The 118,092-nt window shown below is 50.6% G+C and overlaps 4 protein-coding genes across 9 annotated transcripts; 2 read left to right on the forward strand and 2 right to left on the reverse strand.

Annotated features, from left to right (window-relative positions):
• Positions 1-26,287: 26,287 nt before the first annotated feature.
• PTMA (prothymosin alpha) lies at positions 26,288-35,531 on the forward strand. Of its 4 annotated transcripts, none has more exons than XM_086754957.1 (5): positions 26,288-26,445; positions 30,666-30,737; positions 31,447-31,543; positions 34,114-34,187; positions 34,649-35,531. In XM_086754957.1, exons 1-5 carry the CDS (start codon positions 26,401-26,403, stop codon positions 34,694-34,696), a joined length of 336 nt encoding a protein of 111 aa, XP_086611083.1. In that variant the 5' UTR covers positions 26,288-26,400; the 3' UTR covers positions 34,697-35,531. The 4 variants fall into 4 exon arrangements, with proteins under 4 accessions (XP_086611083.1, XP_086611085.1, XP_086611084.1 ...); XM_086754959.1 differs by having other exon boundaries at positions 31,447-31,537; XM_086754958.1 differs by having other exon boundaries at positions 26,289-26,445; positions 31,450-31,543.
• A 10,486-nt stretch (positions 35,532-46,017) lies between these two features.
• Positions 46,018-85,103, reverse strand: PDE6D (phosphodiesterase 6D). Its single transcript, XM_086754610.1, has 5 exons — positions 84,968-85,103; positions 54,886-54,974; positions 50,007-50,132; positions 49,048-49,153; positions 46,018-46,651 (listed from the first exon to the last, which is right to left on the reverse strand). Exons 1-5 carry the CDS (start codon positions 85,015-85,017, stop codon positions 46,570-46,572), a joined length of 453 nt encoding a protein of 150 aa, XP_086610736.1. The 5' UTR covers positions 85,018-85,103; the 3' UTR covers positions 46,018-46,569.
• A 5,036-nt stretch (positions 85,104-90,139) lies between these two features.
• On the forward strand, positions 90,140-117,589 carry COPS7B (COP9 signalosome subunit 7B). 3 transcript variants are annotated; one of them, XR_015259429.1, is made up of 8 exons: positions 90,140-90,249; positions 92,186-92,361; positions 93,576-93,651; positions 95,216-95,304; positions 95,869-96,071; positions 97,369-97,474; positions 98,969-104,841; positions 105,469-109,140. XR_015259429.1 is itself a non-coding variant. In XM_086755124.1 (7 exons), the coding sequence occupies exons 2-7, from the start codon at positions 92,200-92,202 to the stop codon at positions 117,517-117,519; spliced, it is 690 nt and encodes a 229-aa protein (XP_086611250.1). In that variant the 5' UTR covers positions 90,140-90,249; positions 92,186-92,199; the 3' UTR covers positions 117,520-117,589. The 3 variants fall into 3 exon arrangements, 2 of the variants coding, with proteins under 2 accessions (XP_086611250.1, XP_086611249.1); XM_086755124.1 differs by lacking the exons at positions 98,969-104,841; positions 105,469-109,140 and adding an exon at positions 117,466-117,589; XM_086755123.1 differs by having other exon boundaries at positions 98,969-109,140.
• NPPC (natriuretic peptide C) lies at positions 109,138-112,567 on the reverse strand. Its single transcript, XM_086755125.1, has 3 exons — positions 112,394-112,567; positions 110,852-111,155; positions 109,138-109,586 (listed from the first exon to the last, which is right to left on the reverse strand). The coding sequence occupies exons 1-2, from the start codon at positions 112,484-112,486 to the stop codon at positions 110,865-110,867; spliced, it is 384 nt and encodes a 127-aa protein (XP_086611251.1). The 5' UTR covers positions 112,487-112,567; the 3' UTR covers positions 109,138-109,586; positions 110,852-110,864.
• Positions 117,590-118,092: the final 503 nt, after the last annotated feature.

Below are 118,092 nucleotides of genomic sequence, written 5' to 3' on the forward strand. Positions count from 1 at the left end.
GTCTCTGTGTCTCGCCAAGAAATTCCTGCCAAGACGTTATTTGGCCAAAGTCCTGAAGGCAGGATAAATCCATCTGGATTTGCAAACCCAAGACAAGTGGCTGTGCATGTGCTCAGACACGCACCCCTAGGAGAGGCCATTCCTTATCCGTGTCTGCTTCTGCTGATCCCCCTTTGCTCAAGGTTGTCTCAGCCCTCGCTCCTGCTCCTGGCTCAGCTCCCTTAGTTTCAAATCCCATTAGGCATCCAGCAGCATCCTCTCAGAGGGCTTTTCAGAAGAGTTGTCCTCCATTCCCCCTCACCCAGGGAGCTCTGCCTGGTGACACAGCGTCCAAGAGGGGCATGCAATAAAAATCACCCATTTGTTGCCATAGCAAATGGCCTGGTGGTGGCAAGAGGCTGCTCTCCTGTCCATGCGGCTCCTCAGGGGCTGATCCTGCCTTCTCTGTCTCCTGATAGGGCTGGTCCTGCATCCCCAGGTCCATGTTCTCCTCTGGCTGAGGCCACTGGATATGAATCTCCTATCTCTGCTGCTGTGAAGGGAAGAGTTACGTATTGCTGCTGCCGAGCTTTGCCTCGCAGGGAAACCCCTGGCGGGGTGGAAGATCCTGGATCTGCCAAATTTCCTACTGGCAACAGGGTATGAAATAACCCATGGAGCTGTTCCTCTGCTTGGCTGTGGCTGCTGACATCTCTGACTCCGCTGATCCACCAGGTGTGAATCCCAACTGTCCTTGCATGATGCCACCTGTGAACAAGTGACCAGCAGCGGCGGGTCCAGCCATGCAGAATGAGAAAGGCGCTGGGGGAAGGCTGACGGAGAGGAGGCAGGTCTGGGTGAGACGCATCGATCTGAGGCATCCGATACATTATTCATGACCAAACTGGGCTGCAGCTCAGGAGAAAGTGGTGAGCATGCACTTCTTGAGAAACAGGTCTGCGAGAGCTGAAGAGCTTCTGTCTGAGGCTGGCGGTGTTTGGAGGGAGAAGCCAAGATGTTGAATGTCTTACTCTTCTACAACACCTCCTCAGGCCAGCTGCCCATGGTGAGCCAGGGATGAAGCATGGGGGCCAGATCTGTCCATGGCAAGGAAGGGGAGACGGCGGTGCAAAACATTGCAGCCAGACAGGCTCCGGCTCATCCAACACCCTGGTAGGCAGTTATGACATACCTGCTTTTGGCTTTCCATGCCCAAATCCACAGATGCTCGTGGCACCTAAGCCTGGCCAATAAGTCCCAGCACCCAATGGTGTGTTGCACTAGGGAGAGTTTCTGTCCAGCGTTGCTCTCTCTAAGGGCAGAGCGGCTTCTTACAGTCCTTGTACCAAGCAGATGCAGCTCATTTGAAAGTGGTATTCCACCTTGACCGGCAAGTTAAGGATTCCCTGCTTCCCAGCCTGGACACGGGCACAACGCTCAGCAGCAAGTGATATGGGCGGCATCGAGCTTTCCTGAGCGGAGGGAAGGGTGACAGAGAGGGACGCAGGAGCGCACAGCCCAAGAGTCACAGCACAGGAGTCACAGCCTGAGATGGATGCGTTCCCCAGGGCTGATCACATCTGGAAGACATCGGGGAGGGTACTAAGAAAGAGACCTTCCTCCCAAAATGTCCAAGCGACCAAAGCACCAGGAGAGCCCATCCCAGATTTCTCCGAAAGCCAGGTTCCCTTCCAGAGGGGTGCAACGTTCACACTGACTTCAGCCCAGCTCTCCAGGGGAGCGGTGGTCGGGGCAGCGAGGGGCAGCAGTGTGACAGCAGCCTCACCCGTAGGATCTGCTCCCCACCGCTGCAGATGTCCCTGGGGACAGGAGACAGCCGGTGACCCATGGGACATCTGCTCGCTCTGGCATGGCACTGTGGAGGGTCTGGGGCTGGGAAGAGATGCTTGGCTGGAAGTGCCCTGGCGTTGGAGCTGAGGGGGGATCCTAATGGAGGTAAAACTGGGCTGAGAGAGGCATCAAGGACAGCCATGATCTACATTTTGAGGTGGGACCCTTAGAGATGTCTGGCTCTGGGTTTTACACCCCTCTGTCCGTGGCAGCCAAGGTTGGTTCCATGCGGCCGCGGGCTCCCCTCCACTCGCAGCCCACCCAGCCCGGCTGCCTCGCAGTTCCTCCGCGGTGCAATATGGTACCTGGCTGCCCAGCGCCAGCGCTGGGGGATTAACTCTTTTCTGTTGTTGTTGTTGTTGTTGTTGTTGCTTTATTAGCTAAACCTAACAAGGCAGTGCTTGTGACAGCCCTTGAGGGCAGGTGGCCGGGATTTATGACTGCAGCACTGCCGGGTGACCTGGAGCAGAGAGACAGGCGTTTAATACAGGAAAAAAAGAGACCAGCACCCGCATCCCTGGGGATGCTGGGAGGACCGGGCAGCGGCGATGCTCAGCGACCTTTGCTGAAGCCATGTTTGCACCAAGCAAGAGCGGGCTCACGCGGTTCCGGGGCCGGCGGGGGGGGGGAGTATCCACTGGCATGGCTCACGCCGGAGCTGGCAAGGACGCTGTGCCATGCTGAGAGAGCGCCCGCATTGCGAGAGTCACAGCTGGCACGGGTGCGGCGCTGCTCTGAAGGGGCATTTCACTGCTCCGACGGCCACTGCGCATGAAAAGGGCATTGTAGGGGAGCGTGTGTGGCTGGGGAGCAGCTGGCGCTGGCAAAGCATTGCCGTGTCTTAAAGGCACACAGAGACCACTGCCTCCTTCCCCAAAGGGCAGTTTTTGAGCTGGGGTGGTGGCGGGGAAGAGGGCAGGACATTGCTGGGGGGGCAGCGAACATCACTTTGAGGATTTGAGTGTGAAAGGGACAGTCACACAGGTCCTGGCTGCAATTTGGGGCCGCAAGCACCAGGGTAGGTGCTGCCCCGTGCCACTTCCCACCAGGTGCCATAGGATGCTGCACCCCGAGAGCAGTGACACCCAGATCTGCCTGGATGAAGGGGACTTAGTAAAAGCCCCTTCGCTCCTTTTCTTCTAAGCCAGCCATGGGGAGCCCCTGCCCACAGTCTCTTGCAGAATCAGGGCATCTGCCCCTGCAGCTGCCTGCATCCCTGCTATGAACACCCCTCCCATGCCCTGCCCTGGGGGGTGCAGCATGCCCCCAGACCTGTCTGCGTAGGCCTGGTTCACACCAAGGGATCACAGAAGTTTCCTCCCGAAACTGGTTTTTGAACGGGCTTGGCTCACCCAGCGTGAAGAGCAGGACGGGCAACGCTTTATTTCAGGCGGTGGCATAAATCAGCCCGTGGCTGGCGTCGGGCTCTGCCAGACATTCCCCTGGGGAAGCAGAGGCAGCCGCAGGGGATGTTTCTCCGAGCCCGAGTTTGCAGCTCGGGGCCTGAGTACAAATCCATGGCCATGTTGAGGTTCAAAGAAGGGGACCGGGGACACGCGAGGGACACGCAGGGCCCTCCGGCAGTGGAAGAGAGGAGCTGGGTGCTGTGATGTCTCAGCTCACCTCTGCCAGCTTGGCTGGAGCTGGTTTGCCAAACCGGGGTGTGCGAAGTGGCTCGGGGATGCTCGGAGGATGCATGGCTCCCTCCGAGGAAGGACCCGAGTGAGGTGGGGAGCAGGGATGGTTGAGAGGCAGTGGGATGTGAGGGAAGGAGCTGCAGGAGGCAAAATACGCTTGGAAAAGCCCTCAGCAGCCAAACTCACTAGCCCGGACACGCCGCAAAGCATCTCACGCTGGGAGCCGTGGTTTGAAAAAAAGCCTTTGAGGAAAAGCCGGGGAGCACAAACGCATTTCTCCTCCTTCCCCTGGGTGGGGGGAAGGTCCCGCTCCATGGCAGGGTGCTGCACCCCACGCAGAGGAGGACACTCTTGAGAAGGGAGGTTTGTCACAGCATCCGTGGCTAGGAATGGGGAAGCAGGAGTGAGGGCGAGGATGGGGCTGAGTGGGATCCAGCCTCTCCAAATGTTTTTTTTTTTGCGGGGAAGGGGGGATCTGCCTCCCAGCCCACCCTTCCATCGTAATGGGGCTGCCGGGAGCGGGGCGAGCGGTTTTGGGGCGGCGGGGCGGGGGAATCCCCCGCCCCGCCGCCCCAAAACCGCTCGCCCCGCTCCCGGCAGCCCCGCTCTCCCACGGTAGAGGGCGCCCTGCTCCACGCTTGGGAGTCGCGGCGTGGCGTGGGGTGGGGGGCGAGGAGGGGGTTTGGCCGGTTCCCAAAGCCTCCAGCAAACCCCGCTGCCTCCGGAAACGGGAGACCCCGGTACAGCTTCAGCCCCTGCTCCGCGGAGGATGATCTGGTTTGCAACCTGCGTCCCTGCATCCCTGCGTCACTGTGACCCTGTGTCCCTGCATCCCTGGCCCACAGAGGGCAAGGTGGTTTGGAGCCTGCATCCCTACTATCCCTGCCCATGGAAGGGGAGGTGGTTGGCATCCATGCATCCCTGCTCATGGCAGATCCTGCCCCTGCCACTCCAGTCCTCCCATTTCCTAAGGATTCCCTAGGGCTGGATGAGGCTCTCCAAGGATGTTCCACGCAGGGAATGGCTATGATGCCCACATGGATGAAGAGACGCCAAGAGGAGATGACAGAAGGTTAAAATATCCCAAGCGGCAAGGAAAAAGTGAGGAGAGGTGGCTGTTCCTGCCACCTCCAACAGAAGAGTGACTGGGGCAGCAAACAGAGACTGAAGGTGGAGACGCAGAACGGGCGGCGTAGGTCATGCCAGGACTCCCCGCTGTAGGAGGCTGTGCTCAGAGGTTTGCACATGGCCGATAAAAAAAGTCAACAAAACCAAGGAAGAAAAATCCATGGAAGTCTATTAGATACAAAAGCTGTGATGTCCCTGCTGCCAGTGGCCAGAGGCTAGAGGATCACCTGGTCAGTCCCACCTTGCGGTTCCCACTCCTGCACTATGCATCTGGGAGACATACAGGCCGGCTACCATGGGACAGCAGTGGAGATGGACCTCTGGACTGCCCCACTCTGCCTCTCTTCCTTTCTCATGCAGTCTGGATTTCATGCTGCACTATGTCCTACCAAACCTCCCTCCGTATTAAAAGCTAATGTGATTTTCTGGACTTTTTTATTTTTCCCCCTAAAAGAGGCAGTTGCCCCTATCCAGGAATACCTGTCCCATCTGGCTTCTGGGTTGCTTGTTTTCATTGTATGAGCAAAGGACCAAGAAATACACCATAAAAATAACTGCCTGCAGCTGAACCTCTCTGGGAAGCCGGGATAGACAAAGGAGGTGGCTTTAGGGGAAGCCAGTGTCATAGGACCTAGACTATAAACCCCCTCCTTCCGCTACAGGGACAGAGGCCCGCGTTTGTGCAGAGGGAGGATCGGTGCTGTAATTCAGACACTCTTGCCATTGCAGAGTGTGTCAGCGCTGGGAAATCCCCGAAGCTCATCGCCAGATTAAGAATTAGCTCCAGATTGTAGCGAGGTGGATTGGCGTCCCCGCATGGCACCCTCCAGCAGCCCGTCGTAGCTGCTGCTGGTGCTACGTGATGTGGCCGGTCCCCGCTGCCTAAGGGAAGGAAAAGTTGGGGAAGCAACCCAAACAAGCGGCTGAGAAACTGGCACCGTGCCCTCAGTGTCTGGCCCAATCCCGATGGGCCAAGGCCTGAGCTGATTACCGGCAGCTTGATCTTTCCTTTAACACCACAGCCTGGTGCCCGCGCAGGGCTGCCCTGTGCCCAGCTGCCTGCTTTTATGGATGCAGTTGTTTCCAGCCTGGCTTTGCTGGCTGTGCGTTGCCAGATGAACAGGGACCCCTGACCTCTGGAAGCGGAGTGTGAAGCGGAGGGGTTGTTAACAACCGCCGGAGCTTGCGCTTCTCACCATCCCCGGTGAGAAGTGCTCAGGGCAGGGAGAGAGAAAGCTTCGTGCTAAGCCACCCTCCTTTGCCAGCCCATGCAGCCCAGCGCCCCGGCAAGCCTTCATCCGTCAGCCAGGAGACCAGGAGTTACCAGCACAGCTCAGGAGTGAGAAAGGTCCCCTGGGGACAGGACCGGGGTGACAGAGGACACCACGGGAAAAGCCACTTTGCAGAAGGCAGCGCTTGGGAGGACAACGGCTGGCGTCACGGCGAGGCAGCAGGCAGACTCAAACACGGGCCAAGTGTCCCGTCTGAGCAAGAGCCCTCTCTGCTCTGAGATCCCCTACGGCCTCCTGTCCCCCTCCTGGGGCTGGAACACGAAAAAAATCTGTTGCTCTTTCCCCTGCAGGACTTTTGGCAGAATATTTCACTGGGCAGGAAACTTTGCAGCAGCCCATGGGGACACACCAGAGGGGCAGGGAGGGGTGAGGGACGTCCCTTCTGGGAGCTGTTTGGCCCCAAAGAGGAAGGAGCCCACAGAAGGCCAAGTAGACCACCCTGTGTGTGGGCTATGGTGGCCTGGACTGCCGTCTCCTGTTTGTAGAAGACAGCCCACCATGCCAGGGCCACCGGCTTCTCCCGGCAAGCCAAGGCACACCGAGCACAGCCAGGCTGTGATCTGAATCACAGCCGGGCTGCCTGCGCACACGAGGAGAGGAGAGGACTCTGTTCTGTGCTCCTTTGCGCTCCTCTGATCTCCCTGAGCTGCCAGGAGATGCTCCAGGCTTCTCCTCTCCCTCATCTCTTCCACCTCAGCTGATTGCTTGCAGCTCCAGGCGAGAGCCCATCATCTTGGCCTCTTGTACTGCAGGGTTGAGAGGTTCCCATGTACCCTTTACCTACCTGAGGCTGAGGGATTTGTTCTGGAAATGACTCCCTGCCCTTTTTCTTGCCCCATTTCTCTCCCCACACTTTGACCAGGTGGCAGTTAAAGACCACACACATCCCAGATGCTCGCTATGCCACAAGGTGCCCATGGTGTCTGGTCCAGCGCTGAGACACCCCAGGGAGCTCATGAATTTGAGGATCCCCCAAACAGCCCAGGGAAAGCACGAGAAGCTCCAGACCAGGAGCTACCCATGCCCCAGTGCTGCCCCAGCCCAGCAGATACAGCTTTGGGGAGAGGCTGGAGCCACCACGGAGGCTCTCTTGGTACCCAGACAAGTGGTGCCACAGGCATTTGGAGAAGGATTATACACTAGAGAAGGAGAATTAAAGTCTGGGGCTGAGAGCTGAAAAGCAAACGGAGATGTTTAAATAGCCCAGGAGCTATAGGACACGCTGTGCTTTCTCCTGGAAGAAAGGATGGGAGATGCAGCAGTGAGGCTGGATGGGAATTTGAAGTCATCTGGCAAATCTTTGTTGGTGTTAACACACACCGGTCTTCCTATGGAAGAAAGTCCAAGGGGGGGTCTGTAGAGACTCTTCCAGCCCCAAAACCAAGGGAAGAAGGTGTCAGACGTGACCGGCTGCGTTGGTTTTGTCAGATGGAGCCCTGGGCTGCGCACGAAGCAGTTACACGTAGACTGGGGCTTTGCTGGTGACTGCGGTGGCTTTGAGACGAGCTGGTGGCGGCCTGGAGAAAGATTAGGCTGACAGTGCAAGGCAAAACGCTGAGGAGATAAAAGCAGTTGAAACACAATATGTTACCAACAGAATGAGCCCATGTGGCAGAGGACATGGCTGGAAGAGATCTTGGTCACATACATGCCGGGGTTAGATGCGTGCTTACCAAGCCAAAGGAATGGGAAGCCCCCCCTGATGAGGAAAAACTTGATGCCATTGGTAGGGATAAAAGTTGCTGGTATGGCTCACACGAGGGAAACTGTTTAAGGACAGTCTGCGTGAGAGTTGCGTGGGAGGGAGAGCTTTATGAACGAGCTGTTTCCTCGATTTAGAATTATGGATAACTGCGAAGTGCGAGGTCTGGACCGCACATGGAGCGACGTGCTAACGCCAACACCCGAGAGTGGTCCTGCCTGCCAGGCTGCGCACCAGGCAGCTGAACTGGAGAGAGGAGCCCTTCACTAATCCTTGGCCTGCCATCGGGGGAACTGGGATAAAACACTGGGTTGTTCAGAGAAATGTCACCTGGGTGAAGACCATCCTGAAGGTCTGACATCCACTAGTCAAAAAACAAAGAATGAAGGTGGACGAAAGTGTAGGTTATAATCTCACATGAGAGGAACTGCACAGGACACAAAATAATGTGACTCTGGACCTCATTATGACAGATACAGATTAATTCATCGCTGTGCTGGAAGGCAGTGGTTGCCTGGGGACTGGTAATCATGACCTGATTCTGCTTGTTCTGGGCGAAAAAGGGCAGTTCTGGCTCACTTACGTGCAATGCTCCATAGGGTTCATTTTTCCAAAGCTGAGAGACAGCAGGAGATAAACTGGTTGGGAGGAATAATTTAGAAAAAATGTGAGAAAACATTTGTAAGCTCTTCATAAAGAGTTTTTGATAGCTGGCAGGTCATAGTGCAAATGGAGAGGAAAGGGGTTTGGCTACAAGCCCGTTCTGATTCAGCGGCAAATTGGAAACCAAAGAGCTACCCATCAAAACTGGAGGGGAGGGAGGACACTAAAAATCAGTTAATAAAATGGAAACTTAAGATATTGATTAGGTAAGCAAAAAAAAAAAAAACAAACCAAGGAAAAAATCCATGTTGGGCAGGGGTGAGGATGACAGGAGAGACTTGCAGGTAGATGGAGAACAAAAGAAGTGACAGCATTGACGGTCTCCACCTCATACCATGGAGATGATAAAACTAGCAGTGATGTGTAAAAGCTGTTGTGTTCGGTGAATAATTCCATTTGGAGAGCAGGAGGGGGATATACTCATATCAGACGAGATATTGTATAGACCACTGGAATCTTGGAAAGATATTAGAGCACATACAAGAGTAAACTCACAAGCCCAGAAGAGTCCTTAGAGAGCTGGCAGAGGTGTCCTGCCTTGCTAATCTTTATTTGCAAGAAGATCAGAGAAATGCTAATGTTTTGCCAGAATTTCCAAAAAAGGCAAATGAGATCACTGGATAAATCAGACTTGTTAACCTGGCATCATGCAAAAGAGTGGAAAAGAATCTGAGCTTTAACCAACACAGGACTAACAGGCAAGAGTATAAATAACGAATCGCCTTGTTTTTGTGGCGACACGGCTCGGTATACAAAAACGATCCAGGGTTTGGTAAGTGAAGGACACTGCATGATCCCAACATCATTCTCGTGAACATTTTGACTGCGGACTCTGCGATACAACATGATAAAGTATTTCCTACAGGAGCCAGCTACAGGTGGGCCTCAGAAATAGTTGATCACTGTTGACACACAAGAGTCTTCCCCACAGGCTTCCCCTGGAAGGTGGATGCTCCTGAATCCTTCTTGTCACTAATAGTGCTGAAATACGGCAGAAAGATGGGCAAGGAGATAAAGGCATCACAGTCCTGCTCAGTGGTTTGCTCCCTTGGTGAGCTCAACCCATTCAAACCAAACATCTTACCAAGTCAAATGCAAGGACCAAGGAGCAGATCGAGGACTTCATGTACTGAGTGGCAGGATGGAAAGGTTCAGAGCAACCAACCCAACCAGAGCTCTTACTGCGATATGGGAATAAAAGGAGCAGCACAATTTTTGGATGTTTAAATAGAGAGCAATAACATGACCGATGCAGAAGACCTGCTTTTACTTTTCATTTTAGTTTTGTTTTGGTTTTTTTTGTCCTTTTGTTTTTAATGGGGATGAAACATGGGAGAAGATGTAGAGAAGAATCACTGCAAGGAAGCTTGAGTATGGGAGAGAACAAGAGCACACATGTCTAGTCTGGTTATCTAAATGAAGGAGAGATTAAGAGGTGTGTGTTTTCCTAAGGCCACGGGAAAGCTAATTTCAGTTGTTGTAGGTAACACTGAACATTTACAGAGGAGAAACCAACAAGACACGAACTCTGTAGCCTGTTACTGACATGAAGGACGCGTTCTAACAAAGTAAAACCTCAGCCATTTCTCATCATATTCCCAATCTCTCTGGCTTGGCAGAAGGAAGATGCACCACAGGTGTCGGAGACCTCACCCTGGGAAACAAAACTCTCAGACACGCCCTTTGATCCCCTACAGCGATCCAAACGTACATATTCATCTCAACATACCCCAGGCTGGTATCCCACTGCACATACCTGGGATACCTACCTCGCTGGCTAACATCACGTTGGTATCAGTTCCGCATTGGTCGCAGCATTAGGGCCACTTAATCTATCGTTATCGGTGCTTGATCTCACAAGTGTCTTACAGAAGGTGGTGTTCATACAGCCTGACTCTGTTAATGTCTTATGAGGATAACTGATGCTAAAATATCCTTATTGCTCCATCTACACCCATTTTAATCTAGTACCTTTACACATTGAGAGATTTATTGTTTTATTGCTCCATTAACAAAACCATAAGCCTTAGTCTTCATCCAAGGTCCTGTGACTCTTTGCTTTTTACTAACTGAGAAAATCCTTAACTAGGAGTTGAATTTTTTAAAGTTAAAACTCTCTCAGGAGCCTAATTGCCTCAATTTCAATGCTTTAATACAAGCAACAAACCGATGGCTAAATTCCAAAGCCACATTAGAAATGATCAGGCTTCCTCAACAAGAAGCATGATTAGTCATCAGAGCCAAACAGCTAACGAGAGACCCAGACTATATGGGTTTATCTCCAGATCAAGCCTTGGTTCCCTTCTGGAAGAGGTGTTGCTGTCAAAACCCAGATTTGGCATCCATTGTAGGAGTCAGTGGGCAAAATACAATGGCCTGTGGTTCAAAAGAAGCATCTCCACCTGCTTCACCAAGACCTGGAGGTGAGCAAAATGGGCTCCCTGAAGTCAAGGTTGGGGAGGCAGCTCATCCAGCTTGCCCTCCTCTCCACCTTCAAGGGATCTCCTTCACATGCAGTGTAAAACAGTCAAGCATGGAGAGTCAAAGCGTGGCTAACCCAGCCCAGAGTCTGCAAAGGCCCGGATATGTAAAGCCTCTCTGATATGTTTCAGCCTCTCTGATATGTAAATCTTTGGCACACGTCTGGAACTGGCACCAACCTGAAAGACCAAACAGGGCCTTCCTTGGAGGTCTCAACCTGGGGAACTTGTTCCTTCTCAAAATACTAGCCCCTAGTCTGAGGCCGAACCCCTAGACCACGGTGCTCCAGGGAAGTCCAATTAGATCCAAGCTGCTCACGTGCCTCACGGCAGCTATGCCAGGACTGTCTTCTCACAAGCAACCCAACACGTTGTGTTGTGATGGCTTATTAACTGAGAGGTACCCCTGGAGACAGAGCACCCTGTCTCGCCTGTTACAGAGGAGGAAGGACTCTGCTGAAGTCAGAGCAACCACAGGAAAAGAGATATAGGGGAAAAGAGAGGCAGGCTGGTTGGCCTTGCATCATGTTTGCAGTTGGTAGTGAAAGGCTGCTTCCTAGAGAGAGTGGCGGGGCCGTGAAGTGAGGACACATCCCTCAGCCTTGGGAGAAGTGAAGTATTTTCCTTGCATTCTTGGTGGAAGGCCACAAACACAATGGGATGGATGAAAGGTGGGAGGAAGAGGAGGATCAGCTGTGTGCTGAAGGTGCTTCTTTGTCCTGTTTGATGACAGCAGGCATCTCAGTCTTAGATTGTTACATTAGGGGTGGTAAAATCTCACCTTCAGCTATCACCTTGAAGTATCTCTCAGAAAGCTTTGCTCCATCTGGCAGACTTCATCTTGTCCCTCTGGATGTGGGCACATCTCTGCCACCTACTCCCTTTCTCACCACCATTTCTGGCTGCTCCACAGCAGCACAGTACTCTGGACATGAGGACTTTTGCCCTGAGGAGACAGCAGTGAGCATGCAGTGTTGCCACATTTATCTCCAGCAACTCACACAAAGTACGTCAAACGTATCCTGTGCTTTCCATGCCAGGCATCTCAGGGTTGGAGGCCACATGGGCTGATGAGGGTGAATGCTTTGCTCTCGATGCTGTTACAGAAATGATGGTTGCATCTTTGAAATGGAAGCAAGCCCCTGGTTTCCAAAAGAATGAGCTTTCAACATCTTAGAGCACTCCTTGTCTCCAGGTGCCCTATGGTGTGAAGCTGTGGTAGAGCCTGAAAGCCAAGGTCAGGGCCATTATCTGCTCCTCTGACAGAAGATATTTGAGGGCAACCACAATGCTCAGCTGGAGTTGGGGCTAGGACCTCCTCAGGTGCCCAAAATGGTGGAACTGACTTCTCCAAGAGGGACAGGCTGCTCCCAATCATCCTGCAGCCCCCTCTGTTTCCTGGGCCATTCGTTTCTTGCCGCATGAGCTCAGAGCAAGGGGCGTTACTGTGAAACATGTGCAAGTGCTGACTATCAAAGCACGACTCTCTTCCATAGACTTGCCGCTCCTGCATGCGGCAACCAAAGCCGGAACACTTTGGGGAGGGTCTCCTAGACCCTGCTTGGCTGCCGGGAAGGGAAACCTGGATGGGACCGGGTGTGTGGGCTGGGTATGGGTGCATCTACAGGTGCTTGGGAGCAGAGCTGCCCCACGCACTTGGAGCTGCAGCCGCACACCAAATGTGCACATGCATAAAGTGAACAGAGAAAAAGCCTTCGTCAGGCAGCGGCGACCGCTGCTGCAGAAACAGTCACAGAACCCTTTCCCCCTTAAAGTTTACTGCTTTTGCTGCCAGCCTGGCCTGGAAGCCTTTATTGCTACCAGCAAAGCCGGGACTTTGCTCTAAAGCCAACCAACGAGAAGCACCAGAAAACCTGCACCGATACATATAAGCGCGTGTGTGTCTGTGCATTCCTCCCCGTGTGGGTGCCCCTGAGTGTGAGCACGCCGAGGGGTGTGAGCGCGGGTTTGGGTGGAGCTGGAGTGCACCTCGCCCTCCCCGGGCGAGGGGAGCCAGGCCGGGGGCTGCTGGCGGCGGCTGCTGCCGGGAGGCTCAAGGGGGAAGTTCGGCACTTCTGCAAACAGAGGCCTCTCTCAGAAACGCCGGCAGCCACTTCAGGGGCAGGTTTGCAATGGAGCACGGTGCCCCACTGCAGGGCTGGCAGGAAGCAGGCGGCTTCTGCAGGGAGCCCGTCGCCTGGAGGGCCCCTCCGAGCTCTTTGGAGGATCTGCCCTCCCAGCATCCCCCCACCGTGCCACGCACCTGTACAACTCAGAAACACAGCTGGGAGCTCTTCGGAGAGCCTGAGTGAGGCTGTTTGGCATTGACATCTGCATACAGATGTGGATCCGGTTGGTGCGGGGTGTGGAGTGGCTCAGTGGGGCAGCGCTGGTGCTTGTGCTGCCCCTGGCAAACCCCTGGCAGAAACCCTGCTCTGGGTCTCCAGTAAGCTCCAGCCAGGATTGGGGTGTCCCAACAACAGGGAGGTGTGAAAGGTGCTGAGGTTGTCTGGAAGGGACGGTATCTTTGCTGATGCAGGTGGCAAAGCTCTCTCAGGTCCACAGGAGCCACCAGCAGCCCACAGCAGCCAGAGCATCATCACCATCCTCCTCCCTGCTCCGGCTGTCAGCTCTCCGCTGGCGGCAGGGCAGGTGCCTGATGGTTTTTGTCCAAAGGGTTGCTCCAGCAGCTCGAGATCTCAGCTCTGCCAGGCATCCTGTGCGCTTGAGGGGAGACCCAAAGCTGGAGCATCCTGTGGATCTGCACTGTCTGACGGGCTCCTCTGCATCGCCTGACTCCTGTCCTCAGGGTGCTTTTCCCAGGACCAACACCAACTCGCTCGTGCCTGCGGCAGGCAGAGGCACTCGCCCGCATTTCATCTACTGTCCAGCATGGCAAGAGAAGGCTGAAACCTGGCCTCTGCTGCTGCTCATGGCCCTCCCATGGCCTGCAGTGTCTGGGAGCCACGGCAGGCACGCCTGCCGCACCACGTGGCGTTTCTGCAGGCGAGGAGGCCTTTGAGAGGCCAGGATAATGGCTAATGGTGCTGTTTTCCTCTGCTCTGCTTTCCTTCAAGTGAATTATCAGGATCTTGCTGGGAATTATCCTGCCATTACCCAGCGCTCTGGGGAGCTGCCAGCAACAACAGCAAACAACACAAAGAGCCGGACACGGCGGGAGCTATGCAACCAAACAAGCTGGGGAACGTGCAAGTGGAAGAAAAATGCAGCAGCCAGGGTGCAGGGCTGCCAGCCAGAGATGGGCACAAGGATGCTGCCAAGGATCACCCTCTGTTTGCATGTGGAGTAACGGAGCTGCTCTCCCCCGAGGGTGAATTTGGTCCATGGCATAGCTGAGTGCGATGGAAATGTCAGAGGGTGGTGGCCCCACGGCTGAGCCCACGGCCCATGGCTGCAGCGCAGGAGGAAAATCCAGTCCTCCCTGCTCCTGGAGAGCCATGGGATTTGGGGATGGTCATGAGGCTGTGAGTGGGACGGCAGCGGAGGTGGGGCTGAGCCCTGCTCTCACACTGAGACTCATCTGCTGCCTGCACAGGGGGTCCAGGAGGGACGAAGAGTCCTGGTCCCCCCTCAATGCCCTTTTAGCTCCTTGCCTCTTTGCACCTTACAGATTTTGTCCTTGTCACCCTTTATTGTCTCATGAGTGAGCACAGCCCTCAGACACGCATGGCCTGCCTTGTCCCAGCCACACCACTGCCCGTGACAGCCCCTGCTCTGGAGGACTACCACCGTGTGAGTCTGCTCGTGGCTGCACCCTTCTCCCTCCAGGAACTGCCCTCCGCACGCGACACGGCACCCCTGGGCCCCCCAGCACCCACACAGCCCCCCTTGTCCTCCCGCCCCGTGCCCGCTCCCGCACCGCTCTGCGCACACCTACTCTCCTCTTGACGCTTCACAGGCGCTGGGGGAAGGAGGGGCTCCATCAAGTGCTAGAAAGTTGTTCCTACTCTGCGCTGGGAGCAACCACATTACTCACGAGTCCCTTTTTAGTGTGGGTATGTGTTTCCCCCCTTCCATCTCCAGTCCATTAGCTGCTATGGAAACAACATGTCATTGCCCGGAGGTGGAGTTCAGCCACAGCCAAAAGAGCCAGGGATAAATTCCAGCATCCAAATTCACATCCTGGGGCAAAGCTGGGGAACGGGAGCGGAGTCTTGGCCGTGCAAAAGGATCAGATCTCAGTCTGGGCTTGCCAGCTGTGGGATGCGTGGGGTGCGGGAAGTGCTGGAGGGGACCCCACTGTCCCAGCCGGAGTGGAAACGGTGTGGCTGGGGAAGGCCGAGGTGATTTACTCTTCCGGAGCCCAACTGAGGGCGTGCGAGCGGCGTGGAGATAAACAGCAGATCCACAGGGCCTCGGCTGCTTCATTTCCGCTCTGTCCTGCAGCGCCCGCTGCCCAGCCCGTGGCTGCTCTGCCAGGGGCGGCGTGGAGAGGAGAAGGCAGCTCAGCGGTGCAGCTGGAGGGGTCGCACAGGGACCCTTGGCATGGGCAGAGCCTGCACGACCCAGGAGCATCTGGCACTAGGATGCAGTGGAAGGGTTTAGCACTCCTTGAATTCATCCATACGGGCTGACCTCCAAGCACTCAGAAGCATCCTGCTCCCTTGCCTCCCCCATCCCCTCCTTCTGATGGGTTTTTGGAGCATCGCATGCACCGAAGCCTCCCCAGCTTGTGCGTGTGGGGTGCGGAGTCCCTGCTGCTGTGGCGTTGGGAAGGTTTGTCTCCTGGCGGGATCAGCACATGTAAGAGGTCAGAGGTGGCAGGGCGAGCGCTGCACTGGGCTCACCATGTGCCGAGTGGTCTCATCCCCAGCAACACCATTTGGTTCCGCTTGTTTCTGCCTCCCCCTGTGTCCTTTTGAAGCAGATGCACATCGCAGCTCTCAGCTGTGGATTTTGGCTGTCGCAAGGTGTCCAGCCTTTGCGTGTCTCACCCAGGCACCCATTGCAGGGGGACATGGAGGGGCTGCTCCACGTTGCACCAGGGCGGCTGAGGTGCCTGCCTGAGCTCAGCTGCTGGGTCCCGCTGCAGAGAGGAGTGCTGTGGGGTGACCAAACCATGTCCCCAAGTCACCCCTATGTGGGGAGGGACCATCAGTGTCCCAATGCCCACCTGGCTCTCTGCTTGGGGAGCCATCCCCATGGCAGGACAGGAGCTGTACGGATCCAAGGGAGTCACAGTTTGAGCACGGCTGCTCCTTGCCGTATCTCCTAGGGACCCCAGGGAGAAGGAGGGCAAGTGGGGATGGTGGAACGTCCTGCCTAGAGGCTTTCATAGCAAGGGTGAGTCCTGGCCCCGGTCTCCCCTGGCAGATGGAAAATGCTGGAGATAGGAAGCAAAGCCCTTGGAAGATGGAACTTTCCTTGGTGGCAGCCAGTCTGTGCTGGGGCTGTCCCACCCAGCGCTGGGGCTGCCCAGCTGCCGGCCGCTGCCCACAGGTACGCTCCCAGCCCTGACTGCCCAGGAGGTGCCATGTCCCACCCCAGTGGCTTTGCCACCCTGCAGTGCCAGTGTCTGGGGACAGCAGTGTCACAAAGGGTAGCGAAGAGCTATCCCAGCCCCTCTGATAGCCCACCCGAGACGGGCACCGGAGCCAGCTCTATCCCTAGCTGGGACCTCCCTCCCTTCCCCAGCTTCTCCAGGAGATGGAGCAGGAAAACCTGTTAGTCTCTAGGGCAGCCTGGGAGGGATCCACCAGCTTCCGAGTTGGAGCAGTGACCTGCGTAAGTGCCTGCCTGGATCCGGGCCAGCAGGAGCAAACTCTGGCCATGAGGCTCCCTCGGAGGAGGGAGGGAGAGACCGGAGGTGAGCGGGGATGCCTTTCCAAAGCAGGCGGAGAAATTGCCCGTCAGCAAGGCTTCTCTGCAAAGAGGCAAGCACCATCTGAGAAATAATGGAACAAACACTGGGAGGAGGAAAAAAAAATGCAAGTTTCTAGAGCAGGGATTTTCAACCTGTTCTGCTTTGCTGATCTCCAAAAATATCCCAAAAGAGATGCAAGTTCCGCTGTAGCAAACTGACATCACCTGGCAAGATGCTTGCTGGCCTCAGTTACCCTTCCTTAAAAGCAGTCCATGGAGCCATGGGGATCCCCCAGCCACAAAAGCTGCAGCTCTGAAAAGTGCTGGAAACACGTAACAAAACAGGCTGGCTTACCCATGGGGGAACCCCATGGAGCGGGCTGCAGCTCCAAAACCCCAGGCCAGGGCACAGCCTTTGCAAGAGTGATGTGAAGGAGCGGGAGGGCACCCGGGGAAGTGGTGAAGCTGGGAGAAGCTGAGATGCAACCCCAGGGATGAGCAACGCTGGGGAAATTGCAGCTTCAAAACCATGCTTCAGCCGTGGTCCTTGGTGTGGGTTCTTGTGTGACTACAGAAAGGCCTGAGCTTGCAGTGCCCAGTCTCTGGGGGCTGCTAGTGAGCGTCCTCCCTCTGCTCAGCCGCTTGTTTCCACTACACTTGGAAGAAGAGCTAGGATCTGCCTCTCATCTCCCCATCAAATTTCTTTAAAATTAGTCCCATGCATTTTCAACAATTAGAAGGAAAAGGGCAGCAAGAACAGGAAGAAGTCTCCCTTGTTTTGGAAATCAATGTGGAAAGTAGCTAGAAAAAATGCTGGGGGATGTGGGGGGGTGGAAAGGAGAGAAGAAGTAGGGAGAAAGTGGTCCTACTCCTAGAAGAGGAGGTTGAAATATCCCTCCTCTCCGAAATCCTGTGTATCACAGGTGTCTCCATTGAAGCAGGATGCCTGAGCATCCTGGTCTAGGGAGGACAGTCCTGAGATACACATTGGTCCTGATGTCCCCAATCACATCCTTGTCCTGGAGCTGAGAAATGGCACCCAAGAAAATCCCTTCCAGGCAGGGATCTTCCCCATGTTCCCATCCTGGGGTCAGAGCTATGAACACAGCCCCTGTCAGCTCTGCAGCTGAGCTGTGTCACACAAGGGACGCGCACCCATCTGCGACCCCACGGGCATGGCGTTTCCCCCCACATCCCCTTTGCCTCCCCCTTTGGTCGCTCTGGTGTAAGGAGCATTCTTACAACACACCTCTCAGATCGGACAATCCTCCTCTCCTCTCGAGTCCGTGCAGCTGTGAGATGAGTTGGCCAAATAATCTGGTTGAAAATCAACCCCTCCCCTAAAAAAATCCCAAACTGGCAGGATTTGTTTTCAGCCTGATCCATTCCCTAATCTGACTCTGGTTGTGCAGGGAGGGAGCGAAGCCACTCACCGGGCAGGGCTGGACGGCTCCTTTTGGCAGCGGCACAGATTTCGATCTGCTTGAAGCAATCGTGAAATTGCAGCCTGAACTTCCAGTGACTCACCCAGAGAAAGGAAACTTCCTGGCTTGTGTGTTCAAGCATTTCTGGAAAAACTGCTATATTTGGCGTGGAAAATAGGAAGGATTCCTCCGGCCGCTTGAAATGGGAGCAGCAGAAATGACTCAATGGGCAGTTTAAGAGAGACGAACAAGGATGGTCTCTGAATTTTTCATTGCAATTCTCCACGTTGTATCTGTTGCCTACAACGGGCTCAACAGTGCCTGCACACAGGATGGTCCAGGCTCCGCCAGGAAGATGCGCAATTTATTGCTCCGACAGCAACCCTGCCGATGCACATTGGCTGTATATTATTGACTACGGACATTATAGGCTGCTTCCCATCTGCTTACCAACAAATACCGCTCCTAAAGGTATGGCATCATGCTTATCGCTACACGTTGACCCAGCGTGAAAAATCTGCCAATTTATATTTTCATGACATCAGTAGCTAGAAATGCGTTTCTTGCCAGCTTCAAACACTTTCAACTGTTTCATCTAGTATGCTGGGAAAAAAAAAAAAAAGAAGAAACTGCTCTTCTGCAAATTACTGAAGTTGGAGGGGGGGCTATTTCAGAAGATTTGAAATGGATTCTTCTTCTCTCTTCTTTTTTTTTAAATACTTGTCCAAATGGTTATTCAAAGAGCTTATTCATTAAACTCCTGAGCTGGTAAATGAAAATCATCATTTTCAGATCATAACAGCATCACCTAAAAGAAAAAGAGATGTGACTAAATCCCAAGAAAAAAAAAAATCAACAACGTTTCATGAAAATTCAGTTAAAAAAAGAGAGCGAGCTGCAAATGTTTTCCATTGGGTGAAATGCCAACCAGCTCCTGGTTAGTGTATATTAAATTAAATATTCAATTTGGTCATGCACCGTTTTTATTGGAGAATTAAATATCGACAAATACATCTAGCGCATGGAGATGCCTCATGCTGCAGCCTGACAAATCCCGTGGCAGCTCTGGATCAGCATTTCGAGTGGGAAAAGCTCTTCCTCCCACCGCCGAGACCACGCAAGGCTGATGCCTGGGATCCATGTGGCCATGGCAATCGCACGGGGGCTACCCCTCTCGCCTTGTGACCCCCTGATGCTCGTCGTGGCTCTGCCAGCAGTGAGTGACTGGCTCCTCTGTCCCGATGCTCAGGGCAGGGAGCAGGAACGGGGCTGTGGGGCAGTGACCCTTTCCCAGCTGCCGAGGCCTTGGAGCAGAGGAACCTCCAGAGTGGGGAGTGGGATTATCGGATTGAATTCCTTCCAATTTCTATGCTGAATTTATCCAGTTGCTTTTCTCCTGTAAAATTTTAAGCCATTTTCCATGCTCCCACAGCAAGGAGGCCACGGCTTGGCTATGGCAGAAGAGCTGTTTCTTTCGTTGGCGTGGAGCTTGCTGCTTTCTGGTGGCCTCACACCACAGGGAACAAGGGAAGAGTACAAGGGAAGAGCTGGACACTCGCCTTGATTTTGCAGGCTTTTTCCTCCTCCCTGCTCAGCCTGCTCCTTCCAAAGATGCTGCTTAGTGGGAACCATCCCGTTCAGGAGGGTTTCAGCCTGGAAGCGGTGGCCTCCTTCCCCCCGGCTCCTATCTGCCTGGCTGGAAGGCGGCCAGTCCTTCCAGTCCTCCGGCAGCACATGGGGTGAGCTGGGAGGCGAGGCGTGTGAAGGAGCGCTCCCATCCTCAGCACCTGATGTGTTCAGCCCACCAGAACCCCCAGAAAGGAGTGAGACGCGCTGGCATGGTATCAGAGAGAAGGGGCTTGTCCAGGGCTCTGCTTTGCCTCTCGAATGCTGCCCCTGGAGATTCAGTAGCTGCTCGAGACTTCTGGCCCATCAATTATTTAATTCCCTCCAGCCATGTGGTCTTCAGCCCAGAGTGTTAATCTGCTCTGAACACACAGACGCGTGTGTGGGGGAAGTGGGCTTGGGCAGCGGGATGTGATGCCAGGGCTGGTCAGAGGACCCCTGCTGGGAAGCAACATGGAGGCACAGGGAACAGGTCCCACCAGCCGAAGCATTGAGCCGAGTGCTTCTTCTCACCCAGCCGCACATCGGCTAGAGGGGTGGGTTCTTCTTCCCATCTCCCGGGATGACCCAGGGCAAATCACCTCCCAGCTCCATGCTTCCCCACCTCTAAAATAGGGCCAAAGATTTCACAACCGGTGTGAGCTTTGGTGGTGTCCACTGCCCTCCATGGCAGCACACAAACGTGTGTGCGAGATGGTTCTTTGCAATAAAACAAGAGCATGGCTCTCACCCCTGCTCACAGGGGCTACACCACCATGGATGTCTCTTTAGTGGATCGCTTAAGGTCTCTCATCGCTCCACTGCTTGCGCTGTCTCCAGCTAAAGCAGCACGGCATGGCACAGCACGGCACGGCACGGCACGGCACGGCACGGCATGGCGGGCGCTGCTGGGTAGGCAGGACAAGCTGCGACACGCAGGCAGGCAGGCGGCTGGAGCTGGGTAGGTGTGTCGCTGTTACCCAATAAATAACTCAAGCCCTAAAGCAGCCCATTGTAATTACAGGGGCCCCGCGCAGATTGAAAACGAAGAAGGAGGAAAAAAAGGAAATCAAGGTTCAGTCTTTCCCAGGAGGTAGCGCTCCACGGGAGAAGCGATAGAGGGGAGCGGTGATTTATATCTCTCCAGAGGAATTCTCCTTTCCAGGGCCGCCCCAGGCGCCAAACTGCCGCCAGGTTCAGCTGAGTTTCTCATCTGAATATGCATGAGCCAGTAATTAATTCTCTCTGATACCAATCCAGATTTGGGGTTGGTTTTTGTGAGTGCATGCGTGCGCGTTGTGTGTCTGTCTTCTCCCAGGTGTGCCGAGGCAGCAAGGAGGGACGAGACGAAGGAGCCGTGGCTTTCCATGTGGTTGTCCTCAGAGAATGATGGCCATCGGCAGCCCGTAGCCGGCCTGGGGAAGGAGGGTGGCCCCAATCAGGTGGGGAACCCATGGGGTGGCTCTGGGGGAAAGGGGGATGGAGAGCAGGATATGACTGGGGTCATGTTCCCAGGGCTGGCCACACTGTGCGGCAACCCCTGCCCCAACATGCATCCAGCCTTGGGCACGTGCAGGGGGGTGTTTTCCCTCCTCCTCAGGACACTGCAAAGACCTTGTGTTTGCAAAGTGTTGGGAGAGGCAGGGAGGGAAGAGAATCTGGCCTCGCCTCCTCCCTCCTGCCTTCCTCTCTTGCTCTCCTTTTAAATCTTTTCCGCACATCGCTTTGAGCAGTGGGATGGGAGTCCCGAGGAGCAAAACCATGTCTTTGGCCCAAGGCTCAGGCCCAGAGCAGGGGTGGGTGTGTAACATCCGTGTGATAGGCCCTTGCCCTGAGTTTGATCCATGGCGTTGTCCTCTTGGGTTTGTAGTCACAACCAGCCTTCAAACCGGGAGAAAAAAAACCAGAAAACTCATTAAAAGAGAGGAACAACTGCTTTCCAACTTCACCATGCCCACAGTCTGGGGCACAGGTCTCTTCCCCCTGCCTTTGAGGAAGGTTGCCCCAATGTCTTCCTCACCCTTCACTTAAGAGAAAGGCAATAATCAGCTTTGCTGCCTTTAAACCTGGCCATGGGGCCCCGGCAGCCTGCCAGGGGCGAGCCACATTCATCCCGGCACGCAGGCAGGGAAGGACAGGGATCTGAGCGCTGGCTCCCGGGCCATGGGTGCCATCCCTCGGCAGCCAGGGAGGTGATGCTGGGTCCCCTCCCGCTGTTGTGGGTTCCCTGGAAGAGCCAGTGTCCCAAAATAGAGGCTTCCATTGTCCCCCAGTCACATCCCCACCCTGCCCGTAGGCAGGAGCAGGACTTGCAGTAGTGCTGGGGTGTAATGCTGCCCTCAACCTGGCTGTGGCTCCTGCCAGCACCCAGCCAAGGAGGCAGAAAAGGGTGCTCCCTGGCCACCACCTCTCAGCTGGCCAGGACGGTGGCTTCCCAGAGCTGTGGAGAAGCCAGCAAGGATCTTGGACACTTGGTGTGTCATTGCCTGCTGGGGTCAGGGGACCTGGAGAGGTCATGCTCCCATATCCTCCAGTCATGGGGGATAACCTCCCTAGAAAGCTATCCTCACCACGGGGCTCTGTGTGAAGGCCTGAGGAGGACATCGGTGGGACAGTGCCACGTTCTGCTTGCCACGTCCCTCTCTGGGTGCCGGCAGCAGGGTGCAGAGCAGCCAGACTCCCTACATCCCTCTGAGGGATCCCTGAAGATGTCTCCGGGCTCGGTGAGCGGCGGGCTGGGAAAGGCAGGTGAGTCAGAGCCCTGTTTTGTAACGCAGGGGGCAGAGCGCGTGTCGGAGCAGGGATGGCCGTGAGCTGAAGTGTGGGGCCCGCCTGGGCCTTTTGCAATCCTCTGGGGAAAGGCGAAGTCTCTGTCTCCATCGCTTAATTAAAGCATGCCACAGGGATCTGCTCCCTCCTGTTCACGTGGTTCATGGGGCTGGACGGAGCAGCAGCAGCCCTGGCCGTGGGGTGGAGGGCAGCCTCGTTGGCCCTTCCCTGGGCTGGGTTGGCCGGTCCTTTCCGAGCGCAGCCTCTGCCTCCTGCAGCAAGGTCTCAGCCTTGGCCCCATGGTCTCGCAAAGAAGCTTTTTGGACCTGTGAGCTGGCCCCAGTGCTATACACACCTCCACTCCCCTCTGTGAGCACACATGAAGCTCCCTCCCACCTCCCCATCGCCCTCCAGCCTCCTCAGCGTGCTCCTTCCCCACCGGCTCCTCCGAGCCTCGCAGAGCAAACGGCCACGAAGCCATGGCCCCTGCGTGCAACCCCTGCCCACCAAAGGACAGAAGGTGACACAGCCAGGATGTCATCTCTGCCTGCTTCACATCCCGCATCACCAGCCTGACCTAGAAACACTACCACGTCTCGTGCGCCGGAGCCCAGGGATGCTGCAGGCTCATCCCTCTGTTTTTTCCAGAGTGGCTGAGTGACAGTCGCCCCTCCCCTGCCTCTCCGAAGAGCGTAATGAGAATTTCCTCCGAGGAGCAGCTTGCCGCGATGAAATAATCGCCCGAGCAGCAGGATCTTCGCTGGGGATTAGAGAGGCTGCTACTTGCTGAGCCAGGGAAACGGCCGACGAGGAGGGAAAACTCCTACCGCCTCATCCGGCACCTCCTTTGCCAAAGCGATCGCTCTGCCGCAGATGGAGCGAGGTCCCAGGCAGAGCTCAGCCCTGGAAACTTCGGTCCCCGATGCTCAGGCACTTTTGCGAAGTCCCCTTCCACTCTCCTCCTCCTTCTCCTCCTCCTCCTCCCGCAGCTCCCTGCGGAGCCGCTCCCCGGCCCCGGCCGGCGGGAGGGGTGGAGGAGAAGTAAAGCAGCAGCTGCCTTTTACAGGCAACAGTTTTTTTTTGTTGTTGCTGTTTCTTTTTTGGACTGCTGAGGCATAAAACGCCCAGCGGAGCCTGTTTCTCTCTGCCTTCCGTGCAGGGGCACTCACCAGCCGGGTTATCCCGCGGCACGGAGGGACAGCAGCAAAGGCTATACATGGATTTCCGACGCAGAGTGGTTTCAGGCAGTTTTGCTTCCACTCCAGGCTCAGTTGTTTTTTTTTTTCCTCCTCTCTCTCTCTCTCCATCTTCTGTGGGACTGTGGTGTGACCATCCCTTGAGGATTCCTAATTTTCTTCCCCAAATATCCCACATCTCTTTTTCTTAACTCTTCATGAAACGTGGGAACCCCCAGCCCAAAGGAACATCCCTGGCTTGAGGAGAAGGCGTGCATTAAAGCCAAGTGAGAGCAGAAGTGCTTTATTGTAGGGCTGGGCTTGTGTGTTTTGTTTTGGTTTTTTTTTTTTTCTTTCCTCTTTCAGATGCATTTAGAGACTCACCGTCCGCCAGCTCCTGGCTGGGCTGTGGCAGGAGGTGCTCCTGACTCCAGCCCTCTTAGAACCTGCCCCAAACCCGCAGCCGCTGTTGAGTGCTGTCTCTGGGAACAGACAGCAGCTGCCCTTGTCTTGAACACGCCGAGCAAGAGGCGTAGCCAGCAGCGACCAGAAATCCCGGTTTCCACAGCCCTCTCCCTCCCCCGAGCGCGCGGAGAGGCTCTTGCCCTGCTGCTGCCCAGCCCCAACACCAGGTCAGAGCGGGACATCCAACATGAGACGTTTGTTGTCCCCAAAAGGCCCCTCCTGACTAAACACCGGCTCACTGGCGGCACCTGAAAGCCGTGAGCGGGCCGAGAGCACCGTTGTGCCGAGAGCAGCTCTGACGCAAAGTGAGAGTTTCCCGCGGCAGCGCTGGGCTCGTGGGCTCGCAGCCGGCAAGGTGGCCCCGGCGGCCTGGGGGACAGCCAGCGCCAGTGCAAGGTCGGAGGGAGGGTCAGCGGCTGACACGAGGTCACAGCCGCCGCGGTGCTTCCCGCTCCCGCCACTGCCCTAACCTCCCCGCCATCATCACTTCAGGGCTGCTCCCGTGAGGGGCGGGACACCGAGGCTGAGGAGAAAAGTCCTCCATGATGTGACCAGGCACAGACCAACCTGTTTGTGGTGCTACCGTGTTTTGTGGAAGGGACATTTTGTCCCGGAAACGGGGCCCCCTGGCCTCGGCATCCAGCCGCCAGGTGCGTGTGGGGACGGGGTGAGGGAGACCAGCGCCATGACGCCTCGTGCCACGACGCCCGGTGCCAGGCGGTGCAGGGGCTGCCATGGCTTCTCTGCAGCTTTCCTGAAGCTATGGGGGGAGGGGAAACCGGGGGGCAGCCCTGCTCCCAGCAGCCGGGAGCAGCGCATCCCGTGCCGCTGCAGCCCCCCTCGGGGGGGTTGCGCCGCTGCACGGTACCCCGTACCCCCAGCCAGGTGGCCCCAGTTCCGCTCCAGCGCTCTGCCCCGCGCCCGCTCCGGGTTTTCAAAACTACTCCGCTTTAGACAGACAGGCTGTTCGGCCAGTAAGAAGCCGCAAAGCGTCAGCACAGCGTTCGCTCAGCGCTAGCACCCAATCCGTATCGCTCAGTCCCTATATCCCGCCCTCCGAGGACAGGCGCCGCTGGCTGTTGCCTCGGCGCGGCGGCCATATTGAGTGTGGCAGAGGCGCTGCTCTGTCGCGGGGGGCTTTTCCTCTCCCCCTCGCCCTTTCTTTCGTGCTCTCCACACCGGGAAACGCTTCAGCGCGGCATGGCCTCGCCTGCGGGGCCGTTGCGGGCCGCGGAGCGGCTCCCGGGAGGTAGCAAAACCGTGTGGTTATCCTGCGAAAGGCTCTCGGCGCCATCTTGAGTGTGGCACAGCCCCCTCAGTCGCCGCGCCGATGGCCCGTTACCCCGCGGCGCGGGGGGGGGACGGGACACACAGGGGTGGCCCCGGTGCCCGCGGGCGTTGGGGGGGGGGGGGCACGGCCCGGTGTAACGGCGGGCTGTGGCGGGGGGACTGCGGGGAAGCTCCCGGTGCGTGCCAAGCCTTGAGCTCACGAAAGGTGTGTGGGGAGAGGGGCCGTGAGGCGGCCTGGGTGGGTGGGTTGGTTGATTTTGTTTTGTTTTGGGTTTTTTTTTTGTTTTTAAATTGTAAAATAAGCAAATGGGTGGGAATCCCGCATTTCTGCGCGGCGGCGGCGGCCGGCACCCCCGGCGGGCCGCCCCTCCCCCGCTCCCCCCCACCCGGGGGCGGCGGTTGTTGTTGTGGTAAAAAGTTTCCGCGGCGCTGAAAACACGGCGCAGGTTGCGCGGGGGAGGAAGCGGGGACAGGGGCACCGGTTATCCCGGCGGCGACCGAGGGGACGGGGCTCCCCGCTACCACTCGCCTCGCTCCGCCGGCCGCTCCGGGCGGGCACCGTTCCCCGGGAGCGGGGAGGAAGCGCGGGGGGGGGGGGGGGAGGCAGCGCCGGTTCTCTCGCATTACTATTATTATTACTATTATTATTATTATTATTTTTAACTCTTATTATTTTTCCTCGCGGTGGGGGCCGGAGCGGGGGGGAGGGGGGATGAGCGCTCCCTCCCGCCGCCTCACACGGCGGGGCGGGGCGGAGGCAGGGCGAAGGGAGGGGAGGAAGAGGGGGCGTGGCTCCACCGCCCCGCCGCCTACGCCCACGCTGAGACCGGGCCCGAACTCATCGCCGCAGTGCCGGCGGCGCCGGTTCCTGCCGCTTTAAGCGGCCGTGCCCATTGTTTGCGCCGCGGCCAATGGGAGCCGGCGGCCGCGGCGCGGGCGGCCAATGGGCGCGGCGCGGGGCAGCGCGCGCGCCGCCCCCCTGGCTCTATAAGAGGGCCGGTGGCGCCGCGTGAGTCCCCACTGGCTCGCGCAAAGCCATCTTGGCATTGTTCTGCCCGCGCGCCCCTGTCGCCGCCCGCCCCGCCACAGCCCCGCCACAGCCCCGCGCGCCCCCGCCATGTCCGACACGGCCGTGGACACCAGCGCCGAGATCTCCGCCAAGGTGAGGAGCCGCGCCGCCCGCCTCCGCGCCTCGCCCCCGCCGCTTTTTTTTTTCCTGCTGCAATTTTTATTTTTTCCAAGGGAATTTTTGCTTTTTTTTTTTATTTTTTTTCTTTTTTTTTTTTTTTTTTTCTTTTTAAATCTCTCTCCCTCCTTCCCGCCCGTCCTCCCCCACCTCCCGTTGAAGTTGGCGGTGGGGCTCGGTGGCGGGGCTGCCGCCGCTGCTCGCCGCGCCGAGCAGCCTGCGCCGTTTCTTTGTCTACAGCGTGCGGGAAACGTGCTCGCCGGTGCTGCCAGCCCCGCCGGGCTCCCGCGGCCCCTTCCCCGGGCTGGCGGCGGCTGCGAGGCCGTCCCGCCGCGGAGAGATGCTCGGGAAGCGTGCGCGGAGTCGTGGGGGGAAAGCATAGTTGCGCCTCGGTACCGGTTCCCCGGCGAGGGGACGGCGGCGGCGGGCAGCGCTCGGCTCATTCAATCCGGTGCGGGAGCTTGACAGCCCCGTCAAACTTGGGTCCCGCTCGGCCTCGTCCCTGCGGGGGGGGGGGGGGGGAGTGCGGGGGGAGCGGAACATGCATCGGAGGGTTGGGGGGGCGGTCACTATTGTGGAGTTGCTCCCCAAAAGCTTGGAGGGGTAGCGGTTGCTATTTCGGAGTTGATTGGCGGGGGGGGGCAGTTGCTGTGTCGGTGTTACCCCCGGAGGAAGGCGCGGGGGTGGTTGCTGTTTCGGAGTTGCCCCCCCCCCCCCCGAAGGGTTTGGGGGGGGGGGCAGTTGCTATGTCGGAGCTGCCCTGGAAGTGGGGGGGCTGCTATTTCAGAGTCGCCCCCGGAGGCGGGGGTGGTGGAGGGGCAGAGGGCTGCCCCGGTATGTGTGTGGGGGGGCAGTTGCTGTTTGCGGAGCTACCCCGCGTGCGCTGGGGCTGGGTGCTGCGGGCCGCGCTCCCCGCACCGGGTAACTTAACGAGTGGGTGCCGGGGGATGATGGTCGGGGAGCGCCGGTACCGGCTCTCCCGGGAGTCCCTGCTGCGGCTCGCGGCGCCCGCCTTTGTTTGCGAACCGCGGCCGAGCCGTCCGTGTGTCGTGTGTCACCCCTCCCAACTCCGGGGGCACCGGGCGGGCGGCGGTGCGCCCCGGGGCCGCGCGGCCGGGTGCTGCTGCCGCTACCGGGAAAGTTACGGGGGGGACGGGACCCGACCCGACCCGACCCGGGCGGGTGCGTGGGATGGGGCGGTCGTGCCCGTGGGGCCTCCTCACTCTGCGCCCCGGCCGGCACCGGGTCGTGCCGCTCTCGGGGGAAGCGACGGGGGGGAAAAAAAAGGAAAACAAAAAAAAAAACCCAAACAACCAAAAAACCGACCGGGAGGGTTTGCAAAAAAACAACCAACAAAACCCCGTTTCTGACAGATTTCGATTTCACTTCTGTTTCCCGCTCCCGCAGCGCGCCCCCCCCCCCCCCCCCCGACCCCCCACTCGCCATCTCCGCTCCGGGGCCGCCGCTCGGTCCCCCGCGCCGGGAAGCGGCGAGGCAGGTCGAGCCCCTCTCCCGGGGGAGCGGGGCCAAGTTCGCCCTTCACCTTCCCCTGCCCTTTATAGCGGGGGGGACACGACACGACACGGGGGGTCCGTGCTGCGGGGCAGGCGGAGGCGCGCACGACGGCAAGGTGACCCCCCCCCCCTTCCCCCTCCCTTACACCCGGTGGCGGGAGCGGGAAGCGCGGAGACACACCGGGGCCGTTCGCCCTCATCCCGCCTTGCCGTCCGGAGCGCTCCCGGGAGGCGGGGAGGTGGCGGGGGAGGGAAGGAGGAGGGGTCCCGCCCCGCCCGGGCGGCGGCTCCGCGCCGAGCGCCGCCCCCGGCCGCCGTCGTACGGTGCCGTGCCGCGGGGCGCCCACCACGTGCGGCCCTGCCCGCGCGCCGCCCCCTGGGAACCGGAGTCCGTCGGGACTACATTTCCCGGCAGCCCCTGGGGCGCCGGGCCGGCGCGCTGGCGGGCGGCCAATGAGAGGGGCGGCGGAGAGTGGCGCGCGGTTTGAACGGCGGCCGGGCGCGTGGCGGCGCGGGAGGAGGGGGGCGAACGGCCGCCCCCTGCCGGCGGGAGGCGCGGGCTGCGGCACGGCGGCTCCTCCTCCGCCATTACCGGGGGAAGGGGCGGACGCGGCTCCTTGCTGGTGCGGCACGCAGGGGCAATCCCGGCCCTTCCCGCCGGGAAGCCGCGCGGGCCGGCGCCCCGGGAGCCGAGCAGGGGTGAAGGTAGAGCTTCCCGGGCAGGCGGTGCGTGACTCAACCCCATCGCTATGTCGCGGACAAACAGCCTCGCCGCACCTATAATTAGAGGCTCCGGCAAAGCTTCGGAGCTGAGGCGGCCCTGCTGCAGGGGCTGCTGTGCGCCTGTGTTTGTGTTGGACGGGGCCCGGGGAACGGGAGAAGCTGTGGTCCTCTCTGCAGCCCTGTGCTGGCGCAGGCTTTCTGACCTGGCATCCTGGTGGCCGTTAAACTCGAGAGCGTCTTCAGCGGTGCGGGAAAGGTCACGGCTGGGGATTTGTCTGGCTGAAATCCCCGAGAAATGAGTCGTTCCTGTGCCGAGAGAACTGCTTATGTTTCGTGAACAGCTCTTTTTGAAAAGAACAGTTGGGAGACGTGGAAACTCTGACTGCTGCGTTTGCTCCGTGTTTAACGTGGGAAATGCTTTCCCGCCCCTGCGCCTGGTGCGAGGCAGTGGCTGCGGAACGCAGTGGCGTGGTGCTGCGCAAGAGGCTAAATGTTTGTGATCAGCCTCTGGGGAGCTGGGGTGAAAACTGTGGTGAACTGGGCTGTGTGGAGGAGATGGCCTCAGATTTGCACGTGAGCAGCAAAAGGAGGAGGCAGCTTTGTGGGTTTTTTTTGTTTGTTTGTTTCAACCTGGACTCCTGGTCATTGGTTTGATGCGGTGAGGTTGGATCAACAGGTGTAGTTGCCCCAAAGCTCGTTTTCCTCGGTGTGCTGGCAGCTGCGGTGCCTGCGCTAACAGCATCTGAGTAGTTTAAATAAGCTGGTGGTCTAAAACCCCTGCACCGCTTTGCCTAATCAGCCTGCAGGGTGCTAGAAACCCTCCCGAAACAGTGGCGGTCGCACCAGCAGGGCCAGGGCCATGCTCTCGCCTGCCAACGTTCCCACGAGGAAGTGACAGTGGCTCAGCGGGAGTGAAAGTGCCCGCTCGCTGCGGGCTGCGAGGGAGCCGCAAAAGGCAGGCGGGAGGGGGGCGAAGCAAGGAGCTGCCAGCAACTTCTGAGCACCTCGTGGTCAGTGCCGAAGCCGGCTGTGAGGCTGCGCTGCTGGCCCCGGGGAAGGGCCTCTCTGCTTTCCTTGGCTGGGGTAGCGCTCGCTGTGCTGAAGGATCTCGCTCCAGCTGATGGAGGAACAGAAGGGGAGGAGGATGCAAGCGGAGATGTCGGTGTTAAATCCAAGTGTTCTTTATGTGGGAACATAAAGTTGGATCCTCTCAGCCTGTTTGCCGAGCGACTTGGCATGACATTTTGACAGTGATCAATAGCAAAAACACACAAGCTCCCGCTCTGCTCACGGTGGAGGTTTGAACCAAACTAGCCAGGCACGGCTCTTGGAGCAGTGTAAAAATAGACTTCTTCCCCCACCCCATCCTGTTACACGTAAAGCTGCGAGCTGGATCCTGGAGTTTCCTCTCTGCCGCTGCGAGAAAGACCAGGCGTGTAATGTTTGCCGTGTGATTTTCTTCGGGCAGGGCAGAGACCACAGCCTCTGGTGCGGAGTCCCTGGGATTCGTTCCTGCTGCGACGATACCGAGCAGCCGTGGACGCCCGCAGCCCTGGGGCGGTGGAGCCTGTGCGTTGGACGGGGCTGCCGGCTCGCCGTGGCGTTGCAGGAGCCTGCGTGGACTGTGCTAAGATGGGCAGGCAGCCAGCTCTGCTGCTGTTGAGCATATGCAGGCAGCCAGCTCTGTGTGTTTGGGAGCGCAGAGGTGAAACGGAGCAGTCTCTCTTTTTTAGATAGCTGCTCTCTGGCAAGGCTGACTCGGATTGAGATTCGCCCCCACGCTCTCCTGTTCCCAAGGAGGAGCCAGAACGTGGCGACCGAACTGCAGAGCAACTCGGTGTGATGAGAAACCGGCTCCCACACTCTCTCTCTGACTGTGTTTTTCACACCTGATCTGCAGCTTCTCTGACCCAGGCACCTGGAATCGGGGTGACTTCTCTGCTTTTCTGCTCCTTCCAGGATCTAAAAGAGAAGAAGGAAGTTGTTGAAGAAACAGAAAATGGCAGAGATGCACCGGCCAACGGCAACGCTGTGAGTATGACTAAGAGAGACGAGTCTTATGCCAACGCCTTTTCATTTTCCTCTCCTTTCTTGCTTTTGCTGTGAGCTTGTCCCCAGCCCTGCCTGAGAGGGGACCCTTCCAAACTGGCACTGTGCTGTGCAGAGCCCTCGAGCCTTGGGGGCTTCAGGTTCAACAGTTGCTCCCGATCCTGTGGGCAGTTCATGTGTGTGCAGAAAGGAAGAGCTGGGCTCTGATCCCCTTCCTGAAAGCCATGTGAGGTTGTGTCCAGTGCCACCTCCTTCCTGGGCACGGGCAAAGGGGGGCGGGGGGGGAGAGGGGTGAAGAAGAAAGGAAAATATAAAACCACCCTAGATTTACAGTGTTACAATCAGTTGAGTGGGGGAAACACTTTGTATACAAGTAAGCTGGTTGGCTTCCTATTTTTAACATGCTGGGGGAAATTGACTCTGCTGCATTTCAGTGTGTCGCTAGAGCCTTTGCAGTCTTTGTCTGGCCCTCAGAGCTGCAGCCCCGAGTTACTCTAGACTTGATCCTTCGTGCTGGGCTGCCTGTGTCGTGTGGAGGCAGGCAGGAAGCAGGATGCACGCCTGGGGCTCCGGTGGGCTGGTGCTTTGCTTTAGGCAGGAAAGGTGGGGACACGCGCTTCTGCTGAACATCTTTCCCCCTTCTCCCTTCCCCAGTGCATTTTTTTTTTAAGTGATGTTTTGTCTTGCCAAGGAGAACGAGGAAAACGGAGAGCAAGAGGCTGACAATGAAGTAGACGAAGAGGAAGAGGAAGGTGGTGAGGAAGAGGACGAGGAGGAAGAGGGTGATGGTAACTTTCTTTGTTCCCCCTGCACCCATCTCAACGGCTGCGTCCTGTCCTGGACAGCAGGCTCCCGGGAAATAGAGGAGAGCTGAGAGCAGCATCTGCCTCTCACAGCTGTGGGCAGCCGGGCTCAGTCCTTCTTTGCTCGCCCGGGCCACCAGCGCTGGGAGTAAAGTCAGCCTTGAATCCCTTCCAGCAGGTTGAGGGCAGATTCCTTCCTTCCTCCCTCCTGTGGCCAGACAGCACCGTAGCGCGGCGCTGAATAAGCGCATTAGCCCTTCCGTGCGAGTAGTAAAACCTGCCCTTGACTCTTGCAATCGCAACGGCCGCTGCAGACGCGAGTGCCAGCTGGTGGGACAGCGACAGCCCTGCATGGCCGTTGCTTGGCACAAGGGATAGGTCACCCAACCCTGTTCCTGGAGCAGCTGCTGTGGAGCAGCGTGTTCAGAGGCTGATGTGGTCCCCTGTCCCAGCCCTTTCCCAGGCTGGATGCCGTGTGGGAAGCAGGCGGGGGAACCTGCTGCTCTTCCCTGCTCCTTTAATGGCAGCAGACAGGCTTGGTTTGAACCCTCCCTGTCCACAGTGTCCCAAGTCTCCCTGCCCTCCCCTGCTTCCTGACCTGACCTAGCCTGGAAGTGGGTTTTGGCAGCAGTGACCAGAAATCTAGCAGTGACTTGCCGAATCACTTCTCATCCTCCCCGCTATTATTTTTTTTCCCAAGATCTACTTGGATGAATAACGTTGTTTATTTTTATCACTCGTTAAGGCTGGGAGAAAACTATTCTTGTTATGCCGAAATGAACCTCTGGGCCCTTGATTAGCTGTTACTAGGTTAATCCCCTGTGAATTTTCGGTTTACGTGCTGACCTACTAACCTGTTGGTTAGTTTTAGGAGATGGGGACAGGGCTGGAAATTTAATGACCGTTAGGCCAGCGCCTGTTCAGACAGTGCAAGCAGGGAAAGCTGCCTGCTTTGAGGTAGCACTCTGCTGTCTGCTGTGCCCTTCGGTAGGAACTGGTTCACTAGGAAAAACTGGGAATCGTGGCCCTCTTTGTACTTGGGATTTTGACCCTTGAGGACAGGGCATAGTGCTGCCATGCGCTGTCCTGAGCCCATCTACCTCCAACCCCACTTTGGGGAAGCGTGTGCCGCAGGCGCGTGTGTGCAGGGTGGAAGTGTTGCTTGGATACTGCTGTGACAAGCCCAGGGAGCTTCGGTCCTGCAGTGCCAACCCTGCTCTTCCCAGCTCACCAACCGCAGGCACGATTTGGCACGTGGTGCTTGGAGGCACTGACGCCTCGCCAGGATCCTGCACGGCTCTGCTCTGTCTGTGCCTGCTGCCCTCAGGTGATCCCTGCCTGAAAGCTGCACCTGAGCAGCTGAAAGCTGCAGGAGAGAGATTTAGAGGCAGCGAGTGCAGCTTGCATCAGCTTTTTTCTTTTTTTTTTTTTTTTTTTTTTTTCCAGCACTTGCAGCCAGACTCCATCCTGGAGTTTGACAGCAGAGGGGAGCTTGAGGGTATATTTTTCTCACCCTTCTCCCCATCCCATCTCATTATTTGCTTTGCTTAAAGCAGCTCAAAGAACTAAAAATGCTCCCAATCAGCTTGGTGCTGTCACCTGACTGGCCAGCCAGCCCCGTGCATGTGATGGCTGCCGGGGTGTTGATCCATCGCCTGGAGCTAATCTTGGCCCTTCCTGCCGTACGGGCCACGCCGCAGCTGGGCACACGCCGGGGAGAGGAGAGGAGAGGGGAAGGGAGGATGGGCTGACCTTAATCCCCGCCCGGCTGTCTATACGTGTGGCTCGTGGCGGTGGTTTAAAGCCAGCTTACTGTCCGTAACGCTCTAAGTTTTAGTAGGGTCTCCCGTTACACAAGAGACTCGTCTCGGCAGCCGAGAGGTTGTTCCTCCTCTGCGGCCTTGGGTCTTGCCCCTGAACGCCCAAAACTGGCCGAAGGCGATGGGCTCTGCCATTCTGATCCACTGGCCTATTTGAGCTCAAAGTGGGTCAAAGCCCAGGGCTCTGTGCTCATCCTCCTCTCTGGCTGTAAGATAAGTTGGTAGCATTTGTTTGCCGTTCTGATAATTAGGAAGTGTTCTGACTCAGAACTAATGCGTTCTGGCTCTCTTAACTCATTAAAGATAGACTAATAGCTGCGAAGGGAAGCAGAAGTAATCTGGAGCTGTTAGGCGGAGCAGCCACTAGAAAGAGTTTTTGCCTTTTTTTTTTTCTTTTTCTTTTTCTTCCCGTTCTTCCCCCCACCCCCGTGATTTCAGCACTCAGGTGCTGGTTTTGCTGTCCCATTGCCTGTGTTGCAAACGCAGGATGAGCCAGACTCAATGCTGCCAATCCTTATTTCCCCTTTGGTGTGGGTCGAGTCAGTTGAGGGGTGCCCTGAAAAGTCCCCATGTGTTTGGGCACCTGTTGTCCTGAGCTGGGGCTGTGCTAGCTGGGGAGATGAGACACTGGATGTCACATTTTGGGGCTGAGCCAGAATTAAACCCAGAGCGGACGTGTGTGGTGCTGTAACCCTCTGAGAGGGTCTCACGTTCCTCCCCTTCTCCTCCATGCAGGTGAGGAAGAGGATGGTGATGACGACGACGAAGCTGAGGGAGCCACAGGCAAACGGGCAGCTGAGGATGATGAGGTAGGAAGAGCAACCAGCCCCTCAGAGCCACCCATGTCCCCAGAGGGCCTGAGGGGAGAGTCCGCGGGGCTGGAGAGGCCGGGCTGGGTTCTGGGGCTGGAACGCCCTGCCTGTGCGCTCCCCGTGTCTCTCCGGGGACGCGGCCCAGTTCTGTTTATACCCTGGCCTGGTTAGCGGGGTGTTCCCTCTGGCTGTGTGGAGCTGCTGGCCCTGGGTTGGGCAGCCCCGGTGCTCATGGTGGGCCAGGGTGAGGGTGCTCGAGGGCTCTCCGAGCTGGCTGCCAGAGGATTTTGCACAAGGGAAGGGAACACTTGGGTTGCTCTGTCCTTATCCCCGAGGCGGGAGGGGGACCTGAAACCCCCTCTCCTGCCCTGCTGCCCGCCTTGGTGTTGGCTCTTGCCAGCCCTCCCCCGCAGCCCCACTCCCCGTCCCCTCTCCTGACGGCTTTGCTTTCCCCCCAGGACGATGACGTCGATCCCAAGAAGCAGAAAACCGATGAAGATGACTAGGCAGCAAATTATTATTATTTTTTTTTTTTAAATAAGGAGGAAAACAAACCAATAAAAAAGGCCAGCGCGTCCTCTTCACCCTTGGGACCCCCCTTCCCTCCCGTTGCAATCCCCTCCCCACACACACACACACACACGCCCCCTTCCTCCCCCCTCCGCCGTGGTCATCCTCACCAAGTAGAGTGAACCCCGTCCCCGGCCCCCCGGCGCGGCGCTGCCACTCAACGAACATACGAAACGATTCGCCCGTTAGCGGGGAGAGAAACCCCCCTTCCCCCAGAGACCCCCTCCCCCCCAAGCACCAAAACTTCAAGGCCCTGCTTTCTTTCTTAAAAGTACTTTAAAGGAGAATTTGTTTGTATTTTTTATTTACATTTTATATTTTTGTACATATTGTTAGGAGGTCCGCCATTTTTAAGTGATCTCGGATTGACCAAAAGGGGGGCTTTGAAGTGTATATCTCTCTTGTTACCTATCTCTGACTTTACTTGTGGTGTGACCAGGCCCAAACCATTATCTCAAAGGAGAATAAAACAAAACCTTGTAAAAAAATTAAAAAAAAAAAGACAAAAATGCAAAAAAAAAATTTACAATCTTATTCTGAGCATTCCAGTAACTTTTTTTGTGTATGTACTTTAGCTGTACCATAGATCGTGGTTTGTATGAGGTGGCAAGGCCAAAGATAAAAAGGTTTTCTTTTTTTTTTTTTTTTTCTGTCTATGAAGTTGCTGTTTATTTTTATTTTTTTCTTTTTTTTTGGCCTGTTTGATGTATGTGTGAAACAATGTTGTCCAACAATAAACCGGAATTTTATTTTGCTGAGTTGTCCTAACAAGGCTGCCTCCCAACTGCTGCTTTTTGTTTTTGTTTTCATTTCTTTTAGTTTTTTTTTTTTTTATTTCTTTCTCCCCTCCCTTTCTTTCTTTGCTTTGGATTTGGGCTGGGAAGAGAGTTGGAGAGAGGGTAGAGGGGCGCAGGGTGTTGATGGGGGAGGGTTGGGGGGCTGCGGTCCCAGCGGGTGTCTGCAGCGTGGGGCTGTGCCACCCCCATGTTGCTGTTGTGTGGGTAGCATGGCCTCTGCATGATCCCGCACGGACTGGCTGCGCGGGGAGCGGTGGGGACGGGTGGGAGTGGGAAACCATCGGAGATACAGGCTGTGTGAGCTGGGGGGTGTGTGGGTGAGGTGCTTAGCAACCCTGTCCCTCTACAAGTGGACTTTGTGGGAATTGTTTGGCTGGTGCCCTGAGGATGGGAAGCCCATCCCCCAAAATCTTTCCTTGTGATGTCTCCTGCAGGTGGGTGACCTGGCTGTGGGATGGTGGGTGCTGAGGCCGTGCGCCCTCTGGGCTGTGAGGCAGCGTGGGGCTTGTTCCCAGCACGGCTGGCAGCGAGGGGCGTGTGTGCTGGAGGAGGCGGCGTGCAGCAGGCATTGAATTCAGCCAGAACTGGTCCCTTGGGAACGCTCCAGTCTGCCGGCTGCCCAGCGATTCCTGGGGCGCCAAGTTAGCAGGTTTGGTGGTGGGACCCCAGGAGGCAGGCTGGGGTTTGTCTGCTTTAACCAAACCCAAACCGCTCTAACAGCCCAGGTCTCTGCTGCTTTGCTCCTAACCTTCCTCCAACTCCTTTTTCCTCCCTTCCCCAGGGTGTTGGAGGTAGAACAGCCCCGCCTGCTCTGCCAGGTGTGCGGAGACCCGTTTGCTGGAACCTGCCTTGTGTCCGTGCCTCCCAAGCGAGTCCTCTTTCCCCTGCCGGCCTGGCCCTGTGCCGAAGCCCTGCCAGATGGTCTCGTTTCCTCCTCTTACCCTGCAATCCTGGCAGTCAGCGTTGAGATGCAGGGGTTGATTTTTATTCTGTTGTTTTTTATTAAAGAAGAGGACCCAGGGTGCATTTAATGCACTGGCTGTGGGGGTCACAGCTCCTCCTGATCCCTGGGAGCAGCCAGGTCACTCACTCTATTTACACTGGTGGCAAATCAGCTCAAAATCTGTCTCCTTGTCCTTAGCTATCCAACTGATCGTGATGCTCGCTGATCGCCTAGCAGATGTACTGCCTTGATTCACGGGCCGTGTCCTGCTCTGCCTGTTGCCTGCCTGGGTGCTGGCGGCAGGGCTGGAGGCCAGCGCTAGGTTCGGCTAGCGGCCGTTCTGATGTCCCCGATGGGATGTGACAACACCAGAGTAGCAAACAGCGCTGCCGAAGTGTCACTCGGTGTCACCACAGGGGTGGGTGGTGCTACGTTGTGGAGCGCTGGGAGCCAGGCCCATGTGGGGCTCGTGCAATGGGTTCCAACGACGTGTGATTTGAGCTGGTGCTTGCAGGTTTGCCAGGCAAATTAGTCAAATAAGTTTCTGCAGCTGAGGAGCTGGTGAGAACAGGCTCCACATGTCACCAAAACATGGGGACCCTGCACGCACAGCTGGCACAAGGCCCTGGGGGTGAGATTTTGAGGCAGCAGTGGCCTTATTGCCCCCCACTGCAGAGAGGGCCTGTCCTATGGCTTGCAGCCCCCAAAACCTAGGGGTCTTGGGTAGCAGGGTCCTCTTCGACCTGTGATGTGGGGTGGGGTAAAACTGGAGGCTTTCCCTGGCGATGGGTAAGGAAAAGGCAGAGGAGAAGGGCGAGGAGAAGGCAGGATGGGGGGAGCCCCCCCACTCATAGTCCTCGGTTGGCTGCTGGGAGCCCCATGGCCACTGGCGATGGAGAGGGCAAGCCCCACTCCTTCACCTCCAGCTGCGCAGGGCACCCCCGGTGTTTCTGCATCCCCCTCTCTACCCCCTCATGGCCGGGTCCCGGTGGGTCTGGCAGCCCCCCGCCACCCCATGCCCCCTGGATGTGCTCCCATGTCCCTGGTGCAGAGAGGCAGGCGGTGCCCAGGGCACAGAGCAGGGAAGGGACCATCTGGTCCCAGCACTGAGGGCTGAGACTGGGCACAGCTCAGTGCATGGCCCACCACAGAGAACCTGGCCACCCGGTCCCAGCCAATCCCCACACACTGGCACAGCCTACCAGCCAATCCCACACTGCCACCTGTCCCTCCCTGCCTTGTGCTGCCTCCACCAACCACAATCAAGCAACAACGAGGCCCAACCAATCCCAGTCTGCCACCTGGCGCTTCCCCCCAGCCAACCATGTGCTGCCACCTGTCCCTGCTGCTGTCTCACCCTTCTCAGCAGCAGCTCACCAATCGCAGGGTGAGGGAGACTGCTCTGAGCCAATCCGAAGCTGCTACCTGTCATCTGGCCGGGCCAATCAGGGGCAGCCACACCCGACCAAGGACTATAAAGGCCCCCTGAGTGGCAGCCTGTGCCTGTGTTTGGGGCTGCCCCGGTGGATGGGTTTTTTGAAGGACCCTTCTGCCTGTGTGGTCCTACAGGGGATGGGTGTCTTGAAGGTGGCTCTTGATCTCATTTGGTGCGTGATGCCGCACAGGGTCTTTGGGGTGCATCCGAAATACTGCAGGAATTGCTCACCTGGATGATGGCCTGGGATGGGGACCAGGAGCAGCAGGTCCCCTGCAGCAGGAGAGGGCTTGCAGGAGTCGTGCCACCTGAAGGCGCCTCTGAGGATGTTAGAAGTGGTCCCCGGTGAGCTGGCTCTGAGCCAGGGGCTGCTCGCCGGGACGTGGGGAGTCCCACCTGCCTCTGGCGTGCGGAAGATGATCTCCACTGCTGCCTGGTGAGCAGAGCCAGGCTCCATGGGGGGCTGATGCTGCAGGACTGGAGGTGACAAGTACGGGGTGTTGGGTCCCTCACCCAGGACTTCGCAGGCCTGACATTCAGTTGCAACCTGTGGAGCAGAAGTATTGGTTGTGCTGCCCCTTGGCTGCAGACGTGACCTGTGTGCCATGGATGATTTGGATCGTGGTTGGACTGCTGATCACGCTCCTCCTGGAGACCATGGAGGCGAATGGCTGAAGCTGTTCTGGGGTGCGCTAGCTGACTGCTGACCACTGAAGATGGCTCCCAAACATGCAGAGTGCCTCATAAAAGCCTGGACGGACTTGGGCTGTGCTGATGTGTACAAGTGGCCGCTTGGACCAAGGGCAGCCCTTCTGAAGGACTCTGCTGTGGCGGGACCTCAGCTGGAGCAACCGTGTCCTGCGTGTGGCTGAACAACCAGGTGAATTGAGAGCAATTTCCACGTGGTCAGCCTGAAACTCAACACGCCAGTGGAGCTGTGCTGCCAAAGGTCATAGCCAATGTAACCAGTAGGGCTGAGTCCATGCCCTGTGGGCAACTGGACTGAGTCTGGACCAGCAGACCTATTTCCAGTCCTGACCTCCTGCCCGTTTTACGTTAGGCTCGAGCTGATAAAACAGGTCCTGTCCTGCACTGGCTGTAGCTTTCAGTTAGCCCCATCCAAAACTCTTCGTGTTGCATCTTGATGACCTTCGTGAAATGTGGAGCACCTTCAGGGCCTAGGGGAGAACCTGCCTGTGGGGAACACAGGACTTGGACTCAAAACTAGACGTGGGCTGGGGTTACCAGTGCGGTTTGTGTCTGGGCAAATAATTGACGTCTACTTGAGAGTCTGATGAGTGAAACTGCCTTCCAGGCACAACTCCTCCAGATGACAAACACAGAAGCACTTTTTGAGGTGTTGCTGTTGAAAAAAAGACACAAAGAACTGTTCCGCTGGCAGAGCGATTGCCACCCGGCTCAGGGTGTGAGGTGTCCCAGGGGAGCAGACCCCTTAGGAGTGGGCTGGGGAAGCCCAGGACCCTTGTCCAGTCTTGGCTCATCCCATCTGGCAGAGGTGCACCTCCTAAATGGCACAGGGGTTGCCCCGAGAGCTGTCTGGTGTGAGCAGGAAAGCCCAGCCCACGCTGAAAAGCAGATGTGGGAGATCTGGTTCCTGTCTTGCCCCCGGCTGCCACGTGGCCCACAGCCTGTCCCCCTCAGTGAGCTGGGGCAGCTCTGGTCCTGGACCCTGACTTGGCGGTCGGAGGGACCTGGTGGTCCCCAGCTCAGTGGAGATCCTTGAGATCTGAAACCCAGCTGGATGCTAACCCCTCCTGCCACATCTCCTTGAGGCCACCACCCCAATCCTTCCCTGCTCTGGGGTGGGAGCCTCGGCGAGGGAGCGGGGCTGGGGTGCCTGCGGCTCCTCCTGCGCAGACACTGGGAATCCTCCAGCATTCCCTGTGCCAATGGCTGCCTTGTCTTGTGTGGCTGAGCTCATCCTCTCCAAAGGGCAGGAGAGCAGGAAGAAGGGCTGTGGGGGACCCTCAGCTTTGCATACCCCAAATTGAGCTGTGGCTCCAGTTCAGAGCTGGCTGGGGAGCCCCAGAGGGAGGGGGGTGAGGTGGCCTGGGTGATGGGCTTGGAGGCCCCTCCGTAGTGCCACACCATGCGTGACCCAAGATGGGACCTGGGAGGAAGCGGCAAGTGTGGCACTTCAGAGCAGATGAGAACCTGGAGAGGCTCTGGTGTCTCTTTTGTCAGAGAGCACAGAGCAAGGGAGGCAGCTGGGGGATGAGAAAGCCCAATCCAGTTTGCCCTTGGAGAATCCACAGGGGACCTCAGACTGGAAATCTGCAGGAGTGGGATCTTTGCAAGTGTCCTTTCCTGCCCAGGAGGGTGGCCTGAAGGTGAGGGGCTCTGCCTGTCCCTGGGTGCCCTGGGCTCTGTGGGCTCCTCTCTGGCCCTTTCTCCTTTGCTGCACGCAAAGGTCTTTCAGGGAGCTGGAAACCAGCCCCCCCCTCTCATGACTTGCGGCAGGAGGGGCAAGGCGTGATGCAGCTCGTGCCCAAAGCTGGAGCCCTGGGTGCCTGGCTGGTGGATGAGCCACGGGCAGCGCCGAGGAGGAAAACCCATAGCACCTGTGAGCTGTCCGGGCACTGCCGGCCCCCGGATCCACGGGCAGGGAAGGGACGTGGCTCCAAATTGGCTTTGCCGCCAAGCAAGGCCCCAGAGACAGCGCGAGGGCTCAGAGTGGATCCCGGCCGCTGTGGGGTGCACCCGCCTTGCAGCGATGGGTGCAGAGCCAGCAGCACAGACCCCTGGCGAGCCAAACCCCAAACTCCCTGTCCAGGGGCAAATCCCCCTGAGCCCTGCTTGTCCCCAAGGTGAGGATACGCTGCTGCCTGGGGTACCCCCAGCGCCTGGGGGATGGAGGGTGATGTCCTTGGGGGGGGTGAGCAGCAGGCAGGAGTGGGGCTACAGGGCTCTGCTGCGGGAAGGGATGAGCATGGGGCAACCTGCCCCCCAAGCAGGTGCTGGAGCTGCTGCGCTACCCCAATGCTGCACCACGGGTGGCTGTGGGGCACCCCTCAGAGTGGGCTGGTCCCTGGCAAAGGCTGGGGGCTGCGTTCGGCCCTGAGGAGCCCCACTGGGCGGTTAGCGGTGGCCTTGGGCTCTCAGGGCTTTTCCCGCATCCCCCATGTGCCTGTCAATATCCCCGGGGCTCCGGGCTGGCCCGGGACTCGGCGTGTCCAGCTCAGAGCTGCTCCTCTCCTGGGGTAGAACTGGTGGCACGTCCCATGCCAGGTGGCCCACCAGCCTACCCGGCGTGGTGCTGGCCGGCCCGAGCGCTGACCCCAGCCGGCGCCCTCGGCGCTGGGCGCTGCGCAGCGCTGTGCGGTCCGGGCGATCTCGCTGTATTGCAGCACCATCTAGTGCTGCGGGAGGGGGAAGCCCAGCGCTCCCCACGACGGCTGCGGCAGCACCGTGGGGACAGGACGTGACCGTCTGGTGTCCGTGGGTTGTGCTGCTAAGGCCAGCCTGCACGGAAACCCAAACGGGCTGTTGGTGACGGGAACGGGCGGCACGGCGTGTCTGCTGGCCCGGGGCAACCAGGGTTATTCCCACCCCGTGCCCCTGCTCTGTGCCAGGGAGTTTCCTGCAAGGATCCCAGGAAGCATCAAGGGATGCAGACATTCCCAGAAATGCATCTGGCCTCAGCTGGTGGTTTTACCACCTCCTCCCATGGAAATTGGGCCTCTGCCCGCTCCTCCAACCACTTCTGCTTCTCTAGCAGCCAGGTGACCCTGGCTCTGTAGGTCCCTCACCATCGGAGTCTTCACATCACTCTTGTGGCTTCCTCCTGCATCCTGGGCAGTTTCCTGGTTCCCATCTACCATAGCTGACCCTTTCCCACAACTTGTTACTGTTCCCCTTTTGCACACCCGGGGCAATGCCAACCCTTTCCAGCCTGGCTTTTGGGACAGCAGTAGAGCTTTCTGCGGAACTGTACTGCTGTCTTTTCTTCCCCTTGCTCTGCAGCCCCAGCTCGTCCACTCTCAGCTTGTCAGCTCTCCTGGGTGCCTGCCATGATCCCTACCCTGGGGCACTAGGAGAGTTTGGCACAGGGAGGGTGGTGCAGGCAGGATTTTGGCACAGAGCTGGATGCCCTAAGAACATGGTGCTCTGCAAGAGCGGCCGTGGCGATGGCTTGCCCCGCTCCCCTTCTATGGCGTGAGGTGCTGGTGGGGAGCACTGCCATGGATGTGGATGTCAGGCATGCAGTGCGGCCAGGCAGGTGCCAAACCCCAACAAGGATTGCACCCAGGTCCTGTGGCACTGAGGGGCTGGTGGCCGGTGGCTCCCTGAGGCGGGAGGAGTTGGGCACCTTGGACTGAGAAGGGGACCTTTGGGTCCTGCCTCTGCCCTGGCTGCCCTCCTGCCTTTGGGGATGGATGGGGCTGTGCCCAAGTCACCTGGCAGCCCCTGAACCTCGTCCAAGCAGTTTGATGCTCGGCTGGGGCTCTGCCCGTGCTGTCCTGGCGATCCAGGAGCAGGATCTCTGTCCCCAAAAAAGGGACAGAGGGACTTAAACCTTCCCAGCCCTCTTGCCCCCCTCCCAGTGCTGCTGGGCGAGGACAGAGCCAGGCGAGGTGGGACAAAACACCGCTGCCACGCGCTGCCCGTGCCGCCTGCACCCGCAGGAAGGTAAGAGTAGCAAAGCAGGCACCGAACATAACGTGGCCCTGGGCTGTTTGTGCGCCTTTTGTTCACCAGTAACCTTCGTGAATCAGCTAATTAACCGCATTAGGACGGCTCTGCTTCCTCTCCTGAGCGTTATTGGGCAGGGCAGATCTGGGGCAGCGTGCCAGCAAGAGCCCCAGTCGGCTTTGCCGGCTGGTCGGGCAGCTGAGAGCCCCTGCGGTGGCTGGGGAAGGTGCCTGGGCGGCAGGCGGGGCAGGTGACACCCTGATGGGGTGCTGGCGATGGGCAGCAAGAGCCCAGTGCTTGCAGTGTCATGAGGAGGAGCTGGCCCTGTTCCCCCATCACCCTCGTCGCAGCATGTAAGCAAGAGGCCAGTGCACCCCGGGTCGGCGCCCCGCTCCGCAGCCAGCCCCACATCCCATCGCTGGGTGGTTTTCATTGCTGTAAGCCAAGCCCGTGCTTCTGGGAGCCTCTGTGCTGTGATGGACCCCAAAACCATGCAGAGAGCTCCCCTAAAGCCCAAAGTGTGTTGTGCGTCACCCTCCTGCTGTGCTGCCTCGCTGCTTTTACTCAGAGGCTGCCCCAGCTTGGAGGGCTCCCAGAAGACGCGGCTGAAGGGCAGCCCGTGCCAGCCCTATGTGCACTCCTGCCTCAAGCCTGCTTCTCCCTCCGTCCTTCCTCCGCTTCCCAGTGTATCTCTGTAGGCTCTGGCTGTGTGTCCAGACTCGGCAGGGCCACCCTGCTCTCACCGCCAGCTTTCCGCAGGCTGCCGGGGTGGCTCGTAGCCCTTCCGATGTGGGGGGTGAACCCCATGCGGCAGCTGCCCCACTGGCGGGGAGCAACCTCCCAAACACGTTCCCTGCCCTGAGGCTCTTGCAGAAACAAATCCCCTCTGCGTGCCGGCGACTGGACGGCACTGGCGCCGGTCACGGGAGGCGTCGAGGCCAAAACACCCCAGCTGCAAACAATGAGCCGGGAAAAGCCATGGCTGCGGCTGGGATTCACCCGCCGTGGCTGCTGCTGCTGCTGAATCCGGCCGGTTCCCGCTCCCGAGCGTCACTTGGCCGACGGCTCCAGTAAGTGCCAGGAGGCAGCAGTGCAAGGTGAACCAGGTTGTTTTTGAGCTGCTGGGCTTCTGGGAAGGGCCCTGTGTGACGAGAGGCTCCTTGTTTCGCCCAGCCAGGTCCTACCCCCCCCCAAAATTGCCCCTCTCACCACCGTGGAGCCCTCCCCTTGTGCAGAGCCTGGCATGTGGACCAGGTTGGGGGAAGTTTCCCTGCTCCAGTGATGCCTGCTAAGGCTGTGACTTTCCAGGTGGGAAATTTTTTGGTTAATAAAAGAGGGAATTGCTGGGTTGCTCCCTGCTTCCACTCCCTCCTGTTAGGGAGGTGGCATGGGGCTGGCTTTGGGCTGCAGCCAGAACACCCCGGGCACACAGACGGGTGGTGGCAGGGGGGACGCACACAACCCCGACATCCTGCTCCCCTCTCGCCCTTTCCAGCCCTACTTTTCCCTTTGTTTCCCCAGTGCCAGTGGCCCCGTGCCAGGGGGCTGAGAGCTGCCCACATCCCGCTGGGGCCATGGGGACGGGACATGCTGAGGGCCTCCTGCTCCTTCTTCCAGGGCTCCCAAATCCCCGTCAGCCCCACAGGGAGGGGACCCGCAGCTGCCTGGGCCAAGCACTGGCTCCAGGCACCCGAGGGCCCTTCACTCAGATTTTGGGTGGTGTCTGGTTGGACCGCACTGTCCCCCCTGCCCTACCGGGGCCTTTCTGCCGCCTGGACCCGGGCCCCTGCTCTCTCCCGGCCCCGGCGTTTGCTCCATCGGTTCTTTAAGGGAGGCTGAGCCCCACACTGGGGGATACTGGGAGGCACTGGGATAGGATGGTGCGAGGACAGGAGCGGGTGAGCTGCCGGCTATTTCCCACGGAGCCACTTGAGGGCGGCAATGACCCGCCGCAGAGCCGCCGCCGCGGGGCCGGCCAGCTCCCAGCTGGATGAACTGGGCGAACTGGGACGGCCCGGGCCAGGCGTGTGGGGAGGAAAGGGGCTCCGAAAGGTCCCCTCGGGCCGTTTCAGGACCCGAGTCCCTCCAGAACCCTCTCCCGAGGCAGCTCGCCCCACAGGAGCCGCAGCCACGCGTGTCGGCCGCCGCCTAAGTCCCCGCGGGGAGCTCCGGCGGGTGCGGCGCTGCAGGGCGGGCTCCCCCGCGGGCCCCGTCCTCGCCCATCAGGTGAAGCGGGTGCGAGAAAGCAAAGCTGCTTCGCCGTGAGAAGAAAAGGCGTCCCGGTCAGACTCGGTCCCGCTGGGAGCATCTCTCTGCGGCGGGGTTACAGAGAGATGGTGACAGGCCCTTGGTGACAGGAGATGCCTTCTCCCTGTCCCTGCCAGCCCACGCTGCGTGTGTCGAGCCGAGCATCTGTCCTACCACGCAGGTACCTGCTCTCCCGACCCTCCACCTTTTATATTTTTGTCCTTTTTGGATACCTTTGGTCTCTCCTCTTTGACAGCGATCACCGTCACTGGGTGTCGTCCATGCTGGACAGGGTTTCGGTTGATCTCTGTACGACGGCTGGCCTAGGACGGCTTGCGCTGCTGAGGAGCCTCAGCCCTGCGAGGCCAGCAGGCTGAACTCCATCAGCGAGCTCTCCAGAGAAAGCTGCTACAACGGCTAGTGCTCTTAGGGGGATTAATGGGCCAACTTCCATTCACCTAAAAAAAATTTATGCTGTATCCCTCCCACATCCACCCAGTGGCTGAATTCAGGGTCTGAAACGATGCGTTTCATCTCCCTGTGACTCTCCTGAGAATCTCAAGCCCAGCCACAGGGCAGGCGGACCAAGGCTTGGAGCAATCTTAGACCTGTCTGTGATGTTTAAGAGCAGAAGCTGGAGATGCCCCCTTCCCAAGATTTACACGTGCTAGAGCTAATTATAAATGACCACAGGAAAGAATAGTGGTAGGGCTCGAGAAGCCTGTTGTTGCAAAATTGCTGCCATGTTGTTAAAGCCATGCATGTATTGGCATTGTTGGTACTGGCAACCACAGCCGCAGCTGTGCTTCAGGGAGCTCAGCCCAGCACAGGATTGATGCTGGTGGGCTCAGGGGAATACAGTTTTTTTTTTCCAGAGTGGTTTGAGCGTCCCCAGAAATTTAGCAAAGCAGAACAGCCTGCAGTGCTGCTCAAGAAACCAGTGATCGGGCAAAAGGGACAAACTGCCCCGAGGGATTAACAGACAGAAATGAGGCCAAGGAGAAACCTTGGTCAGAGCAGCCAGGGACCCCTTCCTATGCGGACAGCTGGAGGAAGAGAAATTTAACACGGATACGGGGGCTGCGGAAGGGTCGTGGAAAGCCCTGTTCTGCTGCTGGCTCGAGTGACAGGAGTTTGTGCCAGCTATGAGGCATTTCTATAACAGAAAGGAAAACACAGAACTAATGTTTTTTCCCTTCTTTGGACGGTAGGAATGTTTTAATTGAGAAACTTGTTTTAATTACATTAGGTGATATCACAGTCTATTTTACAAGTTCAGGGTAAGAGGATGTGTGGAGCAGTTACACAGAAATCCAGTGAAAGGATAAAAACCTACAACATGAGAAAAATGAAAAGGTTAACTTAATCCCTCAAAAATGAACCGCATTGGGAGTTTGGTGTGAGTGGAAACGGGAGATTATACCAGGATCCAGAGAAGTACAAAGGATGAGACTAACATATTTACAGTATTGGTTCTGCAGGACCATCGTTTGCCCATGTTCAGAGACAGCCTCTGTTCCCCAGTGCCTCACTGAGCAGATGGTCCTGTCTCTGAGGGTTTGGTCTGGTCTTGTCAGAGGAGAAAGCAAAATAATTGATGGGCAAAGGTCACAACCCACGTTGAGCTGGTCCCCAGGGTCACCGCCTACAGGAGTGTCTTCCACTGGATAGTCGGGGGGTTCTGCACCAAGAACTGTATGGAGGAAAACTAAAACAGCTCCAAAAAGCCCCGTCTCAAACGTAGAAAAGTCTCACTCTGGAAGTGCTTACGAGAAGGTCGTCATCATAGAATTTGGTTTCTATAATAACATTACCACTGTGGAAGGAAAGGAGGAGAAAGAAGAGGTATTAGAAGAGTGCATGAACGGTAGAAAACAACTGCTCCTCTCAATGCTCTCACAAGCCCAGGCTGCCATGCACCCCGCTACAACACGAACTTTGGTTTGGAGCTGTGTGCAGTGAGCACCGTGTCCTCATCCAGGGCTGAAGGCTCTCTCCACTGCTTTCCTACATGGAGCAGTTTCCCCATCCCTCCCCTGCCGTCCCCTTTCTGGGCTCAGTACCACGCAGGCTGCAGAGAGTGCTCACGAACAGCAAACTTCTGCTCACTTCTATTGCTAAAAATAAACTAGCAGGCCCAGCACCTTCAGACCCCTCTCACAGTGAATTGTGAAAACCGATGAGAGTTCTTTTTTTATTCCCCATCTCTGTCCTCTACTGCTGAGCAAGCTACTTCAACCAACTTCACATGTTATTTGCCTCAAGATGTGCTTAAATGCAAACGCACAAGCATATTTTATACAAACTGCAGTGGAAATGTAGATTTGGGTGTGACAAAAGCTCCAAGGGTTTAAGTTGCTGACCTGAAGATTTTGGTAGTCAAAGGTAAGAACTTTGGGGTCACTACAACACCTGGATATCTGAGCAGTGTGATCTGTCCATGTGTGAATAACCCGGCTCCTGAAAATCAAAGGAGCTGCAGCTCTTGGTATCTGTAACACTGGCAAAGCTAAGCCTGGCAAGAGCGTAAGGTTTTCCCTGTGGCATGGTCAATGCTTGAACTCAAACATCAGGGAACATCCTTGGTCTGATATTCAGTCATCCTGGGAATCCTTTGCGCAGAGTGACTTGGTTAGCACCAACTACCACATCTCCTTTCTCTCCTGCTATGGAAACACCGAAACAAACATGAGATCTTTGGGAATATCAGAAAGCGAGGGGCTCTCCAGGTCTTGGCAGCTGGAAAAGCTGATTTCTTTGGGCCACAAAAACATTTGGATTCCTTTGGGCTGGTGATTCTACTGAAAAGCCTCAAGAATGACTTTAGGACACCTCCATGAATAGGAGAGAGATCTGGGCTGCCCGTGACAAGTGACCAGACTCCAGGGAAAGAATGGGACATTGGAAGATGGGACACTGGAAAATCCTCAAGGTCACTAAAGAACTGAACTCTCAGAACTCCCAGTCCTGAAAATGCCTTCATTTCCCTGAGACGGTGAAAACCAACTTGTCACATGTCTTTATTTCTTTACTCTTGATTCCCAAATCTGGCTCCTTCTGTACTGACTGAAAGTCACCAGCTCTGGGAGCCAAGGACATGTGTAGCACCTACAAGGTTCTGCCAGGGAGCACTATTAGAACACTGATGCTTTCTTCTGAGTCCGCTCCCTCTTTGAAACGTGCTGTGAATAGAAATCAGTGACGATAGTTCCTATCCCGGTGCCTTCACTATGCGACTGGCTTTCCTCCAGACACGGAATGAGAGGGAAAACTCTGGAGAGGGAGGTCTTCCAGAGGACAGAGTGACCTTGCGGTGAGACCGGCTGCTCCCTGTCTGCCTCTTGTTGGCAGGAGGATTCCCATGCCCTTCTGCCTTTCCTGGCAGTGTGCTCCTCATGTGCTTGCCAGCACCCATCTAGCACTGCAGGGAGGGTGGCTTTTTGTCAGTGATTACAGCTTTCCAGGGGCCTCCCTCAAGCACCCTTTTCTGTCACCCCACCAAAGCTTCTGCCTTGCTGTCCACGCTCAGAGCAATACCCAGCGTGCGTTATTGTGACACAAGTCCTAGGGATCGCTGACCGACTCAGAAGTCAATGTGCAAAAAGCGGCCAGGACTAGATGTTTCTGAGGAAGGTGTGTGAATCCCCTTTACGGGTGACTGTTTCCTACCTGTTAAGGGTATTTTATCCCCAGATACAACTCCATATGACTAAATGCAGTTTATAATCCAATGTAAAAAAAAAAGGTTGGCACAATGGTACAGCACTGAAACAAACACTACAGCAGCTCCTGTGGGTGATACACTGCATGGAAAACAACCACCTTGGACAAGAGTCAACAATCAATAGCTGGATCTGAAAATGGCCCAAACTTTTTTTTTTTTCTTTTTGTCCTGGATGTAAGGGGTATTAAGCTGCAAAGCATTTTAAAATCCTTTCACGGTTCACCTTTCAAAAAAATTAAGCAACTCTAATAAAGGATCAGTTCCATTTTCTCCAAACTTTTATTGCTGTATTAATGCAAATTGGACCTATGGGAAAGAAGGTAATGAAGTTGGCTTAGTCCCTTTTATCTCTCAACAGCTAACAGTAGTGAGGGTGACTCAGAGTTGGTAGCAGCTCCTTCTCTTCCTTCCCACTGTGGCCCCCAAGGAAATGCCACACACTGCTTTGCTTTGCCTGCTCTCAGATTCTATAAGCCCAAAGCACTCACGTTAAAACGTTAGCTGGCATCATCTGTGATTCAGGTGCTGCCTCTATCAAGGACTGCCAAGTGTTTGTGGAGTTAGGGATCACAAAACCGAATTCAAAGAACCATTCTGCAAAGTAAAAAGAAAATCCAGAGGCATTTGAAAGAAGAAAAAACCCACAAACGGTCCTTTTGCTTTTCACCTGACAGGACGGGGAACTCCCTAAACTGTCCTGCTGTGCTGCCAACATTTTACATTTAAATTACTTTGTACAGCTTATGCTGCACTGAACTCTGCCCTGTTCTTAAAGCAGATACTCCCTTTCTAAAACAGCTGATGGTAATGATAAAGTCTGCCACTTCCTTAGCATTCAGTGGAAATTCCATCACACCTAACTGGGAACAGGGAAACCACACTCCCCCTCTTGCAGACATCCCCCGGGTCCAGTTGAGAATAAGTGTACAACTGGTTGCCTAAAAGACAAGGAGCTCAGTGTTTTATCTCCCCCTCCTCCATCCCAGATTAAGAGTAATACTGCAGTGACTGAGATCAGATGTGCGGCTATGGAGTCACACGGACAATACTTGGTGGCACTGCTGTCACCAAAGCAAACCAGAGGCTCCTTTGGTCCGGCCTCCAGTCTGGTGGTAGTCAGCACTAGGTGCTTCGGAGGAATATGCATGAATCCCCAGAACGGGTGACTCTGAAATAAACCTGTTTCCTTGCCTCAGGCAGCCTGCGGTGGATTTATGCCCTGAAGCATGATTACCCAGATTTTTTGCTTACATAACGAAGTGTTAATACACTTATGAAATGCTATCCCTAATACTGTGGCCCATTAGTCCTGACAAGACGAGTGCTTCAGTGCTACTCTGAAAAATTAAAATCTCCACGTTCAACCCATTTTAGTTTCTCTAATCCCCACTGTGCTGGGGGTCACTCCCTGCGCTGCAGCAGGACTGCACACAGAGCAGATGCGTACCTTCTAGACACTGCCCTTTGAAATAAACTTTCTGTTCCAGTCGGAATTTTTCCATTTGTTCTGCTGAGGAAAAGTTTAACTCCCGAGACACTGCTTTGCACTTCAGGATTTTTTTAGGAACTCGAGCTGTGAAACAGATAAAGAAGCATTATTTGGACACAATAAAACAAACTGAGCTGCTTCAGGTGCTATTATAATACACTTTGAAATAATGGTTAGTGCTAGTACAAGACCATAGTAGCAGGAGAAATGCAAACACAAAGGACTTTGTTTTCACGTTTGTAGGAGTGAAATCCAAGATGCAAACGGGTTAAGTACCTTGCCCAGAGCCAGGAATGAAACTTGTGACAGAACCAGGGCTACAACACTGATCTCTGACTCCTGGTTCTTAGCTGTTTATTACTAAATGACACAATTCTTGCAGTACAAATATGAGAAGCAACTTAAATCTTTACTTTATGAAGTGTGCTGAAGATCACAAGCAGCTGAAGGGCTGCTGAGTACACCAAGCCTGTTAGCCCTTCTCACTTCCCCTTCCCTTTCAGACTGTGCACCCCCAGCAAACCACAAACGGCTGTTTCTCAGCCCAGCAGCACTGTCTCAGCCATCTCACACAGCCCTGAAATCGGCTGTAAAAGTATACAAATGTTTGTTCCCCAAACATTGAGACCCACAGCGGCAGTAAGGTCAATACGAAACTAGGGCGTTGGAGAGAGTAATTTGGCAATCCAGGGTATGTGGGCTCTTGCAGTGTTGGTGAGACACCGACAGCATATGGCAAACTGTACCTAGTAGATATTTCATAGAGGTGAAGGAGTAAGAGAAGGGACAGTTTTGGAGCATTGATTAATATGCTGAAAGGTCCTAATCAGGAGGATACAGGGCAGGGAAGGGGGGAATCAATATACTAAAAATCTCTCAAGCTCGTCATACTTCAGTGGTGTGACTGTACATAATCCTTCCTGCGTATTAGAAAATGTTTCATGTAAATTTATTAGAAATAAAGAGGGGATAGAATACAGCTGGCATACAAACTGTTCCTAAATGGAAAACAGATCAAAACATCCATGAGCAGACAGCAGGCTGCTGTTTAATATAAGGAAGAGTCTACCAAGCCCTAGGCAAATCCATCTAACGTAGAACAGTTTAATGGAGTAGGACCTTGATATGAAACCAATCCAGAGAGCTGGAGGGTTAGGGAACATAAGCTACCGTCCTATCCCATGAAGAAGTATGCAGCCCACGGTTGTTAAATAAAAAAAAAAAAAAGGTAAAAAAGAAAGTTAAAAGTGTAAGGGAAGAGTTTTAAATGTAAAAGCTCTCTAATTATTTTTAGCCTTTTTTTTTTCAGCATAGAAATCTGTATTGCACCATCCTTTACTGCCCTCACAAGTACAGACTACAGCCTGTCGTGAATAAACACCTCTCTGCAGCTAAGTGTAAAATGACTGCTGCAATTTAGTAATTACACTTCTTTCATCCCCAAGACAGATTGCTGAGAATGTTTGCTTTAATATTGTAAAACTACAAAATAAAAGGTTATTTTTAATCAAAGTAGGACTGCATAGTCTTTAAACCCTTGATCTAAGAGATTTTAATTGATTTGTATACCATCAAACAGAAAATTTTAATTGAAATTATTTATTTTAAACTCATTTTGCTTTTGTACCTCTTTTTTTTTTCCATTAAAAAGATAAAAGAGAAAGAAGTTTGATTCTTATCAGTTAGGACCTTTTAAAAACATGCTGAAGTGCAGGTAAGCATAGACATTATCCCAAATTTAGTACTGCTTTTTCTTACTTGAGGATATACTGTACCTGCACATTTATTTAAGCACTTACACAGCTAACATACATTTAGTCAGATACTTAATTCTGATTAGTTTAGAAAGTGATGAATGACACATTTCTTATTTACTAAGCAAGTCATTTTGAATCCAACTGCATTTAGTTAGAAACTCAAATTCAATTAAAGGATCTGTATCATTAAGTTTTCATATAGTTTAATAAAACTACCTTTAATATTTGGGAGATGTAAGAAAGAAAGCTATCTTAGCCAAACTTATTTTATATTTCAAACTACATCTTTTCTTAGACAATGAAAGGATTATTTGTATTTCCTGAATGAAAGCTGGCTGTGGTGACTGGGAACAACACTGGGGATTCTACAGGTGCTAGACCTCAGCAGCTTACTCCAAGATTTGCTTCTCTATTGGAAGAAAACAAACTTTAGGAATTTGCATCTCCCAGATTGCCTCCCTGTTTTGCATGCACTGTCACTGAACTGAGCTGACTGCGTACATGGAAAAGCTCCTGCTGTCAAAAGCTGGTTTAGATGGTTAATTCCAGTTTCAGGTGCTCAGGTAGTGGTTTTCACTACTTTCAGCAGTTGAATATTAAGACTTTGGCAGCAATCCAGTACCACAGTGGATACCACATTGTTTTTTTAATCTAAGTGGTGATAGTGAGTTTAGGTAGTAATACAGTATCATGATTTGAAACTTAAGAGATCACTTTTTAAAGAAACCTGTACTTAAATCAAAGAGAAGTCCTGTTTAAAAAGCAAAGAGAAGTCCTGTTTAAAGGAAATACATTTTATTTACTCTGCTATATATTCAATTCTTTGTTTGCGATGTCTGGACTGCGATTTGGCCTGAATGGCCACAGAACACACACGCTCAAGTACTATGTAATGACTTTGAGACACCACACATGGCCTTCATTTTAAAACAATTATTCTGACTGTTTGCCCTCACCGTTTCTGCTGCAGGACTGTACCAGAACAGCATTTCCCCACACCTTATTTTAATTCATAGATTATCCACCTTTCTTGGACACCTCTTCCCTTTCTTAGCCTATTTCTTGAGAATAATTATGCATCTCAGCCTTCTTTCCCTGGTAACGCACACAAGAACTTTTTTTTTCCTCTCTTCTCCTAAAGAAAACCATCCTCTCATCTGCAATCTTTTCAGTGGCTTCTCCTAATAGCTCTTCTCTGCACCTGTCCCAGTTTGCAGTTATCCATCTCCTAGATGGATGAATGAACTGCACACCAGATAAGGTCTTAACAATTTCTTGTACAATGGGCATTAATCTCATGCCAGAGTATGTTTTAATTAATTCCCCAAGCTCCTCTGATGGAGGTGAGGGTTCCTGTTTTATACGTGAGGAAAATCTGAGACACAGTGAGGTGATACGATTCGCCAAAGTGGGGAATGTCAGGAGGGAAATGGGGCAACACAACAACCCTCCTGAGACACAGCTCCAGCTGTCCTCCCTGCCCCACAGCACACCCTTCTGCAGCTTGCATTGAAGCAGGCAGTGCAGCAGTCTGTTGGGATGAGTGAAGAGGATGCAAAGACTAGCCATGCATCCAATAAGAAGCTTTTCCAAAAGAAAATCTGTGAAAATTTGGAATATTTTTAGCTGATTTTCTTCTGCTTTCTAAAGCCTGATTCCTCATGATTCCTAAGTCTCCTATCACACAGTTATTTCAAGAAGGCAAAGCACCACTAACCTGTAGTTTAAGAAACTTAGTATTGAACAAATGAATTATCACATTTCTTTTGAAAGTGTTATTTCAATTGCTTTCCTACAGTTGTATATGAAGGGGCTGGAATGTTTTTCTTTGATACAGGTATCTTGTAGAATGGGCATCAGTAAATATCTGTTAAGGCCTATGGGCCTGCTTGCTGTTAGTACTGGTATGAGAATGGGAGTGCAGGTTAGCAAGGCCAAAGGAGACACAGCTTGGAAAATGCTCTTAATAATCACTGAGTCACAGCTTTGATGTCCTCTAGCTCTGACCTGCATCCTTTGTTCCTGGCATCAGGACCCTCTTCAGCTGAGACAACTTACTATTGGCCCTGTTAATGAACTCTTGTCATACGGCAGATAAATGTTGACTGGGGACCAAATGAGGAGAAGGCAACTTGTTTCTCTCGTGCCTTAAGCTGGCTTTGAACCCAGATATATCACTGGAAGACTACTGGACTCACAGTGTTTTGCCACAGATCTTCTGTATGCTCTATGGGCAGAGGAGGATCTTTATGCACTGGTTGCCTCCTTCAGACACAACAGATTTTCCATTTTGTGGGAGAAGTAAGTCCTAGTAGTGACAGGCAGAACTCAGTCCTTGATGTTTAACCAAAAATATATCAATGTCACCAGCATAATTAAATTATCAAGTTCATTCCACTTACTGGAGATCAGCTATAGTACTCACATAATAGAAAAGCCTTCAAAATTAATTCAGTGAGAGCCAAAGCAAAGCTCTTGGCAAGGGACATTACATATCACAGTGCTCTGTCACAAATGGGGAAGAGTAAGGGACAGTGAAGTCCTCTGCTCTTCAGCGAGGAATGAAGTGGAAGGGCAAGAGGCTTTCCTTGCAATAGTAGAGGGACAGGGGAGCAAAGCAAATGTGCCATGTATGCCATTTTAAAGCAGAGATCAAATTTAGTGCAGGAGAATATTAGGACAGTTGTGGCCAGGCAAGGTAATAACTGTGTATGCTTCTTCCCCTCCCGTTCTCCATTTGACCTCTACCCTCACAAAACCCTCTTGTTACACTGAGAAAAGTCAGTATATTTTTATACTTTTCACCTTGGAACCAACACTCAACGTAGCAAAGGTCAGCCACTCATTCCTTACCCAGCTGAGCTCCCTGCTTGGCATTCTTTAATTTGTCCCCTTTGCCAGCCACTGATCCACTCCCACCCTTCTCCCTGTGTCCCCAGGTTATTGTGCTGGAAGCCTCTGAAGGTGTGAAGTCACAGCAAGGACATCTGTCCTTCAAAGTAAGGATATGCTCGCAACCCCGGTGACCTAGCCATGCAGCACCACCCAGCCCCGGGATGCACAATACGGCCACACAGTACCTTCATGCTCCACTCCAGGTACAGACAGATCTTCTGTTCCTTGCCAGAGGATTTTCCCTGTTTCTGCATCTCGAAGGTTCATCCAATTTCTGATTGGGAAGAAATTAAGGAAAACAAGCTACCTACATCCCTTAGAGCTGCGCCTAGTGTTCTTTGCTAAGCCCTGAAATAGGCTACTCCAGCTAAGTTTCAATCATGTTTTCTGATTCTCTGGAGGCCAAGGAAAAGAGACGCTTTTTCCCAGAAGATAAATGAACAAACCAACCCTTGACCAGAATGAATGCAACAAGAGTTGTATAGTTACAGATTTAGTTTTTACCTTAGACTGAAGCTTGTTAACCTCATTTATCATTTCCCATTGCTTCTAAAGGATAAAGGCAATGTCACTGTGCTGCAGGGGAGCACAAACATTGCTACCAATAACAGATAATTCTACACAAACAATTGCTGTTCTCCAGCATTTGAAAAATGCTAGAAAAAGAAGTGCTTCCTATACAACATTAAAAAAGAATAACACCCGATGGAGTTTGTTTTCCTAGTTTACAAAATATTAATATCAAGGGTTGTTCTGTTGCTGTTGACCTGGTAACTGCCACTCATGGGAATTCTTCAGCTGCTGAGCGCTAGGCAAAGAGAGATCCTCTCTTTCCGCTCTCAGCAGGTGAGGCTGTGCCAGCTTTCAAAAAGCCCAGCTCAGTGAATTAGTTATTAAAGTTCTAGGGAAGTGTGAAATGCTCATGTTTTCAAAGGGACAATTAATGAACTTAGACACACCTCTGAAAAACCTCTCCCATAACTCAGACACCGAGACATCAGAACAAGGAGCCTGCACACCTGCCCCATGCCATTTGGACAGGGATACAGCCGTCAGTGCGCCCAAGGCTCCGCAGCAGCCTCCTGCTCCACAGCTCATCAGAGCGGCTCTGAGGGGTCACTGGTGTAAATGTAAGCAGCCTGAACAGAGCAGGATCTGTGAGAGAAGGCCACGTAAACCAATGCCTTCCCAGGTGTTTCTTTTTGCTGGTTTATGGCACTGTACCTTTCGTACTCAATACTTCCCAGACAAGAGACTGGAAACTATCCGGGAGAAGAGGAGAGACCAGCTGCTCAAGGAACTGCCTGGAAAGGTAGAGAAACAGAAGGGGGACGATATGGACCCTGATGTAGGTATAAATAGGAGCTGTCAGAGATACGCATATTGAACTCATCCTCTAACACACAGTTTCCAGGCAGACTCACACAAACTTGTCACATTGATCAAATTTTTCCAGAGCTCCAGGGAAGAAACAGATGCTTCAGCAAATTTTGCATTACAGGGTAACATTTGTTTTAAAATTATGTGCGTGGGGGAGGGAAGGGAAGATGGCTACTTCAGCGCAGATGTGAGGAGCCTTTCCCTTCCTAAAGGATGGCCAGACTTTCCATGTCCCACTGAAAGGGCAAGGGAGAGAAGAAAGGTGGTAATGTGTACACAGGGCCCATTTACACAGGCATGGCCTTACAGCTTCCAAAATTTAGCAACAACTTGGACTATGGGAAGTGGGAGCGTAGGTCAGCCTGCTCATTTCCTCCGAGACTTGTTCTAAAACACACAATATCTACCACTTGTTCTGGGATTAAGGCAAAAGTGAAAGCGGGAGAAAATGGAAAGCATCATCCTCAGAGAGCCCCACAGGCCACCTCCATATCCTGGCAGAAAGCTGGAAAGTGGAGATCTCTCCCCAGCTAGCAAACCAAAGGAGGTGGGGACTGTAGCAGCAGCATGGCAAGAAGAACCTGCAGCAGGGCTGGGCACTTCATGTGTTGCTGGCAGGAAAACTCAAAGTCTCCAGCCAACACAATCCACAGGATGGAACTGCCCCAACAGTAATTTAAAATGTCAAAAAAATTCCACCATTTTTAGATACATCTTCCCACAGACAAACATACAAACCAGCCAGGGTGAAGCTATTTGCATGGAAAGCAGTGTGCAATCTATCAAATGTCATGTACGAGGGAAAAGTAACAAATGAGACAATCTGAGCATCTCACTGACAAATTCATTTTTCTTCACAACACCTTGCGATGCAAACACTCTTGACTATTAGCTGTACAGTAATTCAGGGCACTTCATTATAAAAAACCCGTATTACCTTTAAAAATGATCCCCTTCAGAACTATTTACTTGCTATTTGTTCACTGTCAGTATCAGTGGGAGTTACGAGCTCACAGGTCTGGCTGCATAGTGCCAAACTGAGCAGTACAGTAGTTCCTCTGAGCTGGAAATGAAACACTAACCACAACAGCAAACCCGGCGCTGATCCAGCCTCCCAAGTGCTATACCAGTACTCTAACTAATGCACTGTCTGCCTCTTTCCTTGCCATGCCTTGCCTTGCCTTATCTTCCTGTCCTTCTTCCCTTATCAATTTTTAGAACACTCTGAAATCACATCTGCCATTTTCCAAAGTATTACATTAGATGTGACCTTCAAAGAGTACACATAGCCTCACAGCTTAATTATTATCCCTACCTGAACTACGTTGTTATAGAGTGATAGTGACCTACTGTTTCTGGTGAGAGAAAACACTACTGTAGACTACTGAGCTCTGTGGCTTCTCCCTGTAAGGATTTATCTCTCAATACAGTCCAAGAGAGATGACGCGAGTTACATTGCCATGCTGATATGTTACATTTGGGGTGTTAGACTTCTATAAAGTGCTATCAGACTTCATTCTGTATTGATGATCCACTGTAAAAGTAAATCCATGCAGGACAGCCTGTCCCATGTGTATTCTACTGTCAAATTAAAGATGAATAAATAAAAAGCTCAAGACTATATCCCTCCTGGTGAGAGCATGCAGGTCAGTAATTCATGCCACAGATCCTAGAAAATATCTTGTCTTTAAACAATCTGGACACTGCTAACCCATGTAAATTCCATATCAAATGAATAAAGGTTTAAAGTGTCAGTGTAGCCAAAGGCCTTCTGGCCTAGACAGATGCATGTGCAGGTTTAGGGCATGATTTTCCAGCTTCTGCAAATAAAAAAAAAATAAATCAACCTGCTATTTGGAGTGTATACACAGATTTAAAATATGTGGATCGAGACATATTTGCAGGGATCAGAATACTCTAACCAGTTCACAATTTTTTTTTCCCAGTAACTAAGCATTATTAAAAAGAAGAACAAATCATAAAATCTTAAAAGTGCACACACACACAATCCCTTCCATTGGAAAAAATATTTAATGATCAAGAGATTAATTCTTTTAAAATAATAAAAGTTTAAAAAGAAATATACATCTGAATAATATTCCTAAGTAAAAATTGAGATAATTTATAAAACTCAACTGTAATGAAATAAAAAAAAAAAGGCAAAACCCACCACAAGTGATTTTTTGGCAAGGCAATACCTGACAAAGCAGCAGCTGTACTGCTTACCTAGTTAGCAGCTTATCACACTATTTCTGTCATCTTGGATAGAAAGGTTGGTACTAGGACATACCCCAGAGTGAAGAAAATGGAGATCTTGAACCAAACCCACACACACTGTTATCTTCTAATGTGTTTAATTGGTTTAAGATTCTTCCATCCCAGCATGAGAGATATTGTTACTAAAAATAAAAAGTGCTCTGTCTTCCAAGCAGCAGTGGAGACCTGCAGGCAGGATGAAGAGGGCATTTTAAGTATTATTGAAAAGGAGAAAGTAAATTAATATAGGTTTAACACAATTACTCTTTTCGAAAAGGCTCATGTCAAGCCAGGGGTAGCTAAGGAGAGTGAGTAGAGCGCCAGGCAGTTACAGCTGTCCGAGGTTAATGTATATGAAAAAAAAGGAAGAACAATAGTATATTCCTAATTCAGCTTCTCATTCTAAAATCACAAGAACACTCCTACACCATTAAATTTTCATTCTCCTGGATTTTGGTGGGTTTTTTTTCTTTTTTTGTAGGAAACAATGTCTGATTTAAAACTCCATAGATCAAATACCTTTCAATCCCGAAGGCAAGGAAGGATTAGGTAGAACAGCAGAAGGAAGGGTGTACTGTTGATCTATTTATATTCCACCACCTATTGGGTCAGCAAAGTCTTACATAAAAGCTTTGTAGTAGCTGGAATTTGACTTGCTTTATATACATGACATGAATTAGCTTCCTCACAGAACTACTTTGCTTAGCTTGATGAAGGGAAATGGTTTCTGCATTTCTAAATTCAACTTCTGTTGTCTTGAACACCTCTGATCTCACAACAGAAATTCTTTATTTTTTATATCTGTCATAGACATCACTTTGTTCAAACAAATCCAAATATACATACTTATCTTTAAGTGCTTTAGCATTGCAAAAGATTCCCATGTATTACCACACTGGTAATTAAGAATAACCTTGAAGGAAGAAAATGAGTACAAACAAAATTAATCATTAAGGTACTATGGAGTTAAAGAAGTTCTTCCCCAGTCTCCCTGACTATTATTTGAATGTTGTAATGTTTAGCACTGTTTGCAGCAAACAGTAGGTGCCATTCCTTCCATTAAAATGGTCCATTTTTCATTTTAATCCTTGCTGCCTACACAATTCTAAAACCTTAGGAACTGCTGCACTCTTATCTTTCATAATAAAAGCAAGCCTAATGTTCATAACCACTCCTGGAAGGGAAGGGAAGGTCTTTCATCATCTTTGCCAGCTTTTTTTTTTTTTTCTGTACATGAGATGCAACATTAAGAACAGTTCAGTACATGCCAGATGCAAATAGGATCTTAACAAGAATTGTCCTGTGGGATAAACGACAGAGAGAAGGTGAAGCTGAAAGCCCTGAACGATTCAGACTTACACCTCTGTTGCAGACCCAGAGAAGCCTCTGATCTGGACTGCTCAGCTTTTACTCCTGCTTTTACACTGCCTGTTGTGAAAAGCAGGCACAACCAGGCACTCATGACATGGGCGAGCACGTTACTTTAAAGCATGTTACAGGTAAGTAAACATGAACCTTTAGGGATTATATTTTCATCAGACGTGTTTTCCCAGAAGAATAGTTGCATCTCAGTTATTTCAATCCAGTCTAAGGAGTAAGGACCAAAATAAGTTATACAAAATAACTGCCAAACTACAGGACTACGAAGCAGACCACCCGAGCGGCCTTATGCTTCTACTCCACTCACACTGTTTGTCCTCTAATCTTTCCAATCTCTAATCTCACTTTTCATTACAACTCCCAAATCCCTCTTCCACAGAATTCTTAATCATATGCTTAAATTTAAGCATATGCACAGACATTCTGCTGAATCAAGTCCTTGAGTTCACGCTCAAGAGAAATGCTGCTGTCTTTGGTGTTTAATAAACCGCCAGTACACATGTTGGCAGTGTGTTAAGAGAGAACGAGCCCTTCCTCCTAGCCTAAGGCTGATATTTGGTGCAAAATCACATCTGAAGGAACTGAATGAGCATCCATCCATTCTGTCTAGTAACAGATGTAGCGAAACGAACACACAAACTGGAAGCCACTCCTCAAGCATTACTGGAGCCTTTGGGTATAACACTGTCACCTTCTGCTTTCGGAGAGCAGCACACTCTCTTGGGTTCCAGATTAGTCAGAAAGCATGCTGTCACAGCTCTTACAGGAGCAGGTTTTTTAAAAAAACTCTGCTATTATAAACCAACTTTCCTGGAGGGACGCACAAGATATGGGTTACTGTGCTTCTCCAAATGACAAGAGGTGCTGGGGACTGGAAAGGTGCTCCATTAAATCCTCAACTGGAAGAAAGCCAATTATCCCTTCAAAGCACTCCTGATGCTACTGTACGCGCTGTAAAAGAGCCTGCTTTTAAAGCTTCCTGCACAGAACAAATTGCTGTGCAAGAGAAGCCAGGAAGATCCACAAATTAATGTGAACCACATGACAAAATGCAGCAAAAATCCTCAGCAACCAACAAAGTAATTTCACAGCAAATTATGTAATCAGAGGGATATATTTAACAGCTATAGCATCACAGTAAAAAAATCAACACAATATCATATACTTGCACACTTGGTACTTCCCACCTAACATCTTTGTTTGCAGATGTTGTCTACATGGATGCCTAACACCACAACAAATTGTCATGTAACACCCATCAGACAGTCCTGGATTAAGCTGCTCTTGGCCCATACTTGGAAAGACAGTCACACATGTTACTGAACACCATGTCAACGTTACCTTAATTGTAATAGAAAATGATGCTGATAGGGCAGAAGTTATAATATTGCTAAATTCTATTAAGTAGACCTCAGATCATTTCTGCTATGCACTAAGGTTGGTCCTGTTAGTAAGCTACAGTGTTCATTGCTGTGCCACATTTTCACTGCACCTTAGGTAACCATTTTGAAGATGAGCTATGCTCCCACCATGAAATATTTCCTCCTTGAACCTCCGAACATGTATTATCTTAGCAGGGCTCACGATGAGGCCCACTGCAAAAGTCTACAACAAAAATGTAGCAGAGGTCAATTCACAGTTAGATGAGCTGCAAAGAGATGCTAATCAAACTAGAGAAATACAGAAGCCGTTTAACTTGGCATACTTTGGAAATGCAGTAAAACCAAGTCCAACATTTGCTAATAAAAATTTTATGCAGACTATCCAATTTAACATCTGTGCCTTTCAAACAGTTTAGGTTGAATAATACAATTATTATTCACTATTTTCATCAAAATGGACAATTAACATACACCTCTACTCCATAGCATCCTAGTGACGTCACGTAGCAGAATAAGGCAGAGTTTGCTTTCAGTTCGCTTACATTTAGCTTTCACTTGTCGATTTACTGTCTGAAAATATTCAGAATGAAATCTTTCCAAATCTTAAATATTTAAATCAAAATTGGTGACACCTGTAGTAGGCTTAACCAAAGCAGGTGCTTGTACAAAAGTGATGGAGATGGAGAGCTCCTAGATTCTGGAACCCGAAGTGTCCAGCATGGACAGGCAGGGTGGGAGAATGGGTTTTGTTTCTTCAGTAATACACAGCAACATTGCAATCTAAGCCAGGCTTCCATTTCACTGACTTTTCCTCTCTTCCTCAAACCAAAGGCGCAAGAAACAAATGGACGTACATTTTGAAGGAGTTACAGACCTACTGAGATGAAGCTAAGCGTCATCAGGAGGGAAAAAAAGTAAAAAAAAAGAAAAAATTACAGTGGTTTGCAAACAGCTGAACTAGGGACAGATGTAGACACTGTTGTTTCAAGATTTGCCTCTCTGTCTAGAGGAGTTTAGTCGTGTAGAAGCTTAACTCTCTTACAAATTCCAGCAATTTTTGTCACTGCTGAGCAACAGGAATCAATTTAGGCATTTGTGAGCAACCTTTGATTTCTTCAGACAAAAGCATGTGACATTCTCCAGCAGCTCCTGCCTGCAGCAGATGAGAAGACTGCCTTGTTACCTTGACATACCAGCAAAGGCCATATAGACAATGCTTCCGGAGCACGTGCTAGACACTTCTCTAGGAACTAAGCTCAACTTAAAAAGACTAACCACTTCTAAGCTCCAAAATAAAATACCTAAGATTTGGATCCCTAGCAACAAAAGTTAAAGCAAAAAAACAAAATACACTGGTGGTACATAGAACACAATGTTGTTTAAAGTGGGAATAAACTCCAGGACCTTAAAGAGCACTTAGTTCCAACCCCCCTGCCCTGGGCAGGGACCCTTCCACAAGATCAGGCTGCTCAAAGCCCCATCCAACCCCGGCCTTGAACACTGCCAGGGAGAGGGCAGCCACAGCTTCTCCGGGCAACCTGTTCCAGTGCCTGCTCACACTCATAGTGAAGAAATTGCCAGCATATGGGGCAGGTTCTCCTGTCAGAGGGAGCAAGCTGCTTTCTATGCCAGATCTGTGGAAGTGCTTTGTTTCCTACTATTAGAAATGTGGTTTGTTTCCTCTAGAAAAATATTAAAATCGTTCCTAGAACCAGATAACAGCTCTAAAAGGAAAGCAAGTTGAAGCAATGTAGTGGTTTTATGCTGCTTTCTGCTGCCTATGATTTTTAGGCTTTTCTTTGGCTTTTCTGAATAGGCTTGACAGAATCCTTTTTAACAGTGCCTCAGCAGGAAAAACAACATGCTATCACATCTGGAGATTGCTTTACATCCTAGGTAGTAAAGCAAATCAATAACTTAGAAAAACTCATCATTGCTTGCAGGACTATCTCAGAAGCATGAACTGCACATAGAAAATTATTTTCTCTTTTCCAGCGCAATAACACTCAACTCCTCCCAATCTTCCCTGCATTTTAAATGGCTCTCAAAAATTAGCATGTTAGAAAAGCTGGAGCTCATGCTAAGAACTCTTTGAATATTAACATAATTAATGTCATCAGTAACACTCTGAGTTTGCAGAAACAGCAGGTGATTCAATGGGAATGATGTATTTATCTGAGAAAAGAATGCGACCTTTAAAATCCACAGGGCTTTATCAGAATGCAATTTTAAATTGGTTGCTTATAGCTCAGTGGAAAGAACAAAACTGAATGTAACTAAGGAGAAAGCTAATATAGACACCACATACACAAGGGAAAATAAAAATACAACTGAAACATAAAACATTGGGACCTCCTTACAGAAAATGCCCCAGTATATTGAAAGGTGAAGCAGCTCACAGGACAACTTGAGAAGCTGCTCCAAGAACGCTATGACAAGGGAGATGCAATGAAAAGAAGAACGTTCCTGCAACTAAAATCTGTCTGGATAGAGATTTTTTAATGCAGGATACTTAAAATTAAGTTATATGCTTTAAACCTCAAAACAATTTGAAATGAAAAAATGTGTGATTCAGTTAGCTCACTTTTTAATTTTAGCACATCAAACAATTTTCCTTTCTGCAAGTGAACACTGAAAGTGATTCAGCAATTGCAACAACTTATTTCGTCTTAACTACTTCAGAACATTCCATCATTTCAACACAGGTGAAGTACCTTGATAATATTTCAAGGTTCTCAGCAAAAAGTGAACTAGAGGGAGTTTCATGGAAATAATCTATCAGGGGTTCTCGTGAGTAACTTCATTTTCATAGCTGAGGTTGTAACCAGGAGCTCCCAGAGGAATTCAGCTCCCTGTAATAATTATGGCCTATTGTTCTTTACAGAGTTGAAACGCAAGATGTCACAACAGTTACACAACAAAAATAGCTTTAATGGAAGGAGCTATTTTGAACATTGACATGCCTCTTTATTTTATACCCTTATTAAATTGTTTTAAACTATGCGTTATAGTAGCTTGTTTATAAAAGAAAGCTTGGCTTGATTTCACGTCATTTTTGCAACACTGTAGGAGTGGATTTTTTTGACATGTCTAAAAGGATCTTCACACTTCCCCATACTGACAGGGCACAGACCTGAGCAGAGGAACAAAGATTTCTTTGACCAAATTTTTAAATGGGATAAACATGGCTGCTTAGTTAGTGTTTTCATATAGTTTCAGTTGAATGACCTGTAGCCTTGTGTGAAGTGTGGAAAAAAAAAACCCTAAAAGGCTTTCAAAAGGCAGTTTTATATAGCACTGTTTGTGGCCAGTTGATGCCTTTGTTCCTTGAAGGCCTCTGCAATAATTTCTCTATTGAGCGAAGTGATGTTTATTGAAAATGGCACAGCTGAGCCTCAGCAGGTTCCCCTGCTGCTTGGTTTATCTGTCCTCTGAACTCCAAGCAACATCTCGGTCTGAAAGTGTCCCCCTGGTAAAATAAGCAACAGATCACACAAAAGGCTAGATGACTTCCAACTGTCAGTGCTTATGTTGTTACTATGTGCTTTTTCCCCCATTAATGTTTAATTTCTTTTTTCTCTCCTTCACGTCTCTCCCTGCAGAGCTCTCTAGCACAGCAACCTATTGAGCTCCAAAAATTGCTTTCGATAATCCATAGATTTATCAGATTCATGTATTTTGGAAGAATATGTAATTTACTGGAGGTATTAATATATCATGTACTTGTACAAACAGACCTGCAGATTGAAAACTGATAGGAGATGGGCGTTGGCACAAACTTACTCACTGTGCTGCCAGTTTGCACAGCTTCACGCTGCCACTATCCCCTACCTTAGGCTACTCCAGACCAGAGATGAATCCTGTAATTTAACTAGAAAGGCAGGATGTCCCACTAAAGAAGCAATGTAATACAGCTCAGAGACTAAGAACTTAAACAATTCCTGGTACTACACTGTGCTTCAAAGACTTCAAATAATGTTCTCAAATTAGCTTTTTGATAACTGCATATTGCTGAGACTGGGAAAAAAAAAAGCACATGAAGACTTGCCCACAGCCACACAATGAATCAGTAAGAGAAGAGGAGAGAGGTCTCAGAAGGTGTTTGGCTTCAGTCTTATGCTTCAATAGACAATACTGCCTCTCTTCAGACAGCCAGGGACTGTGCTCTCTGGCTAACGGAAACTCTTACTCTAACTCGGAGTAACCGTGCAGCAGCACGGATTGCTGCGGTCATGCTATGGAGCGGGTGCCAGTGGTTCCCTTCACTCCATGTTTTTCCTGCTTTTGGTGGTTTCTCATTCACCCTAACTAAAAAGCAGGCTGGTTCTGAATCACTGCCAAGCATTACTAATGGAAGTGAGGGGCAGGAAGGAAATAAAGATGACTGGTTGCAGAATTAGAAGTACTTTTTAGTATCTAAAATGGCATATTAAAGTAGGACAAAATATAGATGTATTAGCTCTGACAACAGAAGCAAAATGCTTCTAGCTAGACAAATGAGTAAACCTCTGAAACTTACCAATAATAACCTTGTTCATTAAGGGAACTTAAAAACACCAGAAATGTAAAATAGGAGAGACAAGTGAAAGTACCGCATTTGTTCCTTTCTTGTTTCATTTTAATTCAGAGGTCTCATGAAAATGCTTAATTTCTGTTTCTTGTTCCTTTTCAACTATGGACACTCAAGTATATTTTGAGCTCCAAGTGCTTCAACAAAGTCCATATATGGGTCATTCATACTTAATATCACAGGTTGTTTCTTTGTTCATTAAGTCAAACAGTCAGCTAAGTGAAAAGATCTCCCCCAGTCTAAAAAACAGAGATGCCCGTGATATGTGGTTTCTAACATTCTTTTGAATACAAGGCTTCCTTCCACAACATTTCATTGGGTATAAAAGGGAGCCTAATGAATGACTGAAAACACAGCACTTTTTCATGTATTCAAATTGCCCTCAAAAGTGGCAGCTCCGGGAACTGTAGCAATAATTTTGCAAAACATAGTCAGCAGTTAATCTGAAAGGACAAAGTCTTAGGACAAATGCTATGGCTGTTCATAGCTGGCAGGGAAAGGCTGACACTATTTGGTACAAAATGACCATCCATTTTGTACAGAATGACATTCCGAGATTATCGACTAAAGGACTCTTAAGAGCTGAACCAATACAAACGTATTTTGTTAAAGTCCAAAGAGCCTGATACCACCTTCACTACATCAGCACTCGCAGCATCAGACTCCTTGAACGCAGGCAGTCAGTGGTTGAGCAATTAGTCTACATTTCAGAGAAAATGCCAAGTCTTTAAGCTGTTTGGTTAAAATACTAAAAATGAACTCTCCACGCTAGGCAGAGTTGCACTTCCAAAATGAATGCCACCCCACCAGCCCTATTACAAGAATCCACGAATAGACCCGGAACATTGAGATATTCCCTTACATTGCTTTGTAAAGGAACTGCATTTTGGGACTCGCTGTTTCCCTATCCAATAAAGCTTCCCAGAGTTGGATTGCAAGCAGGCAGCCACTACAGGAAAATGTCCACTCTGTTGCATCTTGCCTTGTTTCCTTTTTTCATTACGTTCTTTCAGAACCTGTTGGGATCAGGGCAGAACAAGGTCTGAGCAGTCATGGAATAAAAAACTTCTTGAAAAAAGCAGTAAGTTCCAGCAGCAAGCTTTTCCTAACTTAACTTCGCTTGTAAAAGTTTCCAGCAGTTCCAGCCTCACCAGATCCAGCTGTGAATGGGCAAGGACTCGTTTTTCACTCATTCTTGTATTATTTTTATGCAATCTATTAACACATACAGTTTAACATTTTAGTGGGAAATCTTTCAAATCTTAGATATCTACCCATAGCTGAACTACTAAATATCAGGCTGCCATTTTTCCTTTCACAAAATCCCGTGCAGAATTTATATTTGTCTTGATGGATCTCCTCTATTTGTGAAGGATGTCTCACCCTATCTGATGGGATTGCTCCACATAGGCCAATTATAAGGAGAAATAGCAGACCTGTTAGCAAAGACGCACACTGTGATCATACAGCTGGCACCCAGATGGAGATAATCAGCCTGGATGGGTCTGGCAGCCCCTACCCAGAACAACTCTGGTGTTTTAGCAGTGTACATCCCAGCACCATAGGCCAGGAATACAGACTAACAATAACAAGTCAGGTCTGCACACAGCCAGCCCAGATCTAGCAGACCCTCAAGTGTTCAAGCTCCCTACTGAGCCTCACCTGGGAAATTTTGAGCTGCTTTGCACTTTGGGAGCCACTGCCCTTGTCTGATCTCTCTACCACAGGAATAACTTCTTGTAAAAAATACTAGCTACCTAGTTGGACAAATAGGTAAAACAACATTTCAGGAAAGGAGGCAGATGTATTTGGAAAAGCCTCAAATGAGCTAGTTAGATACCCTACAAAATGGTATGTGAATCTTACTTAAAGTTAGGAGAAGCAAACTTATGGGGAAGTTAGTTTGTGCAAAGTGCATTTTAGTTCAACCGAGATGAGCTGCTTGGCTTCCTAACACTTGTTCTATTTATTCCTCAACTACAATCTTCTCAGCGTGACGTCTTTAACGAGGAGATCACTGCATCCTTTATACCGGCCAGGGAGATTAAACAACACACACACAACATGAGAAAGCAAGAGTCTCTGAGATTTAACACAAAATCTATGCTGGTTTGCCACAAAGATTTGACATTTAAATGACTGAATGTTAATCTTCTACTCATATTAGACTGTTGTTATGTGTAGGTATTACAGGATAAAAACAAACTGTTTCCTTTTGAAAATATATTTCTTTATCACTATACAAAAGATATCTGCTGATTTTCCCTGGAGTATCTTATGTTCCTGCGAGATTTGGATTTAATGGTGGATTTGCCCATGTCTAGCTGGTGCTTAGACCACAAGCCAGGGAACAAAGGGCTTGTTTTTAATTTTCATAAAGCTCAATAAACACACTATTCCCTACTTGAATGTCAACTGATATACAATCAGAGCAAAGTCCATCTATTTTTGAACAGACTAGTAACAGATTTTGTAGTATTTCTTTACAAGATTCATTGGTATAACAAGGATCCCAAGAACATAATGGAAGTAATTAACCTCTCACTTCTATGCTCACATTCATAAGAGACTGCTTTAGGCTGAGAAGCAGGAAGAGAGGAAAGAAGATCATGGCTGAAACAAAAAGAGAATTTATCTCTTGTCAGTAGTCTGGCCATACTACAAAGCAAGTACATACAGCAGTAATAAATTAGGGGGTTTTTTGATAGAAAACCTAACCAACAATCTTAACTAGAACTGCATAGCTGAATGCTCAGATGGGTAGCATCTGAACAGCCTTTCATTTAAATAAGTCTGCTTTAATTGCTTATTTTCTATCTTTTTCCATTGTAAGACAAACAAAGATGCCATTGAGGATGCATCTCCCCTGATAAGGCAATCAGAACAGGAGCCTGCAATTACAGTAATATTTTGCATAAAGGCTTATCATGTATTTATTAATCCAAAAGAGCTCTAATTTTAAAAACCACTATTTTACTATGCTGCCATCCTCAACGGTGCAAAAATTCTTCTGGATTCTTGTGCCTGTACTCCAAGCTGCTCAGCTGGGCTTCCTCTGTTTAGAGAATTTTGATTTATTCCATTTCCAAGGATAAAAAAGAAACAGTATGGTAGCATTACTAAATGTCTAGCAGTTCAACAACATCTGGTTCTTCATACTACCTTTGCTTTGTACTGCTGCCCATGTCAAAGATCAGCACCACGTAGTCCACACACAGGATGCACGTACTACCTAGACATCTATGTCTGTAAAGCCTCCTATTAATCATTCCTGTACTGTCATAAATTAACATTAACTAGGTGATTAGAATGTTCACAAAGGAAACAGCCCTGCTAGCTTGGTTACCTCTCTCAGATGGATACTGTTTACTCAATAATTTTACTGTAATCTCTGTTGGCAAAAAAAATATTCTACACAGAACAAATATATATTCCATCTTTCAGTGGAATCCTTTTTCTCAGTCTTCATTAAAAAAAAAAAACAAACAACAAAATAAAAAACGTGTAGCAGCTGCAGATCCACAAATTCTGCAAAATAAGGGAGAGATACACGTGAGTTCTCCTAGACTGAACTGTAGGTCCCTTAAATATCCCCTGGAGAAACACTGTTCTGTGGAGAACTACTGGTAAGAGAAGTAAGGTGCTTTCCATGAAAATGTTTGAAAATGTCCTAAAGGAGAAGGGTCTCGAAATCAGAAAACATTTTTTTTAACCCTAGCTGAGTTAGCTACACTTTAAGCCTGAAACTCTCTTAGTTTCCAGGATAACTGTAACCTAATGTTACCTATAAATTTCAGATTAAATTTTAAACTTCATCTTTATTCAAGGTATCAGTGGGAACATTGCTTCCTGATAAATTTTTGGTGTAACAGAGTAAATTGATTCACCCGATTAAAATAATAGGAAAAAATATTCTACTTGTTGGAGTTACAACTAAAATCATAAAGTCTTAACAAGAAGCAATGCTTCCACCTATGAACAAAAGTAATAGATCTTGAAAGCAATCTCAGAAGCCTCCTGCAGAACTCCTGAGATTCACAAGTTCCTTAAATGTAAATTCCAGAATCTTACAGCTTCAATAGGAAGATTATTCTACGTCACCTGTTATAGGTAATGCTTTCTTCAGTCGTCCTCTCTGGACTAAAATTAAAGCACTTCTTCAGATCTACAAGAAGAACTAGATCCCATTTGCGCATCTACAAAGACTATTGGGATACTTTTTCTTCCAAAGTTCAGCACTATATCCACCAACATTTGCATAGCTGATAAAAACGGCTATGCACAAAATAAATAATATTAACTTATTGGCAAAGCAATCCTAATCAATGCTGCTGAACACTGATTTCTTCTCTCAGTAGCAAGCAGCATGAAGAAATCTGAACCCAGTGCAGTGAATACAGAGGCTCAGAGATCAACTGTACGGGATCAGGTCTGTTAAGGCCTCCTTGGGATTTATAAGAACATTTACTCCGCTGGTTCAATCTTCCTTGACACACTCCTCTCTTCTCCATGTAGTGTGCGGGAAAGGCGCAGTCTCTGTGTACTTCCTACATAGAACAAAAGGTCCACAACATTGCTCTGACTTCCAAAAGACTCAGAATCCCTGGACTTGGACTCCCAGGTATTCCAAAACACCTACCTTGCCAAGGAAAACCCCACACCAAAATGATGCTATCAGTGGACAACAAAATGTTAAGAGAAAAAAGGGGCAAATTAGAATTTGTGAGTATGACATGAAACACAATCAGCAAGGACTGTGACACAGGTCCTTGAACATCAAATCTAGCAACTGGGAGGGACTGTCATTTTTAAAAATCTTCTACAGCAGAAAGACTGGCCAGGGCAGAGCCTAGGAGTATAAATTTTGTACATTTGAAAGATTTCTTTCTTCTGGTTAACTGCCCAAAGTCTAGAAGAGGCTACAAGCATTCTGCGTTATTACTGGAGAGAGATCCTCTTCTGAGCTGACCCTTAAAACACTCCTCCAAGTACAGGAGAGCAGATACTCCTTAACTCTGAATATCCAAGCATCAGCAGCTACCACAATAGTCTTCAAGAGCCATGAGTTTAAAGAACTCTCAGGTGGTAGTTTGTTTTTCTCCAGCAATCTTATATAACTGCTGAATGTTTGGTACATGAAAGTAGGCATCTTTCATATCAAGAGCTGTTCACCCACCTCTTTCACAAGGGACAGTTGTCTGTAGAAAGAAAGTCCTGCCCTTGACTTTTTATATTTCTGATAAAGTTGATATTGTTTAGCATCTTGCTCTTCCAGGGAATCAGAAAAGAGCAGAAATAAAACTTTCTTCAAGAGAATACTTTAATTTGTGCTGCTGAGAACAGAAACTAGGCCAGGGGAGATTTCAGAGTTACTGTCAGGTGAGTTACCACAAAGGAAAAAAACCACCATTGAACAAGACTGTTTGTAAAAACTCATTTTAGAGAAAATCTGTAGCTCAGTCTTCACAGAGGCATGTCTTGATTTCAGAGAGGTCTGTAAAAGAGAAAGAATTCATTTGTGCAAAGGACTTCAGGAACTTCAGGATTTTTATTTGGCCGTAGAACCTTTAGGCTGTCTGTTAGCACTCCAAATCCCCTCTGATCAATAAAGCCTGCAGCCATTACGTCTGATAGCTCCTGCCTTCCAGGAAATGAGCTTGTGAGTTTTATTCTAATTGTTAATAGGCAAGTGTTCACACCACCAAAATCAACAGTAACAGGAGCACTTAGAGATTCTTGTTGGCAGTCTCAGAGAAGGTACGAATAAAAGGTCAAGCGCTGAATTTCTCTTGCATTCACACACTGATTCTGTCTAAACTCCCCTTGCTCTACCAAAAGAGAATTTGTTTTTCAATACCTTATCAACACAGTGTTAGTTTTTAAGCAGTACCTTTCACCAGCAATTAAATTAATTTGGAGTTTGTCAATGCATAAGAGCCAATCTAGATTCAGGCATGGAAAGAATTTAGAGTCGAGCTAACCATCCCTTATTTAACCCTTGCCTGGATGTTCTCATTCTGCATCAAGACAGCCCAATTCCAAAGCTTTGAAGTGACTTCTGTGATTTGGAACTGGACACATGCATCCTGGGATAAAGGTATGCACAGTGGGGAAATCAAGCAGAAATAGTTAGGCTGAAGTAAATTTTCAGGATATAAACTATATAGCTTTATCTAGATTAGAGCTTTTTGCAACAGCATAGCCACCTCTTCTTTCACACTGGGGAAGAGAAGCACAGACACTGCTGCATCTCAGTGCAGTACATTTACATAGTGTAGCTACATCAGTTCAAAAACTCCTGGCACTGACAAGCTCCATATTGCCCAAGCCAGTTGGCACGAAGATGGTGTGTATTCCCTCAGGGTGGGATTACAGCTCTGTCTGCTATTCAGGAAAATAGGCCAGACAACCGAACTTCCTTTTCCAGGTGTGTTCATATGCCCTCTCTCACAAGTAATGCTAAAACCCCCAAAAATGAATGAAATCCTGAAGAGATACTCTTTACATAGCTTTCAAAGCAAATGCCAATTGCAGCCTTCAGGGAAAAGGTGAAACAAGTGCTGTTGCTGCAGTACATCTGTTAATTAGTCTATAAGGATCTGTGTTTATGACAAGAGTGAAAACTAACTATTGCAGCAGAAGTAATACCAGCTGAACACAGTTCTGCTGTTTTGTTCAATCTGATAGCAAGACTCAGCATCTCCCCACTGGCACGAATGTGACACTGGAGTTGGTAGGGCAGGAGTCTCTCAGCTCTACTAAAGGTGGTTTACTTGAAGGACTTCAGTCTTTTTTGAACCTTTGCACCTTTAACACTGCCCCGCAACATCTCACACGCAGCGTATCCCTCGCTGTTTCAATCCCGTGTTGTTCTGTAACCAGGGATACATCTAGAGATCACCACAGGTTCTCTGGGAAAGCAACTCACTATCCTTGAAATGTAATTAGAGAATCACAAGGGGATTTAATCTTATTGAGATTTTATAGTAAAACAGTATTTAGCCCTGGCACTAACACTCTTCACCTAATAAACAAAACAAAAATTCAAATCAGCCAGTGAAACAGCTACGACAAGCACTTTCATAAAGTCCACGATGACAAATGCCAATCTCCTATTTGCTGACACAGCACAGCAGGGGAATGAGCCACCCTTTCCCTGGCATTAGCTTAAATAGTTCCTTGGGTATACAATCCATGTGGACAGTACTGGCCTGAATTTCACCGGACCTACAAATACTTTGGTTTTGCTTTGTTTTTTTTTTTTCCAGTTAGGCTACATGTGCATGGGCATCCTTTAGCCTTACAAACAATACTACCCTTGCAGTCAGGCTCTCCATAACTAAAGACAAAGAGCATCTTCAATACAGTATTTTTCCAGGGATGAACTATCAAAAAATGATTACAAGCACTCTCAACACCAAGCCAAGGGACTAAGTAAGGATGTGATTAATTAGGTGAATGTGAGTGGCCCTCTAAACTCACAGGACAAGACCGCAGTGAGAATCAGAGGTGGTTCTCCAAGGGACAAGAGAAAAATAGGTCACGGATCCGAGCCACTAAAGTGGTTACACCTCTGGAGCACTATGCAAGTAATTGGAAGAACCATTTAATAGTATCTTTTAAAAAGCTGTCTTTCCTCTGCTGACATGGCACTGTTATTTTTGAGAGCCATGAACAATTTCCGCTGACATGATAGGAGGCTGATATACAAACAAGAAGTTGACAACTCATTTTAGGATATGTGGTATTAAAAACATAGGATATAAAAATTAATAGCTGCTACAGGGGACACGAGAAAGTTATTTAACCAAGTGAAAGCAGTATATTAGCTTAATGGCAGGACCACATGCTGCAATACAGATCAAACATCTTTGGTTTTCCACTTACAACTGACAGGACTAAGATTATTCAAGGAAAACAAGTTCATTATCTTGTCTCTTCTGAGGAAGGGAGGAAAACTTAGAGCATATAGACCAAGTGGAGAATCAAAACAAAATTGAAAATACCGTCAGGAGGGAATGGCTGGCAGTTGCATGAGGAAACTAACCTTGTAAATGGACCAGAGGCTGCTGAAAGCAGAGGCAGAGAGGAGGATTTAGACAGATTGAGGCAGAACTCTCAAAAAACAAGGACTCCATTTCAGAATTACTGTGTTTTTTTAGGAACCTACCAGATTATGAGAGGTGCTTAAATTTGCAGAGTGGATTAGCGATTTGAGTATTTAACCATCCCAACATTTTACACAGCGCTAGGCAGCGTGGCAGTCTGAAAAGAGAGTAAGTTGTCTCGAAAAGCACTACAGCAACACACTGAAATTACAAGTAAAAAATTCCATTCCAAACAAGCTTAGCAGAGGTAAAACACTAATATTTGGTTCTGAGTGTTGTACATGGATCAGCCTCTACAGATACACTAACGTGAACTATACCGATGTGACTCAGTAACTACTGAGCATGGCCCTAGGGGATCTCTTGAAGACGGAGGATCTGTGCCCAAACCAGCAACTCTCTGCTTTAATATGCACTGGACTTCAGATGAAAAACGCTGCTGTGGAGACAAAACAATGAACTCTCCACTGAAATGACAAAAAAAGCGACGACCTCTATTACTTCCAAGCAGCTCCTATAGCTTTCATCATTGTCAAAAAATCTATAGTTACATTTTTACTAAGATTTTAACGTTATTATTTTAACAAGCTTGTACGTATATGTTAATGTTCAGAGTATTTGAAAATTTTTTTAAGTTTTAATCAAAATCTATCAATATATTTTTCAGCTGGAAATATATTATTTCTGCTGTGAAAAAAGAACACCATGTATAAATAATACAATCAGCTGCAGTTCACAAAAGGATTATTTCAGTTTAGTTATTAATAATAACAATTTAGTTATTGAAAAGCTAGACTTACACACAGCTGATACAAATACTATATTTTAAAAATATTATTTTGTTGTTTCAAAGTGTGTATCTTCATAAGCATTTATAGAATCATAGAATGGTTTGGCTTGGAAGAGACCTTCAACGGCCATCTAGTCCAACCCCCAGCAAGGAGCAGGGACATCTCCAACCAGATCAGGTTGCTCATTTATGTTAACGTAAATGTCATTGCTGTGAAGTTATACACACAAAGCTCAAAAAATGCCAGAATTAGTATCCTCTGGACCCTTTACAGGTGTGCCTACATTAAATATAGTCTTTATTTATTTGAATTTAAAACATGCCTCTGCCTCATTCACTGCATGTACCATTTCAGAACTGGCAAAACTGGGACTTGTGGGAACAACGTTATTAAGCAGGAAAACAAGGAACTGCTGTTTTATCAGTTTAACAACTGTAAGAGACCATCATGAACCGTGAAACACTTTCACCTGGCCTCTGGCAGGGCTGTATTTAAATAAGAAAGAGGGACATGATAAGGGCACTGTGTCTGGAGGTTTTAGAGAAGCAGAGGCTTGTCCCTCAGCTGCCCGGGAAATGCCTCACCTCTACTTTGCACAGGCACAGACTGGGAGAAAGAGGTCATGGTAGGGCTGCCAGTGGTGAGGGGGGAGCTTTGATTTTCCTCCTCTAAGGACCAGACCAGAGGCTTGAAGAGGTAAACTTATGCTTTCCTTGGGGTATCTTTGTTTTTATTTTGCAAGTAGTACTTCAATTCAGGCTACTTTAAAATACACCTATAGCTTTGTAGGATCTTTTTGCTTAAAACTCTAAGGAACTTATTCTAATGGTAGAATGGAAAACGCTAGGAGAACCTGTGAAGTGAAATGTTTCTCCGCAGAAGCTGAGCTTAAGGTCAGTGTTATACTAATATAATGCAGTTTCTTTTAAAGGAATCGCATAGGGAAGCACATGAAACAATTCCTTCCTGGAGCTGTTTTAATACTGCATTTTTATGGCAACAGTGTAACTGCAATGATTCCTTGTGGATTAATGAGGGTGCTGTAAATGAGGAGCCCAAACTGCATTGAGAAATTTATTGGTTTCTCTCCCTCTTTCTGGAAAGAATATTTTAAAAATAACATGCATTTGCTCTCTAAGGCTGCATGTGATTTTTCAGCTGGTGATTTCCTATGTCTGGCTCATTAGGAGAGCTGTAGGAGAACAGGATCTCTCATGGCACTTGCTACATGGTCCCAGCCTCTCTTTGTGACTTTGCCTGGTGGCTGGGTGGTGCTAAAGTGATGCTAAAGACCCCCTGCATAGAACAAGGGGGAAGAGAAGATGACTGCCTTACCAAAGTAATTTCAAATGCGTTTCTCTTACTTAAAGAAGTTATGTGACCACAGAGTTAACAATGTGAAGTTAAAATGCTCAACTAACAGTGCTAAGCTAAGATTTTAGAATTGGTGCTGCAAGGGTAACTAAGCATGGTAATGTTAGAAACCTCCTCAGGTGAGCTGGTGCTGACTGATGGAGAAGACAACATGAGAATACCCTGAGAACAAGTGCATCTGATCTAAGACTGAGGCTGTGGGCATGACATCTGACACAGCAGTGGCTGGAGAGGACCGCTGTTCACAGCTCTCCCCAGCTGCTTCTTACTTTCTCTTTCAAATCTAACAGCTGAGCTGTTTGTAAAACTGCAAACCTGATCTACTTGACCAGCACAGGTCTCTGCTCCTTAACCCATTGCTTAAGCTGTTTAAGCTAGCATATTTTATCCTGACTGAAACAGGAGGTTGTAGTGCTCATCTGAGCAGCTCAGCTAGCAAATCTGAAAATGAGGTAACGAGCAGCTGGGGACAGTAATCTGTGCTCTGCACAGCTGCTGTGACAGAAGTACCCATTGAGAAGAATGTAAGGGAAGATATTTTTCAGATGTCCTCTATCCCCAGAAGCAGCAAACTTGCACCACTTCCCAGACTGAGCTTTTTAAAATGTCACTTAAAGGTTAATAAGGTTCAAGTGAAAAAACAATTGGAAGGACTTTTTGCCTCCTTATCTCAGCTTCTGGGAGAGAAAGTAACTTTACTAGAGAAACAATCAAGTCTTAAGTTGGACTGTGACTGACAGGCAAGTATTCTAATGCGCTAAAGTATACCCTAAAGACTTAAACTGGAAGTTGAATGTCTGAAGTACCTCTGGAAGATCCCCCTGTATTAAAGGTCAGTAGGTATTTCTTGTTGTTCAGTTTGCAGATGGGTTGGTCTAGTCCACCACGTGGTGGTACGTTAATGGGGATGATGGTGGTTCTACATTTTCTCTCTGCAAACCTCCTCCTTCAAGAGGGGTCAAGGTTGCAGAACTCCCTTTAAGCACAGAGCTAGCAATAGTCCATGCCAACAGATGAATAGAAAATGGGTTACTCCTTAGTTACAGCCTACATAAGCATTTCACCATACACAGAAAGAATTTTTATTTAAAGCAATACAAACAGCCAGTTTTTCCCTGTCTCCTAAAACCAGAATTTCCTTTGACTTTTCAAACCACAGTGACTTAATGTTAACTGTCTGCTTGCCCAGCAGGCTGGCTCTGATTAGAAGTTTCTGAAACTCTTAAAACATCAGATGGATTTCCTGGTTCCATGAACATGTAACCTTTTGGACAGGTCTCAATCAAGTCACATGAAAGGAGGAGGAAAGAGGCTGGCAGGCAATTGCTTCGGTGGGGTATACTTTAATTGGCAATTCAAATATAAGGTTCCACCCCCTCCCCCCAATTTTCTTGATACAATAAATAGGAAAAGATGGATATAATCAGCTGTCCCAAGGACCAAATAAGCTCTAACTCGCTACAGAGTAGATGAAACTTATGTACACAGTGTAGCATACAGACTGACCCATATAAATACTCCTCTATAGAATTACTAACAAGAAAAATCCCCTGCACTCTCATTCTCTGTAATGGAAAACAATATTGCTCCTAGTTACTAAGCTGTCTTTTTAATACAGGAATGGATAAATTTAATAACATAATGCTTTTGTGTACTGTTATCCCAAAGGCTGATTGAAAATAAAAAAAAAATTTCTTGCTTTTTACCTAAGCCTGCTGTTCTTCCAGAAGAATATTGCATGATACTCTAGCCATGAACATAATCAACTCAAAGGTTCACTCATCGCTGAATTAATCTGATACTGTTTCCCTTAAGTCTTTTCTATACCTAACATTTCTGTCACAGGGAGAACTCTGTTCAGGAGAAATCTGACAATGGAATCTCAAGTTTATAAGCACAACTGAGAATCCTGGCTCTCAATCAGGATTTAGTAATATGCAGCTGAGATGTGGTTCCTACTGTTGTTCAGTTACTGTCAGGTGTCTTCTGGTCACAGCCTACTGTGTCTACTTGGACATGATCTCAAATGGCTTTGAGAAATTCATAGTAATGTCCAATGAGTACACAGGGATGTTCCCTCAAAAACTGTCAAATATTCTTTTATACTGCTCTAGGAGTGATGCTACGCAGATGCCAAGCCTCTTGTTTCTGTAGGTGCTCCTGATGCAGTCTAAGGATAAAAAGGCAGCCCCTGAGAATGCCTTTTAGTGTTTAGTGCTCAGTACTGTAGTTTCTTGCACATCAAGTGTAAATACATGACCCGCTCCTTAAAATGTATGAGCAATGAGATGTGCAGAAGTCACCTTTCATTTACTTACAGAACTAACTTCTGACAAGTTTTGTTATATTAATATGCAGAAGAAAAAATACAATATTTCAAGGTGAAACTTGATCACTATCTATTGATCATGATGTTTTCTGCTTCTTACCTGGGAATCTAGTATATCTCAAACTTCTATGTAAACTTTGCCAATGCTTTGTTTACATCTAGATGGTCTTATCTTTAATAGAGGGTCTCAGCTCAAATTTGAAGCTGCCTCAATTTCCCAGCTTAGAGACAGGGGAATAGAAGAGGCTTATTACAGAAATTGCAGAAGTTGGAGCGCAGTGGCCTGCTAGCTTAAGTAAACTTTTCACTCAACATTCTTTCCAGATAAACTTAAATTCAGAGATAAACATGCATAAGAGTAAGTCAAATCAGCTTCCATGCTATGACTGCTTTAGCTAATGGAAAACCATTTTTTTTCAGAGACACAGGGAACACAAAAAAAAACCCTACTCTGAACAATATTCATTTAATTGGAGGGTTTTTTTAGATGCCTTCCCTGCTTATCTACATGTGTGTAAGCTTGTTTGTTTTCTACACATTGGCTGTGAAGATGTGTGTGGGGGGAGTTGAGAAGTAGGGAAGAAGCTCTATCAAGTCTCACTTAATGGATTAAATTACTGTCTTCTGCTGTGTGGAAATTCTGTAACTGGCTGCAGCATAAGGCACCAATGACTTACAAGGATCTTGATCTCTGCCAAGGATGCCCAAAGTAACTGAGATTATTTTCCCTTATTTCCTTTATATCATATTAAGATTATTTTGCTAATGACAACTGTATTATTTTAGGCATCTTATTAAGTCAGTGCTAAGCAAGCAATTAAAAATACTGAAACCATAATTCCAGTGGAATGCTACATGGGTAAGCTTTCAAGAGATGAAAGAACAAATCTTAAATAAGATTGTAACAACAAGGTGCTAAAGTAATGCTGCTGACTAAAAAGAAAAACTCAAACTTCAATGTCAACTTACACTTTCAAATCACTGTTAGTTAAGATGCATTCTTTGTAGCACCTGGCCACTCATTTGTTTCCTGTGATGGTGGAACTCTTGGTGACACTGCTGCTGTCAAGGGCACAAAACGCCATTTCCAACACGATGAGTGGACTGCACTAAATCTGAAATGCTGAAAACTGACTGTAGCTCATTCAGATAGCCTTTCTATGGAAGGAACAGTAAACTTTATGCAAAACCCTGTTTAAACATTATTATTTAAACTTTTTTTCAATTAAAGTGAAGAAGGTGGGAGGCATGAAGCTTTTGGTGTTCATTGAGGAACCAGGCAGGTAAATCCAAATCTGGTAAAATTGCTCCTGCGTTATTTGCAGATGCGCCTCATGACTTAACGCATAAACATGAGGAGTCTGTGTTTAGCATGCCAGAACTACAGATCACTGCATACTGGAATGCTGTCAATGCTGAAAACAATCCTGATACGGTAAAGATACCTTAACTGCAGTGATGCTTATTTAAATGCCAAGTACAACCTGGCTAAAGCTTCTGCGTGAAACTCTTGCCTCTTTGAAACAGAGATCTCTTGATGCTGCTAGGGTGGGAACTTGGTCTGCTGTCAGGCTAACTGGGAGCGTGGACAACTCTTGCTTGTAAAGTACTCTAAGGTTTGTAGACAGGAAAGTGGTAAAGAAAGGTCAAGAATAACAGAAGATAAAATTTTCAGATCCTATAAATGATGAACTCGTAGATGGAAGAGCATTCCAGTTTTTAGAAACCAGAAACATGGATGGGGGTGCACAAACTCATGTTTTCTAGAATGTTTTAAAATTACATTGGTGCAAGCTACATGCAAGTTCTGCTTTGGCTTTCTACAGAGTATGTTGCCCAGAAGCTGGGCAGCCTTGTTCCCTCTTAGCTGGCCAGTACCTCCTTTTAACCTATGAATTTGGTGATTCATCTTTCTATTCAACTGCAAGAGGTCTAAACAAACAGGTCTGAGGAAGTGCACAGAGGAAACATCAAATCAAAGGGGAATTTTAAAGCCAGTTAAAGCTGCTACCTTGATAGTTTTGTAAATACTACAACAGACAAGCATTTGAAGTGAATAAGCAGCTAAAGATTGACAAGCCTAACAAATAAATTGGAAACTCAATTTGATGGAGCTTCTGACTGTATTTCTTAACTTTTGAATGCTGCATCAAACTAGTTCAAAACTTCAGTGACTCCTTATTTATTCTAGGAATTGATAGGCAAGATTGACTACATTTTCAGTGTGTACAGCACCAACAAGGCAGAAGCTGGAAATAGAAGTCTCTGTCTGCGGAGTAATATAAAGTTCACCGAAGATCTTGGTGGTTTCTGATTTAACTATATTTTCATTACAGCTCTATGCATCTTTCTAAGAGGTTAATACTCTGCTATAATGATTTCCTAGACAGAAAAACAATGGTGAGAGGAGGATTCGAAGAGGCCCTGGGAGCTAGGAGGATGTTGCACAAGTAACTTTGTTGTGCTTTCCGGAAGCCTCAACCTTTGACATAAAGTTTTGCCTACAAATTTGGAGTGCCTGAACTATAGGACTATGTTTATACTAGCCACAAATACTAGTTTCACAACTCCATAATTATTCTGACCTATAGTTAATATTGTCTCTTCATGCCTACGTTCACCACACTAATTTGTTTCAGGAGACTTCTGAAGTACAGTAAGACACACTGCAGAGCCTTAAATAGAAGTTCATGGGGAAACTTATCTTAAACTGATAAACACCTGTACGGCAACTAACACTATGGAGATCCAATTCTGATGAGGCTTCTCTGTGCAGAAGCAAATGAAATAGGTGATATCTTGTTTGACTTGTAAGATTTAAAATAGAAAATGGATGTGCTTACTCATAGACTGAGAGGCTAGACTTAGCGCCTTAACTATGCTATGAGACCCAACTGACTTGTTTATGTTTTCTCTTCCTTGCTGTTCTCATTGAAACACCACAGAAAGAAGTGCATAAAGAAGCAGAACTGTGGTCCCTCAAGTTGGATGTGAATCTGTTGTTGCAAACCATGACTGGATATTTCTGATCTACAGCATAGATGCTATGTAATAAAGCAAAGCATGTATGCTTTCAAAATGTTGGTGAACCAAATTAAATAGGATAACTGTTCAGTGTCCTCATTCTAGCAAACACAGGGCATAAAAAAAAATAAATTCTATGCTAGTTTATATCAGAACAAAGAAAAATAGGCAGCCCACAAATTATCAAGGGGGCTGGTGAGGGGGAAGCCATCAAAAAAACCCTTGGGCTTTGACTGTTAGGGAAATAAATTATTGGTGTTACCTTTTTTAATGAAAAAGGATGCTATATACACACACTTAACAGTATACACTAACTCTAAAGATAAAATGACAGAATGAAACCTGAAGAATGTGTTGAAACTGTAACTGAGGGTCAAGTAAAAAACTACTCTGTAGCCTGACAGAGTACCTGTCTCATCTTCTGGAGAAAGAAAGGCATAATCAGATTTCACACACTTGAGATTATAGGTCCGGTTGTGCATAAATGCTTGCAAAAAGAAGACTTGGCTAATATTCCAGAGGAATGAATCTTCAGTTACCAACTGAACTGATATTACTTATATTTGAACAATGAGTCTGTGTCTTCATAATACTGGACTACTGTAGATATTAAGTGTAACAACTGCTGTTCAGGGAAGTGCTTTCAAAACAGGGATCTGAGGAACATACATACAAGCTCTGTTAACAAATATTGTCTCTGAAGAAGTGAAAAGCTATAAAAGTTTGTGGTAGCTGTTTTCAGTCTTTCACTGCAACACATTTACTGGACTGTCAGTGTTCAATTTTCAACTGGTGCCATAAAAATTCTTAGGACCAGTGTAATCAAGTAGATTAAATATCCTCATTTGCCTGCAAGCATCAAATATTTGTCCTTTGGTTTTAGTATCTTTTTCAAAAATAGCAAAATCCATGAGGAGTGGGAGTGCGTGCTTCTGGCTTGAATTTCAGGACACTAGCCACAACATGTTTTTGCACTAGTGTCATAGAGGAAGAAAAGTATATCTCTGCATTAGAGGGTGGATTTGGGCTATAATTTAATTTCTACAGCACCGTGTCCCAATCAGTTGGAAACCTTGTAATTAACATCTTCTCAGGAACCACAAGTAAACAGAACTTGTTTGAGGAAACTTTGATTACTCAATGTGAACTGGATTTCCAGCTAGTGTGCCTGTTCCTGTGTTAAAGCAAGTACTCTGGAACCTGCTTCCTCAACGATGCCTTCTACCCTATCAATTGATCTTGCCACACAAGGAATCTAATACGTGCAGACACTAGGTGTAATACAGTACTAGTTTCTTGTGCTAAAAGCAAACTCACTTTGAAATACCAAGTTTGTAGAGTATGCTTCGTTGGTGGAGCTGAACTCCCCCCCCCCGCCCCGCCCCGAGGGGAGGAAGAAGTTTTCAAGTACTTAAAGTATTAACTTAACACCTTTTCAGAACATGTTTCTCTCTTCCTTTCTATTAAGTAAATTAAATTAGCACACGCAGCAGTAGAGTGGGTGGAAGATAAAGCATCTCTTTAAAATGTAATGCTCTCTAGAATACACATTCCCTCTTAGAAAAGCAAGTGGAAGTCTGAGCTGATGGCTGCCTTACAGAAAGCATGGTCACATCTGGGCATGAGTCGTTTCCTGTGTGGATGGCACAGTGTCTCAAGGCTTCCTCATAAATGAGGAATGTCTGGTCAGCCACCCTTCTGGTTTACTAAAGGCATATATAAATGTTTTCTCAGCTATTTTAACTTGCTAAAAGTTCCAGTTAGGAAATGTTTGGAGAAACTTTCCTGTTTCTCAGATTTTTATGCTACCCTATGGCAGACAGTGACCTGAGCTGTCTAAATACTCTGAGATGTTTTTGAAGAAGCACAGTCAAAGTTTTTGCCTAAAACTGTCCTGTCAGAAGTAAAATTGATATCAGTGTTTTGCAAGGGAAGACTAAACTTGAGATACTTCAACCTGGAACTGCAGAGTGTTTCTGCTAAAGCTTCTTGTCCATGCTATGGCTGCTTGAGAGAACAGAAGTTTACCTTAGGTTTGTCTAATATCCTTCCTCTCAAAGGGCAAAAAGCATTTTATACTTAAGCCAACAAACAGCAAAATGGGTTATTTCATCCAAAGTTGGACAAAGGCCTTCACGTAAACTCTGCTGTCCAGTGAAGACCATACACAAACACACACAAAAGGCACTTAAAAGTTTGTTCCCTAGGCTTAACTTTGCAAGCACTCCTCTCTTCTACCAACAGCTTAGTCTCGTCTTGTCAGAAGCTTATGCTTTTTCTAATTGCCAGCACAAAAGGTTCTTAAATCATGTTTTGACAGCTAAAATACCACATCATCATAAATAAAAGGAACTGTCAATAGTACTAGTGCAGAAGCAAAGGAGTCACATGCAGTACTCAAAGCTAGGGGAGGGGACAATGATTTAAAAGTTAAGAAAAGCATCTGCTTATAGTTTGATAGCAGCTATCTGTCTATAATCCAACCTAGAAAATTAGATCCTGCTACAGCTGGCATAGACATTATGAATATTTCACATAGACAAAAAAAAAATGTTTACAAACAATAGTATTAGATCAAGAGGGTATTTTGTCCTTTTCATTGTAGAGAAGAAAAAACCAAACCCACCCACAACGACTTTCTAGTATCTAAAGGTCAAGTCAGCAACCTTGCATTTGCCTTCCAAGCTTAGAAGAATCTGCTATAGTAAAATACAGCGGCTTTATTTTACATGCAGTATATTTCTCCCACCCTTATTAGCACTCAGGCCTTCAGGTTGAACCTTTCTCTACTTCACTGAAATCCTGGGTTACAAGGGTGCATACAGGATCTCACTTCTTTTCCAAGCTCAGATCTGTCTTATTTCATCAGCACGAAATTCATATTCAGATAACACAGACACGGAATGATAATGCTTTTCGAAAGCCACAACATGAAAAGTTTTTCAATGAACTGCACAGAAAGGCATTAACGCCTAGGTATGTCAGCGTTAGCAATAAAAGGTATTGTATGACCATGACCAACACAGCGTGTGCCAGTACCTCACAATATGAAAAGGAACGAGATATTTAGCTGCTTCTGGAGCTGAAGACCAGGTGTTTCCTTTCCAAGCAGAGGTGCCCCAGCGCAGGCCGCAGGGGAAGGGCTCAGATCCTCCTGGGACGGAGGACTCCGCCTGTCCCGCTGTAAGCTGTCCTGGCTGCCCAGGCCGGGGACTCCCGCTGCTCCGGGGCCGCCGCCCCCTTGCTCAGCAGCGGCCCGGCGGGGACAGCTCCGGTGCGGCGGGGGCTGCGGCCGCCCGCCACCGCCCCGATGGGGACCCCTCCCACCCCGCTCCTGACAGCAGCCCCCCGCGGAGCAGGGGCGGCGGCCGGGCCCCAGCCTTACGGGGGCTCCTTCCCCGTTCCCCCTCCCCAGCCGGCTCAGGGCCGGTCCCAGCCCCGTGGGGATTCAGCCGCTTACAGGGGGCGCCCCCCCCCTCCCTTCACCTCCCCGCCACCGGAGGGGGAGGCCGCCATTGGGAACAGCCCAGCCGCGGAGGCGTTTCCATGACAACCCCCCCTTCCTGCCCCGGGGGCCTTGCACGCGCGCCCTCGCCACAGGGGGGCGACGATCCGCGGTCCCCCCCTCCCCCGCCGGGTCCCGCCCGCCTCACGACCCCCCTCGGGAGGATACAGCTTGAAGCCCCGGAGGATCTCCTTGGCCCGCTCGTCCGTGGCCGACATGGTCCTGCCGCGCCGCGGGCGGACGGGGCTGGGCCGGGCTGGCCTGGCTGCGCAGGCCTGGGCGGGAAGGCGGCGGTGACAGCGGCGCCTCAGGACCCCCCCACCCCTCCCCCCTCACTCCCTCGCACCCGCCACTGGCCGGCGCAACCAACCCCAGCGGCCTCCGCCGCCCCGCCCCTCAGACCTCCATTCCGACCAATCATCTGCCGTCGTCCCCACGCCGCTCCGTCTTCTGGGGCAGGAAGGACGGCGCGGCTGGCCAATCAGACGGCCGGTCCCCGCGTGCGGCCCCTCCCCCCGCCATTCAAGGGCGGCTGCGCTGCGGTTGTTAAGGAGTACGCGCCGGCCGAGCCTGACGTCGCCGCGGGACGGGAGTCGCCGCAGGACAAACCTTTCCCGGCCGCCCCGCTCCGCTCCGCCGTTGTGAGGCTGGCCCGCGGGGGGGCGCGGGTCGGGACCGGCGGAGGGAGCGGGTGTCTCTGCAGGCGGCCGCGGCCCGGGGCGAGGGGAGGCCTCGGGGGGTGTAGTCGAGGAGGGGGCAGAAGCCGCCGCCGGACCGGGCGAGCGGCTCGGTTGGCGCCTCTCCTGACGCGGCTGCGGCCTCGGGCTGCTGGGCGGCAGCGCGGCCGAGCCCCGGCCGTGAGTTTGGGCGGTACCGGGGGCCTGGCCGCCTGCTCTGTTCGGACCCAGGGCAACTTCTGCGCGCAGAGGCCGGAGCTAATACGGCCGGCATCGTGGAGAAAGTTTAAAATAAACAGCTCGCTTTCCTTGAACAAAAGCGGCTTTTTTTTTTTTTTCTTTTGTACTACAGAAATTTGGCCTTTATGTTTGTGTAACAAAGCAGATGTGGGGGAAAGTCTCAGGTTCGTTAGCGCATCCCAGAAGCCGGGCCATCCTTTCACGTGAGCACGACAAATTAACTCTTCGTTAACAATCTGAGCGCGGCTCATCCGAAGCATTACTAAGTCATGAGGAAAAATAAAGGCAGCAGTTGTAATCCGGGCTCCGAACAGGACCAGCGAACAGTCACAATGCCATCAACATATTCATAGCTCCGCTTGCCTCCAAATCAGCCACTGTACAGATGAGGAGAACGTGAACATTGATAAAGGTTGTGCTTAATGCATAAGGACAAGGCCGCTGCCAGTATAACCAATAAGAGATCCTAATAATAAAAATAGGTAGCATTTACTTCCCTGATGTATGTGATCCATGCTCAGTTCCACACCATGAGTTTAAAAGTGTATGAACTGATTGTTTTGAATCTGGGCAGAGCGCCAGGGGTACGCGATGCTAATAGGTATCTATCTTTTATTGTGAGACCTTCCTGGGTTTTAAATAGCATGTGATCTTTGCAGCATATTTGAGGAAGAGGGACTAAGGATCACTGAGGAGAAAAGGCAAGCAAAAAGAAAAGCAGACCTGAAGAAGGCAGAAACAAATGGTTGTGCGTGAGGGAAGAGCCTGCCAGGTGGAAGCATGATGTGCCTGTTTACCCAAGATTAAGGAAGTCAGTCCTGCCTCTGTTCAGGCTCCTCAGAGGTGAAAGAGCCAACGACCAAATGGATCTTGCAGCAAGGAACTCTTGTGGTGTTGAAGGGCTCCCCTAGCACAGGGGTAGGAGTGTTTCCAGAATTTAGAGTCGGGGCCTTTGTGTTCTCTAGCCAAATGGCAGAGTTCCCAAATTCACTTTGCTGTGCAGAGAAGCGAAGGCCTCTCATTTTTGAACTTCTGAAAATTACAAAAGAGCTCATGGCTGAAGTGTGAAGTTCTTGTGACTGCTCTAGGCGTGAGCAGCAGTGGAACGTGTGACACTATAATTCAGAGTGACAGAAACCCTGGGATATCTCTTTCCTCAAAATCCTTTGGCTGTGTTAACACCAACAACACCCTTGAGCACATTGGCTTTCCAATCCACTTGCAAGAAAGTTGCTGCAAGTCTCGCTATCCCTTGGTGCCACTTTGTACTAAAAACTGCACCTTTGCCTTCGCATCTCTGGCAGGTGTGACAGTTTCTGAGCTGCCATTGCAGGTGATGAGATGCCTCTAGCCTGCTTCCCCAGAAGCTGTTCTCTCAAGGTGCAGATAAATGAGCTGGTGTTTCTCCACATCAGCGTAACTGGGAGATGGTTTCATAAGCTGCGGCTTCATCCCATCCCATGCTTGATGGAAGGAGTGGTACAGCTGCATATCTGCAACCACCCAGACGCACGCATCTCTCCCGGCCTGGCCAAGGTGCGAGATGAGAGTCCAGCGAGCAGCTGAGTCTCTGGATGCTGGGGAATGTGGAGAGCTTGGCAGCTTCTTCAGCAGGGTCTGGGAACTCCCATCACGCCGTGCCCTGGAGACGGGTGCTGGAAGCTGGGGGGTCAGAAGCCTGGAAGGAGAGAGAATAAATGGCTGAAGCACGGTGGAAGCACAGACAGATGGGGAGTGAAACGGCATCCAGGACCGTGTTAGCATTTGCACGGCCCAGCTTACCCCTAGAGCTGCTGGGCATTTGGTCATGTGCAGATGCACCTGCTCGTGCTCTAACATGGCCTTGGTGCCAACAGTTGATTGTATTTTGCTTTAAGTTCTTGGGAAGTAAAATTATTGCAGGTACTTTAAGAACCAGATCCTAATCCTGGTGGCTAAATCTAGCCTAGTGTATGATTTCTGAATATGGCGTGTATTATGTGGGTTATCAGTAAGGTCCTGTGTTGTCCTAACATGTCTCTTTTCACAAGAGTTTTTGATGTAAACCACCTATTTCTGAAAGGTCAGGAAAAAGACATGAAACACAGAAGTACCCGCTTTCACTGTCAGCCTTCTCCATGGTGAGGCCGGGTGGTAATTTTCTTGCTAATGAAACAGCAGAATTTGGTCTTTAGGAGAGGAAGAACCAGGTCTAGAAACGTGTCCCGGGGCACCACGAGTTGCACACCTACAAGAGGCGAAACTGGTGCCGCCAGCCTGGCACGCAGGAGGCAGACACCAGCAGGACGAGTGGCCAGAGGCACATGGTGCTGAAGAGCCTGGAGAACCAGACACGGAACTCGGTGTGATGGAAGCTGCGGGACAGAGGGGTGTCACTGTGCGTTAATCACACCCTTCCTGGTCTCTGTCCCTTACAGGTGACTTTGCAGCCTCATGCCTTGGCTTCTGACGGAGAGAAACCATGTTCTCAGAGCCTCTGGGGCTCCACGACCCCACTGCTTGGGGAGAGTACTCTGGATTTACAGTTTATTTTCTCAGGCAATGCAGGGATATAAGGTGAATTATCTGCTGCTTAAAAGGGACCTGGGTTGCAGAATCACAAGGGGAAGAGACGGGGTGAGTCAAGAGATAATGCCAACATTAAAAGATAAAAAGGATTAAAATCTCCCTGCACGCAGAAAGCTGTGTGGGTGGAGCAAGAGGTTGCAATAGCAGTTTAAAAGAGGATGAGACAGCTGGGCATCCTCGTATTTCTCTCTTAAAAAAATAGAAATCTGTCCCAAAAGCTGAGCTTAGCTGACGCTATCCTCCAAAGTCCGCGTCTGTCAGCCAGGCTTGCTGTCTGCGGCCGGGAGATGTCAGGACAGCCTGACTAACGGACCCTCCTGGCTGACCTACGTGGGGCTATAACGCAGCTGATTTTTGCCCACAGGCTCCAGCAAGAGGTTGCAAAAATGATCCATGGGAAATAGCTCACAATCATCTATTTCCATTTCCGTTTCAGCCTTGGACTTCAGCTTTAACGACTCTTGAGACAAATGCAGCCACGCACTGCTTGCCCAAGGCAACTGGTCCAGCGTGTCTGCAGGGTGACACGAACCGTGGTGGAGGGCCCGTTTAGGATGTGATTAAAGAGGTAATTCTCTCTCCCTGTGCAGATGAGATCTAAGTGTGGCTTAAGTAAATTACTGAATGGCTTGTTATAGCCCTGGCTGAGTTCCCTTGCTGTGCAGGGCCTGTTTTTTTACATCCAATTTGCGGTGAAACCCCAAGTGTCACAATGGCATCCCAACACCTGCATCTCTGCGCTTGTCTGACACCCCTTTTCTGGAAGATGGGACCCTGGGGACCCGCTGCGGATGGCTCTGAGGCGCAGGCTAAGCCCCATCAGTTTTCCTAATAGTTTCTGATGTTCGTTCCCTGAAAGCTCTGCCGTCCTGGTGGTGCCGGTTCACGGTTTGATCTTCAGGGACTAGCTGACTGAAAGCTAGAAGTACTTTGCTCTTGGCTAAAGGATTTTTAACAGAAGCACGCTTTATTCACAGCGTGGCACAGATGAGTGTGCAGACTTTGGGAAGGGTAACAACCCCCAAAGCCCTCCTGTTCCCAGCCCTGCTCTTCTAAGTCTCCAGAGTCTTCTGGCTCCTGATCTGTGTCCTGGAGGGAACCTCAAACTGTCTGGCTCCCTCCTTGCTCACCTGCATCACAGACTGAGCTCTGCCCTTTGGTTTGTCATTTGTATGGGCCATTTTTCTATGGAATTTAAAGTCACTTCTAGCACCTTGTGATCTTTCACCCCATCTCTTGGTGTTTTCCCATTCACGCCCCAGCAGGTCTGGCCAGAGGCTGGTAGCCTCCATCGTCCTGCCCTGTGCAACCTTTCAGTCCTTTTTTGCTGTTAACGGCCCAGCTTCTGCTCTCAGGCGTTGCCCAGTTCTTGCCGTAGAATGGAAGCTGTAATCCCCTCTGAGGGCCGTGGCACGTGCAAGGACTCAAAGGAGGAGCGGGACCTGAAACCGACCAGTGCTGCCAGGCCGTCAGAACAAAGAACGCGCGAAAGCCTTACAGTGGTGGCCCTTCGCACAGGCCATTCTGGGTGCCAAAGCCCCACGATGCTGCCACGGCACCTCACATTCCCGAAACAGAGAGGCACCAACTGATTAATTTGTAATTAAGCAACTTCTCAGGACAGGCCAGGCAGCGTTTGCTGAGGGGGCTGCTGTGCCATGGCTCAGCGGGGGCCGCCGCCAGCACACCCACCCTGCCGTCCTCTGCTCCGGGGGGGGCCCAGCCAGCCTCACCCCCGCCGCCAGCGGGCGTGCACCGGCCCCGGTTGCCGAGCGATGCCGGGGCGCGGTGCTCTGGGCCTGCGGCCGCCCGAGGGCGGAACGTTCCGTGCGCGGCCGCGCGTTCCGGGGGGAAGGAGCCGCGCGCGGGACACCGGCGCCGCCATCATGGCGGCTTGAGGCGCGGAGGGCACGGCGCCGGGAGCCGCAGGGCGGGAGGCCGGGCGGAAAGGCCGCGAGCGAAGAGGTAACGCCGGGGGAGGGAGGAGCCGCCCGTCCGTCCCTCCGGGGACCGACCCCTTCCCCGCTCCGCGGCCGCGCCCCGGCGCTGCCAGGCGTGCGGTTCCCCGAGCCCTGAGGGACGAGCGGGGAGCGGGGCGGCGGTGAGGGGCGAGAGGGCCTCGCGGCGGGACTCCTCGTAAATCGCGCCCTGCGGCGGGGCTCGGCCCGCCCGCTGAGGCCCGGGAGCCCCGCCGAGGGTCTGTGGGAACGGGAGGGCCCGGCTCCGTTAAAGCGGCTTCCGTTTGTGTTCAGTCACCTCTCCCCGGGGTGAGCCGGTTGTGGCAGGAGCAGCGAGGTAGTCCCGGGGACACGGCTGTGCTGACGCGTTGCAATAGCCACGCAGTTCTCTGCACGTTAACTTGGAAAGGGGGAAAGAATTGGCATTCCTGTCCTAGCAGAGCGTGGATACGGCCAACCGGGCCTTTTGTAACCTCCTGCACCAGTGCATGTTTTGATTACCTGCGGGGGAGGGCAGTGGGGGACCGTGGAGTCTGGATTCCGTTCCCAGCTCAGTCACTCAGTGCTCTCTCCTGAGAAAATTGTCTGTCCTCTGTCTGTTTCCTTTATCTGCGGGTGAGGAGAGCAGCAGTGGTGTACCCTCAGGTGTATTAGGAAGCCACGTGGAGAGTTATTGTATTGCAGGGATTTCTCAGGCAAAACCGAGGTACTGTTCAGTCAGGCTGCGTGTGTGCCTCTGACGAAAAGACTCCCAAAGAGACTTTACGCTGCGAACCGAGAAGTCTTTGTGTGGAGAGTGCAAAAGATGCTCTGCTCAGATTGAGACCATTTGTACTTGCAGGTGTAATGGAATGGAGTAAAGTGTATTTTTAGAGGTTGACTAATAAAGGAAGCTAGCTGCGTGGCCTCCACAAGTCTTAGTTTGGTTAGGCATAGCAAGACAGTGCAAACACCTGTGTGACCATACCACCCCCACGAGGGCAGATGTGGTCCCAGTGGTCACGCAGAATGAGACAGGTTCTCTGGTGTCTGGTTTTCTGCACCAGAGTAAAGGTTACATGCTGTACTTGAAAATTATCTGATAAAACGTAACACAAAAAAAAAAGTCCTTATCTGCTAAGTTCTTTGTTTGGTGTCCAAAGAATATGCTTTGGAAGTTTTTTCTTAGTTGTTTGTAAACAAATAACTTATTTTGTTGAACTTGTTAATAAACAGTGTTTTACATTTCAAAAGCAACATGTTGGTGCTGGGAGACAACATGCACACCAGAAATGTCAGGCAACAGCTGAAGACAAAGACTTCTCTTTGCGGGGACTTAAATAGAGCCTTTGTAGAAAGGGTATTTTTATCACTTCAGCTTTCCAGTTAACCCAAAACACTTTAACTCTACAATGTAGACTGGTAAGCTACTTACAGGCCGTAGTTCTTTTTGCCTTTTAGGCTAAGAAAGCAGCAGGAATTACATACACATGCTTTATCTATAGCTGATGTCAAAGGTGGATCAATTTTTTTCACAGAGAATTAAGTTAGTTGCTGTTTCGAAGCTGTGTAATGAGGAAGGAGGAGGTCTTGTCTGGCCTCTGATAGATGTAATAATAAACATCTTTGCAGTTGGCATTATTTGGCAGCATCAGTAGAAGGAAAAGTCTGAAAACAGCACGGAATCTAAACCCCTTTCCTATTAGCAGGAGTAGATCCTCTTAGGGAACTGACCAGACAGTCTGCAGAAGTTTTGCTCGGATATTGTGTGAACTGTTTCTGCTCCCCAGATAAACTGGCATTCGAACCTGCTGGGTTCCTGGCCAACCCTCTGAATGCTGAAGACAAACCTGGCTCTGCTGACACCAAAACGCTACTACGCTGAGCGTACCTTCCGATCCACTGCCAGACAGAGTTCAGCAGAGGAGAAAGGATGTATTAATGTCATGTTCTTTTATTGACAGATTGAAAACCTAGAATGGCAGGAGAACAGAAACCATCCTGCAATCTTCTAGAGCAGTTTATTTTACTAGCCAAAGGTACAAGTGGCTCAGCTCTGACTGCTCTTATAAATCAAGTGCTGGAGGCTCCTGGGGTTTATGTCTTCGGAGAGCTACTGGAGTTAACAAATGTGCAAGAGGTAAGAGATAAATTTCTATCCTAGTGCCTCTTCTGCACTCTCAGTATGAGAGATCCCCAGAAATTTCCACAGACAGCCTGTGCATGAAATTTCTGTGCCAGGAAGGGCCTGGTGTGACTTTCTTTGGTTCTGAGACGTTTGTGTGTGAGAGATTGATGCTGCTTTTGCCTGTATATATTAGATGTTAAAAAAAAATACCTATATAAAGCTTTGCTACCTTAATGTGATTGCTAATACAGCAAAAACCTGGCAGCAGCACAGTCACAATTTTAAGAAGGCACCTAGCCAGCCAACAGCAAAAAAATCCCATTCTGCTCCTTCGTTGTCCTGGAAAACGTAACTTCAGTGCTCTCCAAAAGTCTTCGTGAACAGATGTCTAGTGTATCAGGCCTGGGTGGTAACCAAATCCAAACCATTTCAAACCAAGGTGGAAAGTAAGTTCCAGTGCTTTTATTGAGAATGGCTCGCCAGCACTCTCCTCTACTGAAACGAAGGAATCTAGGTTGAGTGTCCCTGCAGCTGGGGTAATGTGGCACACAGCAAGTTTGGCTTTCCAAACGGGCTCTTAGATATGCCGAAAAATGTCTTGATGGTTATTCAGCATCAAATCACAAGCATGGTTTTTCTTCCTGGATCTATGTGCAGCAAATGGTATTTAAAAAACCCACTCAATAAAAATCGCTGCTTGGTGCTGCCATTATTCCAGTGAAGTGTTTGCATGTGAGAGGAGTCCTATTCCTTTTGAATGCACTCAACTTAAAATGTTCCAGCTTGGTTTGCTTTGAAGTTTTGTGGCTCTGCAGGTAAGCTGTCTTAGTTTTCCCAGTAATAGCAAGGGTGCTTAACCAGCCAACACCATTGCCTTCTTGTTGCATGCTGAGAAGAGCTGGCCCTGTAGGACACCAGGTGAAGTTAAGAGTTGCCTTTTTGTTCTGCCTCCTAAGGTGCCGCACAAAGTAGTTGACAGGCCAAACAGTAGTTAAGTTCTGATGCATAGAAATGGCTGGATCATCTTGATTCTGAAACTGCTGAAATTTGCTGCTGCTCATGAGGCCTTAGAGAGGGTCCAGCTCTTTAAGATTTAGACAGAAGTGCTTTTCTGGGTGCTACTTGTACTAAATAGATTTAAAACATGCTGTGGACAAGTTGCCCACCAGTGTCGTATTGGCTGTTACTGTATTATGTGGAATTTCTTTTGTTTTCTTCCCATCCAGCTTGCTGCAGGGTCTAATGCTGCTTATTTCCAGTTGCTGAACCTGTTTGCCTATGGAACGTACCCGGACTATGTAGGTAAGAGACTGCCACCTGTTTGCAGGGTAGAAGACTGGGCTGCCCTTTAGAGTTGTCAGAGGCAGTTCTGTGCTTTCTGTGGTAACTGGTGTAATGTGGCTGGTTGAAAGCATCCAAGAACAGAATTTGCTTGGGAGGAGAACTTTTCGTAAAGGGTTCCTGGGTCATAGGTGGTTTTTAGTTGCTAAAATGTGGAGGAAAAGCTAGAGACTATGATGTTTTAATGGTTTGAATTGGACTGCAGCACTGGATTGAATTGGTCTGTAGCAGTATTCATTGACGTTCACAGGGCACTTACGTCTGTGGAGTACAATTTCAGACAACTGTTTTGAAATTTAGATGACAGTGGTTATGGAAGCTGCAGAAAACTTAGACAAAATTGTTCTGCACTATTTATAAAAATCTATATAGTTTATAACCTTTTATTCTGTGACGACATTGCTGAAACAAAATGAAGCATTTCTTAGCTACAACACAAATTGAAATAATGACTTTTATACAGCTTCAGAAAGACTATGTGTGAATCATCTTAGTATCTGTCGGGATGTGCTTTTATCTCTGGTGCTTATGCTTCCATTCTGCTACAATTTAATACTTCATTTGTGGATAGCAGTCTAATCCAAACCATTACAGAGTGTGACAAATAATTCTGTCATACTGCTGGCTATCACTGTGGTGGATGAGCTATCTAGTTCCTGTAAGGAGAAGTGGCATCTGTAAGTGCAAGGACTGGAAATTCCAGTGGTTGTGGAGCAACACGAGCCTCATGAATTCTGTGACTGATTAGAGGATGCGTTTGCTGTGCATGGGTCTTGTGTCCCAGCGTGTGACAGGGCAGCTTGTTCTTCCTTTTCTGGTGAAGAAAGAGAAAAGGGGAAAAAATAGTCAAAGTGTACTTCATTGGGTGAGGTGGGACGGATGGGAGACTTGCCTGTCCCTGAAACACTAATTTCCATTAAAGCAGATATTTTAAAGAGTTTCTTTGCTTTGGAAAGCCGCCAGTTTCCTTTCTGTTTTTAAATATTCATGAAGCACACGGATATAATACAATGATAGTCAGGCCATCTAGATTAATAATTTCTCCTCTCTTCCTCAGCCTGGTACTTTACACTTTCAACACTAAATTCTGCAACTCTTCAGAGAAATAAAACCAACTGTATTTACAACCAGATCAGCAAAGGGGGGAGACTTTATTCTGTCAGCTTGTTAGTGAAATAAAAATGACTTTGTGGTAGAAACAAAGCATTGACCAACCATTTTGGCAGGATACCACTTGTGTGGATGCGTGTTTCGTTCTAATTCCAAAACCAGAATTACTGAAGAAGCAGAGAAGAATGGAATTGCCACGATTTTGGGGTTTTCTTTCTTTCTTTATTTTTTAACTTTTCCCCTCTCTCCCTGGGTGTGCTAATCTGTCAGCAGCAGCAGCTCTCTGCTCACCAGCACCCACAGTAGCTGGAGGAGTTTCAGCCTTTCAGGGTTTAGTGTAGTGTAACTAGCAGTTCTGCAGCCTGGGTTACCTCTTGAAAGTAAGTCCTGAATGTTGTCTTTTTAACATTAACAGCAAACAAAGACAACCTGCCTGAATTAACAGTGACTCAGAAGAACAAGCTGAAACACTTGACGATTGTAAGCCTGGCTTCTAGAATGAAGGTAAAGTACACTCTGTGTGATAGCAGTCTTCATTTTTTTTGGTTTTGAAAATGCCATCAATTCCGTAGCGTTGAAGTTGTATTGGACTGCATGAATACTCACAAAAAGTCCTGCACCTAGGACGCACCTGTAATGTACAGTGTTCTCTCGTGATGCGTTTGAGATATTTACCTGAGTGGATTTCCATGGATGAAGTGTGGGAATTGGTCAGTAGGGGCTGGGGAACTTTGCACGCCTTCTTTCACTGTTGCAGGTGGAGAATCATTCTTAAAAACGCTAACTTTTTGTTCTAGAGAAAACTAAGCAACACTCTTAATTTCTTCTGCAATCCCATTATACTTTTTCCTCCAGAACATACTGTGCGCAAGCTTCAGGAGTCACCAAAGTTGTGTCAGAATATTGTGTCGCCTAGTAGCAGGTGTCTGTTCTGCCACGCTCAGTCACTGCTCTCCTTGCAGGTTAAAGTGTAGGATACAATAAACATTTCGATCTTGACCTTCTGAGTCTTAGCTGTTCATTTTGGCTCTAGGACTGTTAACTTATTCTTGGACTTGCTGTTTTTAGTGCATTCCCTATTCTGTGTTGCTGAAGGACCTGGATATGAGGAATCTGAGGGAGTTGGAAGATCTGATTATTGAAGCGGTTTATACAGATATTATCCAGGGGAAGCTGGATCAACGAAACCAGGTGCTAGAGGTGGATTTTTGTATCAGCAGAGACATTCAGAAGAAGGACATCAGTAACATTGTCAAAACACTGCAGGAATGGTGAGGCAGTCTCTTCACCTTCCTTGTTCCTTGTACATAGCTTATTCTGTTTTTTTTCTTATTCCTCAAAGTTTCAAGTGCTGGGTCAATTTCACCGTGTTCCATTAATAAGGAGTCTTATGCTTTAAGTAGGCACTTGGAGGAGCAGTCTATTGGGCAAGTTTTCTGAGATTCCATCTAGGATTCGTTTTGTGTTATGTATCAAGTCAGACTGTACTAGGTCTTGAGATTCTGCGCTCACTGTAGCTTTTATGTGGCAGAACCCTAGCAAGGAGTCAAGGCCTCTTCAAATGGATGTGCCAGACTGGACTCACGGTCTTATGGTGGGAGCTACTCCTCTTTCTGCTGTTACACTTGGCAACAAAAACAGAACTGCCTGTTAATTTTCAGCATTTTTTTACTGTGATGAGTAATGGGCATGGGCAAATTCTAGAGAATCACAGTTGTCTGGAGGGGATGTCTCTTCAAGTTTGATGTTTCAGATGCCTTTGCCTGCCTTCTCTTTGTTCCTGCAAATGCAGGCTCCATGCAGCCATACTAGGACTGTGGTACTGCCTTTTGGTACCTTTGCCAAGAAGCTGCTTCTTATCTTTTTGTAGGATTCCCTTCCCACCCAAAGAAATTCCCCTGTAGACTGTGGAGCCTGTGGCAGGTTCTGAGCTGATTGGGAATGGCTTCCTAGTTGCTGTGGTAATGGGTGCATGAAAAGTAATTAAAGTACTGGGCAAATATGCTGTCCTGTGATGGGGGCAGGTTTTTTGCTTCTCTGCTCCAGCTCCCTCAATCCTGTCATGGTGGGAGGGCTCTGGCAGCTTTCAGGACCTTACAGCATTGTTTGGAAGGTAATAATGAACCCACTGCCAATTCCCTTTCTGTCCTCTCCAGTTACGAGTTCTGTGTTGGAGGAGTGCTCTTGTCTTCTGAACACTTAACAGGCAGAGAGATTCTCCCAATCTGACTTTTTTGTTTAATTTTAAAATTTTACTTAACTTTTGAAAAATCCATTGCATCCTTGTTTAAGCAGTAAGTCTAATTGAAAAGGTTATTGAAAGTGTATTGAATCTGCACTTGCTTTTTGATGGGCATGTAAGAGTAATGTGGGCTAGCTAAAGAATGCTGTGAAATATATTGAGTAAACGGCAAAGCTTTTTCTTGCCAGCTTTTTGGAACTCTAAGCAGGAAGTATAAATTTCATAATCTCCTAAACTTTTAGGCAAGCATGACTTTTTAGGTTGCCTGATTATGCTGCTCCACAGAGAACTCGTAAATGCTGTTTGACATTGTTTACGTCTTGCAGGTGCGATGGTTGTGAAGCGGTTCTTTTAGGAATTGAGCAGCAAGTACTTAGAGCCAACCAATACAAAGAGAACCATCACCGAACTCAGCAGCAGGTAGAGATGGAGGTGGGTACAGAGTCACTTCAGACCGCTCTATGCCTTTTGATAAAAGTTTGTTTACCAAAGAAAATAATCTGGTAACACCTGGTTAATGGTCGTGGCTTCTCTGAAGTAGGCTAGCAATCATGCAAATCAGATGTGTGGTTTGGAGTAGGAAGAAAACACATCTGCTTCCATGTGCTAGTAACACCACAAACATCAAATTTGCTCACTCTCAGCAGGTTGGAAGTTTTCTCTGTAAATTTTTGTAAATTCAGGCTAGGTGGCTGCATTAGCTACAGTTTCTCGACTTGATTTGTTAGGAAAAGTGTGCTTTTAACACAGAGCTTGGATGCAATTCTGTTTTGTACAAGGCAGGGAGGAAGGAAAAAACAGTTGTTTCTTTTACACCTGGAAGTGTAATTAACAAAAATCTCTCGAGTCTTACTGCTTTTGCAAAGTGTACCCTCAGCAGCTTGCTTCGGGGTCTTTCTCTTGGCGTCATGTTGAGCACCCAGACTGGGCGCTCTGACACGCTCTCTTCTGCAGCCGGACCTGGGAGCGCTCCTGCCGCTGTTCCGCGCGCAGATAGGCGGTAGATGGCAGCACGGGCACGCGATTTTAGCCCCTGCTGATGTAGATTTACTTGTGAGAGCAAGTCTTGGCTCATACAACTGTAAAGGTGAAAATGATCCTCCCGAGACACTTGCTTAGAGTTTATTTCTTGCAGAGTGCTGCATCACTGCAGGCTTACGTTTGCCTTCGGAAGCATTGTATGCTTGGCGGCTTGGTTGGTGTCCATAGCGCGTTTGTTTTGCCAGATGCCTTTGGCCTGGAGCTGGCACACCTGACTGTCAAACTTGTTCTGGCCTGTGCGTTTTTTTTTTTTTTGGTTTTTTTTTTTGTTTTTTTTTAAGTTTGCTTATTATATTTCTGGTGAGCCCTACAGGGTTCCAGGGGACAGGGTACGATGCCTGGTTCTGTATCTCTCCTTTTCAGCCAGAGTAGTAGAAGCACTACTGCTACCTCCCATGAAACCAGTTGCTGTTCCTGCTTCTAGCAAATGTCTATTGCTCAGACAGCTGGCTAGGCCAAATGGCATTTTCCCTTTTCAAATGCTGTCCTAAGTGTAAGTTTGTTTCTTTCACAGTCGTCTTTGTCCTTCCAGCTTCTGGCCAACATCATGGTGGGGTGGCTGCCTTCTGCACCAAGGCAATAGTAGGTCCCGCTAGCTAGAAAGGTGGTGAAATATTGTGCCATTGTCTCTTAGGGGGGAAAAAAAAAAGTAATCTCTAGTTATTCCATATTGGACCCAGACTGGAAATATTAAAAACTCTGACTGTAAGTGAGGATGAAACATTACCTTTAATAAACTCAAGTGCAGAGCGTGTTTCTGGTGGGAGAGTTTATTTCATAATCTCCACTCTATACTCCACGGGGTTTTCAATATTTTTATGAACAGAGTTTCTACGGTGAGGGGAGGGAGAATCAGGTGCTGATTCACTGTCTCTTCTTGGCCAGGTCACAAACATAAAGAAAACATTAAAAGCTACAGCCTCGTCGTCGGCACAGGAGATGGAACAGCAGCTGGTAGAGCGAGAGTGCCCTCCACACACAGAACAAAGGCAGCCCACAAAGAAGATGTCCAAAGTCAAAGGGCTGGTCTCCAGCCGTCACTAGAACATACCATCTGAATGTCATTCAGCTAGGAATGACAACAGGAGGAGCAAAAAAGGGCCTGCGTCTCATTTTTCAGTGGGTTCTGGGCCAGTCCCTTCCAGGCTGACAAATAAAAGCCCTGTTTGAGTACAGCCTCCAGTTAGCAGCACCTGGCTAAGTTACACTGTGCAGCCCATGTTAATTTTCAGGGTGTTCCTGTTCTAGTCCTGTAAAGAGGGACTTCTAAAGAGAGGGACTAACCAAAAAAGGCAGGGGAAAAAAAAGTATCTGTGGACAGCTTTGTTCCCTCCCAGCCAGTCTCATTGCTGCTTGACCTTGAGGAAGCTGCTGTACTAAATCAGATTTTGGGAGAACTTCTGTAGCAAGTGTCTGAATCCCAGGGTCGAAGTGTGGCTACCAAAGCCAGGCTGGGAGCGAGGAAGCCATCAACACAGATCTTTTCATTCCCAAAGGGAGCGCAGAAAGGTTTCTAGGCCAGGAACTGCTTTACATGGAAGTCTTCAGCCTTTCCACTACCCCTGTCTATTTTAAACTGGGGTGAAATTCACGCTACCTCGCTCTGTGAAGATGAGATCCAGTGCTGGGCTGTTTACTTATCTGTCTGTTTACTGCCCTTACTAAGTCCTTTAGTCTCTCTCAGATTTAAAGCACTGTTCTGCATCTCTGAGGCATCAATACGATACGGAGGAAGCAGGCTGCTCTTTCAAGCCTTCCTTCTTGCAGGTGGTTAGGGGCACACTAGAAACTGTTCCTTCTGGGGTGTTGTGACCTCCCAGAGCTGCTTGTGAGTTGTTTCCCCCATTGATACCTTCAAAGGGTAATGTGTTCGCTCTCCTTGGATGCTAGCGACAGAGGTCTGCATGGGAGAAGAGCCCTTTTAGCATCGTGGCAGGCTGGTGGCCCAGGACCCACTGGCAGGGGTCGCAGCAGCATCCCCTTGCTGAAGCAATGGACTTGACTAGTCTTTCTGAATTTTGAACACTTTCAGGTTGTAATTTCCTCCCTTTTTTGTACATTGTTGTGATTCTAAAGCATTTCAGCCTTTGTTTTGTGGGGTTTTTTTTATTTGTTACAGACTAACTTCAGGTGATTTGCACCTAGTTTGGGAAGCTGTGGGTGTTTTGTTATTTTTTTTTAAGGGGGAGGATGGGGTTGGCGTTGAAACAGAAATTCACAAAAAAGCACATTTTAGAAAAAAAAATTAAAATGCTGATTTAATGTCAGAGTCTGGCGTCTTGGCTTTGAGGCTGCTGTAGGCTTGTAGTCCAACAGCACTTGTTCACTTGAGCATTTACTTGATGTTACGTTATCAGAAGGTCTGACTAATCTCCCTGACGCATCCAGGAAGCAGGGAAGTGCTCTTCCAATTTTATCAGTAGTTTGTCTTTGCCCAAATTTGCGCGGAAGGATCTATGGCAAAGCCAGTAGCTGAGCCCTATGTCCTGACCCCTAAACACCTGTAATGCCCGATTGTGGAAGGTTTGTGGTTGCACTCTGTCTTAGGCCAGTTGATTCCTTCTTCTGGGTCTAGCAGAGTACTGCTTTGTAGTTTGCCCCCTGCATTTCACGTCACTCTGCGCTGTAAAAAGAAGGGCTTTCTGTGAGCAGGCAGGGGAACTGTTCAAACAGAGGACTGTGACAGTGCTCCAGTCCTGCAGCCAGCTGTCACCTGCACTTACTTGTGCGATGCACGTGCCTTCCTCTTATTGCTATCAGAGTTCTTTGCCATCTGTATGTTTTCAGTCTGCATTCACAGGACTTGTTGTACACTTGTGAAAGTAAATTCTTCTCCTTTTCTTCTCCTGCAGTGCAGGCGCGCCAGCTTTTAATCTTGAGGGCTGGATCTAAATACCTCCCATCCAGCTGTCTCTGGGTCAAGTCCCTTGGTTTCCGATTCTTTGCCGGCTCTCTTCCCCCTAGAAATGCTAGCCAAAGAATTCCCAGTGAAGGAGGTTAAGTGAGTAAGCCCAGAACACGCAGCCTTCCCTATATCTGAAGGGAACTGTTTCCCAAACTGGCAGTACTAATTTCTGTACTAGCTTCTCCCAGTGTTTAGCTGACAGCTTCTCAGGAGGTGTAGGTGGGCTTTGCGTACCCCAGTGTCATAGATCTGTGTGATGGAGATGGACTGGGTCTGTTTCTGGCTTCCTGTGTGGGCAGCTGCAGTGTACTGATCTTCTGGTTCCTCGTTAGATTTGACTAGTGAGGAGAGGTTCTGTGGTCCTCACTAGCTGTTTCCTTTCCTTCCTATTTACATTATCAGTCCTGCAAAGAGGCAGGAGGGAATACATAACGCCTTTGGAAATCATTTTAGTTCCTCGGCAAGCTACAGTCTGCTGGGGAAATGGATGTGAATTTAGCATCCTTGGTGTTCATTCCCTGCCAGTTCCAGGAGTCACATTAGTTTGCTGAAGCTTCTTTAATGTGTTGGAAGTTTCTGAGTTTGTTCTTATGTTTGTGCTGTTCTCAAAGTCTGGCTGGAGGTGAAGATCTTATTTATGCTTCGGTACACATTGCCTTTGATCAGCAAAGAAGCAAGGGAGGAAACAGCGCTTTGAATAAAGAGCTGTCCCATGCTTGAAGGCGAGAGGGGATGGAGGGGAGAGTGGGGTATTGGAGGGAACTGAACCGTTTGCGTGTTTGACTTTCCTGGTGTGCCAGTGATGCGCTTGGTGCCGCAAAACGAGGGGGATGTCTTTGCAATGAGCCCAGTCTGAGATGAGTCATTAACACATGACATGCACAGAGTACCTGGGGGAGGCAGACAGCTCTGCAGCAGCTGGTTAATGAATCTGGCTTGAAAGAAAGAGTTAGAAGCTATTCCAGGAATGAGGCAGAAGGCATAGTTGTTAACAGGGAAGGATGCAGGAGGTGCTGTGCTGTTTGAGAAGGACAAAGAATAAAGACTGCATTGGCTCCCCATGGCTGCAGGGAGGGCAGCAACTCGGTGTGGAGTTGCGTGAATTAGGGGCTGGTGGGTGCTGAATTGCGGACAGTTTTGCATGGGGAGCTTAATTGTGCTATGGGGACAAGAGGGAGATGGAAGCAGAGGTGGATTTGATGCAAACTCCTATGTAATGCGTGTGCCTGCCGGAGGCAGCTAGCGCAGCTTGTCTGAGCGCTGCTGGACACTGCTCCCTGATGTGGGGAGAGCATCCTGCCCTACTTTGTTTTATGGCAGCAATGGACTGCTCCAGCTGCAGCTCACTTCAAGATTGCAGCAGGACAGAGTTTGAGCTATTGAACTGTTTGCCTCCTCCACCCAGAGGGGGACAAAGTAGATGGAGCTGCCTTCCCTCTGCTCTTCAGGGCTTTATTGTCTAGCTTCATGTTCTGCAGCTCCACTTGTACTGGTGCTTGTTTAATATGGAATTGAGCACTGAGCTGGAAAATGGAAGAGAGGATCTCAGCTGATTGCAGTGCTGGTAGACTGCCCTAGCCCTAAAGCTGTGCCTCATGCTATAACAAATGTCCCTGGCATTCCTTCTGTGACTCAGTTCATACCAGCTAACATCAGGCAATTCTGGAACATGATAAAGCAATGCTTATGTCAGTCCTTTAACTGAAAAAAAGTTTTGGCTCAAAACCTATTGCTCTTTTACTTCCCTGCTCACCTCTTTAGATAAGTTGAATGCTAGCTCAGTCTTCTGATGAGAGCAGGAGGGACAGTCAGTGATGCTGGCAGACCCTTCTGTGGTCAGATTTGAGACCCATCCTGCAATCAGTCTTGTGCAGACTTCAAAAGCCCATGGGTGCTTATGGAGCTGCATGCGGGCTGGCAGGTCTCTCTCCATGGATCGGGTACAGGAATAGGACCTGCAGAGCTGCTCTCCAGAGTGAAGCTGGCGAAGGTGAAGCTTTTCTTCACGTAGAAGAAGTGGCAAGAGATGGCTGTTTTCCCACCAGCCCTGCAAAGTGAATTTTGCTGAACAACTTTCTGTTCCTGGAAGAGTGGAGAATGATACAGAACCCAGTAGGTGGTTTTGGTTTTGCTTTTAGTGTTCTGCTTGTCCTTTGAGGGGAAAATGCCGGGGTCCATGCGTGCCAAAAGGAAGTTGCAGAGGAGGCAGAAGTGAGAGTGCCATGAACTTCAATAGCTGTATTAGAACATAACAAATCACATGGGTAAATCAGACTGTTCCTAAACTTTCAGTTCTGTACAGGTTTATATGAGCGTGTCTAAGCTGTTTAGAGAGGCCTCTGATTTTGAAAATCAAATAAAGCCCACCTCCTGCTGCAGTAAAATGGTCAAAGCTTAGGCATTTCTAGGTGTGTTGGTGCTGCTGTTTTACTTCAGTATCTAAACCTGTTGGACACTTTGCAATGGAGAGAAACAACGTTGCTCTCTATTATTCTGCATAATGGAGAAATGAAAGAACCTGCCCCACAAGTATGCAGAGCCAGCTAGCCAGATCTCTGGCACCTGCTCCCATTCTGTTGGTTTTTTCGCCGCTAAGTCCTCTGTAGCATCTGACCTAATGCAAGGGAACCAAAAAGTGAAACTGTCAGGCTTATTTTTGTGCAATCTGAGAGAGAGTAACCCAGGGGCATCAAGAAAGGTAAATTAAAGTTTAGAGCAATCTCAGTTCCGACTTGTAACCTCAACCTTGTATTTTTATTTATGGAATTTTGACGTGATGGTCTGATGGACTTTCTCGGCAGAGTTTTTAGAAATATGTCATTGTTTCACTCTGCTCCGTGACAAAGGTCGGTGTCTCTCGGGGACTGTTTATATTTTGCTGATATTTCATCAAGTTTGACCCTACCACAGAGCTACCAGAGGTAAGTGATTGAAGTTAGAGAGCTGTACTGTAAGGAGAGTGCGTATTTACCCCCTAGCCTGACTGACTGTGCCCTGCTTCTTGGTGGCACTGTGGTGGCACCCCGATCTCTGATTAGTGAACCAGGCAAAAGATTGGGCAGAGCAGCACTTTGCTCCCTGTCTCCAAATATGCAGGTGCTCATGCTTCTTTTTCCCCACAGTGTGCAGGCCTCATGAGGTGCCCTGATGTATTCACCACAGGTTGCAAATTGCAGGAGTGTGATAGCTGTGACCATGGCTTTTTCTTGTCAAGAAGAAGAGATGTCCCTGCTGTAGCAAATGAACGTTCACACTGGCAATTCTGGGTGGTAATGGGATGCCGTAATGTCATTTAACAGTGCTGAAATGTGTATTTCCCCACAGAGCACAAAAGAATTTGTGACAATAGTCCTCACTTGGTGTAATTTTAGTAGAAGGCAAGGCAGCCTTCCACAGCTCCAGGTCTCCTGTAGGGGGCTGTGGATCTCAGTGTCGTTAGGGCATTTCTTAAATGCTCGTGCAAACACAATACCTCTCTGTTTCCAGAAGAGCTGATTGTGGTGGGTAAGTGAAGCCTTGCTCCATTAGAGATTGGCCTTTTTATGAGTATTTTGGGCTTCTCTGACCATAAGGCCGCATCGTTATGGGTGTGAAGTTTGGAAGTAGCACCATCTAGCCCTCCAGACTCTTCTTGAAGATGCTATTTATCTCACGAGCCCTGATATTTCAGTCACTGTCTCGTGATGATCACAGTCCTAAGGCTGATGCAATAAGTGATGTCTTGGTGTTTCATTGTCACCTTCGCAGCTGTTAGAGAGCACCAGTTCCTACAGGATCACCTGTCAACTGTGATGCTATTCCTTTTACATCACGACTGTGAGATGACACCTCTCCTTGCTGGCAGACAGGCCAGGTGGGTAGGCATGGCTCCTCAGAGCTGTTCTGCATCTAGGGAGGCGCAGGCTGTTGCCTGGTTTCGCATAATGGAAATCAAGGACAAGGACAGTATTACAAATAAGGGGCAAAAAAAAAGCGCAGAGCTGTGTCCTGTTCCAGCTCTGCTACAACTGCAGAAAGCAACCTTGGGCAAATCAGTTCCTCCGCAGCTGCATTTCCCAGGACAGCCTCTCTCTTGCGTGCTGACTTTGGGACAGAGGTTTGCAGAGCGCTTTGGGCTCCTGACTGGGCAGAGGTTATTGCTGATGGGACTGAAGAAGATGCGTGTGTATGGGAAGGGGGAAATCTTAAAGCTTTTTAAGCTTTTCTAGAAGTCATCTTCTTTCTGTGTACCATACCCTTCTTTTCCCCTGATGCAGATAAGGGGGTCTACCGTGGGAATATCGGCCTCGAATATTATGGGTAATATGCCAGGTTAATTATGGAGGGGGCAGGAAAAATAGCCTATGCTGTTTTCAACAATATCAAAGGGATGCTACCTAATGATTTTCCTATTAGCTCTTTTCCCAGCCTGCCAGAGTCACTGCAGAAGTGTCATTTACAAAGGCAGTTTGCAACTCATTACCCTGGATTTTCACTGTAGTTCTGCTCCAGAGAGCGTGGGCTTTTGCCGTGTGCCCCAACCTAATGAATTGCCTGATTCCGTTAGCGCTGCCATCCCTTCTGACAAGGTTAGTTGCTGACTGACAGGAAGGGGCCTGAATTAAATTCCCTTCTTGTTTTTGACTCGCACTTGTTTCAAGCGCGGGCTCCCTCTGGAAGCTGCCCTGTGATCCCTTCCCTTTGTTTTTCTGCATTCTGAGGGAAGCAGCCCATGCTTGAAGAAGTCCTAGAGCAAGTGGTAGGGGTGTGTGTGCTGCTGCCCCTGGCAGTCCCTTCTCAATGCTTTGAGTCCCTTTCCAGCTGGAAAATTCCACTGCTCTACTGTTTTGGGGCTCTGGGCTTTGCTTTCTCTTCATTGGTTTGGGATTTGCTGTCACCTGAGCTAGGCTTTGTAACCCTTCAGCAATAAATACCTTGGAAAAGCTGTATTAATGGTACCAGGGAAAAATGTGCAATGCAGGCTGGGGGAACAGAACTGATTTCCCACATGTTAGAGGGCAACTGTGTCCCTGTTGTTGGAGCTCCAAGATCTGCTCTGGCCTGTTTGAGCTTTGCAAGGTGCTTGTACAACAGTGCTGGAGAAAGCTCTTGTCCTTTTTCACTAAAGAGAGGTGTGCTTTTCCAGGCTGGGGGCCTATGGCTCGCCTCGTGCTAGGAGTAGCTCCTGGAGAGGGGAAATCAAGGCTGTTCCTGTGTCGTGTCACAAGTGCTCCCACTTGGAAGCTGAATGCGGCTACTGCTCGTTCAGCTGGTAAAGCAGGACATGTGTAGGTCCCGTGGGTGCCAGTTTGACCTGAGTGTGGACAGAGGAGCTTGGGACTCCTGCCACCCTTGCTTCCAGGTGTGTGTATCCCCCTCTGCTCAGTGCCATTCTCCGAGTCCACTGTTGAGATGTCAGATGCCACCCCACCCGCCCCGAGGCTGCAGCTTGCATCTAGGATGGCTCTTGCAGTTTGGTTATGCTGTCTCCAGGCTGCGATGTGGCAAAGCAGTTTTCCAGTGCTGGCCCTGGATCCTTTTACTGGATGTTGTGAGGATTTGACCTAGCTGGCCCACAAGAGAGGTAGTGATGCGAGATCAATTTGTTTCTGCTGCATGTGAGTCCTCCTCCCCTCTTAATTAGATTCCTGTGGCCTCTCTTTCCTGCTGGTCTTGTTTCCTACTGAGCCCCTGTCAGGGAGACCCAATTGTGGCCTTATCAGGTGCTCTCTGTGGAGCTGTTTCCATGTCCCGTTCTGGCCTGTCGGAGGAACTGAAGAAGGTGCTTGGGAGTGCTCTGAAAACTGATCTCTGCTCGCAAAGGCCGCTCTCTGCCTGTCTCCCACCAATCTGATTGTGCCGTGTGGGTGCTAAGGTTGAATGGATCTGAAAGTTTTCCCGAGGGCTCTTCTACCCCTGAGTGCTGCCTTCCTCCTTGCACATCAGCTCACATCCTCACGTGAGCACAATGTTCCTGTCCTGCAGGTGGGAAGCCAGTGCACTGAGGGACAGGGTGACTTATCCCTGGTCAGAGCAGATGCAGCAAAGCGAGGAGCCAAGCTGTTATCCCTTCCCTCTGCACAGGGAGCTCTCATTCTGATTGCTCTCCTCCTGCCAAACTGGTGTCCTTTTGCAATGCAGCTTTGGCCTCTTCCTTGGGCTTGCTCTTTTCCAGGAAGCCCAGTGGATGGAAGGAACCTGTGCTGTGGGGCTGTGCTTTTCCCCTCGGACTATGCTGCAGAGGAGAAATGGAAATCCAGACTGTACGTGAGCCCAGGCTGTCATCTCTGAGATCTCCCTCAACCTGAGCTCGGGTTGTACCTCACTTAGGTGGTCAAATTGTGTGGATTGAATTCCTGAGACTGAGTTGCTTCTGCTCTGTTGAGGAGAAGCCCTCTGTCACCAGGCTGATGGTTTCATTCCAGCTCTAGCTGGAATTAGCCCCACCCTAGTCCCAGGCTGGCACTCTGTTGTGGTCACTACTCTGGCTTCATGCTCAAGGACCAGAACCCTGAGGAAGATCTGTAGCGCCATCTCTTTACACTGCTGTTCAGACCTGGTGTGCAAGGTCTGGACAGAAAGTGTTTCCTTATTGTCCCTTAGCTTTGCTGGGCGACAGCAGACAGTCCCGTCTTATGGACATCTCTTTAGGAGCTCCTGGCACAGCCCCTCTTTCCCTCTAAAGATGTGTGGAGCCAGTAGGGTGTTGTATTTGCCTTGCAGAGCCCTGACAGTGGGTTGTCGTTACCTGTGGACATCTCTGGAGGGATCTAACTGACCCTCAGCAGAGCACCGAGCTGCCAGCTGCCCGTCCTGTCTCTCTCCCTCCCAAGGTCTTGATTTTGTTCCCCATAGGCAGCGTCTTACATGGTCCATCAGCTGCTGCTCCCCGTCCGGCTAGACTCTGTGGGCACCGCGAGGTGGGTACCTGTCTCTGATGGAGGCTTTGCTTCTACGAGGCTAGAAACGTCCTGTGCGCACTCCTAACCTGATGATTGAGCTGTTGGGTGTCTGGATGAATCCTCTTGTTCTGTAAGCCTAATGTTCTCTAATAGTTGGGGAGAATCTTGCTGGAGGTTTCTGTGCTTTCCTGGTGGTTGCTAAGGAAAAGGATCTCTTTGCCTCTAGGTCTTGGTGACTTTCTTTTTGCCCTGTCCTAGGCACCGGAGCCCAGCAGAACATAATGCTCGTTGTTTCCCAGCCCGCTACAATGGTCAGGGCATGATTTGTGACTCCTGTCACGGCTGGGCTAAGCGCCTGCCACTCTCATTTTTTCTAAGGCCTCTTTGAAGAATGAGACCAAAGAGCCTTCATGCAGGGGTTTGCGTGTTTGCTGCGCTCCCCGCCCCCTCGCTTGCTGTTTCCTTTAGAGCTCTGAGTCATTTTAACGATTTATTTCATGCACTTTACATAGCAAGAAGCTGTAGCAACAGCTGTGTCCGTGAATCCTCACCAGGCAGCCCTCGGTATGTTTTGGTCTGTCTGTGTATTGTCCCAGGCACAGTTAAATGAATCTCTGCTGGAGGAAGAGACTTTATAGCTTAGTGGCAAAGGTTTGGCGAGCGGGAATATCAAAATAGTGAGCTGCTGGATCCTAAGAATAACAGCGCCTCCGGCATAAAGCCCTGTTCCCACTAGCGCAGCCGGGAGCCAGATCCAGCGTGGACTCTTTGTTGCTGTGAGCAGGGACTGCATCTCTGTACGGTGCCCAGCGACACGGCTTTATTTTTGGGATGAAATTTGGACCCAAACCTGCAAACTGGAAGCCGTTGAGACGCGTCTAGGCCAAACGCTGCTCTTGTTGCAGTGCTGTCAATCCGAGTCTGGGCTGTTGAGCGTGATGGGCTTATTTCCACGGATGCCGGTCAGGATCTGGACGATAGATGAGTTGCCTGAGGCCGCGTGCTCTTGCAGGGAGTTCAGTTGGGTTCTGCAGAGGCTTTTGCAGCTGCATGCAGTGGCGGGCAGGATTCGGTCCGTCCGAGCATCACAGGATTGGGCGCAAGTTTACTTTTGCATGCGGGATCAAAGCTTAAAATATCAGCTGGCCTTTCTCTCACTCCTGACTTTTCTAAAACATCTGAACAATTTATTCTTTAACTGTTAAAATCAATCAATCTGACCTTGAAAATGTATGTGAATTTGATAAATAAAGACAGGTTACAAAATGCCACATGGAATGATTTTTTTTTTAACTTTTTCAACTACTTAGGACAAAAAAATGTTACAATGCTTGACTTTTCATTTAGTTACATAAATAATTTTTTTATAAATATCTCTTTATAAACAATATATAAATAGCTTTACAACATAAATACATTTATGCATGACATGAATTTACAAACAGCAATGTTATACAGCTGGCTTCATCAGTCTCTTGGAAAAGCACTGTCCCTTGTCCTGGTGAGTGTTTGTATATATAATATATATAAGATAGAGAGCACTTTTTAAAAAAATAACAAAACCAAAACAGCTGGTGCCATGACTCCTCGTACCAAAAAGAAAAACACAGCCACATCTTTTGTCTGTTCTGGGGAGGGTCTCTGCTCTTCTAGGCGTTGCCTGGGGGATGGCCCTGCCTGGCCACGGTGGGAGAAAATGGACTATGGATTCAAAGCCCTGCAAGGAACGAGAACAAAGTGCCTGTTAGTGCTTGCCGTACAACACCCCTGACCCGTCCCCAGATGAAACCCCCACGAGAATAATCCCGGCATGGGGCTGAGGGATGCTGAAGTTAACAGAAGCCCTCTCTGAGCTTTTTACTTACACTAAAGCAAGGAAAAAGCTCACTCTTTGCTTTCTGACTTTTTGGTATTTGGGGGAGAGGCAGAGGGAAACGTGCTGCTCCTCCTGGTCCTAGCAGAAATCTTTTTTTCCTGATGAGAATTTAATGAGAGAGGATGAATGCAAGCTGGTGCGCAGCGTGTGTGCGTTTCTTGGAGCCCTGAGCTGGGGAATACTCCAGACCAACTACACAAGGGAGCAGCACCTTCACCTCTGGGCAGGGCCGTGAACCAGTGCTGCACCCTTGAGCCCCGCTCTTCGCGTGGCTCTGCAGAGCAGCAGGGTGCCTGGACCCGGTCCCCTCTGTGCCCGCCTGTGTTACTGCGGGGCCAAGGTGCACCCCTTTGAGCGGAGCAGGGCTGTACTGTGGGAAGAAGCGTGAGAGGCCTGGGCTACAGCGGGCAAGCGCTTCCCCAGGTGTGAGTTCAGCTGTGTGCGACCTGCTGGCAGGGACTGGGCCGGGAGCTGCCTCGCTCCCCGCCAGCACCCCTGGGGAGAGCTGGTGCGGGAGGAGCTGCTGTGCTTCTCCCAAACTGGCCACTGCAGAGAAGTGATGCTTCTCTTCCCAATTGGTCCCTAAGCACAGCGGCTGTGGAGTGCTGTGGGACAAACTTCTCCCAGCTTCCTGTAACTTGCTCGGATGCAAAGCCTGGGCTGGGAAAGCTCCACCTGGGGAACTTGTGTATTATTTTTCCTTAAAAATCTGAGACGGGTGCCTCGCTAATCCTCCCACCACAGGCACATGGTGGATACCCTCCCCTCCTGAGGTATGTCGATGGGTCACCCACGTCTGTCGAGCGTAGGGTGCTGGGAGCAACTGGGAACATCTGGCTGCAGCGGGGCTCTTTGGACAGTGTCCCTGGAGCCTGTGGGTCTAATTCACGTGGAAAGGGGAATGAGGGCTGAGCCGCTGCGGGAGCGACGAGCTAAGGCCAGGATTTCTGCGGAGGCAGGATGGTGGGCTGGGAGCGCGGTTAGACCCAACTTGGGGGTCCTCCTCTTCCCAAGCACCGGGGTTCGCAGGTGTCTCGGCCGCCCGACCACCTGCAGCCCCTCCCGACGGCATCGCGCGTGGGGCGGCCCCACGGCCCCGCACTCACCGCCAGGGGTCCCTCAGCAGCCGAGGCCGCTCATGGCGCCGATGCGATCCAGCTTCAGGCCGAAGCAGCCTTTCCCCAGCCCCTTCTTGTGGACACCCTTGTGCCGCCGGCCCGGCGGGTCCTGCAGCAGCCTCGCCCAGCCCGCCCGCGGCCGGGATTCGCCCCGAGTCTCCCGCGCCTCCCGTGGGCCCGAGCCGCCGCCGCCGCCGCCGCCGCCGCCGCCGCCGCCGCCGCTCCGCTCCTTCTCCCGCTCCCGCTCCGCCGTCTCGGGCGGACCGGCCGCCGCTGCCGCGCTGCGGGACGCCTGCGGGGTTGTGGGGGGGAGCGGGTCAGAGCTCCGTCGCGCCCCAACGTCGCCCTCCCGCATCAGGGTTGGGGGCCCCCCCGGTTCATGTATCCCCCCCCATCCTCCATGCACACTCAGGATTGGGGTCCCCCCCGCCCCTTTCCCAAATCTGTGCTCCCTGCCCTGGGCTCGCAGCATCCCCCTTAGTCCACACCGTATCGGTGCCTTTCTGCCCACCCGGGAGCTGCCCCGGTCACTTGGCTGTGGTCACTACATCCCTCCCACCCAGAAAACAAGGGCTGGTGGTGCTGCACCCCCCCACCCCCCCCCCATAATCCAAAGCGGGGTCACTGCATCTCCCCGCCAGCCTTCAGGCCCCTTCGATCACTGCGTGCCCCCACCACATTTCAGACCCCTACCCCTTACAGAGCATCCCTGGCAGAAGGATCCTGCTCCCTCCTCTAGTTAATGCTCTCTAGGTTCCTTCCACTCCCGACCCACAATTACGGGGGTTGCACCCCCTTCCTTACTGCCCCCCCCGACCCCCATCTCTCTTGGCTGCTGCCCACCAAGCCCTGGGGTTGCTCACTTCCATTCATCTCCCTGACTGCCCCTCTGTATCACCTCTTTCTCTGCAGCCTGCACCCTAATTTCTTATAGGGACACCCCCCCAGTCCTATCCCACCACTGTCCTGGGGGGCACCCCTCAGTCTAGGTCCCCATCTCTGTGCCTGGCCCCCCGAGGCAGTGCCACCCAGTGTTGGTGGCCTCTGGTACATTCCTCCTCCTCAGCATCCCGGGACACCCACCATCCTGGGGTACCCCTATTTGGGGCACCCCCTTCCCCGTGGGTTGCCCTGCATCCCCCACACCCGGCCTGTTTGGGCAGGGCTGCTTGGCCTTGCACCTGCACCTGCTCTGGGTCCGCTCCCCTTCCCCAGTGCCTGGCACCCTGGGGTGACACCAGGGAGCAGATTTTGCCCTCCTCAGTCCCAATTCCGCAGGATAGGGGGCACACAGTGTCCCCCTCCAGCCCTTAGTTTGGGGCTGACGTTCCCGGGATGTGCATGCTTGGGACAGGCTGGAGAAGCAAGGGGTCCCCTAGCACTCAAAAAACCATGGGGAAGGAGGACCCCGCTTTGCACTGACTCTGCCCCCCTAATGTCACCCCATGTCTCTGCCCCCTACTCTGTTTCCCTGGAACCCTCGGTGGGATGGGGAGAGGAGGGAGAACCCGGGGGCAGCTCCAGCCGTACCTTCTGTGGGAGCTGAGACGCGGGCTTCGCCTCCAGCCTGACGGAGAGCAGGGCGAGTAAAAGTCCACCAGCCAGCAAGGGTGAGATCTGCATCCTGCGAGGCCGAGCGAGAGGGGGGCCAAGGGGGGCCAAGGGGAGCCCCGGGACCGACACGATCAAAGTTCAGAGCGGAGCCCCGAGGTCTCTCCTGCCGCCTGCAAAGTGCCGAGCTAGTGAACTTGGGCTTTCTGCTTCATTCATTTTATAACCCAACCTGCTCGGTGATGTCATCTAAACAACCAGGTCCAACCCGGCCTCCCACTCCACAATAGCAGGAATTTAACGGGGGGGGGAGGGTGTGTGGGGGGGTGTGTGTGGGGGGGTGTCCCCTCTTCCCTGGCAGGAGCAAATGACACATCAGCCCAAGGCAATGGGCTCCGGGAGCGGAGAGCAGAAAGGGAAAGTGGGGGGCATTTGGCTTCACGCCTCCCCCACCCCAACCACCCCCGGACCTCCCTGCAAGCTGCCTGCCCTCCCCTTGCCCCCCTGCCCCACGGCCTCTCTGCTTCCCTCCACTTCCTCCCTGAGCCCCCCACGGAAGAACATCGCACAGCCTGGGGTGGCTTCACAGGCTGGGGGGGTGGGGGGGGGGGGGGTGTCCCAGCAGGGGGTTAAGCCCAAAAGATAGGAATGAGCGCAAAATTCACCTTTTTTTTCTCTTTTTTTTTTTTTTTTGCCACCTAGGATTAAATCAGAACCAGTCTGTTCCCCAACTTCTCTCCCAGGTCCTTGTTTGGCAGGAGGGGGGACGCTGCTCTCCCTGGTAGGGACTCTGGGGACAGTGGAGAATGTGGGGGGCAGTGACGATGCTTGAGGGCACCCAGGTGGCTCCCTCGGCTCGGAATGGGGGGACCTGCTCCCTCTGCTCTCCTGGGGGGGGGGCTGGATGGTGTCCCCGGCCCTGGAGATGGGGCTGGCCTCCTCCGACCGGTTCCCGGAGGGTGCAGGAGAGGGATGTGATCACGGGATTGACCCCGGTGGCTCAAAAGGGCTCTGGGGACGAGGTGGGGGCTCCCCCCTGCTCTCACCCTTCCCCTTCAGCAGCTGGGAGTGCAGGATTTGTGCTGCTGCTGCTGGTGTGCCTGGCGCCGGGCAGCTCTGGGGCTCCGGTTGCTTTTGCTGATGGAGCTGGGCACCATCCCTGGCACCCCAGCCGGGGGGGATGCTCTCACTGGGATCAGGCCAGAGGAAAGACCCCCCACTTTGCAAAAGCATGCAGGGCTGGGTTGCACCAGGTTGGATTTGCAACCCAAATCCCTTCTCTGGGACCGGGGAAACACTCTCTGCTCTTCCCCCTCTCCCCAGGGTCAGCTCCGGGCTGGTCCCTTCCTCCTGCTCCTTTTCTTGGTCTTTCTGGGCTCTGCTGCTCCCCAGATCCCTGGGGGCCGTGGCTCTTTGGGGGGCCGTGGTTTCCCTGCTCAAGAGCGGGGAGATGTCTCCTCCTCCACAGCCCAGGCTACTGGGCACGGGACACTTCAAAGGAGACTGGCTTTTCAGCTCCATGTGAACGGGAGCTGGAAGGAGAAGGTCTCGGTGGTTTTTCCATTGTGCTTGCCAGGTGGAGACAACTTGGACTTTCTGGAGTGTAAAGTTGTGCTTGGGCATCCGTCTGCGCGCAAGGCAGAGCCAGGCGATGGAGCCGGGATCAGAGCCGGGTCTGGGTGCCAGGGAGCCGTGGGTGCAGGCAAGGAGCAGAGAGAGGCCCCTTCTCTCGGGGTTCAGCTCTCATCCCCCCTCCGAAGCGTGCTGAGATGCGACACGCAGCCTCTCCGGGGTGCAAGGAGGTGGGGGGGCAGGGGAAAGGGGAGCAGAGGGGAACTGAGCCCTGGGTCTCCGCAACCTGGGGCTGTCGGAGTGTCTGAGGTCACCAGCGGCAGGATGACACCCAACACAGGGTCCTGCCATCACCGCCCCACTTGTCCTGGCTGATGCTGGGGGCAGCCCTGCCCCACGGCTTCTCCCCGAGGTGACCCGGGATGGGGAAGGAGATGGGGCGACGGCTGGGGAGGAAATGTCACAGCGTGGGGAGGAAGGGCTGCCGCACTTGCCATCAGCTCCCCGCACGCTGCGGGTCGTGGGGTCGGGAGCCAGCTCGGAGCTTCTCCACCAGCCCCTCGCCCCGGAGAATTAGAGCGTTGCCACAAATGCCACAATGCGGTCAGGTCTCAGCCAGCTCCTGCCCGCAGCAGGCTCGTCCCTCGCCCTCAGCTTTCACCAGCGTGGTTTTCATTACCGTGTTTTCTTTGTCACACTGTGCAGAGCCTCGGTTTTGGGGGGGAGGGGGGGCTGTGCTTTATAAATCCAATTAGTCTTGTTATTCAAATCACCCTGCCTTTTCTGCTGAAAGTCGCTGGAGTCAGAGCCGGGCGCACAAAGCCTTTCCCTTAACTCAAACCAGATCGGGTCCACAGGGGTGGCAAAAAGCTCAGAGGGAGGAGAAGGGGTGGGCAGGAAAGGGTTAAGAGAATGAAACCCTTTTACTTAGTGGGACGGGGGCCTGAAAGCTTTTAACCCTTGAAAGGATGTGCCTGTGGGATGCTCGTCCAGGCTGAGAACTGGCAGACTCGGGGCACATGTGGAAGCTGGGGGAGTGGGGCAGAGAGGGCTGCGCTCGCTGGGGGCTTCCCTCAGGGGCTGGAGAGCAAATGGGATCCTGAACAGCAGGACAAGGAGGGATGGAGACCCGCGGGGTGGGCTGGAGAGGGTGACACCCCTCCCCATCACACCCAGGGCATAACAAGAGCTGGGGGGGGAGAGTGGGGCCCGGGGCTGGTTGGCCCCTGAGGAATAACCAGGGGTTATGGGGGGAGGTGGGCTACGGTGCGTTTGGTGAGGGAGTGGCTTGGGGTGACCTAAGAAAGGTGTGAAAACCAGTATTTGACAGCTCTTCATGTCACACAGTGTCACCCGCACCCTTTCCCCGTGTGACAGCAGACCAAGGGCCATTCAGAGGCGTCCCTACGGATGCAGCGGTGCTGGCTCCATCCAGCCCAGATTCGAGCCTCTCGCCCCTTTGGGTCCTGCTGGGCATCACCCAAATCCAGGACGTATCCTGCTTTTTGGAAAGCCCCACTCCTGGGATGGGGTGGGAAGCAGCACGTGCTGTAGGGCTAAAAATGAGGAGTTACTGCTGAGTGTTACCAAAATGGGGGCAACCCCTGAGAAGCGGGGCTTGGGCGGGTTGGGGCTGTCAGTGTGCAGGGAGTGGGGAGGGGAGCAGAGCGGGTGCGTGTGCGAGAGGGCACACGGGTCCCCGTGTTTGGGGATGGAGAGGGATTCATCCAAGTGTGACCGGTGCCAGCATGATTTGGAGGGTGGGAGGAGATGGGTCATGAGGGTACGTGTGACAGGAGCATGGGGTGTTTCGGCCCCATCACAAGGAAGGGGTGAGCGATGCCTGCGGGTGAGGTTGGATCCTGCCAGGCAGCACTGGGGCCCTGGCTTGCTCAGCTGAAGTCAGAAGCCAGGTTTCCAACATCTTCTAGAAGATGACCCCAAGAAGGTTTAAAACCTGACCAAGGTCTGCCCACCTCAGCCCACAGGACAGAAACCAGGCCTGAAGAAAGCCGTGTCACCACAGCAGCGAGCAGCCAGCCATCTCTCCCCTTTTTCTTCCACTCGTTCTTCGTTAGGGAGTGTGTTTCTGTATCAATTTGGAGAAATCACTGCCCAGATTTACGTGTCTTTTGCTGCCATGGGCCAGGGAGCATTTCCCAGTGGAGCGATGGACAGCTGTAGTGTGAGGATTTCCAGATTGATGCCATGCGAGGGCTGGCGGTCCCTTTGTGGAAACAGACATCAGAAAGCTGGTGCATGTGACAGAGATGCCGGAGCAGGTGACGTTTTCCTGCAACCAGTGGCCAACCCAGTAAACTGTTGGTCAAGCACCATTCCAAAGTCCATCGGTGGCTTTGGAGAAAACCCCAAAACATTGCTGCTCTCTGCTTGTCCTGCCCACTCTCTGCTCGGTACCCACCTGGGGCAGAGCCAGGGAGCAGAGCAGGTACCAGAACGGAGGAGGTATAAGGATGAGGAGCCAGTTCCCCTCCAGTGTAACCACCAACTACCAGTCCACAGGAACAAGACAGGCGCCACTGAGGGTTTGAGGTGCCACCACAGGAGCTTTTGACACTTTATGGTTTTTTTTTCAGGTTTTATAGTACCTCTCTAGGGGTCTGGTGATAGCAGGCTCATCAAGAAGCAGTTTCGGGGGGATTTCACTTTTGGCTGCAGGGATGCATGAGCACGGACTGGTGCAGGCAGTGGCAGGGGACCGTCTGGTCCCACCTCTGCGGCAGGGCGCAGCAGGCACTGTGCCTCCTGAGGATGCATTGCAGCACGCTTTTCTGGGGAGAAAGCCTATAGCCCCCCCAGGAGCATCACTGTGGGGGGAGGGGGCTCAGACGTGGCCACCAACATCCCTGAGGCCCAGGCAGCCACCAGGCCGCCATGGGGACAGGGTGGCCCCACTCGCCAGGGTGTGATGCTCCCGGGGCGCTGCGGCAGCACCAGTGTCTGCTTCGCCTCCAGCTCTCCGTGCCTGAAACGCTGATGGAGCTTTCGGCCTGTTTGAACATCCCTGGTGTTTATTTTGGATGCTGCTGCTGAAGGAGGCATTACAGGAAACACTACACGATTTTACATTTTCCCCTCTCTCCTTTGGGTCTGGAAGAGGGCTCTGGCCCAGGACACACGCAGGGCAAATACCTTTTCCCAAACCAGGACCGTGATGTGCCTCAAGCCCCGCAGAGCCGCCCTGATGGGGCAGGCAGGGACGGGGCTGCAGGTGCAGCGAGGGCACAGAGACCACGGGGGCATCTCCATCCTTTCCCAAACCTCACAGGGCGGTGAGGGTGAGGAGACGAGGGAAAGCCCCAGGTAGAGAGTCCCAGGTCTTCGCTAGCAAAGTGCTGCTGTCCTGGCAGGCACGGTGTGTTTTCCCCCGGGGACTTGCTTTGGGGTTTGCCATTTTGCCTGGGCTCCCTGGGGTGCTCTGGTCTCCTCCTGACTTTCTGGGTGTTTCTTTTCCCCAGGGCCGCACTGGGAGGGCCATGCTCCGGCACCGGGCTGCCTCGCTGGGCTGGTAGGAGCGGGAACACGACGTCTCAAACTTTTGTTGAATGTCGAGAAAATGAAGCAATTCTGATGCACAAGTGAGTCCACGCTGTGAGCCTCCCTCTGTGTCAGTCCTCTGAGGGTACAAATTGCATCGCCTCCAGCTGCCGGCAGCCTCAGCTCCACAGCTAGCGTAGGGGCAGGTCGTTGGGATTTTCCAAGCTAAACACCACAGTCATCTTTGTCCTCCCTTTCTCAGACACCTTCCCCCTAGAAATGGCCAAAGGATGAGTTATCGTCACCGCATTTGTCCCCACAGGAAGCCATGCCTCACGCAGATCCTGGGCAGGGATCTGACAGGCCAGCGGGAACCCCTAGCCTGTACCCAGGGGGGACCCCATCACGGTGCTGGAGCCAGATGCCACTGCCGCACTGCGTCACCCCGCGCAGCCCCAGGGAGGGTCTGTGCCCTAATGCGCTACGTGTGCATCCGGGCCAGGCGAGCAGGTCCTCACTAGCCCCGTGGCTCCGGCAGCGATGCATGCCCTGGCTTGACAACAGCTTCTTCCACCTGGCTTGGCTGGCAAAACCCCGTCACCCTCGAA

The sequence above is a fragment of the Chlamydotis macqueenii genome, chromosome 9 (assembly GCF_036417535.1).
Source record: "Chlamydotis macqueenii isolate bChlMac1 chromosome 9, bChlMac1.mat, whole genome shotgun sequence".
Classification (NCBI taxonomy): Eukaryota; Metazoa; Chordata; class Aves; order Otidiformes; family Otididae; genus Chlamydotis; species Chlamydotis macqueenii.

Bases quoted from the DNA above. Each gene is read 5' to 3' on its own strand.
- PTMA (XM_086754957.1), top strand. From the start codon at position 26,401: ATGTCCGACACGGCCGTGGACACCAGCGCCGAGATCTCCGCCAAG. The intron at 26,446-30,665 runs GTGAGGAGCCGC...TGCTCCTTCCAG, and splicing joins GCGCCGAGATCTCCGCCAAG to GATCTAAAAGAGAAGAAGGA. The intron at 30,738-31,446 runs GTGAGTATGACT...TGTCTTGCCAAG, and splicing joins CACCGGCCAACGGCAACGCT to GAGAACGAGGAAAACGGAGA.
- COPS7B (XM_086755123.1), top strand. From the start codon at position 92,200: ATGGCAGGAGAACAGAAACCATCCTGCAATCTTCTAGAGCAGTTTATT. The intron at 92,362-93,575 runs GTAAGAGATAAA...CTTCCCATCCAG, and splicing joins AGTTAACAAATGTGCAAGAG to CTTGCTGCAGGGTCTAATGC. The intron at 96,072-97,368 runs GTGAGGCAGTCT...TACGTCTTGCAG, and splicing joins GTCAAAACACTGCAGGAATG to GTGCGATGGTTGTGAAGCGG.
- PDE6D (XM_086754610.1), bottom strand. From the start codon at position 85,017: ATGTCGGCCACGGACGAGCGGGCCAAGGAGATCCTCCGGGGCTTCAAG. The intron at 54,975-84,967 runs GTATCCTCCCGA...CTTCCCAATCAG, and splicing joins ATCCTCCGGGGCTTCAAGCT to AAATTGGATGAACCTTCGAG. The intron at 46,652-49,047 runs GTGAGTGCTTTG...TTCCTTCCACAG, and splicing joins ATGCCAGCTAACGTTTTAAC to TGGTAATGTTATTATAGAAA.
- NPPC (XM_086755125.1), bottom strand. From the start codon at position 112,486: ATGCAGATCTCACCCTTGCTGGCTGGTGGACTTTTACTCGCCCTGCTC. The intron at 111,156-112,393 runs GTACGGCTGGAG...ACAACCCCGCAG, and splicing joins CGTCTCAGCTCCCACAGAAG to GCGTCCCGCAGCGCGGCAGC.